General features: G+C 40.2%; 1 protein-coding gene and 2 non-coding genes across 3 annotated transcripts; 1 reads left to right on the forward strand and 2 right to left on the reverse strand.

The window, feature by feature from the left end:
* Nucleotides 1–22,104: 22,104 nt before the first annotated feature.
* LOC101441453 (uncharacterized) lies at nucleotides 22,105–66,868 on the reverse strand. The gene is made up of 3 exons (XR_009185788.2): nucleotides 66,553–66,868; nucleotides 66,113–66,202; nucleotides 22,105–22,244 (listed from the first exon to the last, which is right to left on the reverse strand). It is a non-coding gene; the product is annotated as an uncharacterized protein (transcript).
* LOC131278636 (U6 spliceosomal RNA) lies at nucleotides 47,816–47,922 on the forward strand. The gene has a single exon (XR_009186019.1). It is a non-coding gene; the product is annotated as a U6 spliceosomal RNA (small nuclear RNA).
* A 75,726-nt stretch (nucleotides 66,869–142,594) lies between the features above and the next one.
* Nucleotides 142,595–143,301, reverse strand: LOC101441025 (translationally-controlled tumor protein-like). Its single transcript, XM_058296879.2, has one exon. The coding sequence runs from the start codon at nucleotides 143,288–143,290 to the stop codon at nucleotides 142,808–142,810; it is 483 nt and encodes a 160-aa protein (XP_058152862.1). The 5' UTR covers nucleotides 143,291–143,301; the 3' UTR covers nucleotides 142,595–142,807.
* Nucleotides 143,302–144,179: the final 878 nt, after the last annotated feature.

The following is a 144,179-nucleotide window of genomic DNA, read 5'->3' on the forward strand; positions in this document are numbered from 1 at the left end:
AGAAGAAATAGAAGACCTGAACAAACCAACCACAAGTAAAGAGACTGAAAGAGTCATAAAAAACCTCATGAAGTTGAAAAGTCCATGACTAGATGGTTTCACAGGTGATTTCTACCAATCATTCAAAGACAATCTAATTCCAATCTTGCTCAAGCTCTTCCAAAACATTGAACACGAAGAAACACTATTAAATTCATTTTATGACACCTACATCATCCTAACACCAAAAACCATGAAAAGATACTATGAAGAAAGAAAATTACAGACCAGTTTCTCTAATGAATATATATGCAAAAACCCTCAACAAAATACTTGTAAAACAAATCCAAAACCACACTGAAAGATTATACACTATGATCAAGTGGATTTTATCTTAGATTTGCAAGGGTGGTTCAAGAAAAGAAATTAATTAGTGTAATAAACCACTTCAATAAATTAAAAAGAAAAATCATATGATCCTCTGTATTGACACAGAAAAGGAGACAAAATCCAGCACCTTTCTTCATAAAAGCACTCCAAAACATAGGAATAGAAGGAAGATTTCTCGACATGGTAGAGTGTACATATGAAAAACCACAGCTAGCATTGTACTCAATGGTGAAAAATTGAAAACTTTCCTGCTGAGACTGGGAACAAGACAAGGACTATCACCACTGTTACTCGGTATTATGCTAGAAGTTCTAACTAGAGCAATTAGGCAAGATAAAGAAATAAAAGGCATCCGAATAGGAAAGGAAGAAGTAAAATTGTTGTTATTCACAGATGATATATTCCTATATCTAGAAAATCCTTTTAAAATTCACAACAAAGCCACTAGAACAAATAGACGAGTTCAGCAGTGGCAGGATACAAGATTAATATACAAAAATCAGTAGCATTTCTATACACTACTAATGAGTAATCTGAGGAGGAAATCAGGAAAATATTCCATTTATAGTAGCAACTAAAAGAATCAAATATTTAGGAATAAACTTAACCAATGACATAAAGGACTTGTATTCAGAAAATTATAAAACATTGCTAAAAGAAACCAAAGAAGACCTAAATAAATGGAAGGACATTCTGGGTTCTTGGACTGGAAGCCTAAATATTGTAAAGAAGTGAATTATACCCAAAGCAGTTCATAGATTCAACACAATCCCAATAAAAATTCCAAAAACCTTCTTTCAGATGCATAACCCAATCAACAAATTTATATGGAAGAATAAGTGGCTGCAAAGAGTAAAAAATAGCTTTAAAAAGAAAAACAAGTCACTTCCTGACTTAAAACACATTGCTTAGCTACAGTGGTAAAAAAAAAAAACAGCATGGTATTGGCATAAAGACAGACAGATTGACCAATGGAACTGAGTTGAGATCTCAGAAATAGACCCTCATATCTATAATCAAGTGATTTATCCCCCCATGAGATGGCTTCCTTATCTGTTTGCTCACTGTTTTTGCTCATTGTATGCATTTTTTTTTCTTGTTGTCTCTTTGTTTTTTCTTTAGGAGGCACCAGGAATCGCACCCAGGACCTCCCGTGTGGGAGGTGGGTGCTCAACTGCTTTAGCCACATCCACTCCCTGCTTGTTTGCTTTTGCTTGTTGTCTGCTTTCTGTTTGCTCATTGTCTGCTCATTGTTTTGTTGTTTTGTTTTGGTTTTGCTTGTCGTCTGCTAGTTGTTTTTTTCTCATTGCTCATTGTCTGCTGGTTGTTTTTTTTCTCATCTGCTCATTGCTTTTGCTCAAAGTCTGCTTGTTGTCCACTCATTGTTTGTTTGTTCTTCTTTAGAAGCACCAGGAACTGAACCCAGGACCTCCCATGTTAGAGGCAGGTGCTCAGCTGCTTGAGCCACATCCAATCCCCGATTAAGTGATTTTTGACAAGGCTGTCAAGCCTTTCCAGCTGGGCCTGAACAATCTACTCAACAAATGGTGCTGGGAGAAGTGGATATTTATATACAAAAGAAAGAAAGAGGACCCCTATCTCACACCTTACACAAAAATTAACTCAAAATGGATCAAGAACCTAAATATAAAACTATAGCCATAAACCTCCTAGAAGAAAAATGTAGGGAAACATTTTCAAGATCTTGTGGTAGGTGGTAGTTTCTTAAACCTTACACCCAAAGCATAAGCAATGAAAGAAAAACAGATAAATAGAACCTCTTCAAAATTAAACACTTCTGTTTCAAAAGACTTTATCATGGAAGTAAAAAGGCAGCCTACTCAATGGGACAAATTTTTGGATGCTACACATCCAACAAGGGTTTGATATCCATCTTATATAATGAGTTCATACAACTCAACAATCAAAAGACAGCCAATCCAATTTAAAAAATGGGCAAAAGACTTAAACAGATACTTTTCCAAAGAGAAAATACAAATGGCCAAAAAGCACATGAAAAGTCTTCAATATTTCTAGCTATTAGGGAAGTGCAGATCAAAACTAACATGAAGTACCATTTTGCACTTTATAGAATGGCTATTATTTTAAAAATCCAGAAAACTTAAAGTGCTGGAGAGGTTGTGGAGAAATAGGAACACTCTGTCACTGTTGATGGGAATGTTGAATGGTACATTTTCCATGGAGGAGAGTTTGGCAGTACCTCAAGGAGCTAAATATAGAACTGCCCTATGATCCAGCAATCTGGTTACTAGGAATATATTCAGAAGAATTGAAAGCAAGGACACGAACTGACATTTCTACACTGATGATCATAGCAGCATTATTCCCAATTGCTGACCTATGGCACCAAATCAATTGGCCATCACCTGATGAATGGCTTATCAAAATGTGGTATATACATACAATGCAATACTACTCAACCGTAAGAAGAAATGAAGTGTGGATTCATATGACAACATGGATGTACCTTGAGCATATTACATTGAGTGAAATAAGCCAGACAGAAGAGGATATATATTGTATGGTCTCACTAATATGAACTAAATATGATGAGTAAACTCAAGGAGGTAAACTCTTGAGTACAGGTTACTAGGAGATAGAATGTGGGTTGAGAATGGGTTCTGATACTGAGCGTATGCAGATTTTTTATTTTTTCAAACAAATCAATTTTATTGGTACATATTAATAAAGCATAAATCCATCCAAATTGTACAGTCAATGGTATTTAGTATAATCACATAGTTGTGCATTCATCACTTCAGTCATTATTAGAGCATTCTCATTATTCACATAACAATAATAGTAAAAAACAAAACAACCTCATCACCTTTCAATCTCTTTATGCTTCCCCTGCCATACATCACTGCTATTCTATTTCCATCTTTCTGGTTTATTTGCTTGTATTTACAATTTTTTGTAAGTTTTATTGTAAAAGTGTGGAAATGAAGAGAGATGATGATAACATATTATAGTGAGTATAACTAACACTACTGACTTATAAATGTCGTAGTGGCTGAAGGAGGTAGTCTGTGGATATAAATGTCATTTGAAAAGAAGCTAGAGAATAATCAAGGGAATGTCTAACATAGTGATTTCAGTGGTGGATGAAGATTGTGATTAATAGTATTAATATAAGAATGTTCTTCTTTTACAAAGTGTTAAGAATATCATGAAACATGGGGAAATTACAAGTGTAGTAATGTATGAGTAATAGTTAACAGCAATAGTGTCCTATTTTTGCAGCAACGGCAAAGAAGATAAATCAATTCTAAGGGACAACAATAGGGGATTTTAAGAGGGTAGTGGTATTTTCCTTTTGGAGTACTGAAACCATGCTAAAATGGACTGAGGTGATGACAGCACAACTCTGTGATAAAAATGAGAGCCACTGATTGTTCACTTGGAATGGATTGTACAAAGCAGGGGACTGTGAGACAGAGGGAATCCAGTGGTGGAAGATGGACTGTGGCTAACAGAACAAATATGAGAATGTTCTCTCATGAACTATAACAACTATACAATACTAATACAGGGTGTTAATAATTGGTGTGTTGGGGAAAAAATACACCAAATGGTTCTTTATCTTGTGGGGTGACCCAAACCTTCATTCCTGAAATTTCTGGCTTTTAGTATTCCTGCCTGGATTGAGTTGTTGCAGGTTTCCATTGCCTATACTCAAAGTCCATGGTTGTTGTATTAGTCTGCCAAAGGAGTGCCAATGCAAAGTACAAGAAATCTGTTGGCTTTTATAAAGAGGATTTAGTTGGGGTAAAAACTTACATAAAGAGTCTAGCTTAAGGTTACTTTCTCTCCAAAGTCACTTGCCACATGTTGAAGCAAGATGGTCACTGATGTCTGCGAGGGTCCAGCCTTCCCCTCTGGGCGTCCTTTCTCTCAGCTGCAGGCTGGCATAGGGCTTGTCTCTCAGGTTTTCTCTCTCTCCTGGCATAGGGCTTATTTCTTTCCAGGTTTTCTATATCAGTCTCTCTTGTTCTGGTCGCTTCCCAAGGTCAGCTGCAAACAACCAGGCAAATGGCTCATCTCTCTTCCCAGGCCTTTAGCTGTTTGAGACTTCTCCTTTCTGTCACATGGCAGGATTAAAATGACAAAGTTCTCTCCTCGGTGTGTCTTCTTGAGTGAGAGTCTGTATGTATCGGCCCACCAAGGGGGCAGGACTCAACCTGAGTCACACCTTACTGACTGGTTGAATCCAAAGCCCTTATCGTAATAGGTAATTTAATTTAGAGTACCATAGAGCGGACACTGATGTAGAGAATATACAGCCTTCAGGAGAGCACTGCACCAGCCCTGTAAGGTACTGCTACCCAGTTGGTATTACAATTGAGTCTTTGAAAGTAGATTCCATTATTCTATCAATCCACCTGCTTCAGAAGATGGGGAGCATGGTAAGACTAGTGAATTCCATGAGCATGTGTTTAATCCAGTATTTTATTTGCTGTGAAGTGGGTTCCTTAATCAGATGCAATACTGTGTCGAATACCATGAAGGTGAATAAGGCATTACAGAATTTAAATCCACAGATCGTAGTTATGGAAGAAGCATTGCATGCTGGGAAGGCGAATCTATATCCAGAGTATGTGTCTATTCCTATAAGAACAAAACTCTCCCTCTTTCATGATGGAAGTGGTCCAATGTAATCAACCTCCCCCAGGTAGCAGGCTGATTACCTAAGGGAATCGTGTCATACTGGGGATTGAGTGTTGGCCTCTGTTGATGGCAGATTGTGCAGTCACGAGTGGCTGTGGTCAGGTCGGCCTTGGTGAGTGGAAGTCAATGTTGCTAAGCCCACACATAATCTCCCTCCCTACTATCATGGCGCTTAGTCATGAGTCCACTGAGAAATGATAGAAATGGCTAGGGAAAGAGGCTGACTTGTATCCACAAAACAGAGAACCCTAACCACTTCATTATTAAAATCCTCCTCTGCTGAAGTCATCCTCTGGTGAGCATTCACATGAGACGCAAGTATTGTCATGTTTTTCACCCATTCAGAAAAATCTATCCACATACCTCTACCTCAGACCACTTTGTCATCAATTTTCCTTCCAAGTCTCTGACCATTCAGTCATATCATTGGCCAAAGCTCATGAATCAGTATTCAAATGCACTTCTGACCATTTCTCCTTCCAAGCAAAATGAGCAACCAGGAGCACTGTTTGAAGTTCTTTGTACTGGGAGCATTTTCCTTCACCAGTATCCTTCAGGGATGTCCTCTAAAGGGGCCCTGGTGCTATAGCTGTCCAATTTATGGTAGTACCTCTATATCATGCAGAACTGTCAACCAGACCCAAGTTTTCTCTTCCCTAGTCAACTGAGAGACCATAGCTGTGGTCTGGGAAAGAGAAGGTAATGTGACAGGAATGAGGGCCATGGGCTTTTGGACCACTTCCAAATGTAACTAGCCATGCTTCACCATGCTTAAACCATTTTTAATCTGGTTCAAGCTTGCTCGAGCCCAATCTTGTATAGACCACCACCATTTGATGATGGAGTATTGCTGTGCACGTCCAATTTATATATTGGTGGGTAAAACAAAACCCAATTCACCATGGGCAACTCAGGTCTTGTTTTAATTTCCTTGGCTGCTTGAGCAAATACCATGCAATGGGTTGGGCTAAACAATGGGAATTTATTCACTCACAGGTCAAGCCTGGGGAAAAGTCCAAACCAAGGCATCATCAAAGCAATGCTTTCTTCCTGATGACTGTGGCATTCTGAGGGCTGGCTGCTAGCGATCTTTGGTCCTTCGCTTGTCATGGCAAGGCACATGGTGACCCTTCCCGGCCTTTCTGTTCTCTTCTGGGTTCCACTGAATTTCAGCTTCTTGCTTCCATGGCATTCTCTGTCTGAATTTCATTTCACTTATAAAGGACTCCAGTAATAGGAGACAGACCCATCCTGATTGAGGTGGGCCATACCTTAACTGAACTAACTTTAACAAAAGGTCCTACTTACAATGGGTCCACACCCACAGGAATGAATTAGATTTAAGAACATCTTTTGCTAGGGTACATCCAGCTTCAAACCACCACACTCCACCTTTTACTTCCTACAGACCTAAAAGGCAAATGTATAAATAGTAATGATGAATCAATGGTTTTGGACTTAAAATGTATAAATACGTAATTTGCAACAAGACCTACATAAAGGTGGGGAACAGAGGAGTATAGAAACATAGTGTGCATACACTATTGACGTTATGTTGGTATCAAACCAAAAAAGACTGTTTTAGATTTAGGATGTTAAAATTTAAACCCCATGGTAACTACAAAGAATATACTGGAAAAATACGCATGGAAAGAAATAAGAATGGTTTCTAAAATGTCCACTACAAAAAATGGGCAAAGAACTTGAAAAGACATTTCTTCATAGAGGATATACAGACAGCTAATGGGCGCTCGAGAAGATGCTAAACATTGACCATTTGGGAAATGCAAATCAAATCCACGATGAGGTACCACCTCATACCCACAAGAATGTGTTTTTTGTTTGTTTCTTTTTTGAGGTACTGGGGACCAGGGATTGAACTCAGGACCTTGTATGTGGGAAGCCAGTGCTCAACCACTGAGCCACATTGGCTCCCAAGTTGGTTTTTCATTTGTTTTGCTCTTTATTTTTGTGGGTTTTTTTCAGGAAGCACCAGAAACCGAACCCAGTACCTCTCATGTGGGAAGCAGGTGCTCAACTGCTTGAGCCACATCTGCTCCCTGGATATTATTTTTAAAATAGAAAGTAGCAAGTACTGGAGAAGTTGTGGAGAAATAGGAATCTTAGTACACTGTTGGTGGAAATGTGAAATAGCATAGTCGCTATGGAAAAGTTTTGCAGTTCCTCGAGAAGTTGGACATGGAACTACCATATGATACAATAATCCCCCTTCTAAGCTTATGCCCAAAAGAATTGAAAAGGGGACTCAGACTGATATTTGTACACCCATGTTCATAGCAGCATTGTTCCCAGTGGCCAGGGGAAGGAAGAAACTCAAAGGTCCATTAGCAGAAGAATGGATAAATGGAATGTGGTGTTTACATACAGTGGAATATTTTTCAGCCCTAAAGAATGAGATTCCAATGCATGTGGTTACAAGAATGAACCTTGAAGACATCATGTTGAGTGAAATAAGTCAGACAGAGAGGGACAGATACTGTAGATTCCACTTGTATGAAATAGTTGGAGTATGCAAATTCATAGAGACAGAAAGGACAGTACAGTTTGCCAGAATGGGAGAGAAGGATGAGAAGCAGTTAATGCATTATGGGTGCAAGGTTTCTGTTCTGGGTGATGGGAAAGTCTGGTTGTGGATGGTGACTATTTTTTCCATGTACAAGGTCCCAGGTTCAATCCCCAATACCTCCTTAAAAAAAAAGAAAAAGTGGAGTAGTACAGACTACAAGCTTTTTATCAGTGTTAATTTCTTGAACTTGATAACTGCTCTTAACATGGTCACATAAGTGAATATCCTTGTTCTTAGGAAATGTGCATAGAAATAGTAAGTGTCAAGGAGAATGGGGTATACAACCTACTACCAAATGTTTAGAAAAAAGATAAATAGAAAAATGGATGGATAGATAGAATGATACGGTAAATGTGGCAAAACATTAAAAATTAGTGGATCTGGGTATGTGGTTTGGGGGATATGTTGGAGTTCTCTGTAAGCTTTTTTTTCATTTTAAATTTTGAGTATATCATTCATAAATGAACATACATAAACAGTAAGTACATAGTAAAAGTTGTGAACTTAAAAAACAAACATGCATATCATCATACAGGGTAAACTTTTGTATTATTTTTGGAACTGTCCTGAAAGTTTGAAATTATTTCAGAATTAAAAGTTTTTCAAAACTTTATTTTACATATGTAATGGCTTTACATAGAAGTAACTAGATTAAAAGGTTTGTTATGGTCCATTTTAATTATGCCCATTTACCACAATATATTCAGATGTTCATTAAACATCATTTAAAGATAAACAACATTTATCTCAAAATTGAGCATATCCTAATGTTATATGTAAATTCTTAAACACAACTGATTCAAAATACTCCCTTTTCCTCAAGTCTTGATATCACATCTGCCATATCACCCTCTTCCATAAAAAGATTCCCCAGAGCTATAGTTTATTTCTTTGAGTGACAAACCAGTAGATAGGAAAGAAGGGTGGATGTGTGGATGAATTAAGCAGCAGAGAAAGTAAATAAAAAAATAGTGATTATTCAAATGAAAGACAATGCTACCAATACCTACAAGCTGTATGAAGTTAAGCTTGACCAAATGAGGGCTCCATGAAGTCCTAAGGTCATTCTGAAAGACGACATTGGTAAACAATTTTTTAAAAATCTTTGTGACTTAACTTTCTTAAACTTTAAAATTAAAACTTGGGAAGTGGATGTGGCTCATGTGATAAGGTCTCCGCCTACCATATGGGAGGACCCAGTTTCGATCCCTGGGACCTCCTGGTGAAAAAAAAGAAGAGAAAGCGTGTCTGCATGGTGAGCTGGTGCCCACACGAATGCCTTCTTGGTGAGCCAAGTGCCCATGTGAGTGCCCGCAGGGTGAGCCAGTGCCCGCGGGGTGAGCCAGTGCCCGCGGGGTGAGCCAGTGCCCGCAAAAGCGAGTCACACAGCAAGATGATGACTCAACAAAAGAGAGACGAAGAGGAGAGTCAAAGTGGAGCACAGCACAGATCAGGAACTGAGGTGGCGCAATTGACAGGGAAACTCTCAACAATTCCCCAGGATCAAATCCCTCTGAATCCTAGAGGAGAAAGATGAGAGGACAATAAAGAGAAATAGATACAGAAGATCACACAGCAAATGGACACAGACTGCAAAAACAGCAGGGCGGGGGTGGGGGTGGGGGTGGGGGTGGGGGTGGGGAAGGGGAGAAAGAAAAAATTTTTTAAAATCTAAATTTAAAACTCAATCTGATTAAGCACGAATATGACCACCAACCAATCATCTCCCCACTCTTAATCCAATTTTGGTTTATCCACTGTACATTTTCTCCCCAGTATTCTCTCTACTGCAAAATGCTTCTAGTCTGCTAATCGTAATTTAGAACAGAGTCTGAGGATGATCACCTATTTTGAATTTTCTGTGTTTTTACATTGCTATGTAAGTGGAGACATTTTACCACTTTTTTTTTTTGGTCTCCCCTATATGTGTATTAATCACACTTTATTATTTTAGCCTTCAGCTTCTAAAATAATGACAGCATGGAATAATGGAAAGAGGATAGGTTTTAGACTTGTCCCACACCTATGTCTAAAACTTTCATCTGAAACCTAAATGGCTAATTGAAAGGATATACTAATTGTGATATGGCCACACAATGGAATAACAATGAAAATTATGTACTTACTGACTTGGAAAAAGGCTCATGATATGTTATATAGACAGAATGTATAGTATCATTTAAAAATACATAAACATATGTATATATGCATGAAGGAAAAAGTGTAGAATGGTTTAGTAATTCATTCTTTTAACAAATATTTATTGGGCACCTTATGTGCTAGACAGTTCTAAATGTACAAGTTCTATCAGTAAACACAATAAAATCCCTTCCTTGATGGGCGTTCGAGTCTAAGAATTTACAGGGAAAAAAAAAGATAAATTAGTATACAATTTCATGTCGAGACTATCAGAGCTGTGAAAGAAAATAAAAATGGTTAAAAAAAAAAGCTTGAGACATGCTATTTTACACAGGTGGTAAGAGACAACGTGCTTATGGAGTAACATTTGAGCAAAAACCTGAATGTGAGGTACAGACCCATGAGGCCATCTAGGGGTGAGAGTTGCAGGTAAAGAACTATGAAGTCTGAAGGCAAAAACATGCCTGATATGTCCTAGGAAGATAAAGTCAGTATGACCGAGGGGAAATTAGGAAAGAGGAGAAGGGTAAGAGGTGAGGCCCGGGAAGCAGCCAGGGGCAGATTAGAACCTTGGAGACCATGGTGGGAACTCTGGACTTTAAGTGGAAATGAGAAGTCAGCAAAGTGTGGACAGGGTTATCCCTGGGTAGAATGATTTTATTTTTTCCCCCATTTTGCTTCTCTGTATTCATTCTCATTTTCATGTTCATGTCTCTCTCGCCTCTCTCACTTTCTAGTTCTTGAGGTCTCTAACAAACAGTGAGCCCTACCATTTTCCCAACCAAAAGTTCTTAACAATCATTCAAGACAGGTTTCAATTAACTTTTTTTTTTTTTGTCTGTTTCATTGTATCCTGCCTCCTTTTCAGGTAGATACATCTTTAACAAAAAGGAAAAAAACAATGTAGGTACACTGATAGCTATTCAGCTCAGTGTTTAAAGGGGAGCAGATATTGCTCAAGCAGTTGGGTGCCTGCCTCCCACATAGGAGGTCCCGGGTTTGGTTCCTGTGCCTCCTAAAGAAGATGAGCAGATGCAATAAGCAGGAAGTGGATGTGGTTCAAGAGGCTGGGCACCCACTTCCTACATGGGAGGTCCTGGGTTCGGTTTCTAGTGCCTCCTAAAGAAGACAAGCAGACACAGCCAGCAGATGAGCAGAAACAATGGACAGACAGATAAGGGAGCCATCTGGGGGGGAGGGGGAGTATTTAGTTAAAAACAGAACTCCTTCCTTTCCTTCCTATCCTTCCTTCCTTCCTTCCTCCCTCCCTCCCTCCCTTCCTTTTTTTAGTGAGAGACTTATGTATATTCATATGCTGAAGACAAAGAGTGGTGCAAAGTCTCAACTATAATGTAAACTACAGACCATGTAGGAGACAAGCCATCTGCTGAGGGAGACGGTGGTAGAGTCTATGCAGCCTGGAAAGTTCCAGAGGCTGCTCAGAGGACTGGGCAAGGGCACTGGATTAATCAGAATTCTTCCAATAAGAGGTGACATAAAATCCTGCCCCAACGGGCTTGAACACAAGGTGGCTAGGAGTTGTCTTTCTATAGCGCGGCTTTGACAAAACTATATCCTGTTCAAACACTGCTAATGCCTGGAGGAAAAAGTTGAAAATCCCAGGCATGGCTTCTGTATCCTTTGAAATCTATCTTCAAACTTTCCTTTCGTTATTTTAACTTTTTATGTTTAAATGTTAAATATTTCAATGTGCAGAAAATTCAGAGAATAGATATCCAAGTACCCATAAAAAAACAACAACAACAGAACTTTGCTTGCAATGAAACCAAAGCAGAAGTACCTATGTAAGCTGCTGACTTATAATTTTCAAACTTTAGCTTCTGAGATGTATAAAAATGAGATGAGACAGATTCTGTAAGTTTGAAAGAAAGAAGAATATGGTCTGCTCTTCAAAGGAAATAAAAACTAAGGCTTGACTTAAAAAAAAAAAAATCAACAGTAAATCCCCAGACTTGTTCCCATCTCTCCCTGGACTCAGACTGTGATCTCAGCCAAGGCACCAAGGAAGTCCTACGGGATAACCTTCAGGTGGAAAAAGCTGTCTTGGGTTAATGGAACAAACCCCCAAATTACCTAATATTCCTTTTAATAATTTACCAAATACACAACCACCATTAAAGAAAAAAGTTTATAACACTTTGTAATTACAAATAATGTATTTTATTTCATCCCTGACAACAAAAACAAAAATGTTCACAACAAATAAAAGAGACTATTTCAATTTTTACTTGGCAATAGTATATATTTAATTTCTTCACTTAAAGGTAGAGTGTAGAGGAAAAGTTTGGAAAGCAATCTTCCATGAAATAATATTTTCTCATACTTATTTTAATATAATATTAGAACTATTGCTACTACATATGGTAGCATATTTTAATGAGCGATACAATATCCAAAACTAAATTCAATATAGTCTAAATCCAAAAACTAGCTGCACTTAAGCAGTTATTATAGAGAATAAATACTATGAAATTTTAGGGAATTATTTCAGCAATTAGATTTGTTACAAGGGAAATTTAAATAAAGGTGTACTTTCTCTATAATAGGAATATCGAAGATTAGGACTACTTGTGCTATATATACAATAGCTATTTTCCTGAAATGATAATTAATCTTCATAATTTAAATTATATTTTAAATGTTAAGTATTTTAAGTGATTATTATATTAAAAAAGTATCTAAAGTATCTGTTATGCAAATTTAAAATTTCATAAAGCAGGATACTCATAGAACATAAAATCATGTTGACATTTTCCAAGCAATTTAATATAGTACAAATATCTTACTATAATTACCTGGCTAAAGTTCTCAAGAGTCCCAGTCTCTCAAATACCTCAATTCATCTCACCACAACATAATAAAAGCCAAAATTACCCAAATACAGAAATAATGTGCTTTCTTTTAAATTAAAATCCATGTATATGAAAAGTCTTTACTTATTTTTAATCTCATCATAAAAATATTGTTTACTCTTTAGACTATATATAAGAAAAAGTTATGTTTGTGATTAGAGATTATTCTGTTGTTAATTAAATTACCCGGATCTAGAATAGGTTATGGACAGTGGCTGCTACCCATTTCAAGATTATTCTCTTACAAATGCAATTTTTAAAAATATACAATTATTAACCTTCAGTTATTCTGAAGGTAGTGCAAATGAAGACATTCTTTGGGTCATGATTTTTAAGCATTATTTTTAACATTAACTTCCTTTCTCTGCTCATATCTGATTAACAAAATATAGTACAGGAAGTGAACATATTTTCTAATAGCATTAGTCTAACAGTTACATCTATTGAGAACAAATGACAGAATGATTCAGTGACAATATTTTCCATTTGTCTGAAAAGCACTGTATATTTAAATACATTACAGAAATGAATCCATGTCTTTCAGTGTTTCTGTTTCAAGTTGATCACAAACACAGAAGATTTATGCTTACTGCTTACTACATCAACCTTATTACTGAATTCCCTTTAGGGATATAGTACAGCATTGGATAGATTTGCCTGAAAGCAAACTAATAACTTTTAAAATTTTATATACAGAATTTGAGTTCCATGAATCCAGCTTACTCCTTAAAATGCCTAGAGCTTTTATTGTAAATTAATACTCTGTCCTAACCAGCGATTAAAAAGCTTTTCTGCCATAGGACATAATCCATGGTGATGTAGCAGCACAGAGTGATCTTCAACTGCTATCTAACGCTGCCTGAGGCATTTATTCTTTTATTTGTGGTCAGTGGCACCAAATTCCCACTAGTGCCATTGGTAGTGTTGGTTGCTGAGCCATTCACAACAATGTAGTCAACTTTGTTCTCCAGCTTCACTAAGCGTTGTAAAATGTCATCCAAAAGGACAGCAATTGTTCTTTTCAGGTCCGCTAGGGAAATAAATCAGAATAAGCCATATTAGACATTGATAGAGCACTTAATATTTGTATTTTTATAGTTTAAAGGAAAACAGGGTACAATTACTAGGTCATCCAAGAGAAAACGTACTAGAGAGAATAGGAAAAGTCTAGTAATTTTAACCAATAGCATTGCATACAGAGCTTCCTAAAGGAATTTTAGAGTTGTAAATGTGGGGAAAATCTCACTTTTCCAATGCAATAAAACAGATTTATAGTCTGGTTCAAAATGTTAGTCTCTCTGTAAGGAACCCATTCACCTTGAGTTTCTTAAGAAGTTTGTAAAGACCAGACTTGGCAGGTAAAGTAAGAAGCTGGCTGTGCAAGAAAGAGATTCATTGAAGTACAGAAATGAAAAGCCTGGAACCTCCATGCAAACTGAAGTGTGGGGGGTGCTGAGAGTCCAGGGCAGATGCCAGGGACCTGGTAAATGTAGTAGGCACACCAGCAGTAGTTCTGATTTTAAATTTCTTCCAGAGAATAGGTAGGGAAAATCATATCTTCTAACCTCTTTCAGAGAATTTACCTGGCAAGGATGAAACTATGAGTTTCTTCCTCAGAATTCTTTTTTCTCAGGTTTCCCAAAGGCAGCTAGCACCTATTAGGTGCTCAATACTTAGTAACGAGTATTAGTGTTATCCTGGACCAAAAAAGTAGTCCAGGCTCTAACATGGCATCACCAGGGTAAACAATAATGTAACGACAAATTATAAATTTATTCATGATTTTGCTACTTAATATCAGAAAGGAGTAGTGAGAACAGTGGCGGTAGTAGAGCGTGATCAAAAAAGGCTTAGCAAAGAGTTTTTTAAATTTTAAGAAAATAAATATGAGGGGTAAACTGTGTTTGGAGGAAGTCTGATGATGGAGAAATGAGACTTTCTAAGCAGTGCAACTTCTGCATCAGTCATCATCAGCATTTAAATAGTCTAGTTCAATGAGAATGTACAAAGAAAAAAATCGAGGAGGAATCCTCTAGTAAGAAGTATCTAGGGGTGAAATATCATGATATATTCAACTTCTTTCAAGTGATATCCAAAAAAGCATACACATTTGGACACAGAGATAAAGAAAGCAAATTAGAAAAAATGTCAGCAAATGGTGAGTCAGATGAAGAATATATAACATTTACCTTATATATATATTTTTTAATGCATAGGTTTGAAAATTTTCAAAATAAAAAAAACTGGGGAAAGGAGACATTTCTTTATTAAGACCTTTCAACCAAGAGCTATAATAGTGTTTGGTAAGTAGGAGAGAATTATAGCTCTACATAAATCCTTTAGCAAGAAGCCTAAAAGATAACTGTGGAATCTGTTTCTTGCCTGGCAGTCACCTCCTTCCTAATATTTAGAGTTAGGAAACTAGACTGGATAGAGCAGGGTGACTCACTGGCATGTTACCAAAAATGAAGCTAAATCTCCCAAGGTTTGACACCAAGCAGAAATGTGAAATGAATTATAAAGGCACAGTCTGATTACTGATTAGAGTTAAGATTAGAAATACCTACTAAAGGAAAAGTTGAGAATATTGAGAAGCAACTATGTGATAACTTTAACAAAGTTCTAATCATTAAATACAAAGGTCGTTTAAAATTTGTTTTAATAAAATATTAAAAAACAGAAGACTAAGAGATTATAACTACCTTACTCCACAATATAAAATCAGAATAAGAACTCTAGTTTCCTGAACTTGGGGTTTCTTCAAATACACCAAAACTACCCATTTCTCTAGGTTCACAATGCAATTTTATGTTTACATTTCCTGAGACTATATATTTATGGAAATACATTTATGGGAAATATATGAATACATTATATGGGCATCCATTATGCTTCCTATAAGTCCTGTCACTGAAGGTGCTAGCAATAGGAACTCCTTCCCTAACATCTACCCTTGTTCAGAACACCTGAAAGCACCTTGAAGGTAGAGACTATATTGTATCCATTATTTTGGCCTCAGCTTACCCAGCTTAAGTGCTTCATCACACAGCAGACACTCAACAAATATGAAATACACACATACTCACACTTTATTGGAACACAGTCATACTCATTTATTGTAATTGAGACTGCATGAACCACAAAGTCCTGAAAATATGTACTAGCCCTTTAAGAAAAAGTTGCAGACCCGACAGACATCAAATTGTTAACTGAGGTTCTCTCCCCTACTTTTACTTACCCTATATATGTACATTTCTGTAATACCTGAATGCTTATAATAAAAATATTTTCATAATCACAAATACGTAAACAAATTTTCAGGGAATTTTTAAAATACCATGTTCCTATTAAATGATGCAGGTATATATTTCTTGACAGAGAAATATCTTCACCATATATTAAATTTTAAAACAGTTTATAGGACACCATGTATTCTACTAAGATCTACTTACACATTTCTTTTTTTTTTTTTTTTTTAAAGATTTATTTATTTATTTAATTTCCCCCCCTCCCCTGGTTGTCTGTTCTTGGTGTCTATTTGCTGTGTATTGTTTCTTTATCCGCTTCTGTTGTCGTCAGCGGCATGAGAAGTGTGGGCGTCGCCATTCCTGGGCAGGCTGCACTTTCCTTTCACGCTGGGCGGCTTTCCTCACGGGCGGGCGCACTCCTTGCACGTGGGCTCCCCCACGTGGGGGACACCCCTGCGTGGCACGGCACTCCTTGCTCGCATCAGCACTGCGCATGGCCAGCTCCACACGGGTCAAGGAGGCCCGGGGTTTGAACCGCGGACCTCCCATATGGTAGACGGACGCCCTAACCACTGGGCCAAAGTCCGTTTCCCTACTTACACATTTCTGTTTTTAAAACCAAATCTGGGGAAGGAGATGTGGCTCAAGTGATTGAGCTCCAGCCTACCAACTGAGAGGTCCGGGTTCCTTTCCCAGTGCCTCCTAGAGAAAACGAGCAAAACAGCAAGCTGAAGCAAAGGGCTGGTGCAGTGAGCGGACACCACAAGATGATATAACAAGGCATACAGAGACATAATGAGAGAAACACCAAAGCAGGGAGCAGAGGGGGCTCAAGAGATTAGGCACCTTCCTCCCACATTGGAGGTCCCAGGTTCGGTTGCCGGTGCCTTCAAAAAAAAAAAAGACCAGCTCACAACAGACAGACACAGCAAATGCAAACAATGAGGGAGGGAGTGATGTGGGCTGTGGGTGGGAGGCTCTTTGTCTCTTCAGAGATAATCTAAACTATCTGTGACTTGTGGGTGTGGGGTGATATAAGGCTGCAGTGCTGCCCTTGGTGACCATGGTAAGGACTCCAGTCCCAGGAAACAGTTTAACAGTGCAAGGTCTATAAACTTTAAGTATTCAGGGGAAATGCAAACCAGATATGCTAAAAGCTTATCTAGAATGCCTGAGGTCCATGCTAAAAGCTTACCTAAGATGTGGAAGATATATATGCTAATTCAAGCCTATTGAGAACTGAAACAAAAGGACCATTTGGCCTTCCCTCTCTGTATAAAAGGGACTCAAAAATCTTGTTTCGGGCTCGGGATTGAAACAGAAAGCTCCCGAGTCCCGCCGGCCGTCAATAAACCATTTTCCCTTCTCAAAATCATTCCTGAGTCCTGGCCTCTCTATACGCAAGTAATTGATCCTCTCTCAAACTCTACAACATGAGGAGGAATAAGTAAATAAAATAAATCTTTAAATTAAAAAAAGTAAACCAAGTCTGTTTGCATATTTAAATGTAGAGAAAAAGTATAGCTGGAAATAGCAAAATGCTAACTGTGATTTTATCTGTATAACGGGACTGCAAGTGATTTTATTTCTTTACTGCTGACCTGTAAAACTTTTTAATGCAAAACACATATTACCTTAATAGAAAAATAAAGCTATTTTAATTATAACAAAAATAAAACAAACCTCTGTTAGAATATTTTGTAAATATGTGCTATATGCTTTTCTAATCCCTAATTCATGGTATAGTCAGCATAGAATCTTTTCTTAGGGAGCTGACATTATGATTATAATTTAATCTGAGTTCCACATGAATCTAAAGCTGTAGGTAGTATAATGAAGAGAAATAAAGTGGAATATATTTAAAAAGCTGTCCTGAGAAGTTTTTCTAAAAGATTCTATCAGTTTGCTTCTTTGGTCATTTGTTTCTTTCTCCATAAAGGTATATAAGATTTGTAGTCATTATAAATAGCTGGGCAGCAAAGCACAGACAGTTGCCTTTTAAAATATGTTATTATGCTCTAGGAGGAGGAATTTTCTTTCAAGTATTTCTCCTGTTCCCAAGGAATCTACTTTTTCATTGTTTCTATTAGTGTCCTTGGACTAAGCAGAATGCTAAACATATAATTTCTGCATCTGTATCTGCTACAAGTACCTCTATCTCAGTTTACACCCACTCTTTCATCTCTAGTCATCTAAATTTGATCCTCAAGAGAAAATGCAGACCATCTCTCATTACTTCAAGAAAACCATCATAAGGGGAAAACTAAAAATAGAAAGGGCATTCCCAGGTAAAAATGGGGAACTGAACACATGCATTTAATCTCTGCTGTCTCCAAAAACCTCAACCAACAGTAAAATTGGTTTGTTTTTCTCTTTTCCTTTATTTATTTTTAAGCATAAATCCACAAGGCCAAAGATAACAAGAGAAAATTGCAACAAAACTTCATTAGCTGGAAAGCAGATGGACAAGTGGTAACTGCAGACCTGTAAATGCTGAATCTTAAATGAAAAGTCAATAAGCAATCCCATTTTCTCCATATGAACCCACCCCACCCCCAAAAGACCAGGTACCTTTATTGTTAGAGCAGGTACTATTGAAAATAGGGGTAAGGAAAGGACTAAAAACTGAAGGATTGAGTCAAAGTCTGTATATGAAGCAGTTCAATTCCTAAATTATCTTCACCACTCCAAAAAAATTAGGCAACAGCCCCTCTTCCTACTGTAGCAACAGACCTGAAGAGGGTAAAGCAGCTGAGGGTCCGGTACCACACTGAAAACTGGGTAAGTGAAAGTTTTTATAGCTAGTAGAGTGCTAAGACCACCCCTCTGTCCCCAGTCTTTTTCTCACACTCAAATCCCAGAATTGGAGCTCTATACCCTCCAGTGAAAGATTGGAATTGCCTCTCTGACCAGTCCAAAAGGAAAAACCTAAATACACTGATATTAGGGATATTCCCAAAGAATTAAAGACATTGATATTAAAGACACACTTCAGGTAATGTCACAGCCAGATCAGCCCATACAGTGAATAGCACTGTGTTGTTTGGAAATATATGTACCCTAAAAGATCATGTTCTTAAAGCTCATGTATTCCTGTGAATATGAAACTATTATAAGTAGGTTTCCATATGGTTACTGCAGTTAAGGCATAGCCCAGGGGGGTCTTAATCTTCTTACTGGAGTTGTTTATAAACAGGATGAATACAGAAAGAGAAAGCCCGAAAGCAAGAAGCTGAAAGCAATGAAACCTGGAAGAGAAGGGAGAGACCATCAGACACCGCTAGTGCCTTGCCATGTGGCAGACAATCCAAAGATTGCCGACAGCTGGTCTTCGGGAAGAAAGCATCATCTTAACAATGTCTTTATTTAAACATTCTCACAGCCTCAAAACTGTAAGTTTATCAGCTAATAAATTCCCATTGTTAAAACCAACATATTTCATGGTATCTACTTTCAGCAGCCTAGCAAACTAAAACAACTACCCAACAGTACTTACAACCTTTAACTGGCCCACTCTTAAATAAGGAAAAAAGGCCCATAATCATCAGACATATTTGGAAAAAACATTAAGAACACTTCAGAAAAACTGCTATTGATAACCTCAGAGTGGTAACCAAAAAAAAGAGCTCTTAGAAATTAAAAATATGAAAAGACAAAATTTAAAAATTTCATAAAGTACTAGAAAACAGAAGTGCAAAAATTTTTCTGAAATCAAAGCAAAAAGACAGAGATGGAAAATAGGAAAGAAAACAAAGGAGAATTAGAGGACCAGTTCAATAGACCCAGAATTCCAGAGAGAAAATGAAAAAAATAGAGAGAAAGAAATCAAATAATTAATTTAAGAAAATGTCCCAGAATTGAAGGATATAAGTTTTTGTATTTAAAGGATCCACTGAGGTTCCAACAAAATGTTTGAAAGAGAGTCACACTCAGGCACATCATCAACAAATTTCAGAACTTTGAGGAGTAAAGAACTTAACAAGTTTCCAAAATATATGATACAACAAAGGATCAAAAATCACAAAACCATTAGATTCTCAAACTGAACAGTGAAAGCTAGGGCAGAAAAAAAAGTATAGCAAAGCCTTTAAAACCTGAAGGGAAATTATTTTCAACTTAAAATTCTATACCCAGTAAGCTTTCAATTAACATGATGGTATGGTAAAAAAATTTAAATTAAATTTAAAAAAAAACCTTTACAGATTGCAAAAACTCAAAACTTTTACTCTCTTGCTCCTCTCTCAGGAACTTGTTGGAAGATTTATTCGTCAAAAATGATGAAGTAATCAAAAAAGAGAAATCTACAGGATTCAATGAAACAGGGTGTAGCAGTTTGATATGGTATATGAATTCCAAAAACAGATACTGGATTATGTTTGTAAACTGGTCTGTACCTGGGCATAATTAAATTATGATTAGGGCCTTAATTGGGTCATGTCAGTAGGACCTTGAGTCCCTGCTCACCAAGAGGGTGGGGACTTAGAGATAAAACAATAGGTCAAAGCAGAGGAGTTAGCTGGAGTTTTGATGTTGCAGTTTTGCTGCTTGAGTTTTTGAGCTGGAAACTGGGAAGTGAACACACAGGAGAAGAACAAGAGGAATAGAGATGGTTCCTCAGACACAGCAGGAGCCCCAGGGAGAGAGACACAGCATGTCGCCTGATAGTCTACAGCTGACCTTGAGGAGAGAGGCAAAGCCTAGAGAGCTTCAAAGTCTACAGCTGACCTTGTGGGGAAAACAGAGGAGCTGAGCCAGGACAGAAATGAACCCCAGGAAGAGGGGAACCCAGGAAGCCTGAACCCTGGCAGATGTTGGCAGCCATCTTGCTCTAACTCATGACAACAGATTGGTGAGGGAAGTAACTTACACTTTATGGCCTGGTAACTGTAAGCTTCTACCCCAAATAAATACCCTTTATAAAAACCAAACAATTTTTGGTATTTTCATCAGCACCCCTTTGGCTAACTAATACACAGGGGATCCAACACAAGAGAGGGACAAATGGAATCCACAGGATGATGGTAGCATGAGATCCTCAAAGAATTCACTGCTGCAAGCCTCATAACATGTTTTGATTTTTTAAATACATGCATCATTTTGATTTTTAAAAAGGCACTGATATTTTTAAAAAATCCATGGAGCTACACTATATAAACAGTGAGCCCTAAGTGAAACCATGAACTTAATTAATAGTATAATTATAAAAATGTACTATCATCAATTGTAACAAATATCCCACACCAATGCAAGGTATTCATAATAGGGTGGTATATGGGAATCCTGTATTTTATACATGGTTGCTCTATAAACCTATAACTTCTCTAATAAAGAAAAAAAAAGATCTTGAAATACAGAAAATGCCTACATACTCACACATAATCACATACCCACACAGAGTTCCAGACAGACAGAACACTGTCTCTCTCTTTTTTTAAGGTCTTAAAGTATAAGAAAGGACATTACTTGCATAAGGAACTTAAAACACACCAGGAGGCCAGGGTGCAAAAAAAAGAAAGACAATAAAAATACTGGAAATATAGGCAAATGCTGTTCCTAGAAATTAACAGACATTATACAATTACTGATTTATAGTGGGACAACTGGGAAAATTTAAATACTAACTAAGCATATTTTAATTATGTAGGGAAATGGTAATTTTTTTAGAGATACATATGGAAATATCTGGCAGTGAAATGTCACAGTTTTTATAATTTAAATATTTTTCAAAAAAGTAAACAAAAATATTGCAAAATGTTAATTATTAAATTTTGGTAATAGATACAGACATTTATCATACTACTTTTATTATATTTTTCACTACATTTGAAATTTTTCATAACAAAAACTCAAGAAAATATTACTTTGTAAAGACCTATACTTGAAGTAATGAATTCATTTCCCATGACTATTTTTAAATGGGAATTAGTTAAGGAAGAGAAGACAAGAAACATTGTAGGGTATCTTACCATATCCTGCCATAGAAGCACCATTCTCAACATCCACGGTGTTCTTATTTTCTTCTGCTAGAGCTTTAACATATCTTTTGCTTAAATCTAATATTTGTTCACGTAACTTAACACTGCTTTGGTGTCTTGGTTGTTGAAAAGTATAGTGCAGTAACATCAATCCCCAAATGAGTCCAAATACAAGCAAGAGCAAACTCAATTTCTGAGACAAATTTTTTCTTGAGATTGTAAAAAACATTTCTGATGAAGGGAGCACACTCAAATGAAAAGTGTTAACTAGGAGCAGCCACCAACAAGTCTTTTGAAAAGAAAAAACTCTTCTAATATTCTATATTCTTCATCTTCAGCAAGGTTGCCTCCAATTCCCAGTTAACTGTAAAATTGAGAAGAAAAAAGGTGATTAGCCTTAATCTGTATCAATAACATAGTAAATGACAAAGTTCAGAACACATTCTATAAATAGTTTTGATTTGGAATATAATCTTCTTTAACAACTTTCTCCACCACTAAGTAAGCTTTCAAGTTTTTTAGTAGTTTCATTTACACAGCTCTTCAAAATTTAAACTAGAAGGGTGCATTGTAGGAAGATGGCAGAGTAAGATACTCTAGAAATAAGTCCCTGCTCCCGAACAACTAATAAGCAGGTTGGAACTGTCTTAATCAACTATGTTGAAACTCCAGAATCTAGTAAAACACTGGGAAGCATTTAGGGAAGAGCGGGAGGAAGAGGTTAGTAAATTGCAGTAAATTCCTGTGTATTTCACTCTCTATGCAGCTGCCACCCCCATCTATCACCCAGACTCACTGCAGGAAGCAGTGAGGTACACATCCTGGTCCTTGTTGCAGCTTGCTGGTGCCAGCAGGGCCCCCAAGATTTAGGGGTGTGCAGTTCAACAGGTAATCACTGCTTTTGATTAATTAATTCAGATCACTGTGGTGCCCAGGCCTGAAGGTGGCCATTGTTCCAAACTACCCCAGGCAAAAGCAAGAAGAGACTTAAATTAAGACCCTTCCTCAAAACTATGGAAAACAGTTAAAGGGCTGCATTTACAGAGCAAGTGTTGAATCAACAACACAAAGGCCTTAAGATCCAAAGGAGAAACTGCTGCTTGCCTCTCCTTCAGATGCTTACTAGGTAGTGTGCAGTCGGCTGGACACTCCGTTGTGAGTCCCTGGCCTCCTTCCATCTGCTAAAAATGGATGTGCGAAATGCTCCTCAGGATATGATGGCCCAAAGAAAGTAACAAGATTGAAACCCAGGAGCCATCAATGAAGAGGACCAAATTTGGGACATACATATCAAAAAACATTTTTAAAAAAATGATTCTCAGTACACTCAAGGACATAAAGGAAAGCACATAGAAAGAACTAAAGGATATGAGAAAAACAATGAATGAGCAATATAAAATGTCAATAAAGAGAAATCTTAAAAAGGAACCAAACAGAACTACTGGAGCTGAAGACCACAATAAATGAAATTAAAAATTCCAACCGCAAGTTGGAGCTAGAAAAAGAAAGTATTAGTGAACTTGAAGACAAGACAATTGAAGTGAGTCAGGCTGAGGACCAGAAGGAAAAGAGAATTAGAAAAAGCAAAAATAGCTTAAGAGATCTCTGAGATACCATTAAGCACACCAATATATGCATTATGAAAGTCCGAGAGGGAGAAGAAGCAGGGAATAGAATGGAAGGCATATTCAAAGAAATAATGACAACAAACTTCCCAAACTTGGCAAATGATGTAAATATAAATATGCACATAAAAGAAGCCCACTGAATACCAAACAGGATAAACTTGAAGAGATATATGCCCAGACACGTGGTGATCAAAATGTCAAATGCAAAGAATAAGGAGAGAGTTCTGAAAGATGAAGATAAAAGCAATACGTTATGTACAAGGGAGTCCAAATTAAATTAAATACCAATTTCTCATTAGAACCATGGAGTCAAGGAGGCAGTGGGTTGAAATACTTAAAGAGTTAAGAGAAAACAATTGCCAACTAAGCACTTCATTTCTTGAGACATTTTCCCGCAAAAAGGAGGGAGATAAAAGCTGGGTGAGTTCATTACCACTAGACCTGCCATACAACAAAGCTAAATTAGGGTCAAACTAAAATTAAAGGACACTAGACAGTAGATCAAAGCAACAAAAAGAAATAAATGTAACCATTTGTGTAATTATAACGACAGTAGTATTTGGTTGTACATTTTGCTACGTAACTTCTTACTTCTTACAGGTGCTAAAATGCAAACACATAAAAAGTAATGATAAATCTATAGTTTTGGACATACAATGTACAAAGATACAATTTGCAACAAGTACAGAAACAGGTGGGAGGCAGAGGTATATAGGAATATTGTATACATATACAATTGAAATCAAGTTGGTATCAAATAAAAAATAGATTGCTATATATTTAGTATGTCAAATTGTAACCTCTTGGTAAACACAAAGAACCTATATGAAAAATATATCAAGAAAAAAATGAGAAGGGGTTTAATATGGTACAATACAAAAAATCAAATAAATATGACAGTAGGCATTAATGGAAGAATTGAGGACCCAAACAGCTATAAGGCTTACGAAAAGTAAATAGCAAAATGGCAGAAGAAAATCCTGCATTATCACTAGTTACTTTAAATATAAATGGATTAAACTTCCCAGTCAAAAGGCAGAAATTGGTAGAATGGACAAAACATGACCCAACTACATGACCCAATTACAAATTAAATTCAAAAACATAAGCAAGTGCAAAGTGAAAAGATGGAAAAAATACATATCATGCAAGTAGTAAGCAAAAGAGAGCTGAGGTAGCTATACTATTATCAGATAAAATAGCCTTTAAGGCAAAAATTGAGACAAGGGACAAATAAGGTCATTACACAGTGATAAAAGATTCAATTCAACAAGAAGCCATAACCATTATAAACATATATGCACCTAACGGTAGAGCCATAAAATATATGAGGCAAATATTCCTCGATTTGAAGGGAGAAACAATTTATTATTGGCTTTTCCATTTCTATAAAAAAAGGCTGTTGGAATTTTTATTGGGATTGTGTTCAATCTGTAAATCAGTTTAGGTAGAACTGATAAGTTAATGATTTTTTTATTATTATTTTTTAAAGATACATAGATCACACAATGTTATGTTAAAAAATAAAGAGGTTCCCATATACCCCCACTCTTCACCCCACCCCCACTTCTCCCACATCAACAACCTCTTTCATGAGTGTGGCACTTTCATTACATTTGATGAATATATTTTGGAACACTGCTACACAGCATGGATTATAGTTTACATTGTACTTTACACCCTCTCCCAGACCATTCAATGGGTTATGGTAGGATATATAATGTTCTCATCTGACCCTGCAATATCATTCAGAACAACTCCAAGTCCCCAAAATGCTCCCATATCACACTTCTTCCCTCTCCCTGCCCTCAGCAACTCCCAAGGCCACTGTCTCCACATCAATGATACAGTTTCTAACACTCCTAGAGTCACAATAATTCTATAGTGGAATACCAGTAAGTCTACTCTAATCCATATTTTATTCCTCCATCCTGTGTACCCTGGGATGGCGATGTCCACTCCACCTTTAAATCGAGAGGGGGCTTAGATCTCACATAGCTGATGGATGGGATTCTCCTGCTTGCAGCTGTAGACTCTTTTGGTTCCCTGGTGTGGTGGTTGACCATCCTCACCATCCTGTTAGCTGACCTGGGTAAGTCTAACAAACCAGAGAGTAGGTGATGCAACTTTGCTGAGGCTCAGGGCCCAGCTGGCACTGATATGGTTAATGATATTTACTCTTCCAGTCTATGAACACTGAATGTCCTTCCATTTATTTAAGTCTTCTTTGGTTTCTTTTAGCAGTGCTAAGTAGTTTTCTGAAAACAGCTCCTTTATGTCCTCGGTTGAGTCTATTCCTAAATATTTATTCATTTAGTTGCTATTATAAATGGAATTTTTTTCTGATTTCCTCCTCAGATTGCTCATCAGTACTGTATAGAAATGCTACTTATTTTCACATATTAATTTTGCATCCTGTCACTCTGCCGAACTCATCTATTAGTTCTAGTACTTTGTTGTGGATTTTTTTCAGGATTTTCTAGATACAGGACTATATCACCAGCAAACAGCAACAGTTTTACTTCTTCCTTTCCTATTTGGGTGCCTTTTATTTCTTTATCTTGTCTAATTGCTTTAGCTAGAACTTCTAGCATAATACCGAATTACAGTGGTGAAAGTGGGCATCCTTGTCTTTTTCCCAATCTCAGCAGGAAAGCTTTCAGTCTTTCACCATTGAGTACAATGCTAGCTGTGGTTTTTGATATATATACTTTACCATGTTGAGAAATCTTCCTTCTATTCCTGTGTTTTGGGGTGTTTTTATCAAGAAAGGATGCTGGATTTTGTCAAATGGCTTTTCTTTGTCAATTGAGATCATATGATTTTCTTCAATTTATTAATGTTGTTTATTACACTAGTTGATTTTCTTGTGTTGAACTACCTTTTCATATTTAGTATAAAACTCACTTGATTGTGGTGTATAATTCTTTTCATGCGCATTTGGATTCAGTTTACAAGTATTTTGTTGAGGATTTTTTGCATTTATATTCATTAGAGAAATTGGCTGGCAGTTTTTTCTCTTTCAATACCTTAAATACATATCACTTTCTTCTCACTCCATGGTTTCTGATGAGAGATCAGCACTTAGTCTTATTGAGATACCCTTGCATATGATACCTTTCCTCTTGCTGCTTTCAGAATCCTCTCTTTATCTCTAGTATTTGTCATTCTGAATAGTAGGTATCTCAGAGTAAGTCTATTCAGATCTATTCTGATTGGGGTGTGTTGTTCTGCTTGGATACTGATTTTCATGTCCTTCATAAAGCTTGGGAAGTTTTCAGTTTTTATGTCCTCAGTTTTTCTGCCCTTTTTCACTCTCTTCTCATCCTGGGACACCAATAATACATACGTTTGTGCATTCTGTGTTGTCATTCAATGCCCTGTTCCATTTTTTCCATTCTTTTATCTTTCTACTTTCCTGTCTTTTCAAGTTCAGATGTTCTGTCCTCAAAATCATTAATTCTGTCTTGGAGCAATTAAAATCTGCCTTTATGTGCCTCCAATATATTTTTAATCTCATCCATTGTGTCTTTCATTTCCATAAGCTCTGTTACTTTTCTTTGCAGGCTTTCAAATTGTTCTTTTGTTTTGTGTTTTTTGAGATACCAGGGCTGAGGACTGAATCCGGGACAGCAAATGCTAGAATTCGTTGCTCAATCACTGAGCCACATCGGCTACCCTGAGTTGGTTTTTTCATTTGTTTGGTTTTGTTTTTAGAAGCCACCAGGGACCAAGCCCAGGACCTCACAGGTGGGAAGCAGGCACTCAACTGCTTTGTTCTTTATGCTCACCCAATGTCTTAATATCCTTTATCTCTTTAGTCATATTTTCTTTCAATTCTTTGACTTGTTTTAGGAGATTTGTGTGGTTATCATTGATTAGCTGTCTTAAATCCTGTATTTCATCAGTATATTTGGTTTGTTCCTTCGGTTGGTGTATTAGTCAGCCAAAGGGGTGCTGATGCGAAGTACCAGAAATCTGTTGGCTTTTATAAAGTGTATTTATTTGTTTAGAAGCTTACAGTCATGAGGCCCTAAAGAGGCCCTAAAGAGATATTTCCTCACCCAAAGTCTGTTGTCACATGTTGAAGAAAGATGGGAGGCAAAGTCTGTGAGGTTTCAGCCTTCCTTCTTCCTCTTTTTTTAAAGATTTATTTTATTTATTTATTTCTCTCCCCTTCCTGCCCCTGCTCCCACTCCAGTTGTCTGTTCTCTGTGTTCTTCTTTTGTCCACTTCTGTTGTTGTCAGCGGCACGGGAATCTATGTTTCTTTTTGTTGTGTCAGCTCTCTGTGTATGCGGAGCCATTCCTGGGCAGGCTGCACTTTCTTTTGCGCTGGGTGGCTCTCCTTACAGGGCACACTCCTTGCTTGTGGGGCTCCCCTACGCAGGGACACCCCTGCATGGCACAGCACTCCTTGCGCCCATCAGTGCTGCGCATGGGCCAGCTCCACACAGGTCAAGGAGGCCCGGGGTTTGAACTGCAGACCTCCCATGTGGTAGACGGATGCCCTAACCACTGGGCCAAGTCCGCTTCCCCCTTCTTCCTCTTAAGGCTCTGTGCTTCCAGCTTCTTTTGATCAGCTATAGGCTGACATAAGGCTTGTCTCTCTCTCTGAGGCTTGTTTCTTTCTGGACTCAGTTGCTCTGGACTCTTCACAAGGTCAGCTGTAGACTAGCAGGCTCATTTCTCTTCCTGGGGCCTCTGCCATGTCTAATGAGCTGTCTCCCTTCCTCTGCTGTGTCTTTTTCTGTGTGAGTGTCCACCCACCAAGGGGAGGGGGTGAGGACTCAATGCCCTACTGATGTAGCCAATTCAAAGCCCTAATCTTAATTTAATCAAGTAAACATAACGTCTGAATTTAATACAATCAAAGGCTATCATGCCCAGAGGAACTGACCAGTTTGCAAACATAATCAATATCTCTTTTTGGAATTCATAAATAATATCAAACTGCCGTAGCTGGGCTATCTCTTCCATTTTCCTAGTATGGCTTGTAATTTTTTGCTGATGTCCAGTCATCTGAGTATGTTGGTGAATATATTAATGGTTAATTTCTCTCTTGCCTAGTATTTGTTTGTTTTTTCATGGCTCTTCTTTGATTTTTGGTTCAACTTATTCTTTAAAATTGCTCAGCTTACCAAATTGGACCAGGGACTCACTAATGGGGCTCAAATTTTCTCCCAGGGGTAGAGTAAAAAGCAGTGTTTTTCCCTTTGAAACTTTCTGGCCAGCCAGCAAATGGCACTCACTGGTCAACCTTTCCACAGAGGTGTTTTTTTCAGTCTCCACTTTCCCGTGTTTGTGGTCTGGCCAGAGCTGAGATTCAAAGTGGCCAAACTCACTGAAGAGAAGTCCTCTGATTCACCCTCCCTCTTTCCTTCTAACAGCTGACAGGGAGGAAGACGTCTGTTCCCCTCTCAGTGGACTGCATTGAGCCAGGGGTTTGATCCAGGCTCAAAGTCTTGAGAGTGGGCCACCACTGGGTTTTAGTAACTCACACTTATTGTTTCGGGTTCTTTATCTCTCTGTCTCTTGGCCTCCTGGTAGTTGTGCACCACTGTCCTGGTCTCCTAACCCCCAAAGCAGCTCCCTCAGACACCTGTTGGCCCTTTCCTGTTTTGTTGGTTTTTTTTTTTTTTATCTCTCCCCTTCCCCTCTTCCCGTCCCAGTTGTCTGCTCCCTGTGTCCATCTGCTGTGTGTTCTTCTGTGACCGCTTCTATCCTTATCAGCGGCACCGGGAATCTGTTTCTTTTTGTTGCTTTTGCTGTGTCAGCTCTTGGTGTGAGCAGTGCCATTCTTGGGCAGGTTGCACTTTCTTTCACACTGGGTGGCTCTCCTTATGGGGTGCACTCCTTGCACGTGGGGCTCCCCTACATGAGGGACACCCCTGCAGGGGGGGGGCACTCCTTGTGTGCATCAGCACGGCACATGGGCCAGCTCCACATGGGTCAAGGAGGCCCAGGGTTTGAACTGAGGACCTCCCATGTGGTAGGGGGACGCCCTATCCATTGGGCCAAGTCTGCTTCCCTCTTGTTGTTTTTATAAGAGAGTTAAGCCTTGCCTGCCTATTCCAACATCATCTTCCCAGAACTCTCCACTAATCCTTGACAATCTGAGTAACATGAGTCAATTCTAGAGATATTTTACCAGAATCAAATAAAATTCTTCTCGTTATGTACCATGGCCATCCATATTACAGTCCCCAAAAGACCAAATTTACTTCCCATTACTTACCCAAAAAAATCCCCCAATGTTTTAGTTTACCAGGGCTGCTAAAACAGATACCAACAAACTGGTTGGCTAAACAACAGGAATTTATTGTCTCAGGTCTGGATGTTACAAATCCAAAATCCAAGTATCAGCAGCCCAAGCCTTTTCCAAAGTCTGTAATGTTCTGGTGGTGGCTTGTTGGCAATCACTCTTTGCCTCTATGACATGCAATCTTTCTTTCTGTCTCTTTCTTCAACTATCATGTACAAATTTCCTTTGATTTTAAGACTCCAGTCATATAGGGTCAAAACCCACCCTGATTCAATCTGGCCTCATCTTAATAGAATCTGTGAAGATCTTATTTACATATGAGTTCATACCCACAGGACCAGGTCTTAGGACTTAAACACGTCTTCAAGGTGGACATGGTTCAATCCCCAGGACCCCTCAATCAAGTAGTCTTCCATCTCATACAATAGTAATAATAATACTTACATTTATATACTATTTCTATTTTCAACACTTGTTTCCTTATATCCTCTCATATAAATACATATACAATAGACAGTTTTCAGAAAAGCTGCAGGCTTGAAAGTTTCTACTCAGAATTTGTGGTCAACATAAAATATTTCATTGGCATTAATGTCATAAACTGTATTCTTCCAGAACAGAGTTCTGACTCACTGTCTAGGGTTTTTCTGTATACCATATTACCACCCTTACCTCCAACTGGAAAGATTGTATTTGGAAATACAGAATGAACTATAATACTGAATGATCCTTTGCTCTTTTTTTGCTTGAAAAAAAAAAAATGTTTAACCAGAAAACAGTAATGACAGTTTAAGGCAATGACCTTAAAATCTTGAAGATGTGTAATCTGGATCATTCTTAAAATTATCAATTGAGACATTAAAGTTCCAAATATGCTTTATTTATGTAAATCAAAGTTCACAAAGATGCTTCAAGAAGGATTTTTAAATCTTGGGTCTTATTTACATAGACAAAAAATCAGAATATAAAAAATGCAAAGTAAAATAAAGATAAGGTACTCTGGATGTTGAGACCTTTAGCATGATCAGCAAACACATTGATAAGAAAGAAAAAATAATTTGGGGAGGGGGATGCTTAAAAGATTAGACTAAAGCACAACCTTTCCTGCATGTAGTTTCATTTCAAAGATGAAAGAAGTAGGTTCAATCATTTGTTCACTCATTCATTCACAACATTTATTAAGTACCTACTGGTGATATGGTGGTTCAAAAGGATAGACAGGATTCCCATTCTTCTGCAGTTTGTGCTTCAGCAGGAGTGAGACAACAAACAAGCAAACAAAGAAGCAAGCAAATTTCAGCTTGTGATAAGTACTATGAAGAAAAGAAACAGGGTGATGTGAGAGAATGACTGGGGACGTCTATATGAGATGTGATATCAAGGATGACCCTCTGGAATAGGTAATATTCGATCTGAGAAAGAGGATCAAGTACAAAGTCTGGTTCCAACTTCCTTCCAACTAAAACCTTTGGAATTCTTTTCTGACCATAATCTTGGGGGTGTCAGTAATATCTCATTCTTCTCAGGTACCAAACAAATGAGAATGAGAGGGAACCAATCCCCAGCATGGAATGGCCTGGTTGGGAGAAATCGTCCAAAATGAACAAAAGGAAACCCAAAGCAAAGAGAGCTTTGGGTTCCCCTTTCTTCTGAGAGTGGCAGTACTTGCTGTTTGGTAATATATAGGAACAGTAATGATCTGATACAATGATCTTTACACAGAAAGCATATTCTCACTGGTGTTTAATAATTTGAAGGGGACAGTGCCAAGAGGAGGTATGGAATAAAGCCTAGATAGCAATCTGCCACTGTGCTAAGTTAAAACTGTTATTAATCATTTTAAATGCAATTTTTCAAACTCTACTCTTTGTTCAGGAATACAAAAGTAGAGAAAGAACAAGGAGGAAATTTTCTTCTTAATTTTTATATTCATTATAGGCCTCTACTCCAATTTACAGGATCTTTGGAGAACAGTAGTGTTCAAAGCTCTATTATGGTGCTGCCTAATAACACACCATGTAAACAACTGGATATTTAAGCAATTTTTCAGTGGTTTCTCCCTAGCCAGGAACTAAAAACAAATATCTTAATTCAATATTATTATTAGGGAAAAGTAAAGACAAAGAATCTGTGAATATTTAAATTAGAATACCCTCATTTTAAAGGTAAGGAACATGACACATGAGAGGATTAATTACTGTCCAACGTCAAACAAATGGGTGAAAAGTAGGCATCCAAACTCTCAGTCCAGATCTCAAGTGTTTTTTCACTTTTTTTTTTTAAGGAGATACCAAGGATTGAACCCAGGACCTTGTACATGGGAAGCACTCAACCACTGAGCCATATCCACTCCCCAATAAGAGTTGGTTTCTTTCATGTTTGTTTTTGTTTTTAGGAGGTAGTGGGACTCGAACCTGGGACCTCATACATGGGAAGCAGGTACTCAACCACTTAAGTTACATCTGCTCCCCTCAATTGCTTTAAAAGTTGAGAACAAAAATCAACTTAATAGACTATAACTACTATTTATTAAAAAAATAAATTTATTAAAAAAATAAAATCAAAGTAGACTGCACACACTACAGGTTTTACTTTGTGAACCTTCCATTTCAGCTTTATATATACTACATAGTATAAATATATATAATTTTTACACACACAGACACATGCACATGCACAAATAAGTATACACTATGGTATTCTGATAAAGAAATTCTCTTGCTATAGCTTGCAGACAAAAAAAGTTTTAAAAACACTGCATTTGACACTGCCTGGCTTAAAATGCTTCCTTGTATTTTTATGCAAACACTGTGATAGGAACATAAAAACACTAATGGACAACTAAGCCGTCCTTAAAATCTCTCCTTCAAATCCCATTTCTGCATTTATTCAGTGCTCTGCAATTTGTGCTGTCATGATTATAAGTAAAGTAAGTACCAACAGCAAAAGCAGAAACCAGCAAGTAGAGAAGCTATCAGCCAAAGATGCTAAAGAATCAATGTGTATTAATCTTGTAAGGAATTTACAGCCAGAGGTAAAGTTACTTAAAAAGATACAATATGTTCACAAGAGTTCAGAAGTTCAGATGGTTCTCTGCAAAAGACTCAGAAATAAATCCTCCACAGATTTGACCTTGGAATGTAATTTCAGGGGGAAAGACCCATTCCTAAAATATTTTCTCTACATAATACTGCCTAGGAGTAATGTCTGGAAAAAATTTTAACATAGGTTGACAGAGCCTGCCCAAAGCCTTAGCTAATCATGTGCTGCCACATGACTTCATCTCCCTGTCTATAGCTCACTAGATTTGCATTAAAGACCTATACCAGAGGCTTCCTACAAAAAGACAGGCCAGTCAGACATGGGAAAACTAGGGATTAGCAGGAAAAGCCAATAGAGAAAGAATTCACAAAAAGGAACAATGAAGTGGGGTTAGGGGATGTAGCAGTTTGATACTGTTTATGAATTACAACATAGATATTGGATTACGTTTGTAAACTGGTTTGTTCCTCCGGGCATATAAGAGGTTTCACTTTTACTTGATTAAATAATGATTAAGGCTTTGATTGGGCCACATCAGTAGGATGTTGAGTCCCTGCCCACCAAGTGCAGAAATTGCACTGCAAAGAAGGGAGGAGACAGTTTTGATCCTGGAGACCCGGAAGTAAACACACAGAGAAGCACATATGTGAGGAAGGAGAAGAGTCTTGATTAGACACGGCAGAGGCTCCAGGAAAAGACAAAAGCCATTTGCCTGATAGTCTACAGCTAGTCTTGTGGCGAGACCAGAGCAGCAAAGCCCCAAGAGAAACGAACCCCAGGAAGAGAGGAACCCAGGAAGCCTGAACCCTTGCAGACATCGGTAGCCATCTTACTCCAACACATGGCAACAGACTTTGGTGAGGGAAGTAACATGCTTTATGACCTGATGACTAAGCTTCTATCTCAAATAAATACCCTTTACAAGAGCCAACAGATTTCTGGTATTTTGCAGCAGCACCCCTTTGGCTCACTAATACAGGGGATAAAAACTAAAGTTATGAAGAAGCAAACACAAGTAATCAGAGGCTATATGTAAAAGAAAAGTGATACAGAGAGTAAGGAAGAGAACTAAGAATGTCAAAATGCAGAGAAAGTATGTGTAGCTCATGGCAGAAAGGGAGGAACTGGTCAACAGAGATTCTAATTTCTGGCAACTTGCTGGGTCTTTTATGTGCATTTCTTTATTCAAAGTGGTTTGAGAGTACTATATGACCTGGAGTGAAAAAGGCCTAACAAGGACACACAATCACTTTAAAAGAACATTGAAGGTTGTTCCTGAACAGATCGAGATGGCAGAATAATTAGATCCAGGGTTCTGTTCCCCCCCACAGAAGCTTTGAACAACCAGAAAGAACTTGTAGAAAAATCTTTCTCAAAGCTTCAGAAAAGTTAAAAGATTTCACATGGTGAGCACTAAATCAATAAAGAGTCAACTTAAAAATGGTAGATATTGTGGCACCCTGGATGCCACTTCCCCATCCTCTCACTGGCTGTTCAGGGAGTTGGCCCTCATTCCCAGTGCAAGTCCCTGGTCCCAGAGGAAGCAAAGAAACCCTAGTGCACATAGTAGTAGCTGGTATGTCTGGCCCAATCTGCCTGGTGGCGCCTGAGGGACTGAACCAGGACACTCACCACAGGATCCCATCTCAGAATTTGCCCTGTGTGTAGACAGTTGCTCACAGAGCTCTCCTACACAATGCTCTGGTAAAGCAATCAAGGCATAGCTCTCTGGGTCACAGGTTTACTGTCTATGTCACAGTTCCCTGAACTGTGAGGAAGCACTCTTTCCTAGGAAAGAGGGAAAGTTCAGATCCATGTAAATAGGGGAATTCGTAGGGCCTCATACACATGCCCAGAACAAAACACATATGCAAAATGGACTAGGGAGGAAACTACACTTTTGACTCAAGCTATTCTCAAAACTCAACATATGGCTAAGGTGTAAAGGAGAACACTGGCTCAGGATAATCTGTAAAGACTGAGTATATTAGTCAGCCAAAGGGGTGCTGAGGCAAAATACCAGAAATTAGTTGGTTTTTATAACAGGTATTTATTTGGAATAGGAGTTTACAGAAACCCGGCCATAAAGCATAAATTACTCCCCTCACCAAAGTCTATTTGGAGCAAGATGGCTGCAGAAGTCTGCAAGGGTTCAGGCTTCCTGGGTTCCTACATTCCTGGAGCTTGCTTTTCTCTGGGTTCAAGGTTCCTTTCTTCCTGGAGCTGGCTTCTCTTTCCTCTGCATGCTGACTTCCCAGTGCTCCAGCTTAAGTCTTCATGATCAAACTCCAACATCAAAACTCTAACATCAAAAACCCCTCAACTCTATTCTTTGCCATGCCTTTTACCTGAGGCATTTATCAATGCCCTAATGATGTGGCCCAACCAAAGCCCTTATCATAACCTAATCATGTCCAGGTATAGACCAGATTATAAACATAATCCAATATCTATTTTTGGAATTCATAACCATATCAAACTGCTACATTGGGGAAGATGTTTCCTTTTTTTTTTTGTTTTTTTTCCATCTTTTTGTTGTTGTTAGTTCCTGGCATTCAAGGAAAGCTCTGTCAGAACACTGGTTAGATGCAAGATTAAGGAACAGTTGCTGCAGAGTGTAAATTTCAGCAACATTAAAATATCAAAATGTCAAGGTTTCTACAGAAAATAACAAAACACACAAAGAAACAGAAAGTGATGGCCATGCAAAGGAGAATATTAAAGCATTAGAAGCCATCAATAAGGATGACCAGACTTGGGCCATTCTAGACAAAGACTTTTCTAAAATAGTCCTAAATATGCACTAAGATACAAGGGAAAACATGGACAAAGACCTAAATAAAATAACAATATATGAACACAAAGATAATATCAATAAAGAGATAGAATTTATCAAAATAAAAAACAAACAGAGGGAAGTGGATGTGGCTCAAGTGATTGGGATCCTATCTACCATATGGGAAGTCCCAGGTTCAGTTCCCTGAGCCTCCTGGTGAAGGCGAGCTGGCCCAAGTGAAGAGATGGCCCATATGGAGAGCTGATGCAACCAAAAAGAGACATGGAGAAAAGACAATGAGAGATACAACAAACCGAGGGAGCTGAGGTGGCTAGAATGATTGAGTGCCTCTCTCCCACATCGGAAGGTCCAGTATCAATTCCTGGTGCCTCCTAAAGAGAAGATGAGAAGAGAAGACAAGTAGACACAGAAGAATGAGCTGCAAATGGACACAGAGAACAGACAGTGAGCATAAGCAGCGGGGGGGAGGGGGGACGCAGAGGAGGGAGGGGGGATAAATAAATAAAATAAATCTTAAAAAAAAAAAAATAGAGCTGCAAACCACAGATATGGAAAATGATAATTTCCTAGAAGTGATCAACAGCAGATTGGAGCTGGTAAAAAAAGAATCAGTGAACCTGAAGATAAGAAAACCACAATTACCTAGTCTGCGGAGTAGAAAAAGAAAAATGAGGAAAAGTGAACAGAGCCAAAGCATGACCCAACTAAATTCTGCCTGCAATACACCCACCTTAAAGTCTAGATACAAGTAAGTTGACGGTGAAAGGATGGGGAAAAAAACATACCATACAAGTATTAACCAAAAGAGAGCTTATTGGATAAAATAGGCTTTAGGTCAAAGAACAGTTACAAGAGACAACCAGCAAGATGGCAGTGGAGTAAGGTGCTCCTAGAGTCAGCTCCTCCTACAGGGCAGTTAGTAAACACCCAGAGCTATCTGGAGCTAGCTGAAGCACCTGTCTGGGGGCTTCAGGAGGCCAGAAGAGCATCCTGCAACATTCTTGAAGGAATAGAAGGAGGAGACTGCCCATCTACAGAGAAGATTACTAAGAGGAGCTCTCCATGCCACAGAGGCTGGTCCCCTCCTCCACTGGAGGCACAAGTCTCCTTGAGAGCTGTTCTACAGCTAGAATTGAAAGCTCCACTTCGCAAAAATGGGGGAGGAAGAGATGGTTGGGCACCAACTTCAGCTACTGATGAGTAAATTCAGTGCACTAAAGTATAATCCTAAATTCAGCTAAAGTTTGAGCTTGTCCAAGTCAGAAAGAAGCCAGTAGCCACCATCCTAACACCACACTTGACACAAGGGGAACTGTGGCGAACTGAAAATCACAGTGCTGGTGGGGACCAGCTTCTTTCCATCCAGATCAGATTGCAGCACTAGCCTAGGCCCCAGCCCCACCTCTGGCAGGGAGGAAGCTGGGGGGGCCTGTGCCAGCCTCTTCAGGAGATTATCGGCCAAGCCACAGAGGCAGTGATTATTCTACTCTGGCAGTACAGGCCACCCCAGGAGATACTCTGTGGCTGGAATTGGAAGCTCCATTTCCCAAAAACAGGGTTGGAGGAGATGGTTGGCTAACAATTTTGGCTGCTGATTGGTGGACTCAGCTGGCTAGGGTATAACCCTAGGAACAGCTGGGGTGTGAATCTGTCAGGGTCAGAAAGAGGCCAGTGGCCACCATTTTGACTCTGCCCCCAGCATGAAGGGAAGCCAGGGTGACCAAAACTGACAGTGACGGTAGGAACCGGTTTCTTTCACCCAGATCGGGTGACTTCAGACTAGGCTTCAGTCCCACCTCTGGCAGGGAAGAGGCTGCAGGCCCTGTACCAGCTTATCCAGGCTCCTGCAGGTACCTTTGACTGGCACAGACTGAATAATCGGAAGTCTACTGGGGCAACTGCAATCATCTTGGACCCGCACTGCATAGATTGCTGCCCACACCTACAGCTCCCAGGCAAGGGAGAAAGGGGCGTGAAGCTTCATCAGTCTCTCTGGGCAACTACCATCTAGGCCTGCATGATTTGGATTATTCCACACAGCTGGGACTCGGTCCCTACCCTCCGCTAGCAAAGAAGAAAGTTGGGAGAAGCTTCATTTGTCCCTGGGGCAATAAGGGCAGCTTGAGCCTCCACAGCTTATAGCACCAATTATATCCTTAGTTCATACTGTACAACCAGCAAGGGAGAAAGGGCAGGAACCCATAATAAATACTCTAGTAAGCCAGATGCTAAGAAAACAACAAAGAATTACAATCCACACCAAGAAACAGGAAGCTATGGCCCAGTTAAAGGAACAAGATAAGCCTCCAGATGACATAAAGGAGTTGAGACAACTAATCATAGATGTTCAAACAAATCTTCTTAATAAATTCAATGATGGGAAGCAGAAGTGGTTCAAGTGATAGAGCTTCTGCTTACCATATGGGAGGACCCAGGTTCAATCCCTGGGGCCTTCTGGTAAAAAAGAAGAGAAAGCATGCCCACACGGTAAGCCAGTACCCATGTGAGTGCACGCATGGTGCAGCAGTACCCACATGAGTGCCTGTGTGGTGAGCCAGTACCCACGCAAGTAAGTCACACAGCAAGATGATGACACATCAAAAGAGAGACAAGGGGAGAGTCAAGGTGAAGTTCAGTAGAAACCAGGAACTGAGGTGGCGCAATTGACAGGGAATCTCTCTCCACATCAGAGGTCTCCAGGATCGAATCCCAGTGAATCCTAGAGGAGAGAAAATGAGGAGAGAAGACAACGTAGCAAAAACAGCAGGGAGGGAGGAGGGGAAGGGGAAGGGGGAAAATAAATAAATAAAATAAATTTTTTAAAAATTCAGTGAAATGGATAAAGAGATTAAAAATATTAAGAAGACACTGGATGAGCACAAAGAAGAATTTGAAAGCATACACAGGAAAAAGCAGATCTTACGGGAATGAAAGGTGCAATAAATGAAGTTTTAAAAACACTGGAATCATATAATAGCAAATTTGAGGAAGGAGAAGAAAGGATTGGTGAGCTTGAAGAAATGGCCTCTGAAAGTGAATATACAAAAGAAGAGATGAAGAACGTAAAAAATTGAACAAGGTCTGGGAACTAAATGACAGCAAAAGATATGCAAACATACGTGTCATGGGTGTCCCAGAAGGAGAAGAGAAGGGAAAAGGGGCAGAAGGAATATACAAAGAAATAATGGTAGAAAATTTCCCAACCCTATTGAAGGACATAGATATCCATGTCCAAGCACAACATATCCAATCCAAAAAAATCCAAACAGACCAACTAACTCCGAGACACATACTAATCAGAATGTTAAATGTCAAAGACAGAGAATTCTGAGAACAGCAAGGGAAAAGCAATACATAATATATAAGGGACACCCAATAAGATTAAGTGCTAATATCATGGAGGCAAGAAGACAGTGGTCTGATATATTTAAGATACAAGAGAAAAACTTCCAGCCAAGGATCTTATATCCAGCAAGATGTCTTTCAAAATGAGGGTGAGATTAGAATATTCACAGATAAACAGAAACTGAGAGAATTTCTAAGCAAGAGACCAGATTTTTCAGGAAATACTAAAGGGTGTGCTAGAGCCTGAAAAGTAAAGACAGGAGAGAGAGACCTGGAAGAGTCTAGAAATGAAGATTATATCTGTAAAAGTAACTAAAAGTGTCAAGAGAGTGGTGAAAGTAAAATATGACAGATAAAACTCAAATAGGAATAAACTTAACCAACAATGTAAAGCATTTGTATTCAGAAAACTGCAACTCAATGTTAAATCAAAAAAGGCATAAATAACTGGAAGAACATTCCATGCTCATGAATTGGAAGACTAAATATCATCAAGATGTCAATTCTACTCAAATTGATATAAAAATTCAATGCAATTCCAATAAAAATTCAACCAGCATTTTTAAAAAAATTTTTTAAGGCATGATTATCAAATTTATTTAGAATGGTAAGGGGTCCTGAATAGCCAGAAACATCATAAAAAGGTAAAGCAAACCCTCAACTCCAGACATTAAATCATATTACCTAGTTGTAGTGGTAAAAGCAGCCTGGTTCTGGCATAAAGGCAGATATACAGACCAATAGAACCAAATTGATGGTTCAGAAACTGACCCTCACATGTATGGTCAAGTGATTTTTGACTAGCTTGTCAAACCCACACAGCTTGGGCAGAAGAGTCCATTCAAGATATGGTGCTAAAAGAACTGGATAGAAACATCATTATAGACAAAGAAAAATCGTACTTAAAGCTAAATATGCTAATTCAACTCTAATACAGTACATTCTACTTAACTGTAAGTAAGGAAAGAATAAACAGAATGCTCCAAGCTGCTACCAGGGAGACAGTTTGATGACATCTCACAATAAGTGTCATGGTTTCTACGTTTTTAACCAATGAGGGAATCATTATTTTACTTTAAACCCCTTTCAGGAAACTACTTCTTGAGCCAAAGGGGAAAAAATATAACTCTCCGAACCTAAATGTTACCCGAAAACACAGAACTGGAACACAAAGGCAGGAAACAGAGTAAAGCACAGCCATGCAAACAGAGAAAAGCCACTGTTAGGAATAAATAATCAGAGGCAAATTATTTATTATTCATATTATTTTATTATTGTTTAAAAAAAACTAAAATGAGGTATCATCTCATACCTCACAAAATGGACTTATTTTTTTAAAAAAAACAGAAAACAACAAGTGATGGAGAGGATGTGTAGAAATAGGAAAACTTCGCTATTGGTGGGAATGCAGAATAGTGCAGACTCCGTGGAAGACAGAAGGCAGAAGTTTAGCAATTCTTCAGGAAGCTAAATACAGAACTGCCATATGATCTGGCAATCCCTCTGAAAGGAGTAGTATAGGGATGTTGAAAGAACTGAAAGAAACCCAGAGAATAATCTAGGTTCTGAATAACATAATGAAGCCGAAAGTGGATGAGGAGTGTTATTAATAGTAAAAACACAAGAATGTTCCTTTAAAAACAAACGTTCATCACTATTACAAACTTGTAAGACTATGGTGATACACAGAGAAAATGCAATTAATGTAACTTATGGCCTATAGTTAACAGCAATATTGTAATAGTCTTATATCCATGTCAAAGAAGGTACTTATATCAACACTAAGGGTCAATAAGAGCAGTATGGCATTTTTAAATTTTGGACGAAGGAAAACACTCAAAAATTTACTGGGCCGATGACTGCATAACTCTGATAAAAGTGAGAGTCACTGAGTGTACACTTTGGATAGATTGTACATGGCCTGGGGCCATACAACACAGGAAAGCATATGGTGGAAGACGGACTATGGTTAACAGTGCAAATATGAGACTGTTCTCTCAAGAACTAAACAAGTGCATAACACTTATACATGGTGTTAATAATAGGGGCTGTATGAAAAAAATACAGCAAATGTACGCTATGGCCCTTGGTTAGTGGTAATAGTCTGATGATGTTCTTTCATAATCTGTAACAAATGTTCCACAACAATGTAAAGTGTTGGTGGAAGGGTAAAGTATGGAATTCTAAACATAATGCATGATTTTTTTGTAAACTCACAACTTATCTAATAAAAAATATAATTTAAGAAACACAATGGGGAAGCCGATGTGGCTCAAGCAATTGAGCTCCCACCTACCACATGTCAGGTCCCAGGTTTGTTTCCTGGTTCCTCCTGGAGAAGATGAGCAAGACAGAAACTGGTGTGATAGGCAGGCACAGCAAGCTGACACAACAAGGAGGCACAAAGAGGAAATACAATGAGAGACAACAAAGCAGGGAGCGGAGATGGCTCAAGCGATTGAGTGCTCTCCCCCACATGGGAGGTCCCATGTTCAGTTCCCAGTGTCTCAAAGAGAAGATGAACAGACACAGAGCACACAGCAAATGGACACAAAGAGCAGGCTGCAAGCACAAAAATGAGGGGGAGGGAATAAATTAAATAAAATAAATCTAAAGAAAAAGACAAAACACCACAATGAGATATCATCACAGCTTATAGAGTGTGTAGCAGTTTGATATGGTTTATGAATTCCAAAAACAGATATTGGATTATGTTTGTAAAATGGTCTGTATCTGGCTGTGATTAAATTATGATTAGGGCTTTGATTGGGCCATGTCAGTAGGATGTTGAGTGCCCCAGCCTCCTTTCACAGATAAAACTACATGGCAGAGCAGAGGAGTTAGCTGGACTTTTGATGTTGGAGTTTTGAGCTGGAGGACGGGAAGTGAACACAAAGGAAAAGAATGCAGAGGAATAGAGATGGCTCCTTAGACACGCAGAAGCCTTGGGGGGAGAGACAGCCATTTGCCTGATAGTCTACAGCTGACCTTGTGGAGAGGGCACAGCAGTTGAGCCCAGAGACCAAACAGAGCCCTGGGAAGAGAGGAACCCAGGAAGCCTGAAGTCTTGGCAGACATCAGCAGCCATCTTGCCCCAACACATGGCAATAGACATTGCTGAGGGAAATAACTTGTGCCGTATGGCCTGGTAACTGTAAGCTTCTACCCCAAATAAATACCCTTTATAAAAGTCAACAGATTTCTGGTATTTTTCATCAGCACTCCTTTGGATGACTAATACAGAGTGGCAATTTAAAAAACAAGAAAATTACAAGTGCTAGAGAGAATGTTGAGAAAGAGGAACATTCCTCAGCTGTTGGTGGGAATGTAGAATGGTGCAGCCTCTGCGAAGGACAGTTTGGCAGTTCCTCGGAAGCTAAATATAGATCTGTTGTATGATCCAGCAATCCTGCTACTAGGAATATATTCAGAAGAACTGAAAGCAGGAACGCAAACAGACATTTACACAACTATGTTCACAGCAACATTATTCACAATTCTAAAAGATGGAAACAACCAATGAACCAATGAATGGATAATCAAAATGTGGTATATACATATGATGGAATACTACTCAGCTATAAGAAATGAAACCAGGATGCATATGACAATATGCATGAACCTTGAAGACAGTATGTTGTGTGAAATAAGCCAGACATAAAAGGACAAATATTGTACAGTTTCACTAATATGAACTATATATGCTGAGTAAACACATGATTTTAAACTCTAGAGTATAAGTAACTAAAATATAGATTTAGAGTTGAGTTGGGTGGGGAAATGTAGAATTTTTAATAAGGTTGATTGTAAATGTGTGGAAATAGTCAATGTCACACATTTTAGTGAGTATAACTAACACTTGCTGATGTATAAAGTTTACAGTGGCTTAAAGGGGTAGTCTAGGGATGTAAATGTCAATTGAAAGAAAGCTAGAGAATAATCTAGTAAATGTACAACAAAGAGAACTCAGTGGTAGATGAGGATTGTGATAACAGTACAAATACAAGAATGTTCTTCTGTGAACTAAAACAAATGTACATCAATATTACAAGGGGTTAAGAATATGATAGGGAAGCAAATTTGACCCAACGGTTAGGGTGTCCGCCTACCACATGGGATGTCCAAGGTTCCAACCCAGGGCCTCCTGACCCATGTGGAGCTGGCCCATGCACAGTGCTGATGTGCACAAGGAGTGCTGTGCCATGCAGAGGTGTCCCCTGTGTAGGGGAGCCCCACATGCAAGGAGTGCAACCCATAAGGAGAGCCGCCCAGCACGAAAAAAGTGCAGCCTGCCCAGGAATGGCACTGCACACATGGAGAGCTGACGCAGCAAGATGACACAACAAAACGAGACACAGATTCCCTGTGCCGCTGACAAGAATACAAAGCGGACAAAGAAGAACACACAGAGAATGGACACTGAAGAGGAAGGAATACTCCCTATCTCATTCTACAAGGTCTCATATCAAACCCAGATAAAGGTACTACAAGAAAACTACAGACCAATATCTCTTATGAATATAGATTCAGAAATTCTCAACAAAAAACTAGCAAATGAAATCCAACAGCACATTAAAAGAATTATACAGCATGATCAAGTTGGATTTAGCCCTGGTATGCAAGGGTGGTTCAATATAAGAAAATCAATTAATGTAATATACTGCATTAACAGAATGATGGGGGGAAAAAACCATCTCTAATGATGTGGAAAATGTATTTGACAAAATACAGTAGCATTTCTTGACAAAAACGCTTAGAACACCAGGAATAGAAGGAAACTTCCTCAACAAATTAAAGGACATATATGAAAAGCCCAAAGCTAACATCCTAGTTAATGGCAAAAGACTGAAAGCTTTCCCTCTAAAATCCAGAACAAGACAAGGATGCCCATTGTTACCACTGTTTTTCAAATTGTACTTGAAGTTCTTGCTGGAGCAATGAGATAAGAAAAAGAAATACAAGGTGAATTAGTCAGCCAAAGGGGTACTGATGCAAAACACCAGAAATCATTTGGTTTTTATAAAGGGTATTTATTTGGAGTAGGAACTTACAGATACCAGGTCATAAAGCCTAAGTTACTTCCCTTACGAAAGTCTGTTTCCACATGTTGGAGCAAGATGGCTGCCGACGTCTGCAATGGTTCAGGATTCCTGGGTTTCTTCCTTTCTCGGGCTTCTTTTTCCTGGGCTCAGGGTTTCTTTCTTCCTGGGGCTTGCTTCAGTTTCCTCTGTGAGCTTACTTTCCGGGGCTCCAGCTGAAGGCTTCAGGATCAAACTCCAACATCAAAACTCCAATATTAAAAGCCCTTAACTCTTTGCCATGCCTTTTATTTGTGAGTCCCCACCCATCAGAAGGTGGGGACTCAACATCCTACTGGAACAAGAGGTTTATATAATTACTTAATCAAGTAAACCTATGAATCCAATATAATCTAATGCCCAGAGGAAAAGATCAGTTTACAAACATAATCCAATATTTCTTTTTGGAATTCATCAATAATATCAAACTGCGACACAGGGTATTACACTGGAAAGGAAGAAGTAAAACTTTCCCTTTGTGCAGATGATATGATCCCACATACAGAAAATCTTGAAAAATCCACAACAAAGCTACTAGAGCTAATAAATGAATTCAGCAAAGTGATGGAGTATAAGATCAACATGCAAAAATCAATAGTGTTTCTATACACAAACACTGAACAATCAGAAAAATCAAGAAAAAAATTCCATTCACAATAGCAACTAAAATAACCAAATATCGGGAAGCAGATATGGCTCAACTGACAAGAGTGTCTGCCTACCGTGTAGGAGGTTCAGGGTTCAAACCCAGGGCCTCCTGACCCGTGTGGTGAGCTGGCCCATGTGCAGTGCTGCACACACAAGGAGTGCCGTGCCACTCAGGGGTGCCCCCCACGTAGGGGATCTGCACGCACAAGGGGTGCACCCCACAAGAAGAGCCACCCTGCACGACAAAAGCACAGCCCGCCCAGGAGTGGCGCTGCATACACAGAGAGCGGATGCAGCAAGATGACTCAACAAAAAGAGACACAGATTTCCGGTGCCACTGAAAACAGGCGTACACAGAAGAACACACAGCGAATGGACACAAGAGAGCAGACAATGGGAAATAAAGGGAATTTCTAAATAAATAATAATAAATAAAATAACCAAATATCTAGGAATACATCTAACCAAGGATGTAAAGGACTTGTGTATAGAAAACTACAAAAAACTGCTAAAATAAATTAAAGAACTAAATAAATGGAAAGATGGTCCATGTTCATGGATTGGAAGACTATCATTTAAGAAGTCAATACTACCCAAAGCAATTTATAGATTCAATGCAATCCCAATCAAAATTCCAACAACCACCTTTGTAGAGATGGAAAAGCCAATCATCAAATTTATATGGAAAGGTGGGAGTGGATGTGGCTCAAGCAGATGAGCTCCCACCTCCCACATGGGAGGCCCCAGGTTCCGCTCCCAATGCATCCTGAAAAAAACAAACAACAACAACAAAAGAAAAAAAAACAACTCGGGAAGCTTACGTGGCTCAGTGGTTGAGTGCTGGCCTCCCACATACGAGGTCCTGGGTTCAATCCCTGACCCCCGGGACTTAAAAAAAAAAATTATATGGAAGGGTAAGGAGCCCCAAGTAACTAAAGACATCTTGAAAAAGAAGAATGAAATTGGAAGACTCACTTCCCAATCTTAAAATTTACTGCACGGAAGCACATGTGGCTTAAGTGATTGAGCTCCCATCTACCATATGGGGGTCCAGGGTTTGATTCCCAGTGCCTCCTGGCAAAGACAAGCTGGCCTGCACAGCAAGCTGGCCCAAGCAAAGAGCTAGCCCGTGCAGAGTGCTAGTATGCACAGGAGTGCTGGCCAGTGCAGGAGTGCTGGCCCGTGCAGAAAGCTGGCACAGCAAGATGACACAACGAAAAGAGACACCAAGGAAAGACAATAAGAGATGCAGCAGACCAGGGAGCTCAAGTGGCAGAAGAGACTGAGCACCTCTCTGCCACTCCAGAAGATCCCAGGATCTTTCCCAGGGCTGCCTAAAGAGAAGACAGGCAGACACGGAAGAACACACAGAGAATGGACACAGAAAGCAGACAGCAAGCACAAAAACAATGGGGCAGGGATCAATAAATAAATAAATCTTTTTTAAAAAAATACTTATTGCAAAGCCACATTAACCAAAACAGCATGGTACTGGCACAAGGACAGACATATAGACCAATGGAATAGAACTGAGAGTGCATAAATCAACCCTCAGACAACTGATTGTGACAAAGTCGCAAGGACTACTCAATTGGGAAAAATAGGTCTCTTCCACAAATGGCACTGGGAAACCTGGATCTCCATTTGCAAAAAGAAGGAGGCACTCTACCTCACACTATAGACAAAAACCAACTCAAAATGAATCAAAGAACTAATCAGGGAAGCAGAGTTGGCCCAATGAATGGGGCGTCTGCCTACTACATGGGAAGTCCACAGTTCAAACCCCGGGCCTCCTTGATCTGTGTGGAGCTGCTGCACAATGCTGATGCACGCGAGGAGTGCGCAAGGGGTGTCCCCCGCGTAGGGGAGCCCCATGCGCAAGGAGCGCACCCCGTAAGGAGAGTCGCCCAGCACGAAAGAAAGTGTAGCCTGCCCAGGAATGATGCCACACACACGGAGAGCTGACACAACAAGATTACACAACAAAAAGAGACACAGATTCCCGGTGCCACTGACAAGAATATAAGTGGACATAGAAGAACACACAGCAAATAGACACAGAGAATAGACAACTGGGGGGGAGGATGGGGAAGGGGAGAGAAATAAATAAAAAATAATCTTTAAAAAACAAAAACTGAGTTAAAAGCCAAAGCTGCAAATGCCAGCACTATCTCCCATACTATACTTTTGACACTTTTGAATTCCCAGACCTCGGGGCTAGACGTTATAGACAAAGGGAGCCCCAGGGACCCACTTCCCCAGAAAAGGGTAGAAAGAAGGACAAAGCCTAAGGATGACTTGGCTTTTGACCCACAGATTTGGTCTGCTGTGTCCCACAAGCCCTTCCAGGATGGATTGGGCTGTGCCATTATTCGCCCTGGGAGCAGGCATAGGACTAGAGATCTGACCCTCTCAGTCTCCCTCCCTACTGAACAGGACTGATCGTTGAGGAAACAGAGCAGAGTGGAATTATTTCCTACCCAGGAAAAGGGAGGGCTCCCAGCAAAGGTTGGAGAACTGCCTCTGAGAAAGTTTACAAGATGAGGCTCTTAGCCTCCAGGAAGGAGCCTCTGCCACATTGATCCAGTTTGTACTGCAGCAAACACACTCCAACCAGGCACTGAACTGAGAGGGCTGCTAAAGAGCACCATCTGCTAGCGGACCTAGGAAGTGCATATGAGAAAATTAAAAGTAAATAACAGAGGCTTTTTCCAGTCTTTACAGCCAACCTCCCCAACGTCCCAGGAGGCAGATCTGGAACCCATTACTGGGTTAGATGGCCAGATTTGAGCAATTAACAGGGACAAACCTAATGAACCAGAACAGGGTGAGCCAAGAATCAAAGAATAGCATTAACACACAGGTTCCTACCACTGAAATCCAACGAAAGAGAGAGAAACTAAGCATCTGAATAAACTCACCATCTTAATCAGATGCCAAGACATCACCAAAAAATTACAAGTCACACTAAAAAAATGGAAGAAATGCACCAAGAAAAGGACATGCTAAAGCCCCAGGAGATTCATGATTTGAGACAACTAATCAATGATTTACATACAAATTTCCACAATCACATTAATTAGTTGAAAGACAATATGGCTAAAGAGATAAACAACATCAAGAAGACACTGAGGTGCTCGCTTCGGCAGCACATATACTAAAATTGGAACGATACAGAGAAGATTAGCATGGCCCCTGCGCAAGGATGACACGCAAATTCGTGAAGCGTTCCATATTTTTTAAAAAAAAAAAAAAGAAGACACTGAGCAAGCACAAAGAATTTGAAAACCTGAGTCAAAAAGTAACACAGGGGAAGCAGACTTGGCCCAGCGGTTAGGGCATCTGTCTGCCACATTGGAGGTCTGCGGTTCAAACCCTGGGCCTCCCTGACCCATATGGAGCTGGCCCATGCACAGTGCTGATGTGTGCAAGGAATGCTGTGCCACGCAGGGGTGTCCCCGCGTAGGGGAGCCCCACGCACAAGGAGTGCACCCGTAAGGAGAGCCACCCAGTGCGAAAGAAAGTGCAGCCTGCCCAGGGATGGCGCCGCACACACGGAGAGCTGACACAACAAGATGATGCAACAAAAAGAAACACAGATTCCCATGCTGCTGACAACAACAGAAGCAGACAAAGAAGAATACACAGCAAATAGAGAGAACAGACAACTGGGATGGGAGGTGAGGGGAAAGGAGAGAGGAAAAAAAACAAAAAGTAACACAGTTAATGGGAATGAAACAGATGATAGGTAAGATAACCCACTGAATGTACTGGGGGAGAGTGTGAACTATAGGGTAAACTATTACCCATGTGGTGCAGCAGTGTTCCAAAATGTGTTCACCGAGTGCGATGAGTGTGCCACAATGATGGGGGAGGTTGTTGGTATGGGAGTAGTGGGGTGGGGGTATGGAGGGGTATATGAGAACCTCTTATGTTTTTTAATGTAACATTCTTCGTGATCTATTAACTTTAATTTTAAAATGTGTAAAATAAAATAAATGCATTAGAGGCATATAACAGCAGACTCAATACGATAAAAGAAGGAATAAGTGATTTAGAAGACAGATCAGCTGAAATTGACAGAAAAGAACAGAGAGAGAAAGGAATGGAAAAGATAGTGCAGGGGCTCAGGGAGGTGAATGATAACAAGAAACACAACAACATACGTGTTATGGAAGTTCCAGAAGGAGTAGAGATGGGGGAAAGGGAGAAAAAGTATTTGAGGAAATAATTGAAAATTTCCCAGCTCTCAAGAAAGAAATGAATTTACATGCCCAAGAAGCACAGCATACCCCAATCAGGATAAATGTGAACATACCTACTCCAAGATACATACTATAATACTAGAATGTAAAACATCAAAGATAAAGAGAAACTTTTGAGAGTGGCAAGGGAGAAGCACTTGACCATCACATACAAGGGATGCATAGTAAGCGTTAGTGTGGATTTCTCATCAGAAACCATGGAGGCAAGAAGACAATGTATGGAACAATTAGGACATGGAAAGAGAAAAACTGTCCTTCAAATATGAAGGTGAGATTAAAGCATCCACAAACAAACAGAAACTAAGAGAATTCATAAAAAAGAATCCACCTTTGCAAAAATATTAAAGGAAGCCATACAGCCTGAAGGGAAAAGACAGGAGAGATAGGCTTGGAGGAGAGTACAGAAGAAAGAATAGCAGAAAGGGTAACCAAAGGAGTAAAAAGGCAGATGATAAAAACAAAAGTAAATTTTTAAAAAATTTAAAAGGGGGAAAAAAAAAAAACAACAAAAATAAAAGAGAAAAAAAAGAGCGATGAAAATAAGTTATGACATATAAAAACCAAAGAATAAAATGATGGAAGTAAAAAATGCATTTCCAGAAATATCATTGAATATGAATGTATTAAACTCCCCAGTCAAAAGATATAGGTTGAGGGATGTAGCTCAATTAGTTGAGTGCTGACCTCCCACATGGGAAGTCCCAGGTTCGGTTCCCAGTGCCCCCTAAAGAAGACAAACAATGAGTAGACAACAAGCAGACATCAAGCAAAAACGAGCAGGTGAGCAAAAACAAAGAGCAGACAGCAAGAAAGAACAAATGAACAGGGAGAAGATGTGGCTCAATCAGTTAAGCGCCCGCCTCCCACATGGGAGGTCCTAGGTTCCATTCCTGGTGCCTCCCAAAGGAAAAACAGACAATGAGCAAAAAACAATGAGCAGACAAGTAGCACAAAAAAAAATGAGCAAAAACAATGAGCAAAACAGACAAGGGAGCCAGGGGGAAAAAAAAATAAAGATACAGCCTGACAGAATGGATAAAATAACATTGGCCATCCATACACTGCTTAAAAGAGACTCACCTTAGACCCAGGGAAACAAACAAATAAAAGTAAAAGAATGGAAAAAGATAATTCACACAGATAGTAACCAAAAAAGTGCAGGAATAGATATATTAATATCAGACAAAACACACTTTAAATGCAAAAAAGTTATGAGATACAGAAGGTCATAATATATTAATAAAAGGAACAATCCATGAGAAAAAAATAACAGTCATAAATATCTATGCACCTAATCAGGATCCCCCAAAACACATGAGACAAACTGAAGGGAGAAATAAACATCTTTACAATAATCATTGGAGACTTTATCACACCATTCACATCATTAGTAAGAAGAACTAGACAGAAGATCAACAAGCAGAGAAATTAAACAGTATGATAAATGAACTAGACAGCAGATGGCACACTTTGGCAAGCTTCTCAGTTCAAATCCTGGTTGGAGTGTATTCACTGTAACCCAGACCGGATCAAAGTGATAGAGGATCCTGCCTAGATGCTACAAGCCTCATAATTCAAACTTTCTCAGAAGTTGTTCTCAAACCTTTGCTGGCAGCCCCTCTCTCTTCTTGGTTAGGAAATAATTCCACTCCTCTCTGCATCAACAAACAGTCCTGGTCAGTAGAGAGGGTGACTGAGAGGGCTGGCTCTCTCTAGTCCCACGATGGCTCCCAAGGCAAACAGTGGTGTGGTCCCTCCTGGCCTGGAAGGCTAGTTGGACACAGCAGAACAAATCTGTGGTTCAAAAGCTGAGTCAGCCTAAGGCCACATCCCTCTTTCTCCCATTTCCTGGGGAGGCGGATCCCTGTGGCCCACTTTGTCTGAAGCCAGGCCTGCAACCAGGTCTGGGAATTCAAAATTGCCTCTAGGGTGGGGGAGAACACTGCCAGCTGCAGCTTTAACTGACAGCTTTGCCATCAAGATTCTTTTCCTTTGCCCCTCTCTCGTCTTGGTGGTGCTCAGCCTTCCCCTAACGTGTAAGGAAAAAACCCTAGAATATTTTTTCTAGAATGTTTCTGCCTGTCCTTCAGTTACTTTTCTGGGAGAGGAAAGAGACTCGTGTTTTTCTTGTCTGCAATCTTCCAGGTAGTCTCTGAAGTCTATCTTTATCCATTGATACTTTTGTCAACACAATGTTTGACACAGATGAAGAAGTATGTATTACAATGCAATTTCACTATGGACATGCTATGAGAATGAATAACACAATCCACATGTAGAAAAATGCTTTAAAAATGATCCATTTTACATTGTTCTTATTAAGGTTATGTTTTCATCCAAGACAACATCAATAATAGTGAAAATAAGCATTATTATCTAAGCATTAACTTTTATTATCGAATGTACTCATAAAAATGACCTCATGAAATGGGAGCAGATTTGGCTTCCATTAAAAAGATGATACAGGGGACTGTGGGAACATGGCCTATGGGTTAGACAGATAAGGCTTAACTCGCACTAAAACAACAAAGAAAAAGCCAGAGGCTGCCATGGGGACCTGTTTTGGGGCACAGCAGAACGCTGCTTACCAACTCCCAGAAGAGTGAGGGTCAGAGAAACAAAGTCAAAACAAATAATTGTGAGTTATTAAACCTCCAGGCTGCCAAGAAGGGCTTCCCTCCCCCACCCTAAGATAAGAAGTGAGGGTAAAGCTCCTGGCTAACTGGATCCGAGACTAGAGCAGACCTCTACCTCCACGGGAAGGTGCTATGAGTCATCTGGGAGGGTAATGGACAGATAGGGAAACCAGGAATAATCATAGGTTGCTTACCTCAGTGGCTGGAAACGGCACACATACCCGGCCCTGTGGTGAACAGACTAGATGAAGCCCCTGCCCTGACACACACCCCATTCCAAATGCGAGTGTGACGGCAGATTCCCTTCAAGGAAGAGGGGTCTAGGAGGGTGGAGAGTGATTTCTTCGCAGTGAGTTTAGCCAGCTGGAGCCCCCCTAGAATATTGGAAGGGACCCCAACGCAACAGGGAGAGGAGAGCGGGATCCCCTCAGGCAGGCAGTCATGCCCACCCGCCCAGGTAAAGAGGAATTACATCAGAAAGGAGGCAGAGACAAGGCGGCTGATCTCATTCCAGCTGACTGCAGGGAATCTAACCTGCCCAAGGGAAAAGGGGCGAATAGCCTTCAGAAAGGTAAATTAAACCAAGGAGGCAGAATAGCTCAATGGAAGAATTCCCGCTGAAAATATATGAGGTCCCTGGTTTGCTTCCTGGCTCTTCCTTGAGAAGTGATTCGCCAGGTTATCAAGCATCCAGCTGAAACTTTATGACAGGGAACATACAGACATTTTCTTTGTATTAGCTTTTCTTGGATCTCTTATTTTTTTAAAAGTTCCTTTTCTTTTATTTCCCTTATTTTACTCACTAAAACTCAGTCAAACCTGTAGAGAGCTGGCTGGAGGGTGAGTGATTAAGGAACACCACCAGCCTGAAAAGATCATTAGGAGTCTAAGAGAGAAGGTGGTTTTTCCGTGTTAATTTTTTTTTCTTCTGTCTCCTTTTTTTTTTAAATGAATCACTGCTGTCTTGTTTCTTCCTTGTTTTGTATCCCCTTTCTTTGTTTCTCTGCTTGTTGTTTTTTTTTGTTTTGTTTTGGTTATTGATTTACTTTACCTACACTATTTCTTTTCACTCTGTCATCTTTATATCTTTTGTTTTCTGTTGTTCTTTCATTCCACCTATTTTATTTGGTCTCCAATTTTTCTTTTTTGTATATCTCCATCCTAATTTCTGTTTACTTTCTCTTTTTTATTTTTTCTTTCTTTTTTCTCTTTTTCCCTCTTCTCACCATTCCAGCTTTTTAATTCATTCGATATAGTTTTTTCTCTATTCTGTTTCTTGTTTCATTTTTTTCTATTCCACTTTCCTAACCTTATTCCTCTGTGCTTTGTACTCATATGTTAATTTTTCAATTTCCTAGGTCTTGTACAGTTGATCTCCTATTATTATTATTATTATTTTTATTTCCTATTATTATTACTAAGATATTTTTTGTCTTCCTATCTCTTTCCTTTTCTCTGGTCCTAAATTTTTTTCTTTCAAAAGAACATAGACAGATCTCTCTTGTAAAAAACAGCTGAGTGAGCTGTTTTGGGAATCCACACAGCAGGAGGCTTCACTGCATGGCATCTATCTGGAGGGAGCTGGACAAAGAGATCAAATTCCTCAAAGTGCTGCTGGCTTGATTCTTGGTTGCCGTGTTTCCTCTTCCTTGATTTCCCCTTTTCTGAGTATACCAATTTTGTCTACCAACGTTATCTCTTTTCCTTCCTTCATCTTTCTATCTTATGCTTTCTGCTGTTGTTCTTATATTCCACCTGTGTTTAGTCTTCAATTTTTCTGGTTATTATTTCTATCTCGTCTATTCTCTTTTCTTTCTTTTATTAATTTTTTTTTTTTGTCTTTTCTTTTATCTTTCCCTCTTTCCTCATCATTCTGGCTTTTTAATTCATCCTATAGGGAAGCAGACTTGGCCCCACAGATAGGGGACCTGCCTACCACACAGGAGGTCCCGGTTCAAACTCCGGGCCTCCTTGACCAGTGTGGAGCTGGTCCATGCACAATGCTGATGCGCGCAAGGAGTGCCCTGCCACACAGGGGTGTTCCCTGCATAGGGGAGCCCCACGCGCAAGGAGTGCATCCCGTAAGGAGAGCTCCCCAGTTTGAAAAATGTGCAGCCTGCTCAAGAATGGCATCACACACATAGAGAGCTAACACAGCAAGGTGATGCAACAAAAAGACACACAGATTCCCGGTGCCGCTGATTAGGATAGAAGTGGTCATAGAAGAACACACAGCAAGCAGAGAGCAGACAACTGGCGGGGGTGTGTATGTGTGTGATAAATAAAATAAATAAATAAATTCATTCATTCTATATATTTTTCTCTATTTAGTTTCTCATTAAATTGTTGGTACTCCATTTTTTTATTCCTACTATTCTACACTGCTTACATGAGTTAAATATTCATTTTCCAAGGTCTTATACCGTTCCTCTTCTAATGACCATTATTATTGTTACTATTATCCTTTTACTTTTCTTACCTCTTTCACTTTCTCTGGCCATAATTTTTTCCTTCAAGGGAACATGCAAAACAGCAAGGAAATAGAATAAGAGGAACAAAGTGTCACAGAAAAAAACTTAACACATACACAAAAACAGCAACTAAATAAAACCCTAAAGAGAAAAGCTAATCAACTGAATAAACACATCTAGATAAAAAGATGACCAGACAGCAACAAAAAAAATATAAGACACAAGAAGATATGGCCCAGTTCAACAAACTAAAAACCAGGAAGAGAAGCAGAACATTGAAAAACTAATCAAAGCTGTCCAAACGAATATCATGGACCAACTTAATAAAGTAAAGGAAGCAATTAAGGATATTAAGAAGACAATGGAGAACATACTGAAGAAATTTTAAACATATATAAAAAGATAACAGATATGATGGTGATGAATGGCACAATCCAAACATCAAAAAGACACTGGAAACATATAACGGCAGATTTGAACAGGCAGAGAAAGTATTAGCAATGTTGAAGACAGGACATCTGAAATCAGACAGATAAAAAGACAGAAAAAATCCAGGAAAGACTTAGGGATGTGAATGACAGCTCAAAAAGCACAAACATATGCATTATAGCCATCCCAGCATGAACAGAGAAGGGAAAGAGGACAGGAGTGTTGGAGGAAAGAATGGCTGAAAACTTCCCAACCCTATTGAGGGAGAAGGACGTACATGTCCAGGAAGTGCAGCATAACCCAAATAGTATAAATCCCAACAGGCCTACTCCAAGACATATACTCATCAAACTGTCCATGCTCAAGACAAAGAGAAAATACTGTAAGCAGCAAGAGAAAAGAGAACCAGTACATACAAGGGAAGCTCAATAAGATTAAATGCTGATTTCTCATCTGAAACCACGGAGGCAAGAAGGCAGTGATATGACATAGTTAAGGTACTAAAAGAAAAAAACTTTCAGCAAAGAATCCTCTATCCAGGAAAGCTGACATTCAAAAATGATGGAGAGCTCAAAATATTCACAAAAAAATGGGCGGCAGACTTGGCCCAGTGGATAGGGTGTCCGTCTACCACATGGGAGGTCCAAGGTTCAAATCCCAGGCCTCCTTGACCTGTGTGGAGCTGGCCCATGTGCAGTGCTGATGCGCGCAAGGAGTGCCCTGCCACGCAGTGGTGTCCCCCTCATAGGGTTGTCCCCCGTGAAGGGGTGTCCCCCGCGAAGGGGTGTCTCCCGAGTAGGAGAGCCCCACGCACAAGGAGTGCACCCCATAAGGAGAGCCGCCCAGCGCGAAAGAAAGTGCAGCCTGCCCAGGAATGGTGCCGCACACATGGAGAGCTGACCCAGCAAGATGATACAACAAAAAGAAACACAGATTCCCATGCCGCTGACAACAGAAGCGGGCAAAAACAAGAACACGCAGCAAATGGACACAAAGAACAGACAACTGGGGAGGGGGGAGAAATAAATAAAAATAAATCTTTTTTAAAAAATATTCACAAAAAAACAGAAATTAAGAGATCATGCCAATAAGAAACCTGCCCTTCAGGAAATACTAAAGGGAGTTCTGCAGGTTGAAAAGAAAATACAGGAGAGAGAGAGAGAGTTGGAGGAGAGTGTAAGAACAACTAAAAAGACAAAAAGAAATAAAATGACATGTCATACATAAACCCAAAGAAAATATGGCTAATGTAAGTAATTCCTTGAGAGTAATAACACTAAATGTTAATGTATTAAACTCACCAGTAAAGAGATACAGTTTGGCAGAAAAGATAAAGAAATATGACCCATCTATATGTTGTCTAAAAGAAACCCACCTTAGACCCAGGGATTCAAGGAGGCTGAAAGTGAATGACTACAAAGCAATCTTACAACCAAACAATTACCAAAAAAAGGCGGGAGTAGCAATACTAATAGCAGACAAAATAGACTTTAAATGCAAAACTATTTTAAGAGACAAACATGGACACTATATATAAGTTCTTTCAAGAACAAAGAACATCATAACCATTTATGCACCTAAACAGGGCACCTCAAAATACATGAGGTAAACACTGGAAAACCTAAGTGGAGAAACAGATTCCTCTACAAGACAGTGGGGGACTTTAATACACCATTATCACCATTTGATAGAACATCTCGACAGAGAATCAATAAAGAAACAAAGACTTTGAATAATATATTAGAGGATCTGGATCTAAAAGACATATACAGAATACTACACTCAAATACAGCAGGATATACATTCTTCTCAAGTACACATGGATCATTCTCCAAGACAGACCACATCCCAGGCCACAGAAAATTCTCAACAAATTCAAAAGATAGATTAAACAAAGTAATTTCTCTGACCACAATGAAATGAAGCTGGAAATCAGTAAGGGCCAGAGACCCAGATTGGGCATGAAGATACAGAAGTAAAACAACATGCTCTTAGACAAACAGTGGGTCAAGGAGGAAATCTCAAAAGAAATCAGTGGCTACTTTGAAACACATGAAAATGACAATACAACATGTCAAAAACTATGGGATGCAGCAAAAGTTGTAGAGAGAGGGAAATTCATAGCCATAAATGCATATATCAAAAAAGAAGAGCTAAAACCTAAGACCTAACTGCGCACCTAAAGGAATTATCAAAAGAACAACAAATTAAACCCAAAGGAAGTAGAAAGAAGGAACTAACAAAGATTAGAGTAGAACTAAATGAAATAGAAAATAAGAAAGCACTAGAAAAAACCCTTAGCTAGATTAACAAAGAGAAAAAGAGAGAAGATGCAAATACACAAAATAAGAAACAAGGAAGGGGATATCACCACTGACCCCACAAAAATAAAGGGCATCATAAAAGAAAACTTTGAAAAATTATATGCCAACAAGAAGGATAATATAGAGAAAATGGACAAATTCCTAGAAACTCACAAGTGGTCTACATTGACAAAAGAAGAAACTGATGAACTGAACAGACCAATCACAAGGAAAGAGGAAGAATCAGTTACTAAAAACCTCCCAACTAAGAAGAGCTCAGGACCAGATGACTTCATAGGTGAAATCTACCAGACATTTCAGAAAGAAGTAACACTAATCCCGCATAAATTCTTCCAAAAAATAGAAGTAGAAAGGACATTGCCTAACTCATTCTATGATGCCAACATTACCCTAGTACCAAAGCCAAACAAAGATGCCACAAGAAAGGAAAATTACAGACCAATCTCTCTAATGAAACTAGATGCTAAAATCCTCAACAAAATACTTGCTAATCGTATTCAACAACACATCAAACAAATTATACACTATAACCAAGTTGGTTTCATCCTGGGTATGCAAGGATGGTTCAACATAAGAAAATCAATCAACATAATACACCACACAAACAGATCGAAAAGAAAAAAATCACATGCTTATCTCTATAGACGCAGAGAAAGCATTCAACAAAAATACAGCACCCTTTCCTGATAAAAACACTGCAAAAGACAGGAATAGAAAGAAACTTTCTGACCATAATAAAGGGTATATATGAAAAACCCAGGATCTTCTGGGAAGATGGCAGACTAGACACAGGACTCTCTTCTCCTCCAGAAAAATAGCGAGAAGCAGGCTCAAACAGCCTAGAAAAAGATCTTCTAGGGTTTAGGAAACAAGGTGAAGGCTGAACACTACCCAAAGGAGAAAGGGACAAAGTAGGGAAATCGCAATGACAAACTGTGAGTTGAAACCAGTTGCTGCTGCTGCTGACACCATCCCCCACACTAAAGAAACTTAAGAACTCTCGGGCCTCTGGGCCTGTGACTACAAACAAAAGGATTTCCAGGGATCTTCCACCCTAGGAAAGGGGAGAGAGAGGGACTCAGTCTTAGGCTGCATCTAAACTCTACTAACCAGGACTGATTGTTGACGACAAAGAGGGGAGTGGAAATATATCCTACCAGGGAAAAGGGAAGGGACTGCCAATGAAGGCTAGAGAACTATCTCTAAAAAGGTTTGAATTACAAGGTTCTATAACCAATTACTGGGCCCAATGACCAGTTTTGAGCAACCAGTAGGACAATCCTAGCAATCCAGGTCAAGCCAAGAATCAAAGAGCAGTGGTGACACACAGCCTTCTGTCACTAAATCCCTACAAAAGAGAAAGAAATTGAGCATCTGAGTAAACCACACCCTAATCAGATGCCTAGATATCAGAAAAAATCACAAGCCATTCCAAGAAAATAGAAGATATGGCCCAAGAAAAGGAATATATCAAGGCCCCAGAAAAGACGCAGGATTTGAGAGAACTAACAGGCAAGATGAGTACAAATTTCCAAAATCAAATTAATTATCTGAAAGACAACATGATTAAAAAGATAAATGACATCAAGAAGACATTAAGTGCAAAGAAGAATTTGAAATCCTGAGCACAAAAATAACAGAGCTCATGAGAATGAAAGACACAATAGGTGAGACCATAAACACATTTGAGGCATACAAGAGCAGACTTGAAATGGTACAAGAAAAAATAAGGGATACCAAAGACAGAACAGCTAAAATTGAAGACAGAAAAGAATGAAAAAATTGATCAGGGGCTCAGAGAGTTGAATGGCAACACAAAACACAACAAGATATGTGTAATGGGAGTTCCAGAAGGAGAAGAGAAGGGAAATGGGGCAGAAAGAGTATTGAGGAAATCATAGCTGAAAATTGCCCAACTCTCACGAAAGAAATGAACTTATGTCCAAGAAGCACACCGTACCACAATCAGAATAAATCCGAACAGACCTACTCCAAGGTACATACTACTCAAAGAAAAAGAGAAAATTCTGAGAGAAGCATGAGAGGAGCAAAACATCACAGACAAGGGACACCCAATAAGACTTAGTGCAGATTTTTCATCAGAAACCATGGAGGAGAGAAGACAGTGGTATGACACAATTAGGATACTGAAGAGAAAAACTGCCAGCCCAGAATTCTTTTTCCAGCAAAACTGTCTTCAAATATGAAGGTAAGTATAAAATATTCACAAACAAACAGAAGAGAGTTTGGAAAAAAGAATCTACCTTTACAGGAAATATTAAAGCAAGTCTTAGAAACTGAAAGAAAAAAACAGGAGAGGCTTGGAGGAGAGTATAAAAGAAAGAATAGCAGAAAAGATAACCAAAGGAGTAAAAACACAGACAAAAATATGATATATGAAAAACAAGGAATAAAATGAAGTAAGTAAATAGTGCATTTACAATAATATCATTGAATGTGAATGGATTAAATGCTCCAATCAAAAGATACAGGCTGACAGAATAGATTAAAAAAACATGAGCCATCCATATGCTGCTTACAAGAAACTTGACTTAGACCCAGGGATACAAACCTGCTTAAAGTTAAAGGTTAGAAAAAGATACTCCACATGAATAGTAACCAGAAAAGAGCAGGGTAGCTATACTAATGTCAAACAAAACAGCTTTAAGTACAAAAAAGTTACAAGAGATGTAGAAGGCCATTATTTATTAATAAAAGAAACAATCCACCAGGAAGATATAACAGTCATAAATATCTATGCACCTAACCAGGGTGCCCCAAAATACAAGAGAGAGATTCTGGGAAAACTCAAAGGAGAAATAGACATCTCTACAATAATCACTGGAAACTTCAACACCCCATTAACATCATTAGATAGAAGAACTAGACAGAAGATCAACAAGGAAACAGAAAACTAAAACAATTTAATAAATGAATTAGACCTAACAGACATATACAGAACACTGCATCCAAACTAGCAGGTTATAATTTCTTCTCAAGTGCCCATGGATCTTTCTCCAGAATAGACCACATGTTAGGGCACAATGCAGCTCTCAATAAATATAAAAAGACTGAAATTATACAAAAGTACCTTCTCAGATCATAATGGAATGAAACTGGAAATGAATAATAGACAATAAAAAAGTAAATTCACAAATGTGTGAAGGCCAAACAACACTCCTAAATAATCAGTGGATCAGAGAAGAAAGTGCAAGTGAAATCAATAAATATATTGAAACAAATGAAAATGAGAACGCAACATATCAAAATTTATGGGATACAGTGAAGGCAGTCTTGAGAGGGAAATTTATACCTCTAAATGCCTATATTAAAAAAGAAGAAAGCCCTAAACTTAAAGATTTAAATGAACAACTAGAGAAACTAGAAAAAGAACAGCAAACCAAACCCAAAGCAAGCAGAAGATAAATAATAAAGATTAGGGCAGAAATAAATGAAATTGAGAACAACAACAATAAAAAAAAACAATAGAGAAAATCAACAAAACCAAAAGCTAGTTCTCTGAGAAGATAAATAAAATGACAAACCCCTAGCTAGACTAACAAAGAGAAAAATGAGAGAAGATACAATACAATCAGAAATTAAAGGGGGAGAGTTACAATTGACCCCACAGAAATAAAAAGAATCATAAGAAGATATCATGAGAAACTGTATGCCAACACACAAGACAACTTAAATGAAATGGAAAATTCCTAGAAATGCACAACGAATCTAGACTGATGGAACAAGAAATACAAGAACTTAACAAACCAATCACATTTAAGGAGATTGAATCAGTCATCAAAATCTCCCAGCAAAGAAAAGTTCAGGACCAGATTGCTTCACAGGTGAATTCTACCAAGTATTTCAAAAAAGAATCAACACAAATCCTGTTTAAACTGTTCCAAAAAATTGAAGAGGAAGGAAAATTACACACACATTTTTTGAAGCAACATCACCCTAATACCAAAGAGAGATAAAGATACTACGAGAAAAGAAAATTACAGACCAATCTCCCTAATGAACACAGATGCAAAAATTCTCAACAAAATACTTGCAAATCGAATCCAACAGCATATCAAAAGATTTCTACATCACAACTGTAGCAGTTTGATATAGTTATGAATTCCAAAAACAGATATTGGATTGTTTGTAAACTGATCTGGGCATGATTAAATTATGATTAGGGCTATAATTGGGCCACATCATTAGGGCAGATAAAAGGCACAGCAAAGGACAGAGTTGAGGGCTTTTAATGTTGGAGTTTTGATGTTGAAGTTTGATGCTGAAGTCTTTTTTTTTTTAACTTTTATCTTTTTTTTAAAAGATTTTATTTTATTTAATTCCACCACCCCCCGTTTGTCTGTTCTCTGTGTCTATTTGCTGCGTCTTGTTTCTTTTTTTTTTTTTTAAAGATTTATTTAATTTATTTAATCCTCCCCCCCCCCGCCCCCCGGTTGTCTGTTCTCTGTGTCTATTTGCTGTGTCTTGTTTCTTTGTCCGCTTCTGTTGTCGTCAGCGACGGGAAGTGTGGGTAGCGCTATTCCTGGGCAGGCTGCGCTTTCTTTCGCACTGGGCGGCTCTCCTCATGGGCGCACTCCTTGCGCGTGGGGCTCCCCAACGAGCAAGGCACTCCTTGCGCGCATCAGCACTGCGCATGGGCCAGCTCCACACGGGTCAAGGAGGCCCGGGGTTTGAACCGCGGACCTCCCATCTGGTAGACAGACGCCCTAACCACTGAGCCAAGTCCATTTCCCTATGCTGAAGTCTTAAGATGGAGCCCCACAGAAAGAGACAGACCCTTTCACCTGATAGTCTACAGCTGATCTTGTGGTGAAAACAGAGGAGCTGAGCCCATAAAGCATATGACAACATGGGTGAATCTGGAAGATATTATGTTGAGTGCAGCAAGCCAGACACAAAAGGACAAAAACTGTATGACTGCACTACTATGAACTAAATAAATTTTGTAACCTATTAATATGATTCCATTTATATAAAATATAAATATAAATCAATTTATGGAGATGAAATTAGGTTAGTGGTTATGTAGAGCTGGGGAAGGAATTCTAAGAGGTATGGAGGTTTTTTTTTTTTGATAAATGAAATTGTTCTAAAATTTTTTGTGGTGATGAATGCACAACACTATGATTATACTAAAAGCCAATGATTATACACTTTTCATAAATCATATGGTATATGAATATATCTCAATAAAACTGCTTAAAAATAAATCAATAATTGTGCAAAAATAGCCTGAAGTAGCAGCTATATACAGTGGGGGAAACATAGATTGAGAAATGAAAAATTTTCTTGTTTCTTTGTTTTTTGTTTATTACTATTATTGAAATAATGAAAATGCTCTAATAATGACTGAAGTGATGAATGCATAAGTTGAAGTTCAAAACCACTGATTGTGTACTTTGGATGACTTGTATGTTTTATTAATATGTATCAATAAAATTGATTTGTTAAAAAAAGTAATGATACATCAATGGTTTTGGTCTTATAATGTGTACATATGCAACCTGTGACAAGAACTACATAAAGATGGATGAATGGAGGGGTACAGGAACAAAGTTTGTATATACTATTGAAGTTAAGTTGGTATCAAAGCAAATGAGATTGTTATAGATTTAGGATGTTAAATTTAAACCCCATGGTAATCATTAAGAAAATATTGGGGAATATGCAAACTCAGAGAGGCAGAAAGTAGAGTGCAGGTTACTAGAGTGGGGGTAGGCGGTTAAGGGGAATGAGGAAACTAAAGCACATGGGTGTAGGGTTTCTGTTTGGGGTGATGGGAATGTTCTAATGGATGCTGGGGAGGATACCAGAATATTTTAAATGTGATTAATTCCACTGAATGATGTGCTTGGCAGTGGCTGAAATGGAAAAGTTTATGTAGTATATGTTTCCACAATTAAAAAAAAACAAAACTGCTGCTAAAAGGATAATAACAACTAAATGCTGAGAAGAATTTAGTTCAACTGACAGAGCATCCACTTACCATATGGAGGTCCAGGGTTCGATACTCAGGGCCACCTCACCCATGTGGTAAGCTGGCCCACACACAGTGCTACCACATGGAAGGAGTGCCATACCATGCAGGGGAGCCCCTGCGAAGGGGTGCCCCACACGCAAGGAGGGTGCCTCGCAAGGAGAGCCACCCCACGTGAAAAAAAGCGCAGCGGGCCCAGGAGTGGTGTCGCACACATGGAGAGCTGACGCAACCAAAAACAGATGGAGTTTCCCGGTGCCGCGTGATAATGCAAGCGGACACAGAAGAACACACAGCAAATGGACACAGAGCAGACAATCGGGGGTAAGGGGAGAGAAATAAATAAAATCTTAATTAAAAAAAAACAACTAAATACAATACTTAATCACAGAAGGGATCTAATAAAGGTAGAGAAAAGGTTCAAAAGGATATTATTGGGGCATATGAAAAAATGAGAATATAGATTATATGCTTTATATGAATTTTAAATTTCTTGAACTTGAACAATGTGCTTAAGGCAGTTATATGAGTGAATATCCTTGTTCTTAGGAAATGTACATGGCAGTATTAAGTGGTCACAGAGCATGCGGTACACAACCTACTCTCAAATGTTCAGAATATAGATTGATAAATACACAGATTGATAGATGATAGATAGACAGACAGATAAAATGATACAGCAAACATAGCCAAATGTTAAAAATGGTGGATCTAGATATCTAGAGAACTGGGGACACATTTGAATTCTCTATATGGGATTTGTATTATTTTTGCAACTGTACTATAAGTTTGAAATTATTTCAAAGTTAAAAATTTTAAAGAAAAGAAAGAGTCTCTAAATACCCGTATCATTGAAAGTCTGAGCTAGAAGAATCCATGGAATAAAACCAAGTCAAAGTTTTAGAGATGAAGATACTGAGGACCATAAAGAAACCTAAGGTTACACAGATAAGTGACAGAACTAGAACAAACCAGGGTCTCCTATTTCCCTAGCCATTAATCTTTGTCCTATACTGCACTAAATAACAAAGAAATATTTTTTTCAAAATGGGTATCTTTGTCACACATTTTAAAGTGCATCAGGGGGGAAGCGAACTTGGCCCAATGGATAGGGCATCCACCTACCACATGGGAGGTCCGCGGTTCAAACCCCAGGCCTCCTTGACCCGTGTGGAGCTGTCCCTTGAGCAACACTGATGCGTGCAAGGAGTGCCCTGCCACGCAGGGGTATCCCCTGCATAGGGAAGCCCCACATGCAAGAAGTGCGCCCCATAAGGAGAGCCGTCCAGCACAAAAGAAAGTTCAGCCTGCCCAGGAATGGTACCATACACATGGAGAGCTGACACAGCAAGATGATGAAACAAAAAGAAACACAGATTCTGGGTGCCGCTGATAAGGATAGAGGCAGTCACAGAAGAGCATACAGCAAATGGACACAGAGAGCAGACAACTGAGGGGAGTAGGGGAAGGGGAAAGAAATAAATAAAAAATAAATCTTGAGAAAAAAAGAAATAAAAAAGATTTAAAATAAATACATAATAAATTAATGAATTAATTAAGTGCATCAGGGGAAGCAGATGTAGTTCAAGTGACTGAGTTCCTGGCTGGGGGGTCCCAGCTTTGGTTTCCAGTGCCTCCTAAAGAGAAGATGGGCAGACACAGAGAATACACAGCAAATGGACCCACAGAGCAGACTGAGCACAAACAAAAGGGGGGGAGGGGAATAAACAAATAAAATAAATCTTTAAAAACACAGATATTTTTAAAATTAAATAAATAAAGTGAATCAGAAGTCTTTGCGTATGTCTTCTTCCATTAACTGTATCTGGGGAAACGGACTTTGGCCCAGTGGTTAGGGCGTCCGTCTACCACATGGGAGGCCCGCGGTTCAAGCCCCGGGCCTCCTTGACCCGTGTGGAGCTGGCCCATGTGCAGTGCTGATGCGCGCAAGGAGTGCCGTGCCACACAGGGGTGTCCCCCGCGTAGGGGAGCCCCACGCGCAAGGAGTGCACCCATAAGGAGAGCCGCCCAGCGCGAAGGAGGGAGCAGCCTGCCGAGGAATGGCGCCGCCCACACTTCCCGTGCCGCTGACGACAACAGAAGCGGACAAAGAAACAAGACGCAGCAAAAAGACACAGAAAACAGACAACCGGGGGAGGGGAAGGGAATTAAATAAATAAATAAATAAATCTTAAAAAAAAAAACAAAAAAACTGTATCTGCCATTAAAGCCATTACACAGATAATTCTTCAAGTCTACTCGCTTTTTCCCCCTATCAGTGTGCTTTCAAAAGCAGAATTTACTCAGGATACCTTTCACATATTGCTCAATAGTGTTTGAACTCCAAGTAGTACAGAAGAGACACTATAAATGAAAAATAAATTTCAATTATGAAACATAAAGGTATGATCTTTAAAAATGTGAAATAACTAAAATAAATAAAATAAAAAGATTTCCATAAAGAAAGCCTCATCACTAATGTCAGTCAATTTCAGGAGAAAACAGTGCCAGACAACTGAAACTAAAGAGAGGCTAATGTGAAGTATTTCAGCCATTCCTTATCAAATTTATTGCATTCATTCAACTTTTCCTAAGAACAAAAACTAGAGCTTGGAAACACAAATCCCAAAGGGGAAAAGTAATTATCAACCGATGGGAAAGCTTAGAACCAGAAAAAAGTTGACAGAGTGAGGTAAAACCTGACTGATGAACTTACTTTGAAGAAGTAAACATTTAAGCTCCTCTAAGGATGCTCTAAAGACACATCAGGAAATGGGGGGTGGGGGTGGGTGGGGGGGCTTGAACAAGTCCTTCTATCTCTAAAGCTGATCACAGACAAGCAGAGTCATCAATTTCCTAAGAACATTCTCAGCCATCTTAAGCAGAGAAAATTAAGAAGGCAGCATATTTTAAAGACTTCTTTGCTTAGGTTTAAAGTGGAAAATGTATAAAGTGAAGTACACACAATCTAGGAACAGTGTATTAATGATTAATCAAAAAAGTACAAAACTCCCAAGTCCAGAGACCACTTCAGTCATGGCTAAATGAAAGTAACACATTCAAATGATTTTTCTCATCAAATGAACTATATTATCTCTTAATTCTAACATTTGAAGGTGTGTGTTGTTATCTCCATTTGCTCGATAAGGAAATTTAGGCTCAGAACCTTTAACTATGGTCACAAAGGCAGGCAGTGTGACACAATGAGGATTCGAACCCAGGCTGTCCGAATCATTCTCATTAGGCGCTTCCTAGCGTATAAAACCACTGTCAACATGTCAACACGGCAGTTTAAGTTCACCCTTACCCAGGAGATGAGTTTTGAAGCGGGAGTAAAAAACGGGCATTTGAAACTATCTCTCTCTTGCTCGATCTCTCCAAGTAGAACAGACCTGGGCTGTCAAAAACAGAAAGAAGAAGAAAAAAAAGTGAGTGCTGCTGCCACCCGAGGTCTCCATCCCAGCGGTTCTGGTCAGCTCACGCAGCCCGAGCCACCCTCGGTCCTCCGCCAGGGGGACGACGGGGCTGCGGCTGTCAGACCTGTAGGCGCAAGAACGCGGCCCGAAAAAAGGGACAAAGAGGCTTCCCGGGCGGGGGCTGCCGGCCGGACCCGGAGCCGGGTTTCCGCGGCCCGGGTGGGCCCGGCGGCCAGAGGGGAGGTGAGGATGTAGCGGGGGAGGGGCGACCTCCCGGCCCAAGGGGATCCACTAGGAGCGCGAGCAAGGGCCACCAGGGACGTCTCCTCACCTTTACCTTGCCCGCGGACTTCTCGTCACGGTCGCCGCTGTCGCCAGGCTCTCGAGCCAGAGCGGCACAGGAAAAACTGATTAGCGCGCGTCAGCCGCGTCCCGCACTCGCAGAGCAGCCTCCGGGCTGGGATGGAGGAAAGCCGGGGGTTGGGAGTCAGGGACGAGGGTGCTTCCCGGCTAGGGGAGATCTTACTCTTCTGGTCCCTTGCACTCAGCTTCCGCTCCGCCTCCCAGCCCGGCCCTTCCCCCACTCCAGGGGCCCGCCAGCCACGGCGCGCGGCATTATGGGGAATGTAGTCCCGGATTGCCGAAGCGGTGACACGTGGTCGTAGCCTCCCAGCGAGTACTCCAGGTCTAGCAGAAGCCGTTGCGCCGCAACCAGAGAGGCTGGTCAGGTCCTTCTCCGGGATTGGAGGATGAGCTTGCCTTGGAGGATGAGCCTGTGGAAGGCGTACTCTGCCTTAACTCCGCAGGCCTAGAGAGGAGAGCGTGGGCCTCTCCGATCTTCCAGCAGAGTACCAACCTTCTCACTCCTGTTGAATCAAACAGCAGAGCCTGGTAGAGAATAAAAGTGTGTGGCAGACAAGAAAGCCTGTTATTGCCACTAAAGGTCCTTAGCCAGTGGATTAAGGCAAGAAAAATAAATGGAATGAAGGATTGCATAGGAAGAATCAAAATTGTCATTGTTCACAGATGAATTAGATATGTGGTAATCCAGTAGAATCTAGAGATAAATTATTACAATTAATAAGGAACTTTAGGCGGCGGACTTGGCCCAGTGGTTGGGGCATCCATCTGCCACGTGGGAGGTCCGAGTTGAGTTTCGGCTGGGGCCTCCTTGACCTCTGTGGAGCTGACCCAGGAACAGTGCTCTTGCCTGCGGGGAGTGCCGTGCCATGCCATGCAGGGGTGTCCCTGTGTAGGGGAGCCCCATGTGCAGGGAGTGGGCCCCATAGGGAGAGTCACCCAGCACAAAGGAGAGTGCAGCCTGCCCAGGAATGGCACCACACGCACGGAGAGCTGACACAGCAGGATGACCGGACAAAAAGAAACACAGATTCCCGTGCCATTGACAACAACAGAAGCGGACAAAGAAGGCGCAGCCAATGGACACAGAGAGCGGATGGGCGGGGGGAGTAAATACATAAATAAAATCTTTGAAAAAATAAAATAAGGAACTTTAAGAGGATTACTAGAAGGAGCAGGTGTGACTCAAGCTGTTGAGCACCTACTTCTCACATGGAAGGTCCCAGGTTGGATCCCCAGTGCCCCCTAAAAAACAACAACACGCAAACAAACAAACAAAAAATAGCTCAGGGGAGCCGATGTGACTCAGTGGTTGAGCTCTGGCTTCCCACATATGAGGTCCCAGTACCTCAATCCCCAGCCCCAGTACCTCAAAAAAAAAAGGGGGGGGGGGTATGGATTCACTAGATACAAAATCATGCTTTTAAAATCAATTATTTGGGAAGCAGATGTGGCTCAAGAGATTTGGCACCTCCCTCCCATATGGGAGGTCTCTGTTTGGTTCCTAGTGCCTCCTAAAATGAAGACAAGACAGGCACACAGCAAAGGGACACAAAGAGCAAACAGCAAGTGTAAACAATGAGGGGGGAGAATAAATAAAAGAAATTTTTAAAAGTAATTATCTCTATATCCCAGGAAAAAGTTAGAAAATTAAATTTTTGAAAAGATACAATTTAGCAATCAAAATCAACATGGTAGAGTAAAAAGATTCAGGGCTCCATCCTCCACAGAAGCTTTGAAGAATTTGCAAGAATTGGCAGAAGCATCATTCTTAATGCTCCAGAAAATAGTTGAAGGATTGGAGTTAACAGGACAAGCACAGAACCAAGAAAAAGTCCACTTAAAAGCAGCCTACTCCCCAGTCCTTCACTGGGCTCAGCACAAAGCCAAGCCATGCTTCCAGTGCAGATCCCTGGACCAGGTCCAGAGGGAGCAAAGTAACCATTGAGCATAAACTGGGAGCATAGATGTCTGGTGGAATCTGTCTGGTGGTGGCCCGAAGGACTTGCTCTGCATGGAGTTCTCAATTGATTGCTGTAGGAGAGCAGTCAAGTGGCTGCCTGGGACAGGGATTCATGGTTTTAGGATGAATTGTGGGTGCCTGGGACCATGAGGAAACTGTTTCTAGGATAAGAGGTGACATTTGAACCAAGCCAAACACAAAAGGACAAATAATCTATGATTGCATTCCTGTGAACCAAACATATTATTTAACACACTGTATGACTGAAAAAAAAAATTCATATGTATCTGGTAAATAAATAAATAAATAAATAAATAAAACCATCAATATAAAAAAAAAGGGTGACATTTGGAACAGTGTAAGCGAATAATACCCAAAACATGATGGATGAGCAGAAAGGACCAGGGAGGTACCTACACATTTGCCTGGGCTATTCTTTAAACTCATATGGGTAAGTCCTGAAGGAGAGCGCTCACAAGGTCAATCTGCAAAGACTGGAAAAGGCGTTTTGTTGTTGTTGCTAGCTCCTGGCTCTCAAGGAAAGCTCTGTTATAATACTAGCTGGGCACAAGCTTAGGAACATGATTCAGAGTTTAAATTCCAGTGAAAACTCATTAAAATATCAAAATGTCTAGATTTCAACAAATTGTTACAAAAAAAAACAATAAGCCATGGCCAAGGTAAGGGAGAAGATTAAAGCAGTAGAAACCATCAATGTGAAGGGCCACACCTGGCACGTTTCAGAGAGACTTGTTAAAAAATGACCTTAAATGTGCTCAATGAGCTAAAGGAAGACACGAAAAAAGAACTAAAGTAAATCAGAATGATAGATGAACACAAAGAGAATATCAGTAAAGAGAAGGAAATTATGAAAAGGAATCAAACAGAAATGAAGATCACAATAATAGAAGTTGAAAATTCCCTAGAGGGGTTCAACAGAAGATTGGAGTTGGCAAAGACAAATTAGTGAATTTGAACATAAGACAATTGAAATCATTGAGTCAGAGAAGGAGAAAAAATAATGAAGAGACATGAACAGAGCCCGAAAAACCACTAGGACACTATCAAGCATAATAATATATACATTGTCGTAGTCCCAGAAGGAAAAGAAAGAGAGAAAGGGGGAAATAAAATTTTCAGATAATGGCTGAAAACTTCCTTGAAGTTATATATTCCTTGAAAAACATAGCAAAAGACATGAATATACAAATCCAAGACACTCAACAAACTCCAAACAGGATAAATCCAAATAGATCCAAACCTATTGTAGGCTATTTTACTATTGATAGAAAATCAAACTATCAAATGCAAAAAAATAGAGAATTCTGCAAGTCAGAAAAGAGAAGCAACATGTTTTGTACAAAGGAACCGCAATAAGAGGGCCTCATCAGAAACTGTGGAGGCAAGAATACAGTGGTATAACATATTTAAAGTGCTGAAAGCAAAAAGTTGCCAACCAAGAATTCTATATCCAGCCAAACGGTCTTTCAAAAATGAGAGAAAGATTAAGACATTCCAAGATAAACAAAAGCTGAGGGAGCTTGTCATCACTAGAATGGTCCTACAGGAGATGCTAAACAGAATTACAGGTTGAAAGAAAAGAACAATAGACAATAAATCAAAACTACTTTAAAAAAAATAGATCTCTGGTGAGGGTAAAAACATGGATAAATAGAAATTTTATTTTTCATTTGTAACTCTGGTATCTACTTCCTACAAAATTCAAAAGGCAAAATATAATGATAAATAAGTAGTTCAGGACTCAAAATGTATAAGAATGTAATTTGTGATAAGAACAACATGGGAGGCAAAAGGGTATAGGAACACAATTTGTGTAGTCTATTGAAATTAAGTTGGTATCAAAGCAAATGAGATTGTTGTAGACTTAGAATATTAAATTTAAGCTCCATGGTGTCTACAAAGAACGTACTAGAGCAGGGGTTCTTAACCTTTTTTGTTCCTCAGACCCCTTTGCCAGTCAGGAGAAATGAATACTACTATAATTTATTTATTGCAGACATTCATAAGTGAAGGAAATGCTAGATTTCAGTTAGAGGTCAGAGAATATAAAGATAATAAGTTGATTTTTTTTCAATTCAAGCTCACAGACCCCCTGAAATCATTCTGTGGACCCCTGGTTAAGAACCCCTGTGCCAGAGAATATATAAGCTCCTTGAGACAGAAATTAGAATTCACATTTCCAGAGGTAGGAGTTAGGAAATGGGGCGTTAATGCATAATAGATGTAGAATTTCTGTTTGGAGATATGGAAAAGTTTTAGTAATGGAAGGTGGTAAGGAAACCACAATATTGAGAATATGATTAATTACATTGAATGTCATGCTTGGGAGTGTTTGAAATGGGAAAATTTATATTGTATATATGTTTCCACAACAAAAGGAAAAAGAAAAAGCAACTAAAGATACAATGCAACACATGATCCTGGATGGGATCTAGCAACAGAGAAGAAAAAGCTTAAAGGAATATTATTGAGATATATAAAATTTCAAAATATAGATTATAAGATTTATATCAACATTAAATTTTTAAACTTGATAATTGCACTTAAGGTGATTGCATAAGTGATTATCCTTGTTATAGGGATGGCAGTATTAAGTGTTCAAGGAGCATTATGTATGCAACCTATGCTCAATTGTTTAGAAATTGTATTAATGAATAAAGAGAGAATGATATGGCAAAGGCAGCAAAATGTTAAAATTGGTGGATCTGAACTTCTGTGGGTGATGTAGGTAGAGGAATGTTGGAGTTCTTTGTATGGGGTTTGGACTATTTTTGTAACTCTTCTGTAAGTTTGAATATATTTCAAAACAAAGTTAAAATATATGTATTTTTAAAGTTCTCTAGATGATTTCAACAGCACATTGGAGCTGGCAGAAGAAAAAAATCCATAAACTTGAAGATAAGATAACTGAAATCATCTAGTCTGAGGAGCAGAAAGAAAAAAGAATGCAGAAAAGTAAGCATAAGTGAGGAATCTGTGGGTCACCTTCAAGTATCCCAGGATACACATTGCAGGGGAGGTGGTCCCAGAAGGAGAGAAAAGAAAGGGACAGTGGGAATATTCAAAGAAACAATGGTTGAAAACTTCCCAAATTTAATGAAAGATATGAATTACACATCCAAGACACTCAATGATCTCCAAATAGGAAAAACCCAAATAGACCCACACCATGCTGTGTTAAAATCAATTTGTCAAATGCCAAAAGTAAGATAATTCTGAACGCCACAAGAGTGAAGCAATGTGTCATTTACAAGGGAGCCTCAATAAGATTAAGTGCCAAGATCTCATCGGAAACCACAGAGGCAAGAAAGCAGTAGGAAGATATACTTAAAGTGCTGAAAGCAAAAAGTTGCCACCCAAGAATTCCATAACCAGCAAAACTGCCTTCCAAAAAATGGAGAGATTAAGACATTCCTAGATAAACAAAAACTGTGAAAATTTGTTACCACTAGAGTAGACCTACAAGAAAGGGTAACAGGAGTTCTGCAAATAAACAAGAAAAATACACTAGACAATTGACTGAAGCCACATGAGGAAATAAAGATCCCCAGTAAAGATAATGATAATGGTAAATATAAATACCAGTACAATTGTTGTTGTTGTTGTTGTTGTTGTTTTGAGGTACCAGGGGCAGGGGATTGAACCTAGGGCCTCATATGTGGGAAGCTGGCACTCAACCACTGAGCCACACCAGCTTCCCTGAGTTGGTTTTATTGTTTGTTTTGCTTTTTGTTTGTTTTTGTTTTTTCAGAAGCCACTCGAAACTAAAGCTATGGGAGGTGGGCGCACAACTGCTTGAGCCACATTGGCTCCCTATTGTATTTTTACTTGTAACTCTACCTTTTACTTCCTACAGAATCTAAAAAAGGCAAATGTGTAAAACATAATGATAAATCAATGGTTTGGGGCTCATAATTATAAATATTTAACTTCTGACAAGACTACATAAAGATGGGGACAGAGGGGTGTAAGAACATAGTTTAGGTATACTTTTGAAGTTAATTTGGTGTTAAAGCAAATAAGATATTATACATTTAGGATATTAAATATAAGTCCATGGTAACCACAAAGAAAATATCAAGTAGTATGCAAAATCATAGAGACAGAAATAGAGTACAGGTTAACAATGATGAGGGGCAGGGACAATGGGGAGTTAATGCAAAATGAGTGTAGGGTTTCTGTTGTTTGGGAAAGTTCTAATAACAGATGGAGTGAGGGTACTGAAACACTGTTAATGTCATTAATTCCACTGAATGGTATGCTTGGGAAGGGTTGTATATATGTTTCCACTATTTGAGAAAAAAAAAGAAACTCAAGAAATTACAAATAAATGCAATATATGATACTGGATGGGATCTAAGAATGGAGGAAGAAAGCTCAAAAGACATTATTGGGACATTTTAAAAATTGGAAAATAGAATGTAAGCATTATATCAAAGTTAAATTTCTTGAACTTGATAACTGTACTTAAGGTGTATACATAAGTGAATATCTTTGAAGAAAATGTTCATGGAATTATTATATGTTCAAGGACTATGATGTGTGCCACCTACTCTCAAATATTCAGATGATTAGATAGATAGATAGATAGATAGATAGATAGATAGATAGATAGATAGATAGATATAGATGGATGATAGAATGATGTGGCAAATGTGGCAAAATGTTAAAATTAGTGGATCTGGGTATCTGGTTGGTGGGGGTTTGTTTTGAGTTCTCTGTGCAGGGTTTGTATCACTTTTGCATCTGTCCAGCAAGTTTGGTATTTTTTAAAAATCAAAAGTTTAAAAAAAAAAGAGACCATTTACAATAGCTTCAAAAATATATCAAGTACCTAGGAATAAATGAATAAAAGAAGTTCAAGGCCTATTTCAAAAACACTGAATGATATTAAAGACCTAAATAAGGAAGCAGATATGGCTCAACTGATAGAGCATCCACCTACTATATAGGAGGTCCAGGGTTCGATATCCAGGGCCTCCTGACCCATGTGGTAAGCTGGCCCATGCGCAGTGCTGCCACATGCAAGGAGTGCCGTGCCATGCAGGGACGCCCCCATGTAGGGGAGCCCCACACGCAAGGAGTGCATCCCGCAAGGAGTGCATCCTGCAAGGAGAGCCACCCTGCATGAAAAAAGCGCAGCCCACCCAGGAGTGGCACCACACACATGGAAAGCTGATGCAGCAAGATGATGCAACAACAGAAAAAAGAGATATGGTTTCCTGGTAGCACCTGACAATGCAAGTGGACACAGAAGAACACACAGCAAATGGACACAGAGAGCAGACAATGGGGGAGAAGGGGAGAGAAATAAATAAACTAAATCTAAAAAAACCCAAAAGACTTAAATAAATAAGAAATATAACATGTTCATGGATTTGAAAATTCAATAGTGAACCATCAAATCTACCCAAATTTATCTATTGATTCAGTGTGATTCCAGACAAAATCTAAATGTTTGTGGGTAAATGTGTGTGCACGTGTGTGTGAGTATGTGTGAGAAACTTGACAGGCTAATTTAAAATTTTGTGAAAGAGCAAAGACAAGAACTCATAAGGAGGAGGAACACTTGAACTAGGAGATATCAAACTTCATTATAAAACTATACTAATTAAGAAAGTGTGGTGTTGGGTTAAGGATAGACAAATAGAACAATGGAAATGGAATAGAGAGTCCAAAAAGTTTCACCCATACATGGGAATTTTTCTTTTTTTAAGATTTATTTTATTTATTCCCCGCCTCCCCTCCCCGTTGTCTGCTGTGTCCCTTCGCTGTGTGTTCTGCATCCACTTGCATTATCCAGATGGCACTGGGAAGCTGCATCTCTTTTTTGTTGCATCATCTTGCTGTGTCAGCAGTCCATGTATGCACTGCCACTCCAGCTGCGCTTTTTTCACGCAGGGCAGCTCTCCTTGCAGAGCACACTCCTTGCGCATGGGGGGACCCCTGCATGGCATGGCACAGCACTCCTTGCATATGGCAGCAGCACTGTGTGTGGGCCAGCTCACCATACGGGTCAGGAGGCCCTGGGGATCGAACCCTGGACCTCCTTCGTGGTAGGCAGATGCCCTATCAGTTGAGCCATGTCCGCTTCCCTTGAGCCATGTCTGCTTCCCCATACAAGGGAATTTGATTTATGTTGTCATGATAGCAATGCAGAGCAATGCCTACATGATGGTTTTCAATAATTGGTGCTGAAATGAATGTTTCCATTTGGAAAAAATGAAACTAGACTCTCTCTTCACTTCACACATAAAAATCAATAGCAGGCAGATACTAAACCTAAATTTGAAAGGAAAAGCAATAAGTCTTTTATAAGCAATGTAGGAACATATATACATGACCTTAAAGGTTAGACTTTTTTTTTTACTAAATCAAAAAGCACTAATTACAATGGAGAACTAATCAAGTTGACTAATAATAGAAACTTGGGTTCATCAAATGACACCATTAAAAGTGAAATGGCAAACCTCAGAGTTGAATAAAATATATGCAAACTGTATAACCAAGAAAGGTCTTGTATCCAGAATATATGAAGAACTGCACTCATAAGAAAAAGACTTAAAGAGGCACTTCACTAAAGAAGAAATCCAATGGCCAGTAAACATATGAAAAAATGTCAACCTCATATGAAAACAGAAATTCAAACTACAATGAGGGAACACCAGAATGGCTAAAGTGAAAAAAAGACAATTTCATGGGTTGACTAGGAATGAAGAAAGGACAGTTCTCATTCTTTTCTATAGAAAGAGTAAGTTAATATAGCACTCGAAAAAAATGGCCATAACTACTAAATTTGAATATAATCCCATGCATGACCTAGCATTTCACTTCCAGGCATAAACCCTATAGAAAGACATGTTCTTATGTACCAGGATACATGTGCAAGAATGTTAAGAGGAGTACTGTTTGTGAGAGACAAAAACTGGAAACAACCCAAAGTCCTGAAACAGTAAAATGGATCAATAAATTGTAGTATAGTTGTATAATGTAATTTAATATACCAGAAAAAAATGAACAAAATGCCTTCAACAGTATGGATTAATCTTAAATGCATACTGTTAAGAAAAGATGTCATTTTTCTTAAAAATTTTCATAAAGTTCAAAAACAGGAAAAAAGTATGCATACTTAGGTGTTAAAACTACAAAGAAAAACAGGGAAATGGTGACAATAAGAGGAAAGTTAATGGCTATCTCTAAGAAGGAGGGAGCTCTGTGAGGAGATGGTTGAGATGAGAAGGGGCAGTGGGTGGGGACTCTGTGAATTATCCATTTCTTGACATAGGAGGTATTTATACAGTTGTGGGCTTTAAAATAATTTATTATACCATATATTTATCATTTATTTATTCTTCCATGTGTTATATTTCCAAATTTAAAAATAAAAGAGCGTAAATCTGTAATCAGATTATATTTGTTCGATTCCAGGTACTGCAATTTATGATCTTGGGCAAGCTCCTTAACCTTTCTAAGCTTCAGTTTCCCTATCTGCAAAATGGTAGTCTTAGTTTTTCTAAATTATTATATGTTTTATTTCTTATGTTTAGACCTATCATTACTATCTCATTTTCCTATTAATTGAATTTGGCAATATTTTTGGCTTCATTTTTGAAGAAGTTTTGGATCACAGAGGGTTACAACTATGGCAAGGGAGGATAATTGGTGTGAGGTGTCATTGATGGGAGATACATGGGAGGAAGTTCACCTGGGCATACATATAAGGTATATAAATATGTTCAAACTTTCATGGGGCATTGAGGGCATGAGACTCATACAACAACTGAAAGAATACTGAATTCCCATCCTGGGGAGCTCTGCCACATTCTATAATGGAACAGCAACAATCCCCCAAATACAGAGGCAATGACTAGTGAAGAAGGATGGTTTATTGATGGGCCCTTGATGTTGATGACTATGCTTATGAGCTTTTTGCTCTTGAATTGCAACTTAGCTTAGTGTTGTAGGGTGCCTTAGAGTTATATCCTGAGAGCCTGCATGTTGCTCAAATGTGGCCACTCTCTAAGCCAAACTCAGCATGGGACATGATTCCTGGGGATGAGCCTCTCTGGCACCAAGGGATTACTACAAAGCAGTGGCTAGTGATGCAAATGGAAAAAGACCTTGAATAAAAGGGGGAAATGGTAAAGATAAATGAGCTTATATGGCTAAGAGACTTCAAAATGAGTCAGCATCTCACCAGGATCTCATAGCCAAAGTAGACACTACTCCCAATAGTGGGGCTCCTAAGGGTTCTGGCCCATGTCCTACAGTCATGGCAGACAGTCATGGCAGCATTGCCAGTAGGCTCTACTTTGGAGTCTGTGCTCCCAAGTGTGACAGAGTTGGACTCAGATGAGACTTCTCTACACATGCCTCTTCTGTCCCTTTTATTGAACCCATAGTTGGCTCTGGAGTTGGTAAGTATATGTCCAAGAGACTTAAATCTCTGGGCTGTCCATGTGCCAGCTGGACCCCGAGTCTCAGCAGAGTTGTAACACCTACTCTCCAGTTCACTGGACTCACCCAGGACAACTAACAAGGAGTTGAGGATGAACAACCACCACAGCAAGGAACCAAAAGAGTTTATAACTGCAAGCAAGAGAGTCCCATCCATCAGTCATATGGGACCGAAGTCCCCTCTCAATTAGAGGTGGAGTGGGTATCACCATCACAGAATCCTCAGGACTGGGGAATAAAATACAGACTAGAGTGGACTTACAGGTACTCTACTATAGACTTATTGTGATTCAAGCAATGAAATTATATCATTGATGTGGAGACAATGGTCACTGGAGTTGCCGAAGGCAGGGAGAAAAAAAGAGGTGTAATATGGGGGCATTTTGGGGACTTGGAATTTCCTGAATGGCTTTGCAAAGACAGAACAGGACATTATATATCCTGCCATAACCTACAGAGTGCAGTGGGAGAAAGGGTAGTGTAAACTATAATCCATGCTGTGTGGCAATGCTCCAAAATGTGTTCAATTGCAATGAATGTACAATACTAATGAAAGAAGTTGTTAATGTGGGGAAAAGTGGGAAGTGTGAGGAGTGGGGCACATGGGAATCCCTTATATTTTTCTGTTACATTTTACGTAATCTAAAAATAAATAAAAATATAAATAAAATTTAAAAAAACAAATTTAAAATAAATATATATATTTTAAAAAGCGTACTTCAGGGAGATTGTGGAGATTAAAATGACAATATGATTGATGTGAATAAAGTGCCTGTGGCAAGCCCTCAAAAAACTTTGGCTCTTATCATCATCACATGAAATGTTTTAAGACACTGAAGCAGGTAAAAAACTGATATGGTCCCTTATGGTAGAGAGTGGTGGAGAACAGATAAATACACAAATAGTCACATCAAAATATGATATCTGTGACATTGAGAGAAAAAATAAACTTCTCTATGAATGGGAAAAGTCTGTGTGGTGGCTAGATTACATAGGGTAATCTAGCTATAGATTATCTAGTATGCCCAATACAGTAACCACTAGCCACATGTGTTAGTGACTGAAGGGTAGGGGACAGACTTTTTAAAAAATCCAAAAAGCAGTCATTATAACTTGAAATGTGACTAGTTTGAATTGAGATATGCTATAAATGTAAGATGCACACCAAAATTTAAAGATATAGTATGAAAAAATGTAAAATATCTCTATTTTTTTTCTTTATTAGAAAAGTTGTGGGTTTACAGAACAACCATGCATAAATTACAGGATTCCCATATACCACCTTATTAGTAACACTTTGCATTGGTGTAGAACATTTGTTACAATTGATGAAAGCACAATTTATAATTGTACTATTAACAGCAGTCCCTGGTTTAACTTACGGTTTGCGGTTTGTGTACTGTGGTTCCACAGATGTTTTTAAAATTTTTTTATCTGTTACCATATATACAACCTAAGATCACCCTTTTTGACCACAATATTGTGCTACCATCACTACCATCCATTATCAAAACATTTCTATTGTTCCAAAAAGGAACCCTGTACATTTTAAGCCTTTAATTAGTATTTTTAATATTCCATGTTAAAATGAAAATATTTTGGATATATGGGAGGTAAATAAAATATACTATTAAAATTAATTTCACCTGTTTCCTTTTACTTTTTTTACGTAATTATGAAAAAAATAAAACTGGATATGTGGCTCATATTGCATTTTATTGGACAATGCTGTTATAGTGATACAATGGAGAAAAAAAGTGAAAAGATAGGGCAGAATGAGAACTTGGAGAGCCTTAAATGCCAAGCTGAGGAGATTCTACTTAATTTGGTAGGCTATGAGGAGCCATTGAAAGTTTTCAGATGGAGAGACGGTTGTGGCTTTGTATCTATGACCTATTTTGTTACTTAATTTTTATGTATGTTATGTCAATCTCCTATATTAGATTGTAAATGCTTCACTGTCCACTGTTTCCAGACACTGGTAGGCACCCAAGAAATAGACGGTGAGTGAATCTCTACACAAATCTCTAGGCACAGTGTACATTTAATAAATGCTGTTTGACTCTCTGACAGAGGTGTCCCTGGTCAAAAGATTCAAATAATCCCGTTTTCAAGATTTCCTGTCACCTCCATTCTACCCCACATCTTGGTAGACAAACAGTAAATTAATTGGAAGGTTCAAAAGATTATTATCATTACTATCTTTTATAGCACTTTACAACTTAGAAACCATTTTCTTAGATGTCATGGAATGTATTTCCAAATTCCTCTCACTCATCTGCCAATAAAAGACCTAGAATCAAAAGAATGTGATCAGTTGCTCAAATGAATTTCATAGAGTTGAAGCCCTTCCTTCTGGAATCAAAGTGAAAAACCACAGCCAACTTGCACCAAAACCCAGACAGAAAAATGTCAAATGTTTCTCAGCAGCATAACTGGGGAGAAGGTAATCTATTCCTAAAAGGCAGGGCTATTAATATCATGCTAATGAGAAAAATTGCCTTTCCAGAGGTTAATCTTGTCTCTGAGGAAGAGTTAGCTAAGAACTGAGAAGGAACTCAAGCTGGAGCAGCTACTTCTCTGTTTATGAGACAGAGCATAACAGGTCAGGCCTGAAGTACTGCGCACATTTGCTCAGACTGTGGAAAGAACGTGAGGCTAAATCTGTGGGGAACGGCAGCTCTCTCCTGGGAGCTAAAAGTGAGGAAGACGGGGAGAAGGGAGACAGGTGAGAAGCAAAGGAAGCCTCCCTAAAGGAGGCTGTTGCTGGTAGGCGTAAATCTGGAAGCATCTTCCACTAGGCTCTCAGGTGTGCATTCACGTTAACTGAATCTTTATTCCTCCTACATAATAATATGCTTCTGAGATTTGTGCAGCCTCCAGTGGACAGTTTCACTGGAACGGTCTAAAGGGTTTAGTATGGAGGAGTCTAACAGGCTAGGGGTCTGACCTGCCCCTCTTCTTTGGGGTTTAAGAATATGAGAGGGGTCATCTAACCACAGGAAAAGCCCATAATCAAAAGCATAATGAGTTTGGGCCAAGGAAGGTATTTTGATTCTCTGTCCCTTATGCTGGGAACACAGCATAGCTTACCACAATTCAAATTTGGTCTTCCTTAGTGAAAACAGATCTTATTAAAACTCCCCAGACATATTAAATTGCAAAAAGGCAAAGACAAACATCCAAATGATCAAGATCACGATGACCATGATGCTTTATAGCAAACTCAAGGTCATACACACACTTAGGGAAATGGATTTTAACCATAGAGAAGGCACAAATATGCATCTTTTCTTGCTAGCTTGCCTAACTACAAAAATGACCTATCTTGTGCTCTTATAAAATTCAGAGTAATTATACCACCTAAAGTAAATGAAGTGATGGATACTATTTGATTCAAAACTCTTCACTGTACACTTGTTGTCTTTAGGGATTTAGAAATAAAGGCTTCTAACTATTCCAAATTAGGGTAGATTCCATTTTTAATAACTGTATTTGGTAAATCCCAAGGACTAAGTTACTTTACTTGGCTATGACTTCATTTCCCCTTTTATAAAAAATTTGTAGGCACTGCTCTACTTACTATTTCTCAAATAGATTATGAGATCTAATCAATTAAGATTTATGACCCTGAGAATTTAGAGAAAAGGTGTTGCAGTCATACAGATTTTTTTTGTATTAATATTTTTGTCTATGCATTACCTAACTTACTGTATTTTACTTTTAAAAATCCAGAGAACTTTGTTAGTTATATGTTCCACCTTAACATGTTCTATAAAACTCATGCATTCCAATGCACTCCCAACTGTTCACTATGAGATCAATCCTGTAGCAGGACAGACAGACTCAGCCTTAAAGCTCTAGTCCTTGTTGGATCCATCTACTCCCACCCACAGCCTGTCAACCAGCTCTCTCAGATTCCACAAAAAAAAGTGAGAGGGTGGGAAAGAAGAGTAAGATTAGCAGGCACTAACTACACAGTTTCCACATCCTGGCTCCCTGCTTCTATGGCTGATGATAACAAACAGGGTACACACTGTCAGTTATCATTCAAACAAATTTATCCATTCAATTGTCCTGTTGACAAGTATTTTACGGAGTGCCAACTGCCCAGTTTTATGCCTGATGTCTTGGGGAACATATAGCAAGCAGAAAACAAGCCCACACTTGATTATTTCACAATGATGTTGGGAGAATATGCTCAACGAGGAAAGCAATTAAAGAGCAATACCAGGTATTACTAAATGGTCCAATACCAGTAATAATCACTGTAGACACTCAAGGTGACACAATGGCTATAACACACGTAAGTCAAACCAGATGAAGGATAGCTAAAGTTTTGTGGGTTTTTTTGAGGTACCAGGGCCAGGCATTGGAGGCACCAGGAACCAAACCTGGGACCTTCCATGTGGGAAGCGGGCACTCAATGGCTTGATCCACATCTGCTCCCATGGATGTTATTAAAATTTGGAACCCAATTTTTCTGTTAACATGACTGTTGGGAACTCATAATCAAAATGTTCTATACAATCTATAGAATCTATAGAAACAGCATAGTGACTGATATTTGCATAATTTTCAAAGAGTTTTTAAATTATCTCATTCATTGTTATAACACCCTGAGAGGTACACAGGGTAGATGTTATTATCTCAGGTTTTTGTTGGGTAAACCAAGGATCAGAGGAGGGAAATGCCTTGCCTAAGAAGCACAGTCTCTAGGTGGTAGAGGCAAGCCTAGGAACTAGGTCTTTTGACATCTAGGGTTCTATTCCAGCAATAATAGTACTAATCTGTTTTCTGGATACTTGCGAAATGGGATGGATAAAAAGGCTGTTTCCTTCCCTTTTCCTATGCATAGGTTCAACTGTAAAAATGTCAGCTGCATGAGATCAGAGATAGTTTTCTTCCCTACAGTCTCCCAGCACTAGATCAGGGCCTAGCTCTTAAGAGTTACTCTCAGTGAACATTTGCTAAAGAAGCCAATCCTACACAGTAGTATAGGAAAAAGTTGTTTAAAGCAGAGGTTCTTAAAAACCTATCTACAGTTCAGTGCCTGGCTGGCTAAAAATAGATTTTTAAATTATAGATTCCAGGGCCCTATCCACGAAAATTTTTATTCAGGGGTTCTTAAGTGGGACCCAGAATCAATATATTTTAACCTTTAAAATTTTGGAATAATTATAGATTCGCATGCCATTGTAATAAATATTGTGAAGAGATTCCATGTAGCCAGTTTCCCTCAATGGCAATATCTAGGAAAGCTTTAGTACAATAATACAACCAGGAAATGGACAATGATATCATCCACAGATCTTGGGAGTCAATAATTTTTAAATGATCCTGCTATAATTCCAATGAAACACCAGTTTTGAAAACTTCTGGTTTAAGGCATCTTTCTTCTTTTTATGCCTCTGTCCATCCATCTAAGCCTGTAGAGAGAAGGAAAAAAAAAAACAAAAAACAGATGGGAATAGAAAAATAGAGATGAGCAAACATGTGGCCCCAGAGACAGACCCTGGGGAGAGAACATGCATCCATCCTGAGGATTTCCCAGGTTTCAGTTTCATTCATACGTGTCAGCCACACTTCTGCCTTTGGAGTCATTTGCTTAAGTGTTCATTCAACAGTGTTACAGGTGCTGGGAAAACAGCAGTGAGCCAACAAAGTCCCTGCTCTCATGGAGCTGACAGGCCAGCAAAGGGAAACAGACAATAAACAAACAATTGTGTACTATGTCAGGAGATGATAAATGCCATAAAGAAAAGGAAAACAGGGTAAGAGGATGGAGAATAGTGGGGGGTGGTGGGTGGGATCTATTTTGTAAAGATATCAGGGGTTCAATGAATGGATGAGGCTGTAGAACCAGACTGGGGAGATGGGTAGGAACTAAGGCACCTGTGGATTGTCCAGCTGCCCAATAACTGTCTTAACAAGCATAGAGGGGAGAGGGAGCATGAGAGCAGGAGCCACAGGCAGGCAGATAGTGCCTGCCCTCTGGAGCCTGGATTCGTGCCTGTCCTCAGGCGCAGCGAGGGGCCTCTACTGTTTACTGTGAGACAGGCCGCTAGGAGTGGGGACCCCCACCCTGCGGTCCCCTCGCCATCCCAGGAGTGCAAGTGCAAGGTGGATGCAGGGCGCACCAAGTTCTTGCCAGTTGAATAAAAAGCATCAGCACAGCTCTCCACCAAAGACCCACACGGACCCCAGGGCAGGCAGGGTAGTGACGGAATCCTGCAGGAGGTGTCTGGTCATCGATCTGGAGAGACTGCAACAAAATTAGTGCTTCCTCAAGGTGCTGCAGGCAACATTTCTTATTTACTGTGCTTCCTCATCCTCAGTTTCCTCTTTTCTGTGTACTGATTTTAGCTAACAACACTATCCCCTTTCCTTTACATCTTCCTATCCTCCATCATTTATTGTTTCTCTTACATTCCACCTCTCTTTGTTTAGCCCCCAATATTTCTGACTTTTTATCCCTAATACCTCTATTCTGATTTCTATCTTTTATTCACTCTTTATACTATTGTCCTTTCTTTTCTCTTTCCCTCTCTCCTGACCATTCTGACCTTTTAATTCATGCTATATTCTTCCCCATATTCAGTTTACAATCCATTATAGGTACTCCACCTTTTCACTGCTATAACTCTACACAGCTTACTTGAGTTCAATATCCATTCTGCTAGATCTCACATGGTTTCTCTGCAAACATTCCTTATCAAGCCTACTATTATATTTTTCTTTTCTTACCCCTATTGCTTTTTCTGGCCCTAATATTTTCCTTAAAGGGAACTTAGCCAACAACAAGGAAGTAGAATAAGAAGAACAAAGTGGCAAAAAGACTTAATATGCACACAAAAATAACTAATTAAACCCCAAGATGAAGAAGCTAATCAACTGCATAAACCCAGCAAGATAAAATGATGACCAGACAGCAACAAAAAACTACAGACCATACCAATAATCAGGAAAACATGGCCCAATCCAATGAACAAACTAAAAACCAGGAAGAAGAGTGGAACATTGAACAACTAATTAAAGCTCTCAAAACATGTATCATGGACCAATTCAATGACATGAAGGAAGAGATTAAGCATATTAAGAAAACACTTGGAGAGCATACGGAAGAAATTTATAATCATACACAAAAAGATAACAGATATGATGGGGATCAACAGCACAATCCAAGAAATCAAAAACACTCTCAGCAAATAACAGCAGATTTGAAGAGGCAGAGGAAAGAATTAGTAATGTGGAAGACAGTACATCTGAAATCAAACAGATAGTAGAATTGATCAATAAAAAGATATAAAAAATCCAGAAGGGACTTAGGGACCTTAATGACAAGACAAAATGCACAAACATATGCATTATTGGCATCCCAGAAGGAGAAGAGAAGGGAAAGGGGACAAAAGGGGTTTTGGAGGAAATAATGGCTGAAAACTTCCCAAACCTATTGAGGGAGACACATGTACATGTCCAGGAAGCACAATGCACCCCAAACAGCATAAATCCCAGCAGGCCTACTCTAAGACATATAGTTGTCAAATTATCCAATGTGCAAGACAAAGAGAAAATACTAAAAGCAGCAAGAGAAAAGAGAACCATCACATACAAGGGAGGCTCCATAAGATTAAGTGCTGATTTCTCATCTGAAACCATGGAGGCAAGAAGGCAATGGTATGACATAGTCAAGGTACTACTCTATCCAGCAAAGCTAGCATTCAAAAGGAATGGAGAGTTCAATATATTCACAGATAAACAGAAACTAAGAGAGTATGCAACAAAATTAGTGTTGGCAGGTTGCCAACAAGAAACCTGCCTTTCAAGAAATACTAAAGGGAGTTTTGCAGGAGGAAAGAAAACAGGAGAGACAGAGTAGAAGGAGAGTGTGAGAACAACTAAAATGACAAAAAGAGAAAAAAAAGTAAACAACATATGACAAACACAAATCCAAAGACAATACGGCTAATATATGTAATTCCTTGAAAGTAATAACACTGAATGTCAATGGATTAAACCCACCTGTTAAGAGACACAGATTGAAAGACTGGATACAGAAATATGACCCATGTATATGCTGTCTACAAGAAACACATCTTAACACTGAGGGATTCAAGAAGATTGAAAGGGAATGGATAGAAAACAATCTTATAGGCAAACAATAACTAAAAAAGGGCAGGAGTAGCTATATTAATATCAGACAAAATAGACTTTAAATGCAAAACTATTGTGAGAGACAAAGACAGACACTACATATTAGTAAAAGATAATCTTTCAAGAAGAAAGAATAATCATAAACATTTATGTCCCTAACAAGGGCATCTCCAAATACATGAGGCAAACACTGGAAAAACTAAGGGAAGGAATAGATGCCTCTACAATTACAGTGGGGGACTTTAACACACCACTATTACCATTGGGCAGAACATCTCAAAAGAGAATCAATAAAGAAATGAAGACTTTGAACAATATATTAGAGGATCTGGACTTAATAGACATATACAGAAATTACACCCAAATACAGCAGGATATACATTCTTCTCAAGTGCACATGGATCATTCTCTAAGACAGACCCATGCTAGGCCACACAAAGTCTCAATGAATTCAGAAAGATTGAAATCATCCAAAATAATTTCTCTGACCACAGTGGAATGAAGCTGGAAATCTGCAAGGGCCAAAGACCCAGATTTGGCACCAAGATATGGAAATTAAACAACACACTCTTAGAAAAACAGTGGGTCAAGGAGGAAATTTCAACAGAAATCAATAACTACCTTGAAACTAATGAAAATGATAACATAACATATCAAAATCTATGGAATGCAGCAAAAGCTGTACTGAGAGGGAAATTCATAGCCATATATTCACACATCAAAAGAGAAGAGCTAAAATTGAAGAACTAACTGCACAATTGGAGGAATTAGTAAAAAAACAACAAACTAACCCAAAGAAAGAAGAAAGAAAGAAATAACAAAGATCAGAGGAGAACTAAATGAAATGGAAAGTAAGAAAGCACTTGAAAAATAAAACAAAGAGCTGGTTCTTTGAGAAGATCAATAAAATTGACAATCCCTTAGCTAGACTAACAAAGAAAAAAAGAGAAAGGTACAAATACACAAAATAAGAAATGAGAAAGGGGGAAACGGACTTTGGCCCAGTGGTTAGGGTGTCCGTCTACCATATGGGAGGTCCGCGGTTCAAACCCTGGGCCTCCTTGACCCGTGTGGAGCTGGCCATGCGCAGTGCTGATGCGCGCAAGGAGTGCCGTGCCACGCAAGGGTGTCCCCTGCGTGGGGGAGTCCCACACGCAAGGGGTGCGCCCGTGAGGAAAGCCGCCCAGCGTGAAAAGAAAGAGCAGCCTGCCCAAGAATGGCGCCGCCCACACTTCCCATGCCGCTGACGACAACAGAAGCGGACAAAGAAACAAGACGCAGCAAATAGACACCAAGAACAGACAACCAGGGGAGGGGGAGGAAATTAAATAAATAAATAAATCTTTAAAAAAAAGAAATGAGAAAGGGAATATCAACACTGACCCCACTGAAATAGAGACTATCATAAGAGGATACTTTGAAAAACTGTATTCCAACAAGAATGACAATTTAGAGAAAATGGACAAATTCCTAGAAACACAAAAGAAGCCTACCTTGATGAAAGACGAAATCAATGATCTCAACAAACCAATCACAAGTAAAGAGATAGAATCAGTCATTAAAAACCTCCTGGTATGCAAGGATGGTTCAACATAAGAAAATCAATTAATGTACTACACCACATAAACAGATTGAAGGAAAAAAATCACATGATCATATCTATAGATGCAGAAAAAGCATTTGACAAAATACAGCTCCCTTTCCTGATAAAAACACTGCAAAAGATAGGAGTAGAAGGAAACTTTCTGAATGTGATAAAGGGTACATATGAAAAACCCACAGCTAACATCATTTACAATGGTGAAATCCTAAAATCTTTCCTTCTAAGATCAGGAAGAAGACAAGGATGCCCACTATCACCCCTTCTGTTTAACATTCTGTTAGAAGTACTTGCTCAAGCACTGAGGCAAGAACCAGCTATAAAAGGGATCCAAATAGGAAAGGAAGGAGTCAAAATGTCACTTTTTGCAGATGACAGGATCCTATACATAGAAAGCCCTGAGAAGTTTACATCAAAGCTTCTAGAACTTATAAATGAGTTCAGAAAAGTCACAGGTTATAAGATAAATGTGCAAAAATCAGTAGCATTTCTGTACACCAAAAATGAGCAATCTAAGAAGGAAATCAAGAAACAAATACCTGAGTCTTAGCAGAGTTGCGACTCCTACTCTTTGATTCATTGCACTTACTCAGGTCAACTAACAGGGAGGTGAAGATGGTCAACCACCACACCAGGAAATCAAGAATACCAACAACTGCAAGCATAGGAATTGCATCCATCATCCATGTGGAATCTAAGCCCCTTCTTAATCTAGAGGTGGAATGAACATCACCATCCCAGGATCCACGGAATGGAGGAATAGAGTATGGATTAGCATGGACTTATTGATATTCTACTATAAAAATATTGTGAGTAGTAATAGAAGAAATTGTAGCATTGAGGTGGAGATAGTGGCCACAGTAGTTGTTGAGGGCAGGGAGAGGGAAGAAGAGATGTGATGTGGAGGCATTTTTTGGGACTTTGACTTGTCCCGAATGATGTAGCAGGGTCAGATGCTGGACTTTATGTATCCTGCCATAACCCGCTGAGTGTACTGGGGGAGACTGTGAACTACAGGGTAAACTATTGTCCATGTGGTGCAGTAGTGTTCCAAAGTGTGTTCACCAAGTGTAATGAGTGTGCCACAATGATGGGGGAGGTTGTTAGTGTGGGAAGAGTGGGGTGGGGAGGAGAGGGGTATATGGGAACCTCTTATATTTTCTAATGTAACATTTTGAGATGTAACATTTTGAGATGTAACATTTTGAGATGTAACATTTTTGAAATGTGTATATCTTCCAAAAAATACAATTTACAAAAAAGATGGGAGGGGGAGGTGGGGAGTGGGTTATATGGGAACCTCTTATGCTTTTTGGTGTAACATTCTTTGTGATTGTGATCTATTAACTTGAATTTTTAAAAAGTTAAAAAAAAAAAAACACACAGTATAGACAGGCCAGGACACCTTACCACTGCTATGAGACACTGCCAGCCTCTACAAGTACACATAATGAATCGTAAACATATCTTCACCATCCTATCATTTGCTCCAGACTCAAAGTCTCAGGTGGGAGAACCTGAAGGGTCAAGACTAGACCAGTGTCCTGCATGCACAGGGTGGAGAAGGAAGGAACTTCCTTCTGGAGCAACCAATGAGGGGAGCACAATGCAGCACATCTTCCCAAAAGCTGCCCTCTAAGGGGGATTCCACCATAGGAAGAACTTAAATGTTGGACTACCAAATCATGACAAATGTCTACTACAATTTGTTTCTTGCAACTAAATGAACCCTGACATAACCCTCAGGGAAAAGCCATAATCGAGAACAAATCTGAAAACAGAGTGCAATATTGTGTTCTGTCTCAGGCCATTTATTACACATCTGCTGGGCACAATGACAGACCCAAATGTGTGGGAAAATACATACACACAGACACAATTCCCTAATGATTCTTAAAGTTTAAAGGGGAAAACAAAATGAAAAATTTCAAAACATGATAGCATATACCTTGGACCAGATAAGTATTACTGCTGATGAAAAGCAGTTCAGCATAATGCTTAAAAACACTTACTCTAGAGCCAGATGGCCTGAGTTTTAATCCTGCCTTCATTTCTTATTAGGAATGAAACCCTGGGAACATTAATTTCTCTAAGTTCAATTTCCTCATTTGTAAAAATGTGGACAATAAAAGTACCCACCTTATAGAGTTGAGGTAAAGATGAAACTGAGATAGTTCATGTAAAACCCTCATACAGTGCCTGGCCTGCACATAGGAAGCATGACAACAGCTTAGCTAAAGTAATAGCTACTGTTTTATCATCACTATCTGTTGACATCATCAATTGGAAGATACCTCATTATTTGATGTAAGGCAATAAAAGAAAATCACTTCCAATTAAACTATGCTTTTCTACAACTTAGAATTTTTCTACATAATCTCGACCTCTGTGCCATTAAGAGTGTTAATGACATAGTGTTTCTTAGAAGAAGTATTTCTGAATACTTCTTGAAGTATTTGCTTCCAAGTTGCTTGCATCCATTCTGCAAGCTGTTCTGAACAGCAAGTACACTCACCACAAGCAGTGCCAATAATGCACTTAACTCAGTTGAATTAATGACATTTGAATGGTTATGACCATGTTTGCAGGTAATTACACCTATGCTATAACTGTCACTTGACTGACAGTGATTTTAAGACATGTCCTGATTTCAAAGATGTTAACATGTGGAAATATGTGTCTGGGAATTTATAAAATTATCCCAATTTATAAAATCCTTAGGAAATCAAAAGAAGACAGAACAGGGAATAGATATGGCTCAAGCAGTTGTGTGCCTGCCTCCTACATGGGAGGTCCTGGGTTCAGTTCCCAGTGCCTCCTAAAGAAAAACAGACAATGAGCAGACAACAAGCAAAAACAATGAACCAACAATGAAAGCAAATAAGCAAAAAACAAGAAAAAACAATGAGCAAACAGATGAGGGAGCCATGTGGCAGGGGCGGGGGGACATTCTTCAGGAGCTCTAATTCTGTGATTTTATACATCAAAAGGACAAAAAGCAATCGCTTTGACAGATATTTGCAGTGAATCATCTTTGTTGTTATAAACCTGTAGAAAACTGTTAAAAACCATTACTAAAAAGGGAGGTATTTTCAGAACTTCTAGGCCAAACTGATATGCAGAGAAATTTTCACAGAATTCAAGAACTGAAAGGCTGGGAGGGACCCATATAAGGCATGAATCCATCCTTTCTACATCATCCTTGACATCAAAAACTCAACCACCCTAATGTAAACTATCAGCAACTGAGATGGCAGCTGAGCATGTATTTGTGATTTCTCCAGCAGGTAGCAGGGGTGTGGGAGGCTAGTGGTATATGGGAGCTCTGTATTTTCTGCATGGTTTTTTTCTGTAAACCTATAATGTCTCTAATAAAAAATTTTTTAAAACCTATATTAAAGAAAAGAAGGGAAGCGAATTTGGCTCAAATGATAGAGCATCCACCTACCATATAGGAGGTACAGGGTTCAAACCCAGGGCCTCCTGACCCCTGTGTGGTGAGATGGCCCACGTGCCATGCTGATGTGTACAAGGAGTGCAAAAAAAGCGCAGCCTGCCCAGGAGTGGTGCTGCACACATGGAGAGCTGACGCAGCAAGATAATGCAACAAAAAGAGACACAGATTCCAAGTGCCACTGACAAGAATGCAAGCAGACATGGAAGAATGCACAGCAAATGGACAGAGCAGACAAATGGGGGGGGGGGTGGGGGGGAGAGAAATAAATAAATAATAATAAATAAAAGCACATCCAGCCTTTTTCTAGTTTTTATTTTATTTTTTTAGTAGGTACCGGGTTTGTTGTTGTTGTTGTTTTCAAAGGAGTCTTTCTTTTTTTTAGATTTATTTATTTATTTATTTCTCTTCCCCTCCCCCACCCCACCCCGGTTGTCTGTTCTCTGTGTCTATTGCTGCGTCGTCTTTGCTTCTGTTGTTGTCAGCGGCACGGGAATCTGTGTTTCTTTTTGTTGTGTCATCTTGCTGTGTCAGCTCTCCGTGTGTGCGGCACCATTCCTGGGCAGGCTGCACTTTCTTCACGCTGGGCAGCTCTCCTTACGGGGCGCACTCCTTGCGCACAGGGCTCCCCTACGCGGATGACACCCCTGCGTGGCATGGCACTCCTTGTGCGCATCAGCACTGTGTGTGGGCCAGCTGCACACGGGTCAAGGAAGCCTGGGGTTTGAATCGCGGACCTCCCATGTGGTAGACGGACGCCCGAACCACTGGGCCAAGTCCGCCACCCTAGGTACTGGGTTTGAACCCAGGACCTTGTACAGAGGAAGCAGGCACTCAACCATTGAGCTATACTTGTTCCCCTCATCCAGCCTTTTTTAAACCCAAGTGATTATAAATACATTACTTTCAAAGGAACTTTATTTCATCTCAGGGAAACAAATTTTTAAGGCTCTTTTGTATATTGAAAAGAAATCTTCTTGTACCATCCATCTCTTGGCCTTAATCCTACCTTTTAGGATGATACTTCCAAGTGTAATAACTCTTCATGCCTCTTCTGTGTCTTCTCTTTTCTAAGACTCGTTGGTTATCTCTATGTAACAAGCCACTCTAAAACTTAGGGATTTAAAACAATTGTTTTAATTGCTTCAATTTTGAGGGCCAACAACTTCAGCTGAGCTCAGCCATGTGGTTCTTCTGCTGGTCTTGTCTGCAGTCACCATGCAGCTGTAGTCACCTGGCGGCTTGACCGATGGCCTCACTCCCATGTCTGCTGGTTGGCACAGGCTGCTGGCTGGGCCTCTCTCTCCACATGGTCTCTCGCGCCCAAGGAGTCCACACTTTTGGCAAGTAAAGTAAAAGGGCCACCTCCTTGGGCATTGCCAGGAGGGACCCCTTTCTGAGAAAGGATTTTCCAGAAGACAAAAAACAATTGAACTTCTGGGGATTTCCTAGTAAATAGAACAAGAGGACACATTACCATGGTATCTCAGGACTCACCATTAATTGGTTCTGGGAGGCATGACACCAACAATGACGAGTACCAAAGACAATGCACATTTTTAAGGCAATATTAAAAAGATAGGGTTATATATAATTACTTTACATGACAAATAAACCTAAAAATTAATAAATACTTAGATTAAATAAAATAAAAACTTCACTTTGCGTGTACTGAGAAGAGTCCGTGGCCTAAGGGGCTGTGGGAGGAGAGCGGTGAGGAGAGGCTACATGGGGTGCTGCTGGGAAGGAGAGTCCCCTCCCCTAGCACATCGGGCACTTGAACTTCAGGGGCTCTTTCTCTTTTCTGCCTTTCTTTTTTCAATGTGCACCACAGGCCCTGACACACTTTTTTTCACCTTCACTAAAAACTTATCCAATGAGACTGCTTCTGTCTTCTTTTCAGAATTCCTCGAAAATGTGAAATTGTTTGGTCTTTCAATAAATTCTCATTTCTGCTTGTCAGAGCTTTGTCCAGATTGTGCTTCTCCACAAAGTTTTGAACTTCTGCCCACTTTGCACACATTTATTTTTTCAAGGAACTAGGGACATCCTCCCTTATCTCCTCCTCACCTGAAGAAATCTCTTCAGCCGCCTCTTGTTGCTGCTCCTTCTGCAGTTCCTCAGCTCCTCAGCGCTGAGCTCTCCACCATGCTCCTCCACTAACTCCTCCACATCAGCAGCATCAGCCTGCGGGCCCATGCATTGCCCCATAGATACAATATACTGCACAACTGTACCCTCTGTACCTGCAGGCTTGTCAGCCTCAAACCCTTCGAAGTCTCTCTGAGTCACAGCTTCTGGTCACAGATGCTTCCATGCTGAATTCATGGTCCTATGAGAGACTTTGTTCCAGGCCTTACCAATAAGGTTAAAGCAGTGCAGGATACTGAAATGCTCTTTCCAGAATTCTGTGAGGGTCAAGTGGGTGTCAGAAGTGATCCCAAAGCACCTCTGGAAAAGCGCCTTGGTGTACAACTTTTTGAAGTTTGAAACGACCTGCCAGTCCATTGGCTGGATGAGAGGAATAGTGTTGGGGGCAGGAACCTTACAGAGATGAAGCTCAACTCCTCCAGTTAGTCATCCTCCAAGCCTGAGGGTGGGCAAGCGCATTGTCCAAAAGCAGGAGAGTTCCAGAGGCAAAACTTTCTCCAGCAAATACTTTTCCACTGGGGGACCGAAAACTTCATTTATCCACTCAATGAAAAATTGCCTTGTGACTCAAGCTTTGCTGTTTGCCCTCCACATCACATGGAGTTTGCTTTTTATAACACTATGCTTCTCAAAAACTCACAGGTTTTCACTACGATAGACCAGCAGAGGCCTGAGATTTAAGTCCCACCAGCAATCCCACACGGCAGTAGAGGAGCCTGTCCTTTATTGGTCTGTGGCCTCGTAATGCCTTCTCCTCTTTTGTGATGTAGGTTCTACTTGGCATTTTTTTTTTCCAAAAGACTCTGGTCTCATCACAGTTAAAAACTTGGTGGGGAATAAAACCCTCGGCTTCTATGTAGACTTGAAATTCATCAGCAGCCTTTTATTGGCACTCGCTGCCTCCCCATGCCTCGTGACACTATGGACGCTGGTCCTCCTTTTAAAATGATCAAACCAGCCGTAGCTGGCCTTAAAAACTCCAACACTCTCATCACTCTGTTCAGGTTTGTTTTTGTTTTTTTCAAAAGATCAGCATACAACACTTTTGCTTTTTCTCCTATAAGGCTTCCAATACACTGTTACCAGCTAACTGCTTCTCATTTACCCAAATTAGTAACAGCTTTTCAAGCTCCTCAAGTGTTTGGGAATGCTGCTTTGTTATTGCTTTAACTCCTTTTACAACATCGGCCTTTTTTATTGTTTCGTTATTCTTAAGTATGGCAGAGACCCTTGTTCTAGATACACCATACTCCCTAGCAAGATTAGTAATGCAAATACCGCTCTCATATTTACCTATTTTTTTCCTCAATGGGTGCGAAGTAATTTTCTTTTCTGCTCAGCACTATCACTGCTCATTTCCTTACGACCCATGATAAGGGAAAAAAAACATTTGCTGCATATAAGCACCCCCTTTCACCCTCTCAGTGGAGCTTCTTTCCACATTTGGTGTGTATGCTGCCCGATTTATGAATTATAAATTGCTCATTAATACCTTATCAAGTATTCTTAACACTTCTTTACTGGTAGTGTCAGGGCATCAAGAGAAAAAGTGTAGAAGGTGTAAGGCCCCTTGAGGTCTAGAGTAAGAACTCCCACAATGACAGTTCTGCCACTGCCTATTGGTCAAAACAAAAACAAGGCAAGCCCAGAAAAAAAGTGTGTGGAAAATAGACTCCACCTCTTTTTGGAAAAAGCAGTGAGTTATAATGCAAAGAGTCACGCATACTGGAATGAGAAAAATGTGTGGCCATTTTTTGTAACTGTCACACACAGTAATAATCCTGTTTTCCCTTTGTGAAGAATGGTTTTAGATCCCCTCACCATCTGGTCACTGTCTTTTCAACATACTCCAGTTGTCTTTCTCCCTTTTAAAGTGAGAGGCGGAAAACGGACTTGGCCCAGTGGTTAGGGCGTCCGTCTACCATATGGGAGGTCCGCGCTTCAAACCCCGGGCCTCCTTGACCCGTGTGGAGCTGGCCATGCGCAGTGCTGATGCGCGCAAGGAGTGCCCTGCCACGCAGGGGTGTCCCCGGCGTGGGGGAGCCTTGCGCCCGGTAAAGAGAGCCGCCCAGCGCGAAAGAAAGTGCAGCCTGCCCAGGAATGGCGCCGCCCACACTTCCCGTGCCACTGACAACAACAGAAGCGGACAAAGAAACAAGACGCAGCAAATTGACACAGAGAACAGACAACCGGGGGGGGGGATTAAATAAATAAATAAATAAAAATCTTTAAAAAAAATAAAGTGAGAGGCAACCAGAAATGAAATGAATGCAAAATATCTACTGAATACATCTCTCTTTTTAGAACCATGTACACTATTGATTTTGTTAAACTTAAAGCCAACTAAAATTCCTAAATCCTTTTAGATATCTAGTGCTATAGACAAGGGATACCTCCTCTAACTTTTACTCATGAAGTTAATTTTTTGGTCTCAGTGATAAGAGTAATAACAGGAGCTAACATTCACTGAGCATTAATAATGTATTACACATTCTGCATAGCATTTTACTTGTGTCATCTCACTTTTTTCCCTCAGCAACCATGGGGTAGACAGTATTAATATGTCATATTAGATATGAGTATAGCTGATACACTGAGCAGATAGGACCCATAGGTGATGACTGAATACACAACGATCTTTCTTTTCTCCAAGAGTTTCCATTCAAATCTGTTATGTGGGGATAAATCTAAAGCAAGTCCTGTGACCTTTATGATCAATCTTAGATAATAAAAAACCTCCTTTTTAGGCTTCTGAAACTGTCTCAGTTCAGTAATTAAAATGCCCAGTCCATGGTAAACTTCCAGCTTCTCATTTTGCAGTCATCATAGCACTGATTGATTCAGGCAAGAATTATCAGTGGATTCTAAAACTAGTTGGTTAAAATTTGATGAGAAGGGGAAAGGGTGTAGCTCAGTGGTTAAGCACCTGCTCCCCAGGTATGAGGTCCCTGGGTTCAATCTCTGGCACCTGCTAACAACAACAACAAAAAATCTCCCTACAAGATATTTAGTAATTAAAGAGAGAACAGGGCAACTTTACACTGGAGAAACCTTGCCAGCAGCATCTTGTTCAAGTGGTCCGTGATGAAATAAACTGACACCATGTGCCTTCTGATGTGATAAACTAAAAAAAAAAAAAAAAAAAAAAAAATTCAGTTATGAAGCATTCCTGCTACAAATTCAAAACTTGAATCTACAGGGAAGGGATGTAGCTTAGGTTGTTAAGCGTCATTCCCCGGTAGAACAAAAAAATCCCCAAAACAAATAAACAAACAAAACCTAATCATGAGGAAACCTCCAGTAAACTCAAATTGAGGAACATTCTACAAGACCAATAGCCTGTACTCTTCAAGTGTCAAGGTCATAAAAGATAAAGAAAGGCTGAGGAACTGTCCAGATTAAAGGAGACTAAAGAGACATGAAACTGTATATAATGCATGATCCTGGATTGGATCATGCACCAGAAAAAACTACTATAACATTATTGATGTTGAACAGATGTGGCTGAAACAGATGAGTGCCTGCTTCCCATATGGGAGGTCGTGGGTCAGTTCCTGGTACCTCCTAAAAAAATGAACAACAAGCAAACAAATGAAAAAACCAACTCAAGGGAGCCGATGTGGCTCAGTAGTTGAGCACCAGCTTCCCAGATACAAGGTCCCTGGGTTCAATTCCTGGCCCCAGTACCTCAAAAAAAAAAAATTAATTGAGGTAATTGGCAAAATCTAAATAAGGTCTGAAGATTACATAATAGCATAATAATGTATATCCCAATTTTAATGATTGTATACTGGTTATATAAATGAACATCCTTTTCTTAGGAAATATATACAGAAGTGTCTAGCAGTGACAAGGCATGATGTCAGCAACTTACTTTTAAATAGTTCAGACAAAAGTGTGTGTAGAGATGAACATATATATCTATACATATATGATATATATGAGAGAATGATAAAGCAGATAGACCAGAATGAAAATGGGAGTTTTTTGTATTCTTTTTTGTATGTTTGCAATTATTTTCAAGTAAAGAGGTAAAAATAAATAGGTGAGACTTTCTACTTTCACTTTTAAAGTTGAACTTCTCTCCTCAGCGAGGGCCTATTCCCACGGTGGGAAGGGAGATGTGGTTGTCTGCCCTATTTCCCGCTTCCCCATGCCTGGACAGTTACTCCCCTTTCTCATGCCACAGACTGCCTCTGACCCCTCTGGAGTTGAAGTGGGAGGCGGGGCAGAGTTGAAGTGGGAGAAGGGGCAGATAGAAAAGGTCTCCTTTGACTTGATCCATCACAAAAGCTGTAATTGCATAGATTCTCCCCAGACTTGGTGAGGGTTTAATGTGCCTGTCTCATGGGTCATGTTTGTGCGCTCTTCAGAGACCCCACCCCACCAATCGAAGGGGGTCTCACCTGCAGTTCCCTTGTCTGGAGCAAGGCCACTTCTGTTTCCTCCCAGCCCCAGGCCCTGGGAATGTGGCGCCTGCTCTGTTTCCAGGTTGCTTCCCCATTTCACACCGCCCTCTAGGGCAGACTTGGAGGCCACATGTGGCCCTGGTGGATGGGTAGCAGGCCATCCTCAATGCTACAAAGCTCTTCCCTCCACTTCCAAAACATCTCCATCAGCCTGTCTCTGACCCATTAGACCTGTTCTTTACACCCCTCAACTCCAGGGAACACATATCAAGCTCTCCAAGGGGACCCACTGAAGCCCTGTTCCTGTGGCCTGAATTCAGCCTACTCCTCTCCCCTGCACCTCTTCCACTTTGGAGTCAGGGCCTCACAGCACGCTGGCAGCTGTCTCCAAAAATCCACTTCTGATTACCAGCCTTTCTCTGGGAGAAACAGGAGTGGCCAGGTAAGGGCTGGGAAAACAGTTTCCAGCCACCTTTCCCTCATCTCCTGCGTTGGTGATCTTGCCCACATCTTTGGGATTTGGGACTAGTTGATAATCATTTTTGAGGGCTCAGTCAATTGGGGACAAAAGGGGTCCTATTTTAATTTTCCATTACATGAGGCAACTAAGGCTTAAAAGTTTAAATAACTTGTCCTAAGTTCACAGAAAATAAAAAGAGTTGGGATTCAAAAAGTAAGGTCTTAAATTTATGCTTACTAATTTCACCCTGCTAGATTTAGGCCGTTGTTCCAGGCTGTTGTAACTTTTTAGATCCTGATAAAGTCCTTCAGGGAATTTGCTCTTCCTCTTAATAATTACTTATCAAGCACTCACCGTGATAAGTGCTGACATACATTAGCTGACTTTATTTCTATAAGTGTATCGTGTAGCCATTATTTCCATTTGACAGATGAAAAATTTGAGGTCCAGGGAAATTAAATGACATGCTGACGTTCTCACAGCTACTAAAGGGCAAAGCCAAGATTCACAGTCATATATATTTTAAACTCCAAATTTATTCTCGTATCCACAATGCTACTCACTTCCCTATATCATCAGATAAAATTTATCTCCAGCTTTTATTCTGCCTCTTTGAGAAGAGATTTGAAAAAATTTTCAATGAAATGTATGGATGTATATTAGCCTCAAAGTGCAAGGGAGCAAAACAGTCAACCCACAAGTGGGAGAGCAGTGGCCTGTTGAGATGATGCAGGTTAAGGAGAGGATAATTACACACACACACACACACAACCTCAAAGAAAGTACAAAAGGGCACTGAGTCCTGGAAGTAAAGGCACCACAAACCACACAGCCCTCATGTAGGTAGGGGAAGAAATGGCAGCATTCTTATCAGATCATAGCGGGGTGTGTCCATTAGCTACTGCTGCATAACAAACCACCACACAATTTAGCGGTTTTAAACAAGTGCTTTATTATTTCTTACGATTCTGTGGTTGACAGGGCTCACCCCGTGGTTCCTGTGCACCATGTTATGTTATCAATAACTGCGGCCGCTGTCATCAGGGGACTCGCTGGAGCTAAAGAGGTTCCAGATGAGTCATTCGCAATTCCGTAAGCCTGGCTGGAAGGACTGCTGGCCGGGGTGTGAGGAAGGCTGGGCATTGCTCTCTAGAGTGTCCAGGCCTCTGCCTCTCCCTCTCCACAAGGTTTCTCCAACAGAGGATCTAGACTTCTGACATCAAGGCCTCAGGGCTCCCAAAAGTAGACGTTCCAAAAAAGGAGAAGTGTAAGCTATTAGTCAACTTAAAGGTTAGGCCTGGAACAGATGCAGCGTCTCTTGGGTCACATTGTTTTGTTTAACGCAAGGCACTGGCCACCGCAACTCATTGAGGAACGGGACTTACAAAAGGCTGTGAATAGAGGAAGCATGGTTCACTGAAAGCTATTGTATTAGTCAGGGTTCTCTAGGGAAACAGAATCAAAAAGAGATATCTGTCAATAGTATGTGATTCTGTAAGGGTCTCTCACGTAGCCATGGGGATGCACAAATCCAGGTTCCATAGGCAGGCCGCAACCAGGAGCTGCAATGAAAGTCCAGTGAAGGTTCTTGACGCGTTCTGGGAGATGTTGGCTATCCAAAGACAAGCCAGGAAATTCTCTCCAAATGCTGGAATCACTTCTCCATTTAAGGCATTTGACTGATAGGGTTAAGCATCACTCATTGTTGATGGTAATCTCCCTGACAGATGTAATTGTAATCAGCTATCTATGATTTACCACTGCAGTAAAGTCAATGGTGACTAAAGTCCATAAATGCCCTGGTATTACAGTTAGCCCAGTGCTTGCTTGACCAAACAACTGGGCACAAATACCTGGCTGAGTTGACATAATAGCCTAACCATCACAGCTATCTTTGCAGACTAGCTACCCCTCACTGAGAGAGATTAATTTTTTCAAGCATTTAAATATAATAAGAAATAATTAGGTGTATTTTTATAGACATTTTATAAAACTACAAAGATAAACCACCTGCAATAATCTTTCATATTGACTCTTTTGTGAAAGTCAGAATATAATGTAAAATGAGGGTAAAGGTATTTCTGAGGGAACCAGAATAATACATACCAAGCATGTTGCTTTATGATAACTTGAATTGATATAGGGGTAAAATTTAGGGATTTTATAGAAATGGATGGTTAACATTTCTCTTAGATTATCATACTTGAATACCTATTGTGTCAATTGGGAATCATTTTTTGCAAGTACAATTTAGCCAACAATTTAAAAACTAGGATGTCTGTCAGTGTCCTCCAGTCAGGTCAGATCGTAGCAACATCAGGGTACAGCTGATAGTTACAGGCCAGCCCCCAGATGTCAGAGATCATTTTCACTTTTTCAACTGTACTAGCAAAACATTGGCATAATCTCTTCCTTCTTTCAACTTTTTTTTTTAGTAACGTATATAAACTTAAAATTTCCCACTTTACTTTCAACTGTACAGTTCAGTGGTAATTGATTACATTCACAGTTTTTTTGCACTACCATCACCAACTTTCATTACCCAAACTTTTTTATCACCTCAAACAAAAACTGCACCCTTTAAGGAAATAATCTTAATGTCTAATTATAAGGGAAGTGAGAAAATAAATCATTGTGATGACATACTATGCAACCATTAAAACGATGCAGTTGAAGAATACTGGATAATATAGAAAGATGTTCTCAATGCACTGTTAAGTGAAAAAGCTCATTACCAACCGGTATTTATGGTACAATTACATTTTGGGATATTATATATACAGATGTATAGAAAAAAGATTGATAGATCATAAACAGCAAACAACATATCTGATTATTGAGAATATGGGCGAATTTTCTTTTCTTTCTGCTGATCTATATTTTCAATGCAGGTGCATTACTTTTGCAATAGTGTTTGTGGTGGTGTTTTTTGTTTTTTGTTTTTGTTTTTGAGGTACCAGGTCTGGGAATTGAACCCAGGACCTTGTATGTGGGAAGCCGGCACTCAACCACTGAGCCACATCAGCTTCCCTGAGTAGGTTTTTTGGTTTGTTTTGCTTGTCACACGTTTTTGTTTTTCAGGAGGCACCAGGAACCAAAGTCAGGACCTCCCATGTGGGAGGCAGGTGATCAACCCCTTGAGCCACATCAGCCCTTGTTTTAACAAGACTCATTACATGAGTGAAAACTCAGGAGCTCAGGTTCACAGTGTGACTGAAAGGACATTCAAAGACTTCAGGCACAGGGAAGTAGACTTGGCCCAATGGATAGGATGTCCGCCTACAACATAGGAGGTCCACGGTTCAAACCCTGGGCCTCCTTGACCCGTGTGGAGCTGGCCCATGCACAGCGCTGATGTGTACAAGGAGTGCTGTGCCACGCAGGGGTGTCCCCCGCATAGGGGAGCCCCACGCACAAGGAGTGAGCCCCATAAGGAGAGCCGCCCAGTGCGAAAAAAAAGTGCAGCCTGCCCAAGAATGGCGTCACACACACAAAGAGCTGACACAGCAAGATGATGCAACAAAAAGAAACACAGATTCCCAGTGCTGTTGATAAGGATAGAAGCGGTCATAGAAGAACACAGAGAACGGACACAGAGAGCAGAAAACTGGGGGGGCGGGGGGGAGATGGGAGGGAAATAAATAAAAAATAAATCTTTAAAAAAAAAAGACTTCAAGCACAAACCTGTAGAAAGGAAGATTTACTTTCTATGACAATCAAAGTTACTGACTTGTATTTCTCTTCCAATTGGGGGTCAAGAAATAGCTTTGGATTTGCTTAAAAGGATTAGCCCAAAGTCCCAGATATCTGCATCATTAAGCCAAGAATAAGTGACCAATGTGTGCCAAGAACCATTCTAAGCACTTTACATGTATTAATTAAGTAATCTTCTCAATAACCTTAAGATGCAGATATTATCATTATTCCCACTTTACGGATAAGAAAACTGAAACACAGATCACATATCAGCAACTTTCCAAAAGTCCTATAGCTAACCAGCAAAAGAGTCAGGATTTGAATCCAGACCATCTGTTTCTATGAGCTGTACTCATAACTTCTGCTTAAAATATTATAAAGATGGGGACCATATGTGGATCAAGCAGTTGAACTCCTGATGAGCAAAACAAACAAAAACAAAAAAACCAACTCAGGGGAGTTTATGTGGCTCAGTGATTGAGCACCGGCTTCCTACATACAAAGTCCCAGGTTCAATCCCTGGTTCCTGGTACCTCAAAAAAAAAAAGAAAAAAAAGAAAAGAGAAATATTATGAAGATGGAATTTAAACAGAGTTGTCATATTCCTATACTTTCCTTAGATTTTTAAAAATCTCTACAGTGGGAAGCAGCTGTGGCTCAAGCAGTTGAGCTCCTATTTACCATATGGAGGACCTGGGTTCAATCCCCAGGACCTCCTGGTAAAAAGAGGAAAAAAGATGTCTCAGACCTACACAGAGAGGCAGGCAGAGGCCCCAGCACAGTGAAGCAACGCACCAAAAAGACAATGATGAAACTAGACAGAAAAAAAAAAATCTGTACAGAATCACAATGTGTCAGTCATAATTTTTTTTTTCAAGATTTGTTTTTTATTGATTTCTCTCCTCTGCCCCCTCCTCCCTGTTGTCTGCTTTCTGCGTCAATTCACTGTGTGTTCTTCTGTGTCCTCTTGCATTCTTGTCAGCGGTACCAGGAATCTGTGTCTCTTTTTGTTGTGTCATCTTGCTGTGTCAGCTCTCCGTGTGTGCAGTGCCACTCCTGGGTGGGCTGTGCTTTTTGTGCCGGTGGCTCTCCTTGCAGGGCACACTCCTTGCGCATGGGGAACACCTATGCAGGGGGCGTCCCTGTGTGGCACGGCTCTCCTTGCACACATCAGCACTGCACATGGGCCAGCTCACCACACAGGCCAGGAGGCCCTGGGTATTGGACCCTGGACCTCCTATATGGTACGTGGACACTATCAGTTGAGCTACATTCCGTTCCCATGTCAGTCATAATTTTTTTAAGTTAATTAACTGACAAAAATGTTAGGCAGCACCAAGGGCACAGCCTAGCCGACTTAGAATAGAAAACTTTTCCAGTACATTAGTTTCCTATATATATATGCTTGTATACATATACATATATATGTATGCAAGTACATGTATACACATATAAATGTGTATGTACAGAAGTACATGTATAAGAAGAGATAAAATGGGGGCAAGGGGTTGCCTATGGTTGGGGCTTTACGGGTTTGAGGGTGGCTGGGGTGGGACGGTTGGGTAACGTTGCCCAAAATGGGGGGAGGGAGGGGTAGCATACCAACATAGGAGAGGGACTGGAGGTGGTGGAGAGTAAAATGCCGAGAAATCATAACAAAATGTAATAAAGAGGGTTACCTGTTTAGAATGCGCGGAGAGGAGGGTCTGATGCAAGACGAGCTCCTGGAGAATGTCTAAATGCTCACTCTGCCAGAGTGGGTGACACCAAGGGGTAGAATCCCAAGTAGTGAGAGTGGGGGTGGACCCACATCCTGGGGAGGAATAATGCCACCAAATAGAGGGAACTCTATCCCTCGAGAGAAAGGGTGGCTCCCGGGGCGTTGGGGCAGTTGAGCAAATTAGGCCCTGAACACTATTCCATCTATCTCTGGAAATGGCTCCTCAGGAAACGGAGCTTGGCTGTCACTGTGGGCACCAAGGTGGAAGGGAAAATGGACGTTAAATGTGTGGAACCAAAGTAAATGGGGGGAAAGAGAGGAGTTTCTTGAGAGTACACAAGGATGGATATAAAACATGTAATATTACACCATAACATATAGGAGATGACAGACTGATAATGTAAACCATATTGTAAAACATAGGATAACTAAAAATGTAAAGAATTGTGTATCCTAAAGTATGCACCATAATGTAAGCACAGATATTACCTTGTTAGAAATCTAATATCTCAGACTCTGTACATCACCTTAAGTAAATATGATATGAATAGGGTGTAAGAGTATCGATGTGGAAGGAAAAAGGTTATATGGTGGATGTATGGGAATGCTGTATATTATATATATGCATTGCTGTGGTCTAGGACTCCTATGAAGAAATGCTGAATAATTAGGGGGGGGGGGGAAAAGGATAAGATGTGGAATTTTTTCAAGTCAACATTCCTTAAGTTCTATATCTAACTTTATCCAAGTTCTTTATCTATCCGTTAAACCCATCGCTATATGCCATTCCCTAGTAAGGGACCACGACATTATATTGGGCCTCAAATTTCGGGGAGTTCTGGATCACAGAGTGTTTCAACAATGGCAATGGAGAGATACTGGTATGGGATACCAATGACAAGTGATATATGGCTGACAGGGAGCTGTACAGAACATATGTCCAGGGTGCATGGCAATGATTGGATATACTCATAGCGGCAACAATTAAAAACCACAGCAGGGGGAGTACTGGGTTTCTGGCCAGTGGTGCTCTGTCGTGGCCCCCAGGGGAACAGCGACAGTCTCCCAGGTACAGCGGAGGGGACCGGGAGGAAATGAGGGTTCAACAGTGAGCCCCTGATGCTAATGACTATGTTTGTGAGCTGATAAACCTAAAATAAGAACAAGGCATAGAGCAACATTGTGCCTGGGAATTTCCTCCTGTCAGCCTTCATGTTACTCAAATGTGGCCAGTCTCGAAGCCAAACTCAGCATGTAAATGCAATGCCTTCCCTCCAGCGTGGGACATGACACCCGGGGATGAGCCTCCCTGGCAACAAGGGACCACTATCAAATACCAACTGATGATGCAACTGGAAAAGGACCTTATATGGAAGATTCAATGCGGATCAGCAGAATATCCATGTCTACATAAAATAACATGTCTTTAAAATGCTGTTTGACCTAAAGTAAGGGGGAAATGGAAAGGAGAAATGAGTTTATATGGCTACGAGTTTCTAAAAAAGAGTCTGGAGGCTGGCAGAAGGATTGCCCTCATGCACAACTGAGCAGAGTCAGAGAGACAGATAAAGCAGATACAACCCCCAGATATTGGCTCCTATGAAGACTAAAGAGACCCATGAGAGTTATGGTCATGGCCGATGGGGTTGACTAACAGGGCAGATGGCCCCTCTTTGGAAACGGTGTTTATGTGTGATGAATCTGGACTCAGATGGGATCTCCCTTCATAAGGCTTTCATGCTAATGTGATAGAGGTGCAGTTAATGTTGGGGTTTAAGATAGATTTAGGGGATTTGAATCTCTGGACCGACAATGTGACAACCAGGTCCTGAGCCTCAACAGACTCCAGCACCTACAATCTGATTTATTGGACTTATCACACTCAGCTAAGATGGAGTTGAAGAAGGACAATCACCACACCATGGAGCCTAAAGTGATTACAACCGAAAATGGGAGGATTGCATTCAGCATCCATGTGGAATCTGAGCCTCCTCTTGACATAGAGGTGCAATGGACACTACCAATCCAATGTCCACAAAGAAGAGGTGGCATTGGATTGGGAAAAGTGGACATGGTGGAAGATGGGTGTGGGGAAAGGCAGGAAGAGATGAGAGGTGGAGGCGTCTTTGGGTCATGGAGCTGCCCTGGATGGTGCCTCAGAGGTAATCACCGGACATTGTAAATCCTCACAGGGTCCACTGGATGGAATGGAGGCGAGTATGGACCATGATGTGGACCATTGTCTATGAGGTGCAGAGGTGCCCAAAGATGTACTTACCAAATCCGATGGATATGTCATGATGATGGGAACGAGTGTTGTTGGGGGGGGAGAGGGAGGGGGGGGTGGGGATGAATGGGACCTCAGATATATATTTTTAATGTAATATTATTACAAAGTCAATAATAAAATAAAATAAAATTAAAAAAAAAAAAAAAAAAAAAGAAGTACATGTATACAATATTTTTTATTATGAAGATAATACCTATACATTAAAAAAAATTCAAACATACAGAAATATAAACCATAGAAGTGAAAATCTTCCATAATCCCATTCTGCAAGAAAATTGCCTTTAACATTTCTAGGTCTATATGCTTTTATTTTTTTATTTTTTATTTTTTTAAAGATTTATTTTTTATTTATTTCACTCCCCTTCCCCGCCCCCCCCCCCCAGTCGTCTGCTCTCTGTGTCTATTCACTGTGTGTTCTTCTGTATCCACTTGTATTCTTGTCAGCGGCATGGGGAATCTGTGTCTTTTTTGGTTGCATCATCTTGCTGCGTCAGCTCTCTGCGTGTGCGGCAACTCTCTTGGGTGGGCTGCACTTTTTTCATGCTGGTGGCTCTCCTTATAGGGCGCACTCCTTGCACGTGGGACTCCCCTACATGGGGGACACCCTTGCGTGGCATGGCACTCCTTGCACACATCAGCACTGCACATGGGCCACCTCATCACACGGGTCAGGAGGCCCTGGGTTTGTTTGAACCCTGGTGGTAGGTGGATGCTCTGTCCATTGAGCCAAATCTGCTTCCCTACATGCTTTTAAAATCATCCAGGAGCATAGAATTGATATGATAATACCCTTCAAATCATGTCTTCAAATTATTTTTGGTCAGTGCAAGACTTCTCTTTTGCTGTTTTGTTTTAAGATTTATTTTATTTATTCCTCTCTCCTCCTTCCCCCCATTGTCTGCTGTGTCCATTTGCTGTGTGTTCTTCTGCATCCACTTGTATTATCCTGTGGCACTGGGAAACTGCATCTCTTTTCTTGCATCATCTTGCTGTGTCAGCTCTCCATGTATGCAGTGCCACTCCTGGGCGTGCCATGCTTTTTTCATGCAGGGTGGCTGTCCTTGCAGGGTGCACTCCTTGCACATGGGGGACCCTTACGCAGGGATGCCCCTGTGTGGCACAGCACTCCTTGCATGCGGCAGCAGCACTGCACGTGGGCCAGCTTACCACATGGGTCAGGAGGCCCTGAGGATCAAACCCCAGAGCCTCCATATGGCAGACAGACGCTCTATCAGTTGAGCCACATCCACTTTCCCTCTTTTGCTGTTATTTGTATTATTTATTCCTTCATCCTCAATCCTATTCTCCTCCCCCCACAGGAATCCACTCCATTGCAATTAATTGATTGTTCTTCTAATCCACTTTCCTACATTTACTTAGGTAAATACTATAGAGTACTGGTTAAGACCCTGGAGCAAGCCTTCCTGGGCTCGATCACAGCTCTGCCATTTACTAGCTATATTCCACGGGCAAGTCACAAAGCCTCTGTGTTCCCATCTATACCATGAAAAAAATAATAGTACTGACATCATCAGATTCTTATGAAGATTAAATGAGTTAGTATTTGTTAAGTGCTACAGTAGGTTGAATAATGTACCCCCAAGGTTATGTTCCTAATCTTAATCCATATTCCCATGGGTGTGAAACCATTTGTAAATAGGACCTTTTGAAGATGTTATTTTAGTTAAGGTGTGGCCCAACTAAAGGAGGGTGGGTCTTAATCCATATTACTATAGGCCTTATAGAAAGAAGACACCAGAAGCCAGGAGCCAGAGAAACACACCAGAACCAGAAGGCTGAAGTCAGAAGAAACTGAAAGAGCAGACATAAGGAAAGAGATCACCATGTAAGAGGAGGCAGAGGTGAAAGCTAAGGAGTCCCAAGGATTGTGACAAATCAGAACCAGCTTGCTAGTCTTTACAGAGAAAGCATGATCTTGCCAATGCCTTGATTTTAGACTTCTATGTTATAATACCAAGAACCAATAAATGCTTGTTGTGTAGTATTTGTTAGAGCAGCCTGGCAAACTATGACAAGCGTTTGAAACAGTGTCTGACAACTAGTAGCTAAACACGTATTAAATAAATAAATGTCAAATAAATCATCATTTGATTTTGGATTTGAAATACAAATTAATATATTTTTTAAAAACACATGTGGTATTATAATTCATATTGGGGACATACCGCAACTGGTTTCCGGGTCCTAGGTGAGGAAAGATTGCCCATGGACCAACTCAAAGGAGCTAAGCTGAAGTAGGTCTGAACCACCTCATTTGCTGTTTCCCTCCTGGTGGAAAATGCTTAGCTCTGGCAGGATGGCATGCGGGTTTGCCAGTCCTCCCCAGGATATGAGTGGGACAGGTTCTAGAACAGGGGCTAAGAGGGATACCTAGGTTGAGCAAGTCATTAACTACTTAGAAAATGAAATTTACCAGACATTTAACATGTTCAATGTTCTTTATATAGGATCTAGAATAGAAGATTGGGAAGTGGACGTGGCTCAATGGATAGAGCATCTGCCTACCACATGGGAGGTCCAAGTTTCAAACCCAGAACCTCCTTGACCCATGTGGAGCTGGCCCATGTGCAGTGCTGATGCCACCCAGCATGAAAGAAAGTCCAGCCTGCCCAGGAGTGGCACCACACACACACAGAGCTGATGCAGCAAGATAACGCAACAAAAAAGAGACACAGATTCCCGGGCCACTGATGAGAATAGAAATGGACACAGAAGAACACACAGTAAATGGACACAGAGAGGAGACAACTGGGGGGGAGGGGAAGGGGAGAGAAATAAATAAATAAATAAATCTTTTTTTTTTAAAAAAGATATCACCATAATCACCAGGTATAGATCTAGAATAGGATATAGGTACACTACTTAAAACTAATTAATTTACTACCCAATTCATAAGTTTCTCTTTTAGCTGCAATAGAGTTCAGTTTCAGATTTGCCATACTCTACATGTTACCTCTCCATGGGAGTAGGCCGTAATGCCAATTCTGTTTAAGTTCCACTCACAGTACTCTGGTACTCATTGCTCCAGTTGGTATGTCCTTCACTCAGCCAGCATGCTACTGTTGACCCTAGAGAGAAGCTAGGAAGATAGGCTCCAGTATTCCACCAGCGTGGTGCATAGCACCCTTCAGGACTATGAATTAGTGCCAGTCTAGAGGCGATGTCCATTGTACATCTGGCTGTATCAAGCCATCATTGGCTGTTGCAGGAGTTTGAAACTGCAACATAGTCTCCGTCAACTTCGCAGGAGCACAACAAGAGATGTAGAAGATTCCTTTATTGTTTTAGGGGTCAGTGACCAACCTAGCCAATAACTCAGATGGAGAGGCAATCTGCACTGTATTGAAGGTCTGGCTTGAATATGCAAGAGAGTTTGACAATGCTGAAGTCTATCTATTGATTTTTATACATTTGTTAAACACTTGCAATGCAAGGTGTAACATACCAAATGAATTTAACTTTTTAGTACTTTGCTTCTTACTTCTACACTTTTACCATGAAGACATTAATTAGCAGGTATTTTACTTTAGCAGTACAGGAAAAACTACTTTTTCCAATTTTTTAGAAATGAAAACTGAGGGTTCCCAATGGAATCAAAATAATTTTCATTACTAACACTTTTTTTCTCTCCCCTTTCCCCCACCCCCAGTTGTCTGCTCTCTGTGTCCATTCACTGTGTGTTCTTCTGGGTCTGCTTGTATTCTTGTCAGTGGCACCAAGAATCTGTCATCTTGCTGCATCAGCTCTCCATGTGTGTGGCCCCACTTCTGGGGATGCTGCACTTTTTTCATGTGGGGTGGCTCTCCTTACAAGGTGTACTCCTTGTACATGGGGCTCCCCTATGCAGGGGACACCCCTGTATGGCACGGCACTCCTAGGGTGCATCAGCACTGCACATGGGCCAGCTTCACCACACGGGTCAGGAGGCTATGGGTTTAAAACTTGGACCTCCCATGTGGTAGGGGGATGCTCTATCCATTGAGCCAAATCCACTTCCCTACCACCACTTTCATATGCAGATTGAGGTGGCATCCAGACAGGTTTCCTTCTTATAAAGTTACCTTTTGAACAACTTTGCAAAGTTTTTCTGCTTTTCTAGATGTTAAATCCATTCCATGTGTGATTTATACATTAAATCTACTTGCAAGACAGTACTGACATTTAAAGAGTTATTTTTAGATTTACCTTTCATCATTATCCAATTTTTAACAGGAAAACCCCAAATCTGATTTCCTACCTGACAAAGTTAAACTCAGGTTTCAAAGTTGAACACAAAGTTAAGCACAGACTAAAACAGAAGAGAGAATTTTATACCCTTAGCATTTCTAGGAACTCTTTGGTTTTTTTTTTAAGATTTATTTATTTTATTTTATTCCCCCCCCCCCCCCCGGTTGTCTGTTCTCTGTGTCTATTTGCTGCGTCTTGTTTCTTTGTCCACTTCTGTTGTGTCAGCGGCACGGGAAGTGTGGGTGGCGCCATTCCTGGGCAGGCTGCATTTTCTTTTGCGCTGGGCGGCTCTCCTTACGGGTGCACTCCTTGTGCGTGGGGCTCCCCTATGCGGGGGACACCCCTGCATGGCACGGTACTCCTTGCGCGCATCAGCACTGCGCGTGGGCCAGCTCCACATGGGTCAAGGAGGCCCGGGGTTTGAACCGCGGACCTCCCATGTGGTAGACGGATGCCCTAACCACTGGGCCAAGTCCGTCTCCCTCTAGGAACTCTTTGATTTTAATTGATGGGACATGAGGTTTCTTATTTTCCAGGAGAGGTATAGTAACCGGTCTGGATCTTGATCTCTAGTCACACCTTTTATAGGCACAACTGAGTTTAAACTAATGGAAGTTTGAGGTGTATTTCCTCATTTCTTTAAGGAGATATGACATGAGGTTTCTGGGCCTCAGACATATCTTTTCCTCTTTTCTTATACTGGTTTAACTGGAATTCAGGGTTTCATATAGAGGCTGCTCTTCGCTATACTGTGGCCATGTAGACCAGCAATAGGCAGAATTTCCTGATTCTTAAGAAGAGACTCCTATGGGGATTTGTTGTAGATGGGAGACAGGCCAAGTAGATTGAATGCCTTTCAAGCTGAATATTACTCCTTCCTGGGGAAGGGAGAGAAAGCTTCTTCCTCCTATTCTTCCAGAGGTCTTAGCCTCAGTCCTAGTTTTGACTTTACTGTCTGGTAGTTTCCAAGTTAGACCAGCCATGGAAAGGCCATTAAGTGATAGATAGCAGGGCCTTAGGGCCCTGAGGCAATCACTTCCTTGCTAGCAAAGGCATTTTCAGGTTTACAGTTTTTGAGACATTCCAAAGCATTTTAACATAAACCTGTAATGAGAAATTCAGTAGTAGGAAGTAGGAAGGTAAAACATGGGTAAAAATTAATTATGTGAGGGTGTCCTGGCCTGTGAATCCCCTGAGGAAGGGAACTGCCATGGCACCCATTTTGGCCCTGCCTGCTGCCATCCCACTTCATCCCAGACCAGGTAGCCAGGTGTGGTTGATAGGAAGGCACTCGCAAAGGCATGGACCCACTGGGAGGGGCAAGCCCCCTGCTCTCAATCATTTCCTTGTTGACACTGAGGAGAGAGGGTGGGAGAAGGCAACGGCAGCCAGACCCCTGGGCAGAGCAGATGGCTGCTAAAAGAAAAAGAAGAGTCGCAGGACCTGGCACACTGCCAGGAAAGCTCTGTCTTGGCAGGGCCATGATTTGAGCCACTGCTCTATGCCCAGCCATCCTGGCTGGGGTCAGAGCTCACAAGCCTGGGCGCACAGCGTGGATGTAGAGAGTTCCCATGCCCTGGCCTCTTCCCTCCCAGGATTACGTCCTGTGAGAGTTCCTAGGCAAACCCGTTTAGAATGGAGAACCAAAGGAAGGCATTAAACAGGCTGCAGGTCATTGTTTCACTCACCAATAAGCTCCTGGGCTGGCTCACCAAATACATAACCGGATTTTGTCTAGATTCTTGACTATGCTGCAGAAATGAATTTTAAGAGCACATCAGGTGAGTTAGGCCAATAATTTATTAAGGTAGGGAGGGAAGAGAAATGGGAGAAAATAACAGATCATGGGTCCCAGGTACAGAGAAAGGGGCTGAAAAGTGATAAAGAGGGCTGATTTACAGGCTATAATTTCTCATTATAGATTATAAATGCCTAGGTTTTACTTGCGTGTTCATCATGGAAAGGCGAGAGCAGTACACAGAAGGAAAGAACAGGGAAGCAGACTTGGCCCAGTGGTTAGAGCGTCCGTCTACCACATGGGAGGTCCGCGGTTCAAACCCCGGGCCTCCTTGACCCGTGTGGAGCTGGCCCATGTGCAGTGCTGATGGGCGCAAGGAGTGCCCTGCCACGCAGGGGTGTCCCCCGCATAGGGGAGCCCCACGCGTGAGGAGTGCGCCCCGTAAGGAGAGCCGCCCAGCACGAAAGAAAGTGCAGCCTGCCCAGGAGAAGGAAAGAACAGGGGTCCAAAGGCAAGAGAGATAGAGTTCAGACTTTGTGCTTGTTTTCTAAACCATTAATTATTCCACCCATCTGCTAATGGCAGAGGAAGAGTTCCAGCTGTTTGCTGTCTTGATTGATTACCCATCAATCCCCCAGGAAGAAGGCCCAATTATAAAGTTCTTGGAGACTATCTAAGGTTTCTCCTGGCTTCCAGAGGAAATCTTTTTCTGAATGGGAGATTTGGGGGTGGGGGGGTGTCTTCTAGCAGCCATCTTAGGTTATTGATGTCCCTGTGGACTCTTTACCAGGTTCCAGGACTGTCTATTGATTCCCTATCTTACTAGCCGGCTTCAATATTTCTCTCAATGTTATTTTTTAAAGATATATCCATGTTGTACTATATAAATCTAACTACACGCCACCTTTTACATGTCCATCCCTGAATCAGGCCTGCTCGTAACATTTGTGGGACTGAGGAAAGTGACCAGTGGAGGCTTCTGTCTCTTACTTCTTTGTCTCAATATTTAAAAGTCATAAGATAACACACTCTAAAATTAAATATTCTATCTTTCTCCTTGATAAATATTTCTTCATAAAGACAAACTTGAAAAATACTTGTAACACTCTTTTATAAGACTGAGAATTGGCAAAACTTCCAAGATGACTGAATTTAATCACTTTTGCCTATATCTGCTTATACTGCTGATGGACCAGTAATACCTGGAAGAGTAAAAAGATATATGTATGCTTCTCTCCCAGAAAAAAAGCTACAGCACAGGCTGAAATGGCCTGGAAAAAAATCTTCTCGGTTTTAGGACACCAGGTAAAGGCTGGACTCTGCCCAGAAGAGAGAGGGACTAGGTAAAAGAATTACGACAGCAAAACTGTGAGTTAAAATCATCTGCTGGTACCCTCGCCCACCCTAAAGATACTTGAATTCGCAGGCCTCTGGGCTGGCTACAGACAAAGGGGGTTCCAGGGATCCACTGCCCCAGGAAAGGGAAGAGAAAGGGACACAGCCTTCGGCTGACTCAGCTTTTGACCCACAAATTCAGACCACCGCATCCCATGAGCCCTTCCAGGCTGGGTGGGGTGGCACCATTGTTTGCCCTGGCAGCCAGCTTGGGACTAAAGAGATCAGACCCTCTCATTCTCTCTATCTTCTAACTGGGTGTATTAGTCAGCCAAAGGGATGCTGATGCAAAATACCAGAAATGGGTTGGTTTTTATAAAGGGTATTTATTTGGGGTAGGAGCTTACAAATACCAGTCCAAAAAGCATAAGTTACTCCCCTCACCAAAGTCTATTTTCACGAGTTAGACCAAGATGACTGCCGATGTCTGTGAGGGTTCAGGCTTCCTGGGTTCCTCTGGGCTCAGCTCCTGTTTTCTCCACAAGGTCAGCTGTAGACTATCAGGCAAATGGCTCTGTTTCTTTCCCCGGGGCTCCAGCTTTAGCATCAAACTCCAACATCAGAAACCCCCAACTCTGTCCTTTGCCATGTCTTTTATCTGTGAGACCTCACCCATCAAGGGGTGAGGACTCAATGCCCTAATCATAACTCAATCATGCCCAGGTATAGACCAGATTACAAACCTAATCCTATATCTATTTTTGGAATTCATAACCATATCAAACTGCTACACTGGGACTGGTTGTTAAGGACACAGCTCCAAAGGAAAAGGGAGAAAGACACAGACTAAAGCTGTCAGCTTTTGACGCACAAATTTGGTTGCTGTGTCCCACAAGCCCTTATGGGCCCGGTAGGGCCCCACCATTGTTTACCTTGGGTGCAGGCTCGAAACTAAAGAGATCTGGGACTAAAGAAGTCCAACCCTCCCAACCTCCCTCTCTGCTACCCAGCACTGATAAGGATGCAGAGGAAAGTGGAATTATTTCCACTTGGGAAAAGGCAGGGGGCTGCCAGCAAAGGCTGGAGAACTGTCTCTGAGAAAGTTTGAATTACAAGGTGCATAGCCTCCAGGAAGGAAACTCTATCACTGATCCTGTCCCTGTTGCAGCAAACACACTCAGAAAAGACATTGAACAGAGAAGTCTGCCAAACAGCAACATCTGCTGACAGACCAAGGAAATGAACATTAGGAAATTAAAAGTAAATAAGTGATATAGCTGGGGAACCAGTATGATGGCGAAAGAGTAAGGAGCTCCTAGAGTCAGCTTGTGCTACAGGGCAGTTGGTAATCATCCAGAGTCATCTAAAGTACCTGTCTGGGGGCTCCAGGAGACCAGAAGGCATCCTGCAACACCCTTGAAAGAATGGAAGGAGACTGCTCATCTGCAGAGAGGATTCCTAAGTAGAGTGCTCCACAGTTGGAGGTCAGTGCCCTTCCTCCCCTGGAGGCACAAGCTGCCTCAGGAGCTATTCTGGAATTGGAAGTCTCATTCCCTAAAAGAGAGGGAGGAAAAGACGGTTGGGCACCAACCTCGGCTACTGATTAGTAAATTTGGCTGTCAAAAGTATAATCCTAAGAACAGCTAAAATTTGAAACTCTCCAAGTCAGAAAGAGGCCAGCAGCTGGCGTTTTAACTCTACCCCCAGCATAAGGAGAAGCAGGGTGGACTGAAAATCACAGTACTGGTGGGAACTGGCTTCTTTCCATCCAGATCATATTGCTGCTGTAGCCTAAGCCCCAGCCCTACCCCTGGCAGGGAGGAAGCTGGGGGCCTGTGCCAGCTTCTCTAGGTAACTGCAGGTACAGTTGGCTGGCACAGACTGAATAGTCGGAAGTCTACCAGGGCAACTGTGGTCATTTTGGACCTGCAGGGAATACATTCCTGCCCACACCTGCAGCACCATCCCCACCCCAGGCAGGGGAGGAAGCAGCATGAAGCTTCATCAGTCTCTAGGGGCAACTACAGTCTAGCCCTGCACAACTTGAATTATTACACACCGCTGTGGCTCTGTTCCTACCCATGGCACAGGAGAAAGGTAAGAGAAGCTTCATCAGTCCCTGGGGCCATGCAAGCACCTTGAACCTCCACAGCTTATAGTACCAACTACATCCTTGGCTCCTACTACACAAACAGAAAGGGAGAAAGCGCAAGAAAGCCCTCAACTAAAGAGAGAAACTGCACCCAGAATAAATACTTCTAATAAGCCAGATGCCAAGACACCAACAAAAAATTACAATCCGCACCAAGAAACAGGAAGATATGGCCAAGTCAAAGGAACAAGATACACCTCCAGGTGACATAAAGGAGTTGAGACAACTAATTATAGATGTTCAAACAAACCTCCTTAATAAATTCAATGAGATTGCTAAAGAGATTAAGGGTATTAAGAAGATGTTGGAAGAGCACAAAGAAGAATTTGAAAGCATACATTAAAAAAAGCAGATCTTACAGAAATGAAAGGCACAATAAATGAAATGAAAAATACACTGGTATCATAGAAGAGCAGATTTGAGGAGGCAGAAGAAAGGATTGGTGAGCTTGAAGAAAGATACAAAAGAACAGAGGGAGAAAAGAATGGAAAAAATTGAACAAGTTCTCGGGGAATTAAATGACAGCAAGAGATATGCAACATATATGTCAACAATGTCCTAGAAGGAAAAGAGAAGGGAAAAGGGACAGACGGAATATTTTAAATGGTTGAAAATTTCCTGACCCTGTTGAAGGACATAGATATCCATATCCAAGAAGCACAACACACTCCCATCCAAATAAATACAAATAGACCAACCCAAGACACATAATAATCAAAATGCCAAATGTCAAAGACAAACAGAATTCTAAAAGCATCAAGAGAAAAGCAATGCATAATATATAAGGGACACCCAATAAGATTAAATGCTGATCTCTCATCAGAAATTAGGGAAGCAAGAAGACAGTGGTATGATATATTTAAGATACTGCAAGATGGAAACGGACTTTGGCCCAGTGGTTAGGGCGTCCGTCTACCACATGGGAGGTCCGCGGTTCAAGCCCCGGGCCTCCTTGACCCGTGTGGAGCTGGCCCATGCGCAGTGCTGATATGCGCAAGGAGTGCCGTGCTACACAAGGGTGTCCCCCGCGTAGGGGAGCCCCACGCACAAGGAGTGCACCCATAAGGAGAGCCGCCCAGCGCGAAGGAGGGAGCAGCCTGCCGAGGAATGGCGCCACCCACACTTCCCGTGCCGCTGACGACAACAGAAGCGGACAAAGAAACAAGACTCAGCAAAAAGACACAGAAAAACAGACAACTGGGGGAGGGGAGGGGAATTAAATAAATAAATAAATAAATAAATCTTTTTAAAAAAAAAGATACTGCAAGAGAAAAATTTCCAGCCAAGAGTCTTATATCAGGCAAGACTGTCTTTCAAAACTGAGGCCAAGTTTAGAATATTCACAGATAAACAGAAATCGAGAGAATCCATAACCAAGAGATTGATTGGCTTTGCAGAAAATACTAAAAGGTCAGCTACAGTACGAAAAAAAGACAGGAGAGAGAGGCTTGGGAGAGAGTCTAGAGAGAAGATTATATCAGTAAAAATAACTAAAAGTGTCAAAAGAGTGGAGAAAATGAAATATGACAGATAAAACCCAAAGATCAAAATGGATGAAATAAGAACTGCCTGTAAAGTAATAACATCAAATGTTAATGGAGTGAACTCCCCAATCAAAAGACACAGACTGGCAGAATGGATAAGAAAATATGAGCCACCTATACACTGTCTACAAGAGACTCACCTTAGATCCAAGAATACCAGTAGATTGAAAGCAAAAGGCTAGAAAAAGATATCCCATGCATGCAGTAACTAAAAAAAAAGCCAGAGTAACTATACTTATACAAGATGAAATAGACTATAGACTTTAAAAATCACTAGTAATATGCAATCTGAGAAGGAAGTCTGGAAAAAAATTCCATTTTACAATAGTGACTAAAAGAATCAAATATTTAGGAATAAACTTAACCAACTATGTAAAATACATGTATTCAGAAAACTACAATGCATTGTTAAAAGAAATAAAAAAGACCTAACTGGAAGAATATTCCATACTCATGGATGGAAGACTAATTATCATGAAGGTGTCAATTCTACCCAAATTGATATACAGATTCAGTGCAATCCTGATAAAAAATTCCACTAGCATTTTTTAAAATAAATGGAAAACACAATTATCAAATTTATTTGGAAGGGTAAGGGGTCCCAAATAGCCAGAAACATCTTAAAAAGGGAAAGCACAGTTGAAGGACTTTCACTTCTGACTTTAAATCATATTACCTAGGGAAGCAGATGTGGCTCAAGCTATTTGGTTCCTGTCTACCATATAGGAGATCCAGGGTTCAATTCCCAGGGCCCTCTGGTAAAGGCAAGTTGACCCTCATGGTGAGCTGGCCCAGGCAGAATGCTGACCTGCGCAGTGTGCTTACCCATGCAGGAGTGCTGGCCTGCACAGCATGCAGACCCACACAGGAGTGCTGGTCTGCACAGAGTGCTGGTCCACAAGGAAAGCTGGCATAGCAAGATGACACACAAAAAAGAGAAACAGAAGAGAGACAATAAAAGACACAGCACACCAGGGAGCTGAGGTGGCACAAGAGATTGAACACTTCTATCCCACTCTGAAAGGTCCCAGGATAAGTTCTAGGTGCCACCTAAAGAGAAGACAAGCAGACACAGAAGAACATACAATGAATGGACACATAAAGCAGACATCAAGCATAAAAGAATGGGGGGGGGGGAATAAATATATTTTTTTAAATTTTTTATTTTTTAAAGATTTATTTATTTATTTCTCTCCCTTTCCCCTCCCCCACCCCGGTTGTCTGTTCTCTGTGTCTATTTGCTGTATCTTCTTTGTCCGCTTCTACTGTTGTCAGCGGCATGGGAATCTGTGTTTCCTTTTGTTGCATCATCTTGTTGTGTCAGTTCTCCATGTGTGTGGCACCATTCCTGGGCAGGCTGCACTTTCTTTCGTGCTGGGCGGCTCTCCTAATGGAGCGCACTCCTTGTACATGGGGCTCCCCTACGCAGGGACATCCCTGCGTGGCAGGGCACTCCTTGCACGCATCAGCACTGAGCATGGGCCAGCTCCACACAGGCCGAGGAGGTCCGGGGTTTGAACCATGGACCTCCCATGTGGTAGATGGACGCCCTAACCACTGGGCCATGTCCACTGCCAAATATATTTTTAAACAAATAAAAAAAATAAATCATATTACATAAAAACAGACACATAGATCAATAGAATGGAATTGATGGTTCAGAAACAGACCCTCACATGTATGCTCCAGTGATGTTTGACAAGCCTGTCAAACCCACCCAGCTCAGGTAGAACAGTCCATTCAATAAATGGTGCTGAGAGAACTGGATATTCATACCCGAAAGAAAGAGGACCCCTATCTCACAGTTTATACAAAAATTAACTCAAAATGGATCAAAGGCCTAAATATAAAAACAAGAACCATAAAGCTTCTGGAAGAAAATGTAGGAAAACATCTTCAAGACCTGGTGGTAGGTGATGGATTCTTAAAGGAGATAAGAGGAGGACTGAGATGGACTACTGAATCTTAATGTATGTAGAGATTTTAATTAATTTTACTGTAAAAGTGTGGAAATGTGTAGAGTTGATGGTAATAAATTACGTTAGTAGCAACTGGTTTATAAATGGGACTATGGCAGGAAAGGGTAGTCTAGGGATATAAACACCAATTGAGAAAGCTAGAAAATAATCTAGGGACTGAATAACACAGTAAACCCAGACATAGATGAGGATTGTGGTTGATGGTACAGACGCAAAGTGTCCTTTGTGAGCTAGAGCAGATGTGCATCACTATTGCAGAGTGGTGGGAATGTGGAGAAGCGTGGGAAAAATACAACTGGAGTGACCTATGGACTGTGGTTAACAGTAATAGAGTAATATTCATGCATCTGTGCCAAAGATGTACTGTTTTGATAATGGGGGAGTATGGAAATAATGTGCCAATGTACACTGTGGCCCATGGTTAGTGTTAAGTTCACAACTTCTAAAATTAAAAAATATCTAAAAAATAATAATACAGTAGGTTGGGGGGAAATATACCAAATGTAAAATATGAACTATAGTTAGTAGTAAGATTTTAATGATATTCTTTTATAATTTGTAACAAATGTCTCGCAACAATACAAGTTGTTGGTAGTGTATTAATGTAGGGAACCCCTGTCTGATGCTATGCTTGTTTGCTTAAATTAACAACTTTTACTATACACTTACTGTTTATGTATGTTCATGTATAAACGATATAAAAATCATCATCATAATAATAAGCTGGGTTGGAGGAAAAATATACCAAGTAAGATACAGTGCTTAGTAGTAATATTTTGAGGATGCTCTTTCATCATGAATTAACACTGTTTCATAATATCAAAAGGTATTATTGGTAAGGTGAGGTATGAGAGCCCTGTATGATTTTTTTTTTGCTAAGTTCAGAACTATTACTATACACTTACTGTTTATGTATGTTTATGTATGAGTGATTCCGTTCAATAAATTTTTTAAAACTTTTTTTTAAAAAGTAAATAAGCAAGAGAGGCTTTTTCCTGCCTTTATAGCCTCCCTCTCCAAGGTCCTAGGAAGCAAGTCTGCAACACATTATTGGGTCCAGGGCCCAGGTTTGAGCAACTATCAGCAGCAATCCTAAACACCCAAGTTGAAAAAGAAACAAAGAACAGGAGGGAAGCAGAATTGGCTCAACTGATAGAGCACCCGCCTACCACATCGGAGGTCCAGGGTTCAAACCCAGGGCCTCCTGACCCATGTGGTGAGCTGACCTACACACAGTGCTGATGCACACAAGGAGTGCCGTGCCATGCAGGGGTGTCCCCCATGTAGGGGAGCCCCATGTGTAAGGTGTGCACCCTGCAAGGACAGCCACCCCACACACAAAAAAGTGCAGTCTGCCCAGGAATGGCACCACACACAGAGAGAGCTAATGCAGCAAGATGATGCAACAAAAAGGAGACACAGATTCCCAGTGCCGCTGACCAGAATGCAAGCGGACACAGAAGAACACAGAGTGAAAGGACACAGAGAGCAGACAACAGGGGGAGGGGGAGAGGGAGATAAATAAATAAATAAAAAGGAAATCACTTTTTAAAAAAAGAACAGCAGGAACACGCAGCCTAAGTCCCATTGAAAGAAAAAGAAATTGAGCATCAAAGTAAACTTACCATCCTAATCAGATGCCTAGACAGCAGCAAAAAATGACAAACCACACTAAGAAAATAGAAGACATGGCCCAAGAAAAGGAATATATCAAAGCCCCAGAAAAGACACAGAATTTGAGACAACTAATTAATGAGATGCATGCAAATTTCCAAAATCAAATTAATGAGTTGAAAGGCAATATGGCTAAAGAGATAAATGACTTCAAAAAGACACAGAGCAAGCATAAAGAGAATTTGAAAACCTGAATACAAAAGTAACAGAGTTCATGGGAATGAAAGGCACAATAGGTGAGATCAAAAACACGTAAGAGGCATACAACAGCAGGCTTGAAATGATAGAAGAAAGAATGACTAATACAGAAGACAAAACAGCTGAAATTGAAGAAAGGAAAGAACAAAGAGAGAAAAGAACAGAAAAAAATTGACCAGGGGCTTAGAGAGTTGAATGACAACACAAAATGCAACAACATACAGGTCATGGGAGTTCCAGAAGAAGAGAAGGGAAAAGGGGCAGAAAGAGTATTTGAGGAAATAATAGCTGAAAATTTCACAACTCTCACAAAAGAAATGTACATACATGTCCAAGAATTGCACCATACCCCAATCAGAATAAATCGGAATAGACCTCCTCCAAGACATATACTACTCAGAATGTCAAATGTCGAAGATAAAAAGAAAATACTGAGAGCAGCAAGGGAGAAGCAAACCATCACACACAAGAGATGCCCAGTAAGATTTAGTGCCAAATTCTCTTCAGAAACCACGGAGGTGAGAAGACAGTGCAATTATACAATTAGGATACTGAAAGAGGAAAATTGCCAGTCAAGAATTCTTTATCCAGCAAGATTGCCCTTCAAATATGAACATGAGTATAAAATAGTCACAAACAAATAGAAACTAAGAGAATTCATTTTAAAAAAAGAATCCACATTTGCAGGAAATATTAAAGGAAGCCTTAGAGCATAAAAGAAAAAGATAGGAGAGAGGGGCCTGGAAGATAGAATAGAAGAAAGAATAACAGAAGGGATAACCCAAAGAGCAAAATGACAGAGAAAAATATATGACATATGAAAACCAAAGAATAAAATGGTGGATGTAATTAATGCATTTACAGTAATATTATTGAATGTAAATGGAATAAACTCCCCAATCAAAAGATAGACTGACAAAATGGATTTTAAAAAAACAAAACACACGAGCCATCCATTTGCTGCCTAAAAGATACTCACCTTAGACACAGGGATTTAAACCAGTTGAAAGTAAAATGTTGGAAGAGGATACTCCACACAAATAGTAACCAAAAGAGAACAGGGGAAACTACACTAATATCAGAAAATACAGACTTTAAATACAAAAATGTTATAAGATTATAGAATGTTATTTTATATTAATAAAAGGGACAATCCACAAGGAAGATATAAGAGTCATAAATATCTATGCACCTAACCTGGATGCCCCAACATACATGAGAAAAACTCTGGAAACACTAAAGGGAGAAATAGACTTCTTTACAACAATTGTTGGAAACCTTAACATGCCACTCACATCATTAGAAAAGATAAGGTTTACCTAACAGACATATACAGAACATTGCATCCAAACTCAGCAGATTATACATTCTTCTCGAATGTCCATGGGTCCTTCTCCAGGATGGTCCACGTTAGGTCACAATGCAGCTCTCAATAAATATAAAAAGATTGAAATTATAAAGCACCTTCTCAGATCATAATTGAATAAAACTGGAAATCTATAATAGACAGGAAAAAGGTAAATTCGCAAATGTGTGGAGGCCAAACAACACACTCTTAAATAATCAGTGGGTCAAAGAAGATATTGGAGGGAAATGGATTTGGCCCAACAGATAGGGCGTCCGTCTACCACATGGGAGGTTCGTAGTTCAAACCCCGGGCCTCCGTGACCCGTGTGGAGCTGGCCCATGCTCAGTGCTGATGCACACAAGGAGTGCCCTGCCACGCAGGGGTGTCCCCCGCGTAGGGGAGCCCCACATGCAAGGAGAGCCGCCCAGCGTGAAAAAAGTGCAGCCTGCCCAGGAATGGCGCTGCACACACAGAGAGCTGATGCAGCAAGATGACACAACAAAAACAGACACAGATTCCAGGTGCCACTGACAAGAATACAAGTGGACACAGAAAGATGACACAGCAAATGGACACAGAGAGCAAGAACTGGGAGGGGGGGGAATAAATTTAAAAATAAATAAATAAATAAAAATAAAAATAAAAATCAAGACTTTCCGAAGAAGGAATAAACTGTTAAAAAAAAAAAAGATACTGGAATGAAATCAGTAAATACATTTAGACAAATGAAAACAAGAACACAACTTATCAAAGCTTATGGGATACAGCAAAGGCAATCTTGAGAGGGAAATTTATAGACCTAATTGCCTATTTTTAAAAAAAAAAAGAGCTATACTCAAAGATTTAACTGAACTACTAGAAAAACTAGAAAAAGAACAGCAAACAATTCCCCAAACTAGCAGAAGGGAAGAAATAATAAAGATTAGAGCAGAAATAAATGAAATTGAGACCAAAAAAAAAAAAAAATAGATTGAATTAACAAAAGCAAAAGCTGGTTCTTTGAGAAGATCAATAAAGTTGAAAAACCCCTACCTATACTAATGAAGAAAAAAAGAGAGAAGATGCAAATAAATACAATAAAAAATGAATGGGGAAAGTCACGATTGACCCCACAGAAATAAAAAGGATCATAAAAGGATTGCCAGGAACTGTATGCCAACAAACTAGACAACCTAGAGGAAATGGACAAATTCCTACAAATGCACAAACAACCTACACTAACACTACAAGAAATATAAGAACTTAACAAACCAATCACATTGAAAGAGATTGAATCCATCATCAAAAATCTCCCAACAAGGAAAAGTACAGGACCAGATGGCTTCACAGTGAATTCTATGAAACATTTTGAAAAGTATTAACACCAATTCTATTTAAACCCTTCCAAAAAACTGAGGAAGTAAAATTACCCACACATTTTATGAAAGCCAACATCACCCTAATACCAAAACCAGATAAAGACACAAGAAAAGAAAATTACAGACCTATCTCTCTAATGAACATAGATACAAAAATTCTCAACAAAATGCTGGCAAACAGAATCCAAAAGCATATCAAAAGACTTATACATCATGACCAAGTGGGATTTATTCCTGGTATGTAAGACTTGTTCAACATAAGAAAATCAATCAACATAATACACCACAATAACAAATTGAAGGAAAAAAAAAATGATCATCTCAAATGATAGAGAAAAGGCATTTGACAAAATCCAGCATCATTTCTTGAAAAAAAAAAAAAACACTTTGAAGGTTAAGAACAGAAGGAAAATGCCTCAATATGATAAAAGGCATATATGAAAAACCCACAGTCATCACTGTATACAATGGCGAAAGGTTGAAAGCTTTTTCTCTAAGATCAGGAACAAGACAAGGATGCCCACTGTCACCATTGTTATTCAACACTGTACTAGAAGTTCTTGCTAGAGCAATTAGACAAGAACAAGAAATAAAAGGCATCCAAAGTGGAAAAGAGGAAGTAAAACTCTCACTATTTGCAGACAACATGATCCTATATTTAGAAAATTCTGAAATGTCTACAACAAAGCTACTTGAGTTAATTAGTTCAGCAAAGTGGCAGGATACAAGACCAACATGCAAAAATCAGTAATATTTCTCTACACTAGTATTGAACAATCTGAGGAGAAAATTGGGGAGGGGGGGAAACTCCTTTTAAATAACAACAAAAAGACTTAAATTCCTAGGAATCAATTTAACCAAAGTACAGGTCCTATATGCATAAAATATAAAACAATGCTAAAAGAAATCAATGCAGACCTAAACAAATGGAAAGACATTCCAGGTTCATGGATTGAAAGACTAAATATTGTGGAGATGTCAATCCTACCCAAATCTATACATAGATTCAATGCAATACCAATCAAAATTCCAACAACCTACTTTACAGAAACAGAAAAGGCATTTATTAAATTTATTTGGAATGAAAAGTGTACCTTAATAGCCAAAAGCTATTTTAGAATAAAAAAAGAAGAGCTACAGGGGAAGAATTCTACTGTCTGACCTTGAAACATACTACAAAGCTGCAGTGGTCAAAACAGCATGGCACTGGCATAAAGACAGACACATCAGTGGACTAGAATTGAGAGTCCAGAAAGAAACCCACACCTCTATGGTCAACTGGTTTTTTGTTTGCTTGTTTTTATGATGTATTTTATTTATTTATTTCCCCACTTCCCCTATTGCTTGCACTTGATGTGTCTGTTCATCTTCCTTGTTTCTTTAGGAGGTACTGGGAACTGAACCCAGGACCTCTGATAGGGGAGTGAGGGGCCTAATTACTTGAGCCACCTCCCTTCCCTGCTTTGTTGTGTCTCTCACTATGTTTTTCTTCTTGTGTCTCTTGTTTCATGAGCTCACCACACCTGCCCATTGCACCAGCTTGCTGTCCTCTCTAGGAGGCACAAGGAACAGAACCAAGGACCTCCCATGTGGTAGGCCCAATCATTTGAGCCACATCCACCTCCCAGTTAACTAGTTTTTGAAAAACCTACTAAGTCCATGTTAACAGGACAAAACAGTCTCTTCAACAAATGTTGCTAGGAGAACTGGGTATCTATAACCAAAAGAACGAAAGAGGAGGGAAACAGATGTGGCTCAAGTGACTGGGCTCCCATCTACCATATAGTAGGTCCACGGTTCAGTTCCCAGGGCCTCCTGGTGAAGGCAAGCTAGCCCATATGGCAAGCTGGCCCCTGCAGGGTGCTGGCCCACATGGAAAGCTGGTGCAGCAAGATGATGCAACAAAAAGAATCCAGAAGAGAGACAATAAGAGACGCAGCAGACCAGGGAGCTGAGGTGGAACAAGAGATTAAGCGCCTCTCTCCCACTCTGGAAGGTCGCAAGATCAGTTCCCAGTGCTGCCTAAAGAGAATGACAAGTGGACACAGAAGAACACACAGCGAATGGACACAGAGAGCAGACAGCAAGCGCAAAAACAACAGGGAGGGGGGAAATAAATAAATAAATCTGTATTAGTGTATAGTACTAGAAGAAAATGTAGGGGAATGGGAAGCAGATGTGGCTCAAACGGTTGAGCTCCCACCTACCACGCAGGAGGTCCTGGGTTTGGCTCCTGGTGCCTCCTAAAAAAAAGAAGAAAAGCACACAATAAACAGACCTGGCAAATGCAAACGATGAGGGGGTAAGGAGAAATAAATTATAAAAATAAAAGTACCATAAATCTTTTCAAGAATGCCTCCGGATTTTCCACTGAAATCATGGTGTGTATACTCTTATCTTTTTTGCAGGCTTTGTCACACAGGGCCACAGGTGGGGTGTTACAGAGTCACAGACAAACTACCAGCACCACGTGGTGCATCTATAGCTTGGGGCTTCCTGGTGAGGCATACACAGTCCCGTGACCTCTCTCGCACTAACCCCTAACGCAGGCCTGCCACACATGTTCTGAATGCACACTGACCTAAGTTTTAGGGATCTGCATGTGGCAATGGGCCAGACATACCACAAACAGCACTGGAGGAGGAAGGACTCTGCCCCTTCACCATGTAACATATTTATCAGCCGGACTGAGAGGGTAGGGAAGGCATAGCTTCTCTAAGTAAAAAAAGAAATATATTGAGAGGTTAGGTCCAGGAAGAACATTAAGAAATGTACAAATCAAGGGTTGAGGTCTGCATATCAAGCGCCTAGAAAACACCCTTTAAGAACTTCTACCTGCCAGGAGCACTGGCCTCAGTCCACAGCTTGTCTGTCCCTCTGCGCCAGGCTCAGTCCAGCTGAGCCAGCTATCTGCTCTGCAAACAAAGGAGGGAAGGAAACGTGCTTCCAGGCCATCCAGACGTACTTCTAAGCAGCCTTGCCTTTGACAGTCTTTCGAAACAACGCCTAAAATTGGAAAACGTTTTCACAGTTCTTCACTTCAGCCAAAAATCTGTACTTTTTTTTTCCAACACAGGTGTAAAACCAGTGAAACATTCATTAATTTTCCACTTTCTTGTTTTCTTCTAGTTGTTCAAATGCAGATACAGGTGTGTGTATAATTAGTCATCATGACTATGTACAATGTAAATTGAAGTGAATAACATAAATAATTTTTATTTTCAGTATGATTTCTTCTCTTTATTAACCATTAAATTAATCATCTTATTTTGAATATTACATCCTAGATAGTGATCATGTGTTTCATTACTGTCTTAAATGTTTCAAGATTCCAATATCAAAATCATTTTCTTCTAAATCTAGAAACATTCCAGTGTTTTCTATAAACATTGTGCTGTTAATATTATTTTATTTTCAGAGTATCACAGTAATATCTTACATCAGCATTTACTTGTATTTGTTGAATACTATCATTATTTGCTGTTTATTCAACCTTTTTTTTTTCCTGTTCCAATAACAGCATGTGTGCTTTTTTGTATACCAGTGAACTTTTTTTTTAGGAGACACCAGGGACCTTGTACCTACAAGGCAGGCATTCAACCACTGAACTATACCTGCTCTGCAACATTTCATTTCTTTGCATCAGGAACCTAAATGTTTCCAGTCCCAAAAACCTTCATTGATCAAAGACGACCTTGAAGGCTGGTTGTGAGACATTTAAAAGTATAAGAAAATACATGGCCTTTAAACCTAAAATATTAAAGCCAATTTCTATAGTTTTTTATGCCATTTGCAAAAATATTGATGTAAAATGAAATACATTTTCTGCTAAGTGAAAATGGAAATGAAAACTTCTAATCAACTTCTAGTTTCCAGTCCAGCAAGTAAAGATCTTGGAAGTTGTCAGTCGCATCCTCACAACATGAAAAAAAGCTGAAAACTGAAAATAACTCTTCTTAGATCCAACAGAGAATTAAGCTCATAGAGCAAACTACCAGCCCAAAATCCAGAAAGAGCCAGATACAGAGAATAACAGCTTACCTGGGGGAGAAGCCACATCTGGAGCAAGCATCAGGTGCAAATATATAAAGGTACTTGACTAATTGCTGCAGGCTGAGCACAGGCTAGCTTAAGAGGGAATAAATCTAAAGCAGACCCCCACACTTTTGTGAGTTTCACTTCCAGGAACTGCAGAAGGTTCTTACAATGCAAATCAGAGAAAAATCCCCTAGTGTTTCTGGCTAGGAGAGGGAAAACATAACCATTTTGAAATATATCATAAGTTTCTGTTCTCCTTAACAAATGCCTGCCCTCATGGGAAAGTATTTTACCAGAGCCTAACTGATATGGGGGTAAGGAAATAGCTAACTCCATCCCCCTCTAGCCTTCCTTTCTCACCTAAGATGTGAAAAGAAAAAGCTGAGAAGCATTATGAAGGTCATAGCCCAGGGGCACAGTCTCACTAAAAAACAGATCTAATCATAAATTTATAGGACACTTTCTCTCTCCCACATCTTACCAATACATCAATACCAATATGGAAGCAGATGTGGCTCAAACAATTGGGCTCCCATTTACCATATGGGAGGTATAGGGTTTGATTCCTGGGGCCTCCTGGTGAAGGCAAGCCGGCCCAAGTGGAGAGCTGACCCATGCAGGAGTACTGGCACAGCAAGATGATGCAACAAAAAGAAACACAGAGGAGAGACAGTAAGAGACACAGCAGACCAGGGAGCTGAGGTTGTGCAAAAGATTAAGCACCTCTCTACCACTCTGGAAGGTCCCAGGATCAGTTACCGGTACTACCTAAAGAGAAGACAAGCAGACACAGAAGAACGCACAGCAAATGGACACAGAGAGCTGACAGTGAGCTCAAAAACAACGAGGGGGGAATAAATAAATACATCTTTTTTTAAAAATACCAATGTGGTTCCTGAATGATAATGAGAATACAACTGAAAAAAACTGCAAAGCTGAGACCCTGTATAAGAAGGAGTCTCTAGGGAAGCAAATTTGGCTCAACTGACAGAGCATCTGCCTACCACATGGGAGGTCCAAGGTTTAAACCCTGGGCCTCCTGACTGGTGTGATGAGTTGGCCCACACATAGTGCTGATGCGCGCAAGGAGTGCCGTGCCTTGCAGGGGTGTCCCCCGTGTAGAGGAGCTCCATGTGCAAGAAGTGCACCCCATAAGGAGAGCTGCCCCATGCAAAAAAAAGCACAGCCTGCCCAGGAGTGGCACCACACACACGGAGAGCTGATGCAGCAAGATGACACAATAAAAAGAGACACAGATTCCCAGTGCTGCTGATAAGAATACAAGTGGACACAGAAGAACACACAGTGAATGGACACAGAGAGCAGATAACTGGGACAGGGGAAGGGGAAAGAAAGAAATAAAAATAAATCTTAAAAAAAAAAAAAAGGAGTCTCTAGGGAAATCCAAAGCAACAGAAGACAAAAACTAAGATACCAGAGGAAATTTTAGCCTCTGATGACTACAGCTACAGTAAATACAGTAAATATAACCTTAACCCCTAGACAGATAAACATAAAACTTCAGGCTAAAGGCCTATTTACTTCAGTTTCTTTTACCCCATATTCCATGTCTGGCTTTAGCATGCAAAAAATACAGTCTGAAAAGACAAAGCAAGCATCACAACCAGACACAGATATAGCAGAAATTTTGGAATCATCAGACTAGGGTTTTAAAATAACTATAATCAGAATGCTAAGGACATTAATGGAAAAGAGGACAATAGGCAAAAACAGGTAACATAAGCAGAGAGATAGAAACTCTAAGAATCAAAAGGAAATGCTGAGAAAATACACAAAAATTTTAAAAAGAGCAAAAAAAAAAAAAGGAAATGCTGGGGAGCAAATGTGGCTCAAGCAGTTGGTTGCCCGCCTCTCACATGGGAGGTTCCAGCTTCAGTTCCTGATGCCATCTCTAAAGAAGACAAACAGAGACAATGAGCAGACAGAGGAGGGAGCCATCTTGGGGGGGAAATTATAAGAATATAAAACACTAACAGAAATCAAGAATGTTTTCGATGGCTCATTAGTAGATGGGACATGACAGAGGAAAGAAGCAGTGAATTTGAAGATATGTTGATAGAAACTTCAAAAACTGAACTACAAAGAGAAAAAGAATGAAAAATAAAACCAGAACAGAATATCCAAAAACTGTGGGACAATTACAAAAGTATACCATACACATAATGGGAATCCCAGAAGGAGAAGAGAGAAAGGAACAGAAGAAATATTTGCAGTAATAGTGACTGATAATTTCCCAACAATTAATGACATACACCAAACCACAGATCCAGAAAGCTCAGAACATCAAATAGGATTAATACCCAAAAATCTACCCTTAGGCATAACATATTCAAACTGCAGAAAATCAAAGACAAAGAGAAGATCTCAAGATGGGGGGCGGGGGACTTATTTACAGAGGAACAAGAGTAAGAATTATATCTTTCCATCAGAAACCATACAAGCAAGGAAAGTATAGAGGAAGATATTTAAAGAGTTGAAAGAATATCACCAGGGAAGCGGGTGTGGCTCAGGTGATAGAGCTTCCGCCTACCATATGGGAGGACCTGGGTTCAATCCCTGGGGACCCCTGAAAAAAAGCATGTCTGGGTGGTGAACCAGTGGCTGCACAAGTGCCCGCATGGTGAGCCAGTGCCCCGCGCAAGTGAGTCATGCAGTAAGATGATGATGCAAAAAAAAAAGAGAGTGACAAGGGAAGAGTCAAGGTGAAATGCAGCAGAAACCATGAACTGAAGTGGCACAATTGACAGGGAATCTCTCTCTGCATCAGAGGTCTCCAGGATCAAATCCCGGTGAATCCTAGAAGAGAGAAAATGAGAAGACAACATAGACAGCAAAACAGCAGGGTAGGAGGAGGGGAAGGGGGGAAATAAATTAAATAAATCTTTAAAAAAAAAAAGAAAAAATATCACCAACCTAAAAGTCTATATCTAGAAAAATGATCCTTCAAAAGTGAAGGAGAAGGAAGCGGCTATGGCTGAAGAAGTTTGGCACCCACCTACCACATGGGAGGTCCTGAGTTTGATTCTCAGTGCCTCCTAAATAAGACAAGCAATACAGTGAGCTGACACAATGGGCTGGCACAGCAAACTGATGCAACAAGATGACACAATGAGATGATGCAACAAGGAGACCCGATAAGGAAACACAATGAGAGACCCAATGAGCAGGGAATGGAGGTGGCTCAAGCAATTGGACGCCTCTTTCCCACATGAGAAGTCCCAGGTTTGGTTCCCAGTGCCTCCTAAAAAGAAGACGAGCAGACATAGAGAGCACTCAACAAACAGACACAGAAAGCAGACTGCAAGGTGGTTGTGGGGGGGGGGAGGGGAGATAAATAAATCTTTTCAAAAGAAGGTGAAGGAGAGGAAAGCAGATATGGCTCAAGTAATTGAGTGCCCACTTCCCACAGGGGAGGTCCCAGGTTCGGTTTCTGGTGCCTCCTAAAGAAAAAAAGACAATGAGCAGAAAATGAGCAAAAAAACAACAAGCAGACAATGGGGAATGACAGACAATGAGGGAAGCATCTTGTGGGGGGTGGGAGGAAGTGAAGAAGAAATACTTTCTCAGACAAGCAAAAATTGAGGGAATTTGTCACCAGTAAATCTGCGTTGCAAGAAATGTTAAAAGAAGATTGTCAGAGAGAATAAACTCAGATCTATATAATGAAAGGAAGAGCACTGGGGCAGGAATAGATGAAGGTAAATAGAATCTTTTCTTTTCTGTATTCTTAATTGACCTAACAGATAGTAGTTTGTTCAAAATAATAATAGCAACAATGTAATTAATGATTATAGTGTATGGATGAATGAAATGAATGACAACAATGCTATAAGGGATGGAAGGGAAGAAGTGGGAATACTTTATTATAAGGTACCTGCAATATCCATGAAACTGTATAGTGTTATCAGAACATGGATTTAGATTAGTTGTAATTGTATTTTGCAAACTCTAGGGCAATCAGTAAAAGGATTTTTTAAAAGTATAAAATATGCTAAGAGAGAAAATGGAATCATATAAACTACTCAAAACCAGAGAAGCCAAAAAAAGAGGGGGAGACAAAAAACAAAGCAAAGAACAAGGGCAATGAATGGAAAACAGTTACAAATATGGGAGATATTAATCCAATTATATCCGTAATAACTCTAAATTGAGTGGTCTAAATATAATTAAAAGACAGAGACTATTAGAGTGGATAAGAAACAAGACCCAACTCCATGTTGTCTACAAGAAACCCATTTTAAACATAAAAACACAGATAGACTAAAAGAAAAGGAAGAATGGCGGCAGACTTGGCCCAGTGGTTAGGGCATCCGTCTACCACATGGAAGGCCCGCGGTTCAAACCCCGGGCCTCCTTGACCTGTGTGGAGCTGGCCCATGTGCAGTGCTGATGCGCGCAAGGAGTGCCCTGCCACACAGGGGTGCGCCCTGTGTAGGGGAGCCCCACGCACAAGGAGTGTGCCCCATAAGGAGAGCCACCCAGCGCGAAAGAAAGTGCAGCCTGCCCAGGAATGATGCCACACACACGGAGAGCTGACACAACAAGATGACGCAACAAAAAGAAACACAGATTCCCGTGCCGCTGACAACAACAGAAGCAGACAAAGAAGATGCAGCAAATAGACATACAGAGAACAGACAAACGGGGGACAGGGGGCGGGGGGCGGGGGGGGAGAGGGAAGAAAGAAAGAAAGAAATCTTTTAAAAAAAGAAAAAAGAAAAGGAGGAGCAGATGTGGCTCAAGCGGTTGAGTGCCCACCTCCCACATGGGAGGTCTGGGGTTCTGTTCCCTGTGCCTCCTGAAAAAAAAAAAAAAAACGAAAAAAAAAACTCAGGGAAGCCAGTGTGGCCTAGTGTTTGAGCACCATCTTCCCACATATGAGGTGTTGGGTTCAATCCCTTGTCACCAGTACCACAAAAAAAGTAAAAGGGAAAAATAATATTTTAAAATTTTAAAAATAGAGAAGATGTGGAGAAATAGGAACACTCATTCATTGTTTATGGGAATGTAAAATGGTGCAGCCACTGTGGAAGATGATTTGACCATTCCTCAGAAAGTTGAGTCTAAAATTACCAGATGACCCAGCAATCTCATTTCTAGATATGTACCAAAAAGAATTGAAATCAGAGACTTGAACAGAAAATTTCACACCAATGTTCATAGAGGCATTATCACAGTTGCCAAAAGATGGAAGCAACCTAACTGTCCACCAGCAAATGAACGGACAAACAAAATGTGGTATATACATGCAATGAAATACTATTCAGCTTCTTCACGGTTTTTTTGTAAATCTATAACTTCACGTTTTTAACTGTCTTTCAATGGGTAGAAGTTGTAATTTTGATAAAAGCCATTTCAAAGAGAATGAGAAAATGCACAGTTCTGTGATTTTACCAAATACCATTGATTGTACATTTGGATGAATTGTATGTTTTAGTAAAATGCATCAATAAAATTAATTTTTTTTTAAAAAAGGAAGTCATTTCATCACTTTTTTCTCTTACAGTGTTATTTTTTTGTCCTATTAAAGAACTCTTTTCCTAACCAAGGTCACTAAGATTTTCTCCTATTTACATGCACAAATTTTATAATTTGGGGTTCTCTATTGGAGTCTATGATCCATTTTGAGTTATTTTCTGTACATGATGAGATTAATTTTTTTCTACGCAGATGTCTAATTGTTCCAGTATCATTTGTTAAAAAGACTATCATTTCTCCACTGAATTGCCTTGGCACCGTTGTTCAAAATCAACTGACCATACGTATAGGGTATTTCTTAGTTTCTAATCCTTTCCATTGATCTATTTGTCAATCCTTACAGGAGTGCCACAATCTTAATTACTGTAACTGTAGAGTAAGTCTTGAAATCAGGTATTGTTAATTCTGCAACTTTGTCAAAATCATTTTGGCTATTCTAGATCCTTTGGTTTTCCATATAAATTTTAGAATCACCTTGTAAATTTCTAATGAAAAAGACTGATAAGAAAAAAAAAATTTTAAGTAAAAGGATAGAGACTGCCTGTATCATATATGTATGACTTTGCAATTTTTCCCACAACTCTTCCAGTTCTTTCCTCTTTAGTCAGCATTTCACTTCTTAGTAGCTACACAGCAAGCCTTGAGAAATAATTGCTTGTGAGCTTGTGACTAATAAGGTATGCTTAGACTCCTTTCCCAGGAAACACGAAGAATAATCTATTATGTGAGCTGTTTAACCCCCTTCATAGCAATAGAAAGACGTAACTTCAGCCTTACTGACAAAACATTGTAAATGCTCGTTTTATGTAGTTACTGTGAAAGTGTAACTTCTGCCCTGCTGGGAAACACTGTGAATGGCCAGTCCTAGAGCATGTGTCCTGAGCACTGTATGTTTAAATCATGCTCCCTCCTCACATGCCCTCCCCATCCACACAGAGAGATGTAGTTTAAAAGAATCCTCTTGCTCTGTGGCAAGTGCAGCTCAAACCTCAGAAGCACTACACTTTTTGCCCATCCCCATGGAGAGAATTTAGGTCACGACCAGGTCTGGACTATTCAAGAGAAAGAGAGAGAGACAGAGACAGAGAGAGAGACAAAGAGACTCAAGCCTCAGAAGTACCATGCTGTCTGCCACTAGAGAGAGAATTTAAACCATGACCAGGCTTGGAGCCACCACCACGTGAAGAGCTTCCCACAAAAGTCCCCTATTACATGCTCTTTTGCGTGCCAAACTGGACTTGTCCAAGTCTTTCTTTGGTCTGATGTGTTCCTCTCAGTTTGGTCGGAAGCTCTCATTTTACACAGCTCCTTGCTATATTCAAAACAGTGCCCCATTCAATATGGCAGAGTGAAATGCTACAAGCTCTATGCTGCCACAGAAGCTTTTGGACAACAGGCAAGAAGTGACATAATATCTTTCTCAAAGTTCCTGAAAACAGTTAAAGGACCGTAACAACACAGTGAGGGCCAAATCAACAAAAAGGCTATTTAAAAGAGATAGGAGGAAGCAGATGTGGCTCAGGTGATAGGGCCTCTGCCTACCATATGGGAGGAACTGGGTTAGATCCTTAGGGCCTCCTGGTGAAAAAGAAGAGAAAGCATGCCTGCACAGTGAGCCAGTGCCCATGTGGCAAGCCGAGTCCCTGCATGGTTAGCCGAATGCCTATGTGGGCGCCTGAGTGGTGAGCCAAGTGCCCATGTAAGTGCCTGCATAGCAAACCAAGTGCCCATGTGGCAAGCCAAGTACCACATGGTGAAGCAAGTGCCCACATGATGGGCTGAGTGCCCATGCAAGTGCCCGTGCAGTGAGCCAGTGCCTGCGCAAGTGAGTCACACAGCAAGATTATGATGTAACAAAAGAGAGACAAAGGGGAGAGTCAAGGTGAAGCACAGCAGAGACCAGGAACTGAGGTAGTGCAATTAACAGGGAAACTTTCTCCACATCAAAGGTCCCCAGGATCGAATCCTGGTAAATCCTAGAGGAGAAAGATGAGAAGACAAAAAAGAGAACAGATACAAAAGATCACATAGCAAATGGACACAGACAGCAAGAACAGCATGGTGGGAAGAGGGAGGGGGAAGGGAAGAAAAAAATAATAGTGGTAGGATCACACATTACACATTATAATGAATGTAACAAATACTGTTGATTAACGGATGTGATAGTGGCTGAAACAAGTAGTCTAGGAAGATTAATGTTACTTGGAGGACAACTGGAAGATAATACTGGGAATGTATAACAATGATTTTGGAAGTGAATGAGGATGTTTTATTCTAAATACAAGAATATTCTGCTACAGGGTATTAAGAATGTGGTGATACATGGGAAAATATAACTAATATAATTTAAGGATATAGTAAACAACAACATAGTAATATTTTTATAGCAAAAGCAAAGTTGGTACAATATTAATTCTAAAGAAAAAGAGTATGGGATTTGGTTTTGTGAGATTAATATGATTAAACATTTTTTTCTCTTCATTTTTTTTCACTAATAAGGAGATTTTGACTATGTCATTTAATTAATCTGTGTTAATCTGTGTATCTTTCTGAATACTAGAGGAACTGAATTAGCAATTGAATTAGACCAGATAAAAGTGCCTGAAAAAGAATCATTTAAGAATAATGTTTCCATTATTTATTGAGCTGCCTTTTTCTATTCTTTTATTTTTGTGAATTTGAAATAAAGTTGGGGAAAAAAGTGGTAGAATCTTGTGGCACCCTGGGTAACCCCTCACCCTCCCCTCACCAGCTGGGTGCAGGGCTGGCCCATGCTCCCAGAGCAGATCCCTGGTCCCAGTTCCAGAGGGACCAAAGAAACCCTGGTGTACATACCGGGGGCATGTATGTCTGGCCCAGTCTGTCTGCTGGTGGCCTGAGGGAACCTCCATCTCAGCAGTTGCCCTGCATATAGAAGGCAGCTCACAGAATTCCCCCATAGAACACAATGGGAGAGCCATCAAGTCACGCTGTCTGGGACAAGGGATTGCTGGCCATAGGACATGCAGTGCAATGCCCAGAGCCATGAGGAAACTGTTTCCTAGGGAAGAAGTGACATTGGAATAATGCAAATGGGGTACACATTGGGCCACACATGCATGCCCAAGATATAACATGCATGCACAGAAAGGGTCAGGGAGGCCCTCATGCTCTGGCCTGGAGCTCTTCTCACACAATCCATTGTATGTATAGCCCTGAAGGAGAACACCCTGCAGGTCAATCTGCAAAAGGTATTTCCTTTTTTCCTTCTTCCTTTTTTGTCAGCTTCTGGCAATCAAGGAAAACTCTTATAATAACTGGATACAAGCTTAAGGAGCAGATGCCTCAGAGTTTAAATTTCAGCAATAACACATTAAAATGTCAAAATGCCCAGGTTTTGTCAAAAGATTACAAAACATACAAAGAAACAAGAAGTGATGGCCCAGGCAAAGAAGACGATTAGAGCATTAGAAACCATCAACAAGGAGGACCAGACCAAGGACACACCAAAGATTTTTTTTAAATGGTCATAAATATACTCAAAGAGCTAAACTAAAACATGTACAAAGAACAAAAAGAAATCTAGAAAACAACCTATTAACACAAAGAGACTATCAATAGAGAGATGAAATAGTGAAAAGGAACCAAACAGCTAAGACCACAGTACAGAAATTTTTTAAAATTCCTTAGAAGGGTTTAACAGCAGATTGGAACTGGCAGAAGAAAAAATCAGAGACCTTAAAGATTAGACCATTGAAATCATTTAGTCAAAGAAGAAAGAAAGAATGAAGACAGCCAACAGAGCCTGAGGGACATGTGGTATACCCTCAAGGAGAAAAAAGAGAAAGGGACAGAGAGAATTTTCAAAGAAAGCATGGCTGAAAAACTTCCTAAATTTAACAACAAAAATTTAACCAAAAATTTAAAAATAAAAGACATGAATATACAAACATGGAAAAGCTCCTCAGGGTTCCTCTTTCTCTGGCACTTTGCTGACTTCATAAACATACTTTTCTTCACTTTCTAACAGGCTAGACAGAATTGGATTTGTTGCTTCTGAATTGTGAATTTGGTATGCGTAATTCTCTTTTTTAATTCTAATTGTTTTGCTCAGTTATTAAATCTTCATTTCATTAAAAAATGTGAAATAGCAAGGATTCATTTGCTCAAATTTTGGATTTGAAGAATATTTTCTTCCTTGTTTTCATTTTTTGATTAGTTATTAAAGAAAGAATTTTAAATCTCTTGAACTCTTAAGTAAGCCATGCTCAGTAGAAGTCTAGTTGTTTTCATTGTTTCCAATTTTCAAAAATTGAAGCAGACTGCCTACTTTGAGGACTTTTTCTTTTATTTACAGCTTTTTTCCTTTTTGATTTCAACTTTTATATTTTCTATATCTATAATGACCTTGACTTGAATTCATTCTCAGTGAGCCAGATTAAAAAATGCAATGAAAACAATAAAAGCTCAAACAACTTAAATATATTTTCATTTAAAAGGCAAATTAAAATAGATGTAAAAGTAAAAAATTAATACAAATCTTCATATATATTTTTCAAATATTTATCTTCTAAAATATTAAAAATTATTTATTAAAAAACAATATATAATTACAATTAGTGAAGAGCAGACTATTGAATCAAAATTGTTTAAATAAAGCTGAATTTTAAATTTAGCTTTTTGAAAACTAAATCTTTAAGAATATTTTTATAAAAATAAAATTCTCACTTCCAGCATTTAGTTTCTATTTTTTTTTTTTAAGATTTATTATTTTATTTCTGTCCCCTTCCCCCCCCCCCCCGCCCACCCCAGTTGTCTGTTCCCTGTGCCTATTTGCTGCGTGTTCTTCTTTGTCTGCTTCTGTTGTTGTCAGGGGCACGTGAATCTGTGTTTCTTTTTGTTGCGTTATCTTGCTGCGGCAGCTCTCCGCATGTGTGGTGGCATTCCTGGGCAGGCTGTACCTTCTTTCACACTGGGCGGCTCTCCTTACAGGGCACACTCCTTGCGCACGCGGCTCCCCTATGTGGGGACACCCCTGCGTGGCAGGACACTCCTTGCACACATCAGCACTGTGCATGGGCCAGCTCCACACGGGTCAAGGAGGCCCCGGGTTTGAACCACAGACCTCCCATGTGGTAGGCGGACGCCCTAACCACTGGGCCAAGTCTGCTTCCCTAGTTTCTATTTAGATACCAATATAAAGAATCAGTTTTACATTTTAAACATATTATGTCTAAACTACACATAGACACATTTAATATGAATGTTTCACTGTTGCAAACGTTCCTCCGCTTTTTTGTTTATCTGTTGCAAGTATAGTGCTAATTTGTGAGTACCATGAATTGGAACACAAAGAGAAGTCGAGAAATGGTTGTTCAACACTACTAGGAAAGGACACTTCATCATGCAAGAGTCTACTGTTTTCATACCATCTGGAGAGGAAGGATTTGTCAAGTAATCAATTTGTTTCCTCCCTCACCTAAGTAGTTTTGTCACTCAAATGCTTTTTGTACCCTAAAGCAGAGTCCATCTCCAAGGTTGGGAGCAGCACAGACCTCAAAAGATTCTAATTCAGTCCCCTTTTGTTTTAAGGATATAGGACAAGATAAGTGGATGCATCTCCCGGAGCCAGCCAGAACAGCATTAGTCTCAACGTGGCTCTTTAGGGTTGCAAGTCAGGCTGTATCAGCCCTAAGAATCAGGTCAGGGGCCCAGGCACCCACGTGTACTTTAATTAATGTACTTTGTGCATCCCTGTGATATTCAGAGACCTCTAAAGTGCCAGCCCCAGTGCAGAGGCCCCAGTTCTAAGGCCCTAAATATAGGACCTATGTTGCTTCTTGCTCTTTGCTATAAACAAAACCATGACGGACCCTCTCAGGTCTGTCTACTTGTGAACTTGTGAAGGGTTTCTCTGGAATATATAAATAGGAGTCAAATTGTTTGGGATATAGAGCATACACTTTTCAAGTTTCACTAAGCATGGCCTTCCAGAATGACTATACTAGTTTACGTTCTGCCAGTAATACCTAAAGATTCTATTTTTTCATGCAAAGATGTCATTTCTCAAAACCAAAGTGATATTGTCCTATACCTATTGTCTTACAATTTGAAATTTTCATCTGCTTGATTTTGATCCACTGGTTGGTCCCTTTAGGCAAGGTTGTCTAACCAGTAACTATTCAATGGTACTAACATCTGAGCCAAAATTCTGCATCCTTCATTCAATTAATATATTTGCTTTTCCAGAAAACATACTTCAACAAACAAAGACAAATGAAGCATAATTCCTTACACTCAAGGACCTAGAAGATATAATGAGAAACCTATTCCAATGCCTTACTGAAGTCAAGATTTATTGCCATTTGCATTTCTTCTTTACGAATTCATTAATCCTTTCTTTTTTTTTAAGTTAGGTTAAACTGAAAATGCATATCCCTAGAAAACTCTCACATCTAATAATGAGTGTCCTTTGTAGGGGCATATAAACGATACTTTAAACAACACCTTTTTTTATTTCCTGAGGAATCTGGGGCCAAGGACTGTACCTGGAATCTTGTATGTGTGAAGCCGGTGCCACATCAGCTTCCTTGAGCTGGGATTTTCTGTCTGTTTTGCTCGGTATTTGCTTCTGCATTTTCTAGGAGGCACTGGGAACTGAGCCAGGGGAAGGCAGGTGCTCAGCTGCTTTGAGCCACATCCACTCCCAATAATCCCTTCTTGAATTTGTCAGGATCAATATCCATTTTGCCAGTACAATTTGGGTAATCCACCTTCTCCTTTTCAAAAAATAACCACCATATTTGCCAATATCCAATCTTTCTTTTGTTTTTCCTTTTTAAGTCTCAAGTCTACTCTCCTACATAAGACAGACTTAAAGATTTCTGCTTACTCTTTGTCACTTGTCCATATTATACAGTCAGCCCCAAGCCTCAGGACTAATTCTTTCTTAATCTTCATTCCTTCAAATTTTCTGTTAAAATAGGAACCAACCAGAAAATACTCTGTACTGTCACACTGCCTTCTTCATTGGGATCATTTTCAGTTATGTGATCAGAATTTAATATTTGAGGGCAACTCAATCCTCTTGATTATGGTATGTGTAGTACAGTACAAGGCAAATAACAGGCCTTTAGAAAGTATTTTGTGAATGACAGTAAATGAATGAAAATTTCATTTCCTGTAATTATGCCTGTCCTTTCTTTGAATTTTTTTAATTTTTATTTTTTAAAAGATATTTAGATTACATAACTGTTATATAAATATAGGGGATTTCCATATGCCCTGCTCCCTATACTGCCCACATTTATCCCCACTAACAACATCCTTCATTAGTGTGGTACATTTTTTTTTTAAGATTTATTTATTTATTTCTCTCCCTTCCCCCGCCCCCGCCCCAGTTGTCTGTTCTCTGTGTCTATTTGCTGCGTGTTCTTCTTTGTCCGCTTCTGTTGTTGTCAGCGGCACGGGAATCTATGTTTCTTTTTGTTGTGTCATCTTGCTGTGTCAGCTCTCCATATGTGCAGCGTCATTCCTGGGCAGGCTGCACTTTCTTTCGCGCTGGGCGGCTCTCCTTACGGGGCGCACTCCTTGCACGTGGGGCTCCCCTACACGGGGGACACCCCTGAGTGGCAGGCACTCCTTGCGCGCATCAGCACTGCGCATGGACCAGCTCCACACGGGTCAAGGAGGCCCAGGATTTGAAGCACGGACCTCCCATGTGGTAGACGGATGCCTTAACCACTGGGTCAAGTCCGCTTCCCAGTGTGGTACATTTATTGCGATTGATGAACACATTTTAGAGCATTGCCACTAAAACACGGATTATAGTTACATTGTAGTTTACACTCTCTCCCACACAATTCTATAGGTTTTGGCAGGATATATAATGGCCTGTATCTGTCATTGCAATGTCATTCAGGACAATTCCCAAATCCCAAAAATGCCCCTGTATTACATCTGTTTTCCCTCTCCCTGACCTCAGAACCTCCAGTGGCCACTGCCTCCGTATCAATGCTATAAGTTCTTCCATTGTTAGAATCACAGTAAGTCTATAGTAGAATACCATTAAGTTCACTCTAGCCTATAGTTCATTCCCCATTCCTGAGGATTCTGGGATGGTGATGTCCACTCTACCTCTAATTGAGAGGGAGTTTCAGTCCTATACAGCCAATGGATGGGACTCTCTTGCTTGCGGTTGTAGACTCTCTTGGTTCCTTGGTATGGTGGTTGTCCATTATCACCTCCTTGTTAGTTGTCCTGAGTGAGTCTGAATCTTTTTAAAGTCCCAATTTTTTTGTAATTTTCAAGACTTATGTGGTTATTCCTATGCTACAAAAATTACTGCTTAAGTATAGTCACTCTTCCTTCAATTAATTTCAATTTTTAAAGCACTACATCTTTTAGTGTTTGTGAAGATGTTAATTCATTGTTGTGGGGGGCCCTCAGGAAAATTCTCTCTGGCCTGACATCCCCTCACACCTACATATAATGATTTTCTTTTTTATGAGCAACAGAGGACTTTACTGCCACTAAGTGAAAACTCCTTTGAGGACAGACCTGGATCCTTAACAAAATGAGAAACTGCTCTTCAAAATTAGGGAGAATTTGAAATATCTTCAAACCCCTTGCTTAATTTCCTTTGGTTTTGAAATTCTGTTTGCTTTTTGTTCTTGATGTGGTTGCTTATATAAATACAACTGGAAGAATCTAGTTTCTGTGTATCACAAATAGAAAGTTGTGGCTAGATGTTACCCTTGGGAAAGTTATAAAAGAGGGACAGATAAACCACTCTCCCAGCTTCCCACAACTTTTGCTGGCCCTAACCCAGCTGTCCCCAAAGATGCTCACATTGTGGGAAAAATCCATCAGGGGGAAGCAGATGTGGCTCAAGGGATTGGGCTCTGCCTACATGGAGGTCCTGGGTTCGGTTCCCAGTGCCACCTGGAGAAGGCGAGCTGGCGCTGTGGGCAGGTGCGGCAAGCTGATGCAACAAAATGATGCAACAAAAGAGACACAAAGAGGAAAGACAAGGAGAGACACAACCGACCTGGGAGCTGAAATGGCTCAGGTAGCTGAGTGCCTCTCTTCCTTGTGGGATGTCCCAGGTTTGTTTCCTGATGCCTCCTAAAGAGAAGACAAGCAGACACAGAGCACACAGCAAAAGGACACAGGGAGCAGAGAGCAACCTCAAACACTGAGGAGGGGGATAAATAAAATAAAATAAATCTTGAAAAAAAAAATAGAAAATCCATCAGGGACCACTTGCAGCCAGGTCCAGGGCCCAGGACCATGAAAACTATGAAAGAATCCTGCTTTGGCAGGGGCCTAAACATGGGTACTGTCTTACTATTGCTTTGCTTTTCATTTTCTAGGGAAATAAGGGGACATGGACCCTGTTAATCAGTCTCCATTGAGTCCATCTTTCAACTTCTGTCTCATAGTAATCAAAAGAACCTGAGAAGCAGACTTGGCCCAGTGGTTAGGCATCCATCTACCACACGGGAGGCCCACTGTTCAAACCCCGGGCCTCCTTGACCCGTGTGGAGCTGGCCCACGTGCACTGCTGATGCAAGCAAGAAGTGCCGCCCCACGCAGGGGTGCCCCCCGCGTAGGGGAGCCCCACGCGCAAGGAGTGCGCCCCGTAAGGAGAGATGCCCAGCGCGAAAGAAAGTGCAGCCTGCCCAGAAATGGTGCCGCACATACGGAGAGCTGACACACAAGATGATGCAACAAAAAGAAACACAGATTCCCGGTGCCACTGATAAGGATAGAAGAGGTCACAAAAGAACACACAGTGAATGGACACAGAGAGCAAACAATGGGGCGGGAGGAGGGGGGATAAATAAATAAATCTTAAAAGAAACTATAATATTTTAGATGAAACTCTTGAAATGTAGCCTTATTTTGACACCAGAGATAAATATTTACATTTAAAAAATCTATGCTGCCATGTCATATGATTCTATTTATGTGAAATGTCTGAAATAGTATCCATAGAAACAGAAAGTAGATTAGCAGTTGCCAGGGAATGGGGACAAGGGGAAATAGGGAGTGACTATTTAATGGGTACAGGGTTTCTTTTGGGGTGATACAGATGTTATTAGATAGTGGTGATGGTTGCACAACATTGGAAATATACCAAAAACCACTGATTCGTATACTTTAAAATGACGAAAATAGTGAATTTTATCACAATGATTTTTTTAAGTCTGTGCTGCTCCAAAATTTTTAGTATTGAATAAGTTACCATTGAGTAAGAGAAAACATAAAGCAGCGACTTATATGAAGCTTTAGAACAAAAGAGGTGTTGGCCAAATGAAAAAATAAAGCAGAAAGTGTGTTTGTTTCTGCAGAGACCCCTGTAACCAGGACTCCTGACCCGAGTTTCCAGCGTGCTCATGCTGCCACCTGCTGGCCCTGGGTCCCCAACCAGCAGGGCCCCTCATTTAGGACTCATTTCCATCTTTTATCTGTTTCTTCTTCCCTCAGAGTTTGCCCTCTTCTGGTTGGAAAGGCCATGCAAACCTGTTATATAGGGTTTAAACCTTTTTTTTTTTTTTGAGTTTAAATGCATTTTTATTTTTAGACAACCTACATGACATGTTTTTCTTAAAAACAATGCCTCCGCTCCAAATAAATCAGGATCAAAATAAAGGATGAGTTCAAGATGGCATCAGTCCATCCAAGTCCTGTTGTGTGGATGAAAAGCAGCAGCCATTATGACGACGGGTGATAGATCCAAAGCAATTACTGAATTTGTTAACATTTCTCCATTTCTAAACCATCCTTAAAGAAAATCATGTATGGGGTCACACCATCCTCACGGTAGTCCAGGAGAGCAACCATACCATCTGGATTCATGTTTTCACCAATAAAGAACTGATAGTTGTTGAAATTAGCAAGGATGTGCTTGATTTGTTCTGCAGCCCCTGTCATAAAAGATTTTACTCTTTCTGGTCTCTGTTCTTCAAGTTTGCCTTTGATTGATTTCATGTAATCTTTGATGTACTTCTTGTAAGCTTCCTTTGTGAAGCTGGTTTCCTGCAAGTGATGGTTCATGACAATATCTACACCAGTGATGACTGTACTTTCGGTACCTTCGCCCTCGGGGCCTTCAGCGGAGGCATTTCCACCAATGAGCGAATCATCAACGCTACCCTCTGTCCTACTGACCATCTTCCCTTCCACCTCCAGGCACCGCCCGTCCGCGATCTCCCGAATCTTGTAAATGTCGGAGAACATCTCACCATGGCTGGCGCGGTCCGGGTAGACGATCCTGATGGCGGCTGGAGGGCGGCGGCGGCGCCGTGGCGGGAGCCCGGAGCATGCCGGAGCGGCCGGAGCGGCGCTGGGGGAGCGGGGAGAGGGCGGAAAAAGCTTAAACCTTCTATACAGGGTTTTTAAACACGCCCAACAAAATTATATATATTGCTTAAAAAATATAATCGCATGAATAAGCAAGGGGTAAATGTTTAACAATTGGCTCTCTGAAAGAGAGGGAGAGCTCTAATTTGTAGCATTTGCTGTTTCCATAGTATAGGCTCCAGCATCAATGCTAGCCTGACTAACTCCCATTGTGGCTCATTCTGTCCTACTAATATTTAATAACCAGCTCACAAAATTCCTGAAATTTTAAAAGTCAGCTCTAGTAAGCCCGTATGAGCCAGCTCCTGCACAACACTGCTGGAGGAGTTGACCCTCCCTGGGAGCATGGACGATTCATCCATAGTAAGAGGCAGGAAGACTGTTGTTAGGTAGGCTGCCGGTGGGTGAGGAAATGGGGTGGTGGGAACCTGTGGATGTTCTCTTCTGTTTGCCTAAGCAGGAAGCAAGGGGAGCAGATGTGGCTCAGGCAGTTGGGTGCCCACCTCCCTCATGGGAGGTCCCAGTTTCGGTTCCTAGTGTCTCCTAAAGAAGACAAGCAAACAACAAGCAGACATTGAGCAAAAGCAATGAGCAGACAATGAGCAAAAACAAAACAAGCAGGGAGCAGATGTGGCCAAAGCAGGTGGGCCCCCACCTCCCACATGAGAGGTCCCGGGTTCAGTTCCTAAAGAACCTGAACTGGGTTCATTTGCTAAAGGAAAAGCAAAACAGTGAGCAAAAACAACAAGCAGACAATGAGCAAAGA

Source organism: Dasypus novemcinctus, chromosome 5, assembly GCF_030445035.2.
Source record: "Dasypus novemcinctus isolate mDasNov1 chromosome 5, mDasNov1.1.hap2, whole genome shotgun sequence".
Lineage (NCBI taxonomy): Eukaryota > Metazoa > Chordata > Mammalia > Cingulata > Dasypodidae > Dasypus > Dasypus novemcinctus.

Excerpts from the sequence above, each read along its gene's own strand:
- LOC101441025 (XM_058296879.2), bottom strand. The coding sequence starts at position 143,290 with ATGTTCTCCGACATTTACAAGATTCGGGAGATCGCGGACGGGCGGTGC.